At 39.2% G+C, this 144,179-nt stretch overlaps 1 protein-coding gene and 1 pseudogene across 1 annotated transcript; both read right to left on the reverse strand.

The window, feature by feature from the left end:
* Positions 1-6,480: 6,480 nt before the first annotated feature.
* LOC139745498 (triple functional domain protein-like) lies at positions 6,481-95,777 on the reverse strand (the record flags this gene model as incomplete). The annotated part of the gene is made up of 23 exons (XM_071655887.1): positions 95,607-95,777; positions 93,331-93,500; positions 70,477-70,651; positions 69,205-69,348; positions 57,315-57,515; positions 56,419-56,535; positions 55,020-55,211; positions 53,951-54,239; positions 53,256-53,371; positions 52,415-52,537; positions 35,397-35,579; positions 34,346-34,528; positions 32,838-32,947; positions 31,932-32,001; positions 30,859-30,948; positions 29,986-30,078; positions 27,823-27,942; positions 26,620-26,802; positions 25,601-25,702; positions 24,309-24,390; positions 22,542-22,629; positions 20,591-20,693; positions 6,481-6,799 (listed from the first exon to the last, which is right to left on the reverse strand). Coding segments are annotated over exons 1-23 (3,286 nt in total), but the record flags the coding sequence as incomplete, so codon positions are not given.
* On the reverse strand, positions 89,620-90,614 carry LOC139745492 (uncharacterized; annotated as a pseudogene).
* Positions 95,778-144,179: the final 48,402 nt, after the last annotated feature.

A 144,179-nucleotide genomic window follows, 5' to 3' on the forward strand; every position in this document is an offset into this window, starting at 1 on the left:
ACTTTTGAAAGGATGAATAATGCTACTGCTTTAAGAGTTCACATTTATTATGAACAGAATGTGTTAATATACACGTAGCATGCTCAGTTTCAGCTTAATCTGACAATCCCTTCATTGTTGTTGCTCCAGTGGTTTACATCCTTTTTTTGTCCCTTTCATACCACAGCTAGCGCACAGCTTGGCAAAGATTACGCGCTTGAATAGACTCTGTACTTCAGAGCCTCTTTTCTCAGTTCACACTTTCCAGAGTGTGTGCTTTCTTTATAAGATTTAGATAGGTTAGGAGAGTCCATTTGAATCGAGTTATACATCATTTAAAGCGAGTTATACATCATTTAAAGCTTACAGTTTACTCTTTCAGAATCTGCCCTTAACTAAAAAAAAATTCATGTCTGGCAGCATTTTGTTGGTTTTGTGATGCAGGGTCACATATATATGTGTGTGTGTGTGTGTGTGTGTACGTGTGTATGTGTGTGTGAATGTGTGTGCATGTATAAATGTATATGTATAGGGCCTACATATATTATATACAAATACATATACAGCACTAAACATGTAAATATAGGGACATGACCATTGTATAGTATGCACACATACAAATATACATTTGTAGAAGCTGGAATGACTATTTGCAAAGTTGTAAATTTCTTCTGACTCTGTATAGGGGCAGTTCCAGCGTTACGGACATTACATTTCAGACAAAATTTGCAACTTCAAAAGATCATTATGATAACAAAATATTTTCATTCTGAACTCATACAATGGAATCACTCACATATGATGCTAAGTCATAAACAGTGAAAATTTTAATCCATTTCACCACATCATATGGCACTTACTGCATAAAATGTTGGCCGTTACGGACATTACATTTTTTGGACATGACTTTTTGCATGCCTATGCAATCATTGAAAAGTCTGTGAGTTTAAGCACATAATTAGACCAATGTAGGAATAAATTGAAAGGTAAAGAAATGTTTAAAGAAAATATAATCACTTTTAGTGAAATAGATGGCACATGTCCCTCCTAGAGCCAAAACTTTGGCGTTACGGACATTACATTTTAAGCGTTACGGACATTACAGATTTGTCCACTTTCATTAAGTGGCAGGAGTCACATGCTTGTATTAATATTTTTGATCATTTTCACTTGGATGGTAATCAGTACACATTTTAAAATGTTGCCATAGCCCTTTCATGAGATCTTTTATTTCAGGAATTGCCAATTTGAGGACTATTTGTTCAATATAGACCCGTACTTTAACAATTTGTAGACTTTTCTATCATATTGGAATTTAATCAACTTATTTAATGCCTGCAATACAGTTGTGATTTATAAATAACATATATAGATCAGTCTTTTGACTTTCTACTACATTTAAACTTGTAATTACTCAAAATATAATTTTAAAGAAATGTTACGGACATTACACTTTTTATTCACATCTACATAGCCATCACTGAGCATAACCCTGCACAAATAAACAACTATTATTTCAACCAAAACTAATGCATTATCAAAATCACATAAAATAATGGCTCAACAAATGCTCAGTATGTATTTTTACACAATGAATGTTTAGTTTTACTTTCTTTCTTTTTCCCTACAGTTTGTTGAAGTACAACAGTCTTTTCCAGGGTCAGAAAAGTCTGTTTTGGAGAATATTGTTTATTCTGCTTCCAAATCACCTTGGAAGCTAGAAATGTGTTCTTAACCAATTGTGGGAGAGGGTCTAATTCTATGATTCCATCCTGTTCTAAGAATGGCTCTCCTTCACTACACTTAAAGAAGTATTCATGGATCCTCGTCTTTTCAGAAATTTTCATAATCGATGGACTATCCTCATTACATAAAGTCCAACCTTACTGTAATACATGGTACCCAGCAATCACTTTTCTGGATTGCTCTATTATCCAGATGTGGACTGGCACATGATTTTCTTTGCATAATTCGGTGCAAAATATGACTAAAAGTACATAACACTTTATTCTTTACAAAGTAATTGTAATTCAGGACATAAACATTGATCGCTATGGTAAAACATTATATTTCTACCAACCAAAATACTGTTGCTAGAAGGAATAATGAGGAAGTTTATTTCATTCACATTCCATTTGATTCCACATTATTGAATAATAAAACATGAAATTTTCATTTAAATTATAATATTGAATAGTCAATTAAAAATATCCTTGCTTAATAAAGTGTCATGCGTGAGCATATCTCCCTTATCCAGCAATATCATTTTATCCAGATGGCTACCGTTCATTGTATGGTTGGATATTGAGGTTGGACTGTGTTTCCTTAACAGACAAGTCAGACCACAACTGACCATACATTGTGTAAAAGGCTTTGTCCAGGGATGTTTTGACTGTTTCTCTTCTTTAACAATGTTTTAACATGACATTCTTGCCAGCATACTAGTATAATACTCAACTTGATATGCTGTTGCTGTATTACAGATAGCTTGTATCCATGTACCGGTATTTCATGGCAGAAATAAGTAGATCACAAGTAATAAGATTGTATAGAGGAATGCAGAAGATTAGTCAAAACCTTGTTGAAACACTGCACTTGTCGCTGAGTAAAGTCCCAAATCAATTTTCATACAAGGGCTGGGGCATTCATTGTGACAGATATCAATATTGTAGGGTAGAATACAAACTATTCCTCAAAATCATACGTACAATGTAGCTAATACTTTTTCCACAAATGTGTAATGTCCGTAACGCATTGGTTATGTAATGTCCGTAACACTTTTTAAAAGGAATTATGCAGGTTCCCGAAAAACTGCGTGGATATGTTGTGTGATATCACATTTTAGCTTTGCGTTTGAATTTAGAACAAAATTAGACCAAAACACAGTGTGTTACAAAAACTTTTACATCTAAAACGTTACGGACATTACACTTTGACAGGGGTGGAAATTCAGAAAATTGAAATGCTCATCTTTTAAAAAAGAATTATTTTCTTTCAATACCAAGAAGGATGATGTAAAAATGAGTCATCAGCTTTATCATAGCATAAAAATGGTTGCCTGAAAGTCATTTTATAGGGAAAATTTCTACTTCAGAAGAATTACATGCAAATTATACTGAATTTTTCTGCAATGTCTTAGAAAACAACACATGATTTCAAAAGCTAAAAAAATAAAATTTTTCCAAATTGTTCCAATTTTTTTCATCATATCAGTTTGATATGACCCTTCCCGAATACTTTCCAGGGTAAAACAAAGTTGTTGCTTGATTTTCATTTTTCCACCCTCAGGTAACATTTTTCACGGAATTGCCCATAGATTGTCGTCATTCCACTGGACAAGCATGAATCATATTGCATGCCATGTATTGAAATATTTCCCTATTTCACACAGTCTTGATCCAAACAATGCATGACAAATGTTTTCTTTTCATAGATTACCATAAATCATGGCGAGCACTGAACTGGACATTCAGCCAAGAAGGTGACTTGGATGCCCGTTTTATAACAAGAACATGTACAACCTTGTACGTGTAAACCTCTGTCTAAAAGATTAATGTGGTATCCATTGATGGAGCAACTTGAAAATACTGAGTCGAGGGTGATGAATATTCAAACACACAACACACAGACAGACAGATAGATAGACAGACAGACATGGACACAAATCATCAAGTGATATTGAAAAAAAAAAAATTATAACCTGTAAACACATGCAGCAAAGGAAATACTCACAGAAGTCCAATATACAAACAGATACCTCCTTTATCTAGATGTCCACGTTTATCTACAAACTGACGACAAATATTGAATTCGATACGTTCCCACAAGAAGACACAACATGGGCAACATGAATATTCAAAGAAAAACAGAAAAGGCATGAAACAAAATCCAAAAGGTGACAAACATTCTCTCAGATTACAGTTTTTACATGTCAGTGCATGATTGCTATCATGTATCATTCTGAAGCGCAAGTTTTGTCTTGCCCCATTTTGCGAGTGTTGATCCTAAAACTGGTGTTACGTATCCATCGTTTTCGTGCAGGAATATCAAAGAGTTACAACGGAATCCTGGAATGCTAGTGACCAAGCCCCCACCTCTTTTTTTTTCTCTCTCTCTCACTCTTAATTTCGTATTTCGATCTTAAACTTCAGAACATCCTCCCACCCTCTCCTCACCCCCCGAAACTGAAACCTCCAGAATGCAAACTGATCATTTATTCTCCGCTTCTGCGCCGTCTCGCCGCTAACTGACAACCAGAATGGATACGCATTGCCATCATTTCTCACTCAGCTCTCCCGGCCACCATATTTCACAATCATCTCCGTCCATATTCAGCTCTTTGAAACACAGGTTCTTCTACCCTCCCATTGCTCTCTTATTCCTACAAAACAATCTTTTTTTTATTTCCTTTCTATTGTTTTATAGAATAGGTTTCTAGTGCTCCTCGTTTACTTTCATTCTTCTTGTAACCATAGGCATTGGAATGAGATACATAAAAAAAAAAGCTATCAGTCAGAAGTGGGCGAGTATCTTGCTATTCTTTGAGTGGGAGGAATATTAATTGCTGGCATTTTAACCACCAGAATTAGAGGCAAAAATACGGGAAAAACATGGAAGACAACCACAAATACATCATTGCATAACGAAGTCCCGCACTGCCGACATCCCCTTGCAAAAATCTGGGAAATTCCAAAGGGCAGCCAGCGAGATGCTTGTGTAACATATGAATCTTATTGGGCAACACAATTCCTGGATCGCTGTCTTCGTTCTGAAAGTGAAATTTGCCTGCGTAGTTCTCCTAATAAAAGTTCACTATTGATGCAAAAGGTGGAAAAGCAACTTGCCTAAATTTGTGGTAGATTGAACGTATGTTTTACCAGCTAAAAACCCCTCCCTTGCAGGTGATTTGTAGGAAGGGGGAGGGGAGGAGATGTCTTTCACAGGTTTTCAAATTACACGGGCACGTTTCCTTAATCAACCCATTGAAGACGAGTCCCAAGCATACTCAGGCAGGTGTCTATGGGAAGTGCTTGTTGTAGCAAAATTAGCCTGTCCTCAACGGGTTAAACTACCCTATGCCTGGACAATTTCTAAAAACATAAGAGGCAGCCGAACACAGTCAACTCTACATACACCCTGTATTTCTGGAGTACTTGCCCCCCATCCCCCCCCCCCCCCTACCATTGCTCTGAGTCTATACAATCCCTTCAATCATGATTTAATAGGCTCATACAGAGCTCACAAGAGACTGTCTCAATGCATCCCCAAATTGCACATTTTCCGGTGAGCTCAAGATTGTTTGAGCCCTCCAACATGAGGAACTTGGTAAAACTGAAGTGTTTTCACAAAATACCCGGAAGGGGGGAGCGAGTGTTTGATCAGTTGTTGAGCATCCTCCCTCTCGGCTGCAACAAGTTTGTTCACTCTTCCGGCTGGAATTTCTTATTGCCGAAAAATATGTATTCATGAAGATCAGTTTCCCCCGGCATTGGGTTCAAAAGACAGAACTACATCCAGATTTGACCACTTACAACCTACACAATGTCATACAGTCTTCACGACTTTATAGCCATATGCAATGCACTTGCAGGAAAGAAGAAGGAAAATATAGAGCTAAGAAATTGGCAAATGATGGTGATTTATAAGGGAAGTGTGTAGCAGCATAATGGCAACATATTTCACACAGGAGAACACCCACATTGCACCAGAAATTGACAGAATAGCTCCTTTGAAAACATTACACTCACATCTAATGGCTGAGCAGTTTGTGGTCTCGATTAGATAATGGTGCACAACTGGGGAGAATATTGTACATCACGTTATGACAAACTCTGCACTCAAACAAGCATATAGATGGACACATACACTAAAATCATCACCAACAACATATCCATGGGTTGTCTGCATTTAGCATCCAACATTACAACTTTAAAAGTTGACAAAGGAAACCTAATCAGCATCACATATTCCTGGGGCCATCTGTGCACCGCAAAGCCAAATGAACATAAACACAACACAAACATAAGAGCAAAAACCTAAAAAGGACATTTAAAGAATGACAAAATGTGGTACAATTTTTACACAATGCCTTTTCCTTTGGTAGTGATTCATAAAGGTGCACCAAAACACTTTTACAGAAAGGCACAGAAAGAACACAAAATCATGAGAAACGCATAGATGAAAAAGTGAGAATAAGAGAATACGAGAAAGAGATTAATAAATACAGAGAGAAAGAAGAGGAGAGGAGAGGAGAGAGAAATATATAAATATACCACAATAACAGAAGAGAAATATATAAATATACCACAATGATAGAAGAGAAATATATAAATATACCACAATGATAGAAGAGAAATATATAAATATACCACAATGATAGAAGAGAAATATATAAATATACCACAATGATAGAAGAGAAACATATCAATATACCATAATGATAGAAGAGAAATATATAGATATACCACAAAGATAGAAGGCTGAGGAAGTATATAAATATACCACAATTAAAGAAAAGAAATATATGAATACACCACAATGACAGAAGAGACAGTGTGCATGCCACACACAACATGTACGTACCCAGACTGCCCGAGCTGTATCGGTTGGCCGTGCAACGGACACAGTAGGTGGGGACCAGCCCCTCCACGGGCGTGGCATTGTCCGGCCCAAGGGTGCGCACCACCAGCCAGTCCGGAGCTGGCTGGTCAAGGATCTCCACCGCTTGACCGCGCCGGATGGTCATCTCTTCTTGGGAGCCCGGCTCGGCCTCGAAGTCTTCGACCACCACGCCACATTCCGCACTCAGCCTCACTGAATCCTGCAGGGCAGAGACGTATATAGATGCAGAAAAAGAAAGGAAAGAAAAATATATGATTACATAACATTGGTAGAATTCAAGAGCATGTAAAGATCTTAAAATTCAATGTAAAGATCGGGTTTAAATTTGATTCATATTTGTTATTCACTACAACAAAATACAGCAAAGTGAAGGGAAAACAACACAGGAGAGTTTAGCAAACTTTCAATGAAGATGGCAAATTCCTTGAATAGTAAGTATTTCAACAACAAAACCTCATTCTAATACACCTGTGTCTGCAATGTACGTATGAAACAGTGAAAAAAACAAACCAGTGTATACCACTGGGTAATAATGATGATAATGATATAGACATTTATAATAAGCAACATACATTGTATCCACTCATGGATACCCAAGGCACTCACAATTCTAAATTTTTGTAAGAAATACACATCTGACAGTATAGTTGCAATGTTCTGAATGCACTGAAAAATTGTCCAACTCAAAAATGGTTAAATGCTCATTTCTATCTTTAGGCAAAAGGCATAGCTATACGATAAAGAATGATAAAACTTGCAAGCATTCTTAAGGGTGATAGCACAGTAAAAAGATTTCATGTGATTACATCAAAAGAAACATTGTTTTAAATTGTATTTGCCAATAATGAGACTAGCTTTTAACATTTCCTCTTGGATCTAGAACGCTGATGCCTGCAAGGGTGCATGCAACATTCACATATCAAATTCTCAGAAGGTCCCAAAGAGCAGTAACGGAGATATGAGTGTTATTTGCATCTCATCAGGCAACATCACAATTAACCCATTGAAAACTAGTCCCGAGTATACTCAGGCAAGCGTCTATGGGAAATGTGCATCACAACAAAAATCAGCTCGTCCTCCATGGGTTTTAAAAATATATATATATAAGACATTCCCAAGTAAGGGAGGCTTTTAGTGTTCTCATATCAGGATATAAAGAGATAGTTGTATCCTAAAGTCGCTGATGGCTGAGCCGAGAAAATCTAGTTTGAAGTCAGATCATCAAAATTGGTCAAAATGATCAGATTTCTGTTTTTGGCATAATTTTGTAGTCTAATGCATCGTCTATCATCTGCCAAAATTTTGAAGCTAAATGGTCAAAGGAAAGGTAAGAAAATAGCATTTTTCTGGGCCATGATTTTCCGACTTTCAACGGAACAGAATCATGTCCAAAGATTTGGATTTAGCGCCGCAGCTAGACTCCGCCCCTAGCAATGAGGGAGTGATCTCATTGGTCAGTGTGTGGCATCCTGGTTACCGAATGGTCATGCGTAGACCGCTGGCACCTACATGTAGCTTGAATGAACATCAGAGAGGTTGCTAAGAGCATACCTTCTATTGTCAAACAGTGAAAACTGTCTTGCCTCCCCTTGATCATGATAGCGTCGGAAGGAAAACTTTAAAGAAGGTTTTCTCAAAATGCTGATTTCCTAAACCACTCGACATGCGCTAAAAAAATCCTTGATGTCTCCGCAACCGGGTACTTTTATGAGTCGTGTTATATATGAAATTAAAGTGGAAGAGTATGGGAATATATAATGTCATGTCATATTCAGAAAATTTTCCTCCCCTGAGTTTCGGATCATTTTGTTGTAGCGGGTCACATATGTCTGCAAGTTTTGTTGTTTATGCAAGCAATAAATGAAACCAATAAGATCTACGGTGGTTTCTTTCCTTCCAAACAAATGCAATGCTGATGCAAAGGTCTGGTAGGTACAACTTGTCACTTCTGGCTTAAACTCTATCCTTCTTTCTCTTCTGTATTTTTTTTTTTTTGTGGGGGGGGGGGCATTTTTTCTCTCTAGTACTTCTATTATGAGGGCCTTATGACTGAGTTAGAGGATTAAAAAAAACTAGAAATATCGCTATGGCGACTGATGCCTCCGCCATAATGCATGATTCTCCCAATAGGTGTATAGGACAATGTTTTCAAAATGTGTGATGACAGTTTCTCCAGAGAGAGTTTCATGTCATAAGGTCAAAGGTCAAAGGTTAGGTGAAAATGTTACTTAACTTCTGACTGACCCTTTTATAAGTTTATGCATCGAGTAATTTTAAAGGTATGAAGAAAGAGTGTAATTTGACAGTGCAAAATAATTTTTTTTTTGCATTAAAACCTTGCTTTGACCCTTAACCTTTGACCTTTGACCTTCTGGCAGGAAATTTCCAAGAGAATCTCCATTAGGTAATACATGTACATATTGTATATTGAATTTTAAAAATAATAATGCAATCATTGCATATGTATACTAGTATATGAGGGAAATAGTAAAATATTGAGGAGTTGACCTTGACCTTTGACCCCCTGACTATTGACCCATGACCCCTATATTCCCTAGATAATCCCTGCCAGTCAGTACATGCGTATGTACCAAGTTCCATGAAGATACATTGAACCATTTGCGAGAAAAGTGAAATTGTAACATTTTCACCTAACCTTTGACCTTTGACCTTATGACATGAAACTCTCTCTGGAGAATCTTTATGCAGTAGTACAACATGTCTACACTAAGTTTCAAGAAAATACCTTTGGGCATGGCATGGATATGGGGGAAATAGCAACATTTTTAGTCTTTCACCTTGACCTTTTGACCTTTGACCTCTTGCCAATGTCACTTAAATTTACTCAACTAATTGCCTTATCATACATCATCCTTGGACCAAGTTTGGGGAAAGCTGCTCCATCCAGTTTTGAGTTATCACATAAACAGATAAATTTTAGGATATGACCTTGATCTTTGACCTTTGACCTCTGTCCGATTTCACTCAAAAATCAATCAAGTAATTGTCCCACCATACATTATCCTCGGACAAAGTTTGGTGAAATTTGCATGATCCAGTCTTGAGTTATCGCCTAAACAGATACAATTTCATGATTTGACCTTGACCTTTGACCTTTGGTCGATTTCACCCGAAATCTAATCAAGTAATTGCCCCATCATACTTTATACTTGGACCAAGTTTGGTAAAATTCCAGTCAATATTACTCAAGTTATCGCGTAAACGAATGCGGACGGACGTACAGTATACATTGTACGGACAGACGGACAACCCGAAAACATAATGCCTCCGGCACCACTTCGTGGCAGAGGCATAAAAAGAAAAATACCATGTAACCTTAACCCACTGAGGACAAGTCCCGAGTATACACAGGAAGGGGTCTATGGGAAATGTGTGTTGTATCAAAATCAGCCTGTCCTCAATGGGTTAAACAAACCAAAGACAGTTGCCACTGCTATCACAGTCCCAAGAACATCCAGAGAACTGAGAAAATTACCTTCACACACAGAATTGCGGTGAAAAAGGGAAAAAGAGATGAGATGGAGAGATGGGGAAGGGAAAGAAAAAGAGAGAGATGCAGAAATCAAAATGCAGATAAATCAAGTTCGGTTCATCGGCTCCGACAGAGAGTGACATAGACCTCAGTTTACACTTATGTGGCCGGGGAAACAAGAGGAAGTACATGTACAGAGATAGAGAAAAAGAAACAAAAAAAAAGAAGCAAAAAAAGAGAAGGAAACGAAGAAGAAGAAACAATCCGAGATGTAGATAGATGGGGGGGGGGGGGGGAGGGGAGGCAGTCAGCAGTGCGACACGGGACAGGACAGAACAAGGGGACTCGTATGTACGAGCAGATCCCGGACAAGTCAGAAGGAATGCAAAGCGCATCAGAGCGTGCTCATGACTTCCTCTCCTTCGCTATGTATTGATCCGACGTTGCCGCAGCAACCAGGCGTCACCGGGGGGAGGGGGGAAAAAAAGGAAAGAGAAGAAGAAGACACAGAGAGCCGAGGATGAGACGTCAGCCGGTGCATTCACTTTGTTTCAAGTCAGTGTCACAAACTTTTTATCTTTCTTCATTTCCTCTTTTTCTTTTTCCCCATCTCTTGTTTCTCCGTTTCAATATTTTCCCCTCGACTTCACCTGAGGAAAGTGCGAGAGTGTCAAGAAATCATGCGGCTGACTACGTAGGAACAAGTGTTCCCGCATGTCCCTGCGTCCGTGAGTTTGTGCCTTCATGCCCCTTGTATGTCAGTATCTGCATGTCTGCTGTGTTTCTACGTCTATGTGTCTAGTATATGTTTGTATATTTCCACGTCAGTGTGTGTGTATATGTCTGTTGGTCAGTAGGGTTGTATGTTTGCACCTGCATCTGCAATGTATGTGTCTGTGTGTTGAGGTGTCCATTCGTCCGTGTGTATGTGTGTATGTATGGCGCCGTTGTATTTAAAGTATCTGCATCATATGTCAGAAAGATTGTTTGCCCATATGCTTTTGCAACAAAACTAACAAAACTCTCCCAGAGCAAAGCTATCAGTACTGCTGCACGCTTTACTTGTTACTGCTATCAAGCAAAAAAACAAAACAAAATAATGATGATGATGATGATGATGATCCACAGCATTTATATGGCGCCATATATCTGTCACAGAAACATTCAAAGGCGCAGACTCCTCCAAGACAGTTAGCAATTGAATGCCCGGTGAAAAATGTGAGTTTTGAGTGGGGCTTTAAAGTGATCCAGTTTGTCAATTTCACGGCTCCAGGAAAGATGGGAGGGAGTTCCATAGGCGAGGGGCAATAGAGGAAAATGCCCGGTCTATGTATCCCTTGAGATGTGTGATGGGCACCTGGAGAGTAAGGCCAGATGAACGAAGGCCAGGGGGAGGCTGCCGTTGCAATAATAATAATAATGATAATAAATAATAAATAATAATGATAATGAAAAAATAAACCAACAGAAAATGACAGGAAAATAAACTGATTATAATGATCTAAAAATATGATCATGACCCCCCCCCCCCTAAAAAAAACCCAGCAGTTGTACAGAATTTTCTAAACTACAGCTTGTGTACATCAAAAATGTGAAAACGTCAGTGCATTTAATTCATATAGCAAAAGAAAGAGAAAAAAAGATCATCATTGAAGGGGCTGTATGTCACATGACTATCAGTGATACATGTAAATATGGCAGGGGCCTTTTTTATGGTTATATCACGATGTATATTGAGTTTTTATTTGTGATATACACATACATTGTACTTCAAGTGATACATGTGTTTTGACACAGAATCAATTGTTTTTTAATTGCAATTTAAAATGCTTCAATTGCCCTGTATCAGCTGTTGTCATGGAAACTAGCATTGCACTTCCCTCATAGCACAATTGACGTTCCAATGCAATGAAATTCTGTCTGTCCGTTCTTTTCCTCTTTGTCTGTCTGTCGATCTGTCTGTCTCACAATGTCTTGTTATCAAAAGATAGTTATTGTTGAACAACAAGTGGTAAGAGCCATGTAACATGTGTTTTGAACAATGAAAGAAACTGACATTCAACAAAAAGGCATAATTCCAGTGACTCTATTTTGACGCAAACTCATGGGGCAAAAAATGCATTGTACCGGCCATTGGAACCACCGTGACCTTTAAGAATCTATTCCAAGGTACATGTTGTATCTTCAAGTACAGTCCATGACCTTTTTAGTAGAGGGTTTTTAATCTGGGGTTCTTGTACAGAAAGAGACCAAGATACGCAACTTAATGACTTTGACATTGGGAAAGGAACTGTAAACAAACAGGGACTTTGGCTGAGGGAATGTAGCGCACGACGACCTACTCAGCTCAACGACATTATCATTACAGGGAGAAGTCCTCATTTAGGAAATAATCAAGGGCAGTTGTTCTCCCGTTCCCCCACCCCCAAGCAGCGTAAGCTCAACATGGCTCAAAAGTTCAGCTAATGCAGCGGCAGAATAACAATGTTCAACTAATGGTCAGAGTTTGACCAGATGCGTGTCAACACCTACAATGTACTATGTGCTTTGACCGTTCAAACTGGCACGTTTGCTGTAATGCTTTCTTCACCAATTGGCACCGATGTTTGGAAATGGAACTGTCAATGAATGGAGAGTAGGCTTGCAAATCTAAAACTACATCAAGTTTGGATGGAATACTGAATACTAGAGAATAAGCTTGGCAGGTTGACCTTAGTGCTTTGGTTTTTAGCCGCCTTAACCCGTCGAGGACGGGTTCCGAGTACACTCGGGGAGGGGCCTATGGGAAATGCGTGTTGTAGCAAAATCAATCCATCCTCAATGGATTCATCAACCACCTTGCACATGAGATGCTCCCTGGTAAAGTTTGTTCAAGACATACATGGTACCTAGTTCTCCTTAGAAGTAATTTCTGTGCACAAATTTGTATAATGCCCTTTACTCGATCTCGGTAGACATTATCCAAAGAGGACAGGTCGGGTTATTAGCAGGTCTGTCAACTGCAATGAACTTTAAAACTTCAGAAGTTTAGAGAAAATTGTCTCTGCTAATGAAAAACAAACAAACAACCCAACAAACCAACCTCAAGTATAAAGGGAAAACTTTCATGTCCTCTTTCATCTTCAATGATTATTTCTGCTTTTTAATTCAGTTTCTCTTCCAACAGCAGGCTGGCTCACACACTAACCCTAACTCACGTTCCCACCCCACCCCCTAAATTTCAACAGTTACATGTCAGTAGGATGAGAGGCAGATTCCCTTTTACCGACATCTAGTTCCTTGACAATCTTCCTCACTTTCTTCTTATCTCTTTGCAACGCTGTGCGTAAGCGAGGGTAATGCATGACGCAAGCCGGCCATCCTTTTCCCCCGGTTTGTTGGCAGAACGTACGCATTCGCTCACGTCAGCTTCCCCCGCCCCCCCCCCCCCCCCCCCCCCCCCCCATCTCCATTATCCCCAAGTATACAGTCTATCCTGTCTCGACGCTCCGCACTCAAGACGGCCGGCCATCCAGCGGCGTCTGAGAAACCTCTCTCTCCAATCCTGATCGGCATAGCGGGAGCAAATTTCAGGAAATGAGTTGTCCATTGAATAGTTGCTGGGGCTTGATTTGTGGGTTTGTTGTTTTGTTTTCGTTTCATCTCCAGGTTAAGTATGGAAAATACACTACCAGAAGAATTGAAAATCACAGATACGGAGAGGACAAAAAAAAAAATGAGCAAAAGGAAGAAAACTGACGGAAGAGAAGATGAGAAAAATATTCCTAACTATGCTCTGCTATACTCGTCAGGTGTGACTGTAAAATTTTAGCTTAGACTGTGATTACTCAGATATTACCAATTTGAAGAATAAGAATATTCTGAATTGCTATTCTACCCACAAAAGCAGGCATCATTAAAACGGTACACCTTTTCAAATATCCCATCTAAATCTTCTTTTGATTTCTTTTTTTTTCTGTAATTATGCCATGATTTAAGTCAATCTATTCAACACTTTCCATACAAGAATAAAGAAATTCACATTAAAAAAAATGCTCCAAATCTGCTCAGATCTGAAACAACTTCTTTCTGATTTACTCTGTCTCTGTGCATGGAAATGCAAGAAATACATTTCAATTTCTTGAGAGAGTGAGACAAAACAGTAGAGATAGATAGATAGATAGATAGATGGATAGATAGATAGATAGATATAGATAGATAGACCAGATAGATAGATAGATAGATAGATAGATAGATAGATAGATGAACTACATGTATACATGCATCAAATGTGATAACTTGAACATTTTTTTAAATCACTGCTCCCAATGGTAAACAGTGCCTTTAAGTTTTCATGTTTCTCTCTTTGCAGTCTTTATTTCTGAATTTACGCAGATTTCATGAAGTTGACCAGTTTTAGCTATTTACCTTTCTCCTACATAGGTTATGTGTCGGGGTAAACAGTCGAAGAAAAAAAAACTTGAATAATGAAAACAGCAGAATTATAAATACAGTCTTTCCACTGACTCACTGAAGTCTAACAACTGCAAGATGTCCACTGGACTGTGAATTCAAAAATGACACTTAAGCTCTTCGAGTTAATCAAATATATGGGCTACTTTGATGATGGTCATTTAGAATGAGATTGGATAGGAACCTTTTGTTTTTTCATATTCTAAAGACATTTTAAAAGTACTTTGAAAACAGAATTGCAAAGGGGTTTTTTTTTGACAGTCACAGGATTGATAAGAGAAACGCTGATTCCCCGAAACTGATAACGGGAGAAGCTGGTAATGGAATAAAATATTAAATTTCATTCCTCCCAGGCAAATTCAATTTATACGTGAAAACAATGGAAACACATTACACCACACTGACACACTTATGCAATTTCCACATTGTGCAGGCATAAAAAAAAGTGCATTATTGGAAATGGTTCACTTAGCACTTGTCTGCTTAAAAGGAGGTTGTCATCACATCTAGTATGTCTTTAACTGACAAAATAACATTTTGTATTTTGTTACATATCATTTTCATCATCAGCACCTTTAATTTTTATACTCCTAGTGGTAAGCTTTATAGTCTCTTAAAAAAGAACTGACATATAATGGGAAATATGATAGGAGAAAACAAGGGGAAAAGGGAAAGAAAGTTATAAGATGGAAGAAAAGATTGTATTTGATAAGAAGAGAAAAAAGAAAACTGCAAATGATGAAAGAATTAAGATATACCTACGATCTTACATAAACAACAAAATAACAAAACACATAGGGTTTAAAGAGAGAAGAGAATTGGTGAAGAAAATGAAGAGAGAAGATAACAATAATGGAAGAAGGAGAGAAAACAAAAAGAAGAAGAAAGATCTGTGGAACTAGAAACAACTGATTGAGGACAGACTTTTTCCTCTCACGTGTAAACCAAGCCTGACTGAAGGTATCCAGTTTCCATCTTGTAACAGAAAGAGAAGGGTATCAGAGGAAAAAGGGCTGTCAGCCTTGTGTACTCTGGAACTAACATCTCGGCAGATGGGAAAAAGGGTAGACAGTGTGCTGCTGCAAACATTTTAGCAGGATATCCGTCACCTCAGCTGGCGTGGGATGGAGAAGGGGAAGGATGATGAGGATGATGACGGGCAAAGGAAGAGGCGGATGGGAGGGGAAAGAAGAGAAGAAGGAAGAATAGGAGGAAGAGGGAAAGAGGAACAAGAGAAAGAATAGGTGGAGGAAGAGGAGGAGGTGGGGGAAAAGGAGGAGGAGGGAGAAGAAGGATTGAAGTGGAGGGGCAGGAGAAAGAGGAAGAAGAATACAAAGAAGTGGGGAGGAAGATGAGGGGGAAGAAGAAAAGGAAGAGCACGGGAGGAGGAGAAAGAAAGAATGGGAGGAAGAAGAAGAGGAGGATGAAGAGGTTGAGAAAGAAGGGGGAAAAGGATGGGGGAGGAAGAAGAAGTTGACGAGAAGCAAAAGGAAGTGGAGGAAAGGGGAGAGAAAGAGGAGGTAGAGGAAAAGGAAGAGGTGGAAGAGGAAGAGGTGGAGGAGGAAGAGAAGAAGGAAGAAGAGAAGAGGAGGAGGAGGATGACAAGGAAGAATTGGAGGAAATGGGATGAAGAGGAAGGAGGAGGAAGAAAAAGAAGAGAAAGAAGAGAAGGAAGAAGAAGAAAATGAAGAGGGGAAAAAGAAAGGATGGAGGAAGAGAAGAGGAAGGGAAAGAAAAGGGTGAGAGATGTAGGGGAACAGGAGGAAGAAGAATAGGAGGATGAAGAAGAGGTGGAGAAGGAAGAGGAGGAAGAGGAAGAAAAGGAAGAGTAGGAGGAGAAAAAGGAGGAGGAAGAGGAGGAAGAGGAGGAAAAGAGGAGGAAGAGGAGTAGGAGGAGGAGAGGACGAGCAAGAGGAGGAAGAGGAGAAGAATAGAGGGAGGAGGAGGAGGAGGGAAAGGAGAGGGGAGGAGGAGGAAGAAGAGATGAAGGAAGAAGAGTGACATGGAGGAAGAGGAAGAAAAGGAAGAAAAGAAGAGGAAGAAGAAGAGATGGAGGAACAGGAAAGGAAGGAAAGAGAAGGGTGAAATATAGGAGGGCAGGAGGAGAAGGAGGAAGAATGGGAGGAAGACAAAGAAGAGTACGAGGAGGATGAAGAAGAGGAAGAGGAGGAAAAGGAGAAGGAAGAGGAGGTGGTGGATGAGAGTTGGATGAGGAGGGAGAGAGGAGGTGGAGAGGAGGAGCAGGAGATGACTAACAAGAGGAGGAAGAGGAGGAGGAAGAAGAAGTGGAGGAGCAGAAGGAGAGGGGCAAGCAAGAGGAGGAAGAGAGAGAATGAACAAGAAGAAAGAATAGGAGAACAGGAGAACAAGAGGAAGAAAGAGGAAGAACAGAAAGAAGAGGAGGAGGAGAAGGAGAAGGGTGCATTACCATGGTATAGAGGGGGATGCAACAGAAATCCAATTGAAAGGAAATATGATGCGGGACAGGAAACCAACCAATAGCCCTTTATTGATAGTTTCTCACTCATTCAAGAACTGATCCGGAGATGCAAACAGCAAGGATACAAAAACATATTATTCCTAAACTTCTGCCTCTCGGGTTAATGGGTCTAACACATTCAAGCCATCCACTTCTTGCTTTTCTAAATCATTTACTTTTCCTCACAGGAGAAACACACACACAAACAAACAAACAAACAAACAAACAAACAAAAATCCTCAAGTTGTGCCTTGGAGGACTTTTACTATGATTGCCTTCCAGACATGTTAAAATGTGAGTGAAATGTAAAGGCACAATCAATAAAAATGATTGAGTTCATTTTTGTTTTGTCTGCTTGTTCTGAGGAAGCAATTCTCAGCTTTAAAATGTCATATACATCATCAAAAAATAATTTTCCTAACCCAATGAAATAAGTGATAGAAACTCCAACGTGTGAAGCTCCTTTGGAGAAAAGGGGGCTTTGTGGTGAAGTGTCCAGTAAAAGCGTTGGCTTGCGTTTAAATGAGCTAACACATATTAAAGAAGATTTAAAACTTCGAAGGGCTTGTAAGATTAGCTTTAATTTTGGCATGCTCATAAAGCACCTTTTGTTTTTTACCATTTCAGATATCAGTATCATTACTAACTATTTTAGAAAGTTAAAGTTAGCTGTCCACACCACTCTTATGTAATCCATGGGTGTCAACAAGAGAATACAAACATAGACCACAGAAATAGGGGTCTATAAAAACTGCAACAACAATAAAAAAAAAAGACCCATACACCCTGCCCCGGGAGGAGCCGTTTTAAGAAATAAAATTCATTGTCATTGTCATTGTCATTGTCTCAATTTCACAAGCTCTCAAACTTCAGATTTAAAGGCAAGGATTTCTTCCACAAAAGAATGAAAAATAGGATAAAGCTAAACTATTAAACTGTGAAATTCCATAAGTGCCAAATTAATACGACGAAATTTGTATTACTTTCATAATTACCTCTGCCAAGGGAGGAGGTTATGTTTTCGTTACCGTTGGTTTGTGTGTTCGTTTGCATAGTTAGTTACTAATAGTTAATTTGTCCGTGTGCAAAATAACTCAAAAAGTAGTTTAACAGATTTAGATGAAACTTGCAGGAAAGGTTTAGAATGATACAAGTAACAGATGATTAAATTTTGGTAGTGATCCGCAAATTTTGGGGGAATTTATGAAGGATTTTTGATATTTTGGCAGGTAGGGTCAATGAACTTGAGAGCTCAGGCTGCGCGTATTTGAGGTTTGCATGCGCGCACTAAAGTGCGTGCTCTAGTTTCTGCTAGGGCGAGGCGCGCCGTGCAGCTGAGGGTTTATGACGTAACATAGGCTTCTATATTGGGAAATCGGGCGACTTTCAGCACACAATGCTATAAGTACGTATGGGTGGAAATCACTGATATCTCTATGGAAGAACAAGATCAGTGGTGGAAATGAGCTGCATGCTTGGCGGAGGTCTGCGCTCTCAGAGTGCTTTTCTAGTTTCAAGATGAAATGAGTCAATAAGGGGAATTTGATTCTAAGCCATCAAGTTACACACAGAAATTAGATCAGTTGAAGAGTTTGAACATTGAACATCACAAATCCATCGCATATGACTGCTTTAAATAGCTTTGTATTTATTTGACACTAGCAAACCCTGTGAGACAAGCAAGTGTCCGTCAGTCTTCCCTAAAAATATACAAACGTGTGAACCCGACATGTAATTATCGTCTGACAACCACACACAACACTGACTCATCCATTCATTCTCATGGCACTACATGCCTCCTTGACACTGTTTGTAGATTATAGTCATATGGTGTGCATCAGAAGGTGTGGGAAACACGGGGCTGGTATCATGAACTAATATTCCATAGTTATTGAAAGATGGGCCACTTCACCTGGGCCCCATTTCATAAAAAGTTTATATGACAACACCTCTTGCTGGAATGGCGGGTGTCATAGTAATGACACGAATCCAGCTTTTTGATTGGCTGTTGCTATGGGAAGTTGCCATTCCAGCAATTACGAAATGGGGCCATGGTTTGTGCCCTACAGAAAGCTGTCTACATGACGGTACAGTTGTAGGGTAGTAAGTGACCTCCATTTCATTTAATACTATTTAATAATAATAGTAATAATAATAGTAGTGATAATAATAATAATAATAATAATAATAACAACAACTACTGCAGGAGGCAGTGTCTTGTCTCAGCTGGACTCTACTAACCTGAGCCCCTGGATTGTAATGCAGACTTGTTACTGCAAGGCTGCCAATGTTCACACATTAGAAATGGGAGATTTCCCCAAAGGGAAAAAAAAAAATCATTATGCAATCAGGGAGGCTTTGTAGTGTTCCTGTCAAGACATGAAAATGGATTCTATTTTTTCAGGAGAATTCTTGAGAATTGGGCACATGTTTGAGTGCTCAAAGTGAACCAAACTGTACCAAACTGTACCCATTCCATGCCAGACTGGTACACAGTGGGAATGTTTGGGCAATCTGCGGAGATAACAGATCTCGCAAGTTCTTTCAGGACTCGATTAACCTGTTGAGGATGGACTGATTCTGCTATAACACACATTTCCCATAGACACCTGCCCGAGTATATTCGGGACTCATACTCAACGGGTTAAGAAGAATCACACATTGCACAGGAATGGAATCAATCACTTCATCCACTTACGCTACATAACAATGTCGCTCATGCACAGAATGAAATCTTTGAATTATGTATTATGTGCAATCTTTTCATGTCAATTACCAGTACGATATGTTTTTGGATCAGTTTGCCTGTGAGAGTTTCCTGGTGTGGAACAGGTACAATGTAGTTTTTTGGATCACATTGGGATGCAATGCACTTTTGGACTTCCCCGAAGGAGAAAAAAATCATTATGCAATCAGGGAGGCTGTCAGGACATGAAAATGGATTCTATTTTTTCAGAAGAATTCTTGAGAATCGGGCACCGTGTTTGAGTGCTCGAAGTGAACAACATTATAATAAACTGTACCCGTTCCTTGCCAGACTGATTCACAGTGGGAGCATTTGAGCACTCTGCGGAGATATACTGCAGGAGATCTAACAAGTTCTTTCAGGACTCAGTTCAGAAGGGTCACACATTGCATTGGAATAGAATCAATCACTTCATCCGCTTACGCTGAATAATAATGTCACTAAGGCACAAAATAAAATAATTGTATTGTGTATTACATGCACTCTTCTCACGTCAACTCCCGGCAAGGTATGTTTTTGGATCAGTTTGCCTTTGAGTGTTCTTTGGTGCGGAACAGGTACAGTTTTTGGACCACATCGGGCTATGATGCACTCTTGAACTGGTATGGTATAGTTTGGTTTGCTTTGGGAGTATTCGAGAGCTCCTCTGACACGGGTATCGTACAGTGTCGTATGCTGCAAAAAGAGCACTCAAACACACCCAGAGAGCTGTGGGCGCTCTGCTACTAACTGAGCTACGTTGTATCTTGCTTGCCATAGTATTCGGGGAAAGATACAAGACATCACATGACGACAGACAAAACAAATAGGTCGGACTCACCTTGTCGCTGTTTGTGTTCGTCGTGGAGACGGACGTGATCGAATTCCTGTCGGCTCTTTCCAGAAGGGATTCGTCATTCAAACTTTCCTCAGAGTTGTAGCTCCTAGACGAGAAAGAGTGAAACCGAAGACGATCAAAGAAAAAGGAGTCAACGTGATGGAATTCAGACTAAAGTCTTGACACAATACAGGGGAGACATGGTCTAGATCAGGCAGCCCAATCCAGTCCCATTCACTATCAGCAGGGAGATAAATGCTCTCTGTAAAACTAAATGACAAACTTATCTTTTACAAATTAAAAGGACTGAGCTACTCAATTATCACTTATAAACTTGAAATGCACTAGAAAGTTTCTCATATAACAAGAAATTGGACTGGTTCAAAGACAAAACTCATGACTTCACAACTAGTTAGCCTAGCATCATCATCATGATCATCAGCCAGTTTTCACTCTCCCACTTATGTCAGGCTCACTGGTGTTAACCTTAAGCCTTTGTTAACTGAAACCAGGTTTGCTGTTTACTAACTCTATGGGAACTCATCAAATCTAGGAGGCTACGGATTAATATGTGACTCAATGTAACAGGTATATTGTAGCTTCCACTCTGAATATGCACATACCTACAGACAAATACTGTAAAACGAGGAATGTTCGCATGCATTTTAATTCCGCAAATTTGGCGAGAGCCAATATTCACAAAATTAAGATGCACACGAAAGTTCTTGTCTACACTATACACATTGAATGTTAAGAGGCAATTTGCGGAAATTTCATGCTATGAAAAAGGCTGTCGGCTCCAATTCGCAAAAAAAAAAATAATGCCGCAAAAATATTGTGTTGTACAGTGTATGACCATCAATTACGAACTTGCATTTCCGAGTGAACAAAGAACTTTCTGCCCCAGAACCATGACATCATCATGCCTGGCTGTGGTAGCATCAAAGAACAAACAAAAACTGCAGAATTCTTTCCCTGAATTCATCTACTGGCTTCAGAGTGGTGACAAGTGCTAAGCTTTATCACGATGCTGGAAGCCTTTTGATCAAAGATCCACATGGAAATGGGCAATGTACGCAGTGAGAAAATCCAAGAATCAAATTCTCCCCTGCATTAAGTTTGACATAGCCTAGAGCCTATATCATGGATTTAATCATTGCAGTCTGTATAAATACCACAGAGACTCCTAGATTCCTAGTGACAGTGAATACTGTGAATACTGAGAATCTTGGCTCATCAGTGATGATTGTTAAGGAAGGAAGGGGGTGGGGTAGGGAGAAGGCAGTCAGGAGAGAGTCAGTGATATGCACGTAGAAAGGGGTGGGGCATGAAAGGCTTTAGGAGCTGGTAGAAAGTTGGAGGGGAGGGGAGGGGAGCGGGAGAGAAGGGAGCAGGACAGCATAGGAAAAGGGGTAAGATAGACGAAAGGGTTGGGGAACAAGCAGGGGGTGGGCAGGAAAGTAGGAGTGGAGGGCGTGGGGAGGCAGGAGGGGAGGGATAGGAAGGTGGATAGGCAGGGAGTAGGAAACACACGAGAAGGGCAGGGAGGTGAGAGAGGGAAGGGATTGGAAAGCAGGAGAGGAGGGGCAAAAAGGGGAAGGAGTGGGAATCAGGTAGGGGGTGGGTGAGAAAACAGGGGGGAATGTGGAAGCAGAAGGGGTGGGGCAGGAAGGCAGGATGGGCAAGGGGTGGAAGGCAAAGGGGGAAGGGCTGGGGTGAGAGAGGGGAGGGGTTGAGAAGCAAGAGAAGAGGGGTAAAAAAAGGGGAAGGGGTGGGAATCAGGTGGGGTGAGCATGAAAGCAGGTACACTTAATGGGTGGTATGGGGAAGCAGATAGATAAGGGATGAGGAGGTAGGGGGGGGGGGGGGGGAATCTGTAGGGGAATGGCAGGAAGGCAGCATACATTGTAATACCACCAGGACAGAAGGAGTGGAAGGATCTGCACACACTCACCTGCTTGATTTCTGGCTGAGACTGCCGGACCCTGGGGCCGCACTTTGAGTGAAGGACGCCTTGGAAAACTTAACCGTGTCCGTCAGAGCTAAAGAAAAATGAGAAACACACACAAAAAAATAAAAATGAGATCACTATTCTCTGGCACCTGCACAAATCACTAATTCCTTGAAACCCAAGCAATTTTCCTTCTCACATCTCAAAATGAATTAAAATCTTGCCATGCTGCGGTAGGATTTCAGAATACTGGGTCTCCGTGCATTATTCCAGCATTCCACGTATAATGGATGCATTTTTCCAGGAATGGTCGGTGATTAGATGAACAAAATTCCAAGAATGAGGCACTTATGTCCGAGTCTTGTGGTGATTACTTGCAGGTATATCTTTCTCCCCTAAGCTCTGCTTAACTCATAAGATCACTGGATTTTAAAACCCTGCTTAATTGAGGTAATACAGAAGTCCTTTTTAGGCAGAAAATTACCAGGTTTGGTATTCCTATTCCACAAATCATCATCTTTGTTTTGTATGTGTACCCAGTTCTCTTTCTGGGAAATGTGATCACGGAGGATCACTTTTCTTTCTTTTTTTCCTTGGTAAGAATTTAGATCAGCCATACTTCTAGTTTACTCAGCAGTTGCTGCTTCCCCTGACAAAAAGGTCATATGTGCCTTTTGCAAACATCATGAAGTTTTGCATGTTTGAAGAATAATGTCTCCCAGCATCGAGCATGAAATCTTACGGTAATACACTTCAGAGTCTTTTAAAAAAAGAAATGGATAAACTAACCCCATGTCACTCAAGAACAGGATCCCCTTTTGGACCAAAAAAAAAAAAATAGTTTGATTTTTTTTGGGGTCCAAATTAATCAATTAACTGGAAATATGTGGGACAGCTTTAGATCATAAAGAGTTTCCAGTTCTATCATTCTGAGGAAAGGTCTGCATTACCTACCTCAACAATATACCAACTTATGGAAGGAATATACTTTCAAGATTGCAAAAAGGACGCATGAACTTTAATTGAGCAAATACTGTAAGTTCTAATAGATTAAATTTACTGTGTAACAGACAGATACAGATTGTATAGTCAGCTGAAAAAAACAAAAACAAAAACAATGAAGGCTGTGAACGCTTTACATGGTAAGTAGAGGTACATGCAACACTTTTTGCTCTCTAGCTTACAATAATTCTTATCTTCAAGAATCATGCATATACAATTAAAATGTTGCCACAAAAAGTCATATGCTTACAGCATACAATCATTGTAAACACTGCATACGCCACATATAGCAAGTCTAATTTTTGTGCAAATTGGGACTTTCCGACAATTTCGCAAGTAGTTAAATTAGTGGTCAGGGAGCACAGCAATGGACAGAGAAATTGCAAAGTGCTTGCATCCATTAACACAGAAGGAGTGCCAAGACTTACTCCTAATAAACAGTATCATCATGCACCTTGTTCATGTATTGCCTACTGCATACCAGTACACGTACTTGTGCATCTCACATTCATGTCAGCATCAGAGTTAATATCACTCTAAAATAATATGTAGCTTGCAAACTTCGCAAAGAATTGATACCCCACAAAATATATGGCATATATGGTAGGATTTTTAACCCTTTGAGGACGAGTCAGTCCCGAGTATACTCGGGCAAGTGTCTATGGGAATTGCGTGCTGTAGCAAAGCCAAACCCTCCTCAATGGGTTAAAAAAGCCGAGGAAAGAGACTGAGGAAAACTGGAAGAAAAGACAGTTTGAGGTCACACACCTGCTCTGAGGTGAATTTGCCTGTCTTGAACCACTTCTCTCAGCTTCCGAATCCACTCCTGCTTGTTGTCCATAGAGGGCGCCTGCCAAGAAAAGAAAGAAGGAAAAAAATATAAAAACAAAACACAGAAATGATACACAGTACATGAATGATGTACTTACAATGCACTATATAACGAGGGGATTCAAAAGGGCTGCCAATGGACAGATTTCAAAATGATGAGGTCATGAGAAGGAGCTTTCAGGGAGATGCATAGATCTTAAAGGGGATGGCTAGTAACTGATCAGTGGGAATGTACAGTGACGGGGCGATCGTTAACGGCCGTCAACGATCGCCCCAACACTGTACAGGCAGGCTTACCTGGAAACATTAAACTGCACATTACTTGATTATGAGACCATTCTGAAGCAAATAATTTTCACACAACAATAGATATATAATGTACTCTTAAATGAATCCCACAAGGTTTGGAACAATCATCCCCCAGCATTCCCACTGATCAGTTACTAGCCATCCTCTATAACGGGCAAATTATATTCTTTGAGATTTTAAAATCCTCTTCTCAACACATGAGGTGATGTCACAACTTTTCAGGGCAAAACATGTTCCCTGATGTCTGAGGCTTCTAAATGCTTCTGTCGACACATGAAGTTCATAAGATTTCAGGGAGCTTCCCACAGAAACAGGGAGACTTAGGATGCACATACTCACACACAGATAAGTCAACACTGAGTTCTATCTATCATATGCATGAAATTATATTCATATCTGTTACATCTCGATACATCAATGGTGGTAGAAACAGAATGACAAAGCTTTCCAATCAACTCTGATGGCAAAAGTCACCATCATTCTGCTGTCAATATCATTGTTTATTTGTTTTCACAGTTTGATCTATTTAATCAATTATCCATTAAATCATATGAAAAGTGAAACTCAGGGTTATGAAATACGGGTTATAGGCTCTAAGCATTTAATCTTTCTGAAGTACATGTTGCTGTTTGATTTGGAGGGTTTTTTTTTTTTTTTTTTTTTTTTTGAGGGGGTGTTGGAAGCCAAATATTTGGATTTTTTTTCTTTTATTGCATGAAAGACTATAATTGATGCTATCAACTTATGAAAATATTAAATTTCACACATATACATATGTATTAGTAATCATCCTGCAGCTCACAATGTTTTTTGAAGCTTTTAGAATGTTTATTTAAATCTCATTTGTTTTTTCTCTGATTTTGTTGAGTGCAGGGTAAGGAGCAGCATCCATGGAAGACGACAATAACATAACTGCTCACCTTGAGCACTATTCTGTTGTCGTTGGAGGGCGTCCTACCAGTCCAAAGAGCAAACTTGCAGTGATCGCCCTCAATGAATTCTGTGATGCCCAGATCTGACGTCTGTGCAGATGTTATACAGAGTCGAAGAGACGGGTGGAAAAAAGGTATAAAACATCACAATAATCGTGTTACAAATGCATATCTTAGGAGACGATAGACGTACATCATGAGGGAACAGAATTGTTCATTGCATGGACAAATGTACATTCTATGCATCAAAACATAAATATTGTCACATAATAGTTACATATCAAACAAAGTGTTTAGTTCCGATTCGAAATTATTAAATCACTCTCGGCTTGGTAACAAAACCGTGATCTGTATCACCTTCAACTGCCTCTGGTTTTCCTGAATTGGCAAATTTAGAAGAGTTTGCCAAAACTTTAGCCGTTGAAGACTAGTACTGAGTATAGTCCGTAGGTGTCTATGGGAGATGCGTACTATACAAATTGTAGCAAAATCAGTTCATCCTAAACAGGTTTATGATTATACCTGAATGCAACTACATAAGTTTGGCACACACAACAAGGAACAATTGAAGAGCATTGTGCACCCACCACCTACAACATCAGGGCTGCCAACATTTACACAATCATCAATATCGGGGAGGTCCTAAATACATGTAGCTTTCAGGGAGACACTGTAATTGTGTGCCTTACACACACCTTCCAACCTTTCTGACTGAAATTAGGGATGATTTGGCTCAAAAGTAGGGAAGAAAGAACAGTTCCCATGGGAGTGTATAGAAAAACTATCAAGAAAAATAGGAAATTCCAATTTAAATAGGAGCTGGGTATGGTCAAAATTCAGATTTTCCCCTCCAAATTCTGAATGGTTGGAAAGTCAACTCCGCATTTTAAAGGGTACCGTAAATCACATGGATTTTCACAAAGATGAACAAAAATTGAGTTTTAATATCTCTACCGATACAAAGAGAGAGCAAGGGAGTTTCCTGGAGAAGACACTACTGTACTTACGTCCATCTTGCTCTTGTAGACATATTTGGTCTTGCCTGTACTGTCCTTGGTCTCCTTACTGAAGACCAGGAACATCTCAAAGAGGAAGATGTGGCGTTCCCGTCCCTTGCGGAAGATTTGTTTGGTGTCCCAGACCTGAAAGGCATCCTGGAGGATCACCTCTCCGTGGGCAGCGAGGTTATCCTGTCAAAGAAGAAGGTTTACTTCAGTCAACTTATGGTGAATCTCTTTACTCTCTGCCCCCTTTTTTTTTTAATCAAGAATTTATATTCTGAAGAACATAATTTTATCTCTCTTTTTTTCAGTCACAAATATTGCTAATTATTACTTATGAACTTATCCCTTCATTTTAATCAAGAATTTACATCCTGAAGAACATCATTTTATCTGTTTTCTTTTCAGTCACAAATATTGCCAATCATTACTTATCAACTTATCCCTTAAGAACAAAATCATTTCTTTATCTATTTTTTTAATTGCCTTATTGCTAAAAGGGGTCAAATCCAAGCTACATTTGAAGAGTATTATTGCAAAATGGTCTATGCGCCATTTTCAAACATTTCATCATCAGATAGAGTAAAATTACAATGTTCCAGTAATACTTCACTTGTAACATAACAAGGAATATTCTAGAAGTTATGATCAAAAATATCCTGTATTTTCTTATTATTTTCTTTGTTTTTTACCAGCTGAAATCACAAATATCTCAACTTGGCAAGAATGGATTTTGATCGTTTTGCGATAAAATTTTTCATTTGTTTGAAATTATCTCAAAAGGAGATTTTATCCTTCCATGCACAACTAAAAAAAGAAAATACATCTTGTCTGAAATATTTCTAAATCCACATTGGTCAAATCGATTGAAAACAAGTCCAATTTCTGAAACAAAAATGTGAAAATTTGTTGAAGATGTGTTATAAAAAAGACCTTTATGAGTAACTAAATTGCAATGCTAAGTTTTCTTTGCCTAAAACTTTGCAAAAAAATAGGTTGCTTTTTATATTTTCTTTTCAATTTGTTCCAACTAATGCATGTTTTAATACAAATAACATGACAAACAGTTTGTCAATGGTAAGAATATTTTAATTCTATCTTGGAAATCACATCTTTCGGACAAGATACTTCTACAAAATGAAACAACAATAGGGAAAAAGAGAAGACAGGTCAAAAGAAACACATCGGTAGCCATCGGAGATCACTCACGTCAAATCCCTCCAACATGCTCAGGTGCATGGCGTCGTTTGCTTTCTTTGGCACTGTCAGCATCACATCCAGAGCGTCCTGGATTTCACCTTTCCCTTCCTCGCAAGTAGCAATCAAATCCTGCAAGGCAAAGAAAAAAAAAAGAATAAATGATAGAAGAATGAAAAAAATATGAAAAAAAAATATATGTACATAACTTGATTTAGGGTGAAGAGTTGTCGCGGGGTAATAGTAGGGAGTTTTCACTACACGACAGGAAGATCGAGAATACATGGAAGCAATCAGCTGTGACAGTCCCTGTACTCGGACTCCCATCCCCATATCTAACCAGTTTCGCTATCCTGTTAGGACGGAGGCGTGGGGATAAGATCACTGATTGGCTGGCTGGCTGGCTGGCTCACTCCTGCCCAGCATCAGGTCCAAACGCTTTTTTGGCTTAGTACCATACTTGTTTTCCCCAGGACGGGACGTTTCTCGGATTTGATCATGCGCAGAAGCAAATTTTGCACACGGCACGCTCAACTACCAACTGCATCATGCTTGCAAAAACTCCCTACTCTTACATAGCATGCCAACAGCGACCAACTAGCAAAGACAGAAGAAGGGTTTCCTTTTCCAAGAATCACAAGGAATGGTGTTATGTGATAAATCCATACAATATCATAATCTACTGCTATAACTTGACTGATGGATCTGAGATAGAGAGTACAATCACTGTCCATAATCTGTGTCTGCATGTCTGATTTATTACATTGTATTTAGTATCCCTTGCAATGCAGTTAATGAAGGTCAAAGGTCATCTTCCTCTGATTGGGCAGGATAGTCCTAAATGAATCACATCAGACATAGGGTGCGTTTATCAACTCCTTTTCTCGGCAGAAACAGGTTATCCAAACAGCTTTCAAGGAATTTTTACGAGTTGATAAACGCAAAGCTGTTTTGAAAGCCCTTTAGGAAAGCCTTTACGAAAGGGTGCGTTTATCAACTCTCCTTTCTCGGCAGAAACAGGTTATCCAAACAGTTTTCAAGGAATTTTTACGAGTTGATAAACGCAAAGCTGTTTTGAAAGCCCTTTAGGAAAGCCTTTTCGAAAGCCCCATATTTGTGGCTATCCAAACAGGTTTCCTAAACAGGTTTTCAGAAACCTGTTTGTAAAAGCCTTTTGGAAGTTGATAGATGCAAAGCTGTTTTGAAACGGCTTTGTAGTCTTGTACTTCAGTTACGAACAATGCACGCCTTATGGCCTCTTCTCCTCGGGTCGAATTGCGCAATGCAGCTGTGCAGTGACAGGCCAGTTAAAAAATCGTGTTCGCGAAGAGAGTTGATAAACGCAAGTATTTTGAAAGCCGTTTCTAAACGGCTTTGGAAAGGGCTATCGAAAGCCGTTTAAACAGGGGAAAGTTGATAAACGCAGCCAAAGTCTCATGCCGCCACTCAGAAATATTTGAAGTATGTGCTAAACTGGAGCTGCCTCACAGATAGGAAGACAATTGATTCATGTGGCATTGCATCATGACTCGTCACTCTCAAAGGAAGATATGTCTTTATGACAGTAATTGCTTTTCGCTGTCCCTTCTTAGAAAACAAGCGGCACATTAATAGTACAGGCAGTCAGGGCTTCGGAAAGGGCTCTCGAAAAGGCTATGGAAACGGCTATCGAAAGCCGTTTAAACAGGGTAAAGTTGATAAACGCAGCCAAAGTCTCATGCCGCCACTCAGAAATATTTGAAGTATGTGCTAAACTGGAGCTGCCTCACAGATAGGAAGACAATTGATTCATGTGGCATTGCATCATGACTCGTCACTCTCAAAGGAAGATATGTCTTTATGACGGTAATTGCTTTTCGCTGTCCCTTCTTAGAAAACAAGCGGCACATTAATAGTACAGGCAGTCAGGGCTTCGGAAAGGGCTCTCGAAAAGGCTATGGAAAGGGCTATCGAAAGCCGTTTAAACAGGGGAAAGTTGATAGACGCAGCCATAGTCTGCTCTTTGGCACACACTCAATGATACGGAAAGAATGTTTCTAATATGCAACAGGCTATAGTGGAAGATAATGTGTGCTGTGCAACGTTTCCAACATCAGGTAAAACAAATATTAAATCTAGTTACTGTTTGCTCAGTCCCATACATTACAAAATGATGGGTGGCAGAGATTCACTTACTTTCAGCAAAAGTTGGTACTTTGTAATTCTCTGCACCGGTTTAATGATGTAGGCCTGGACAGACAAGCCAAGGTTGTGTTTCTTCTGCATTTCCTGTGGTATCAAATCAAATCAAGATGGCATCAGCACTATTCATTGTGTACATTCATACATGATTCACTTACAGGTAAGTTATATAATCCCTCAAGATATCAGCATATCATGTACTCCAAAAGATGAGAACTACATATTGTACATTGTAGTCTAGTCATAAGATGGAGTGGTCATCTTCCTCTTCCAAGCATCAGCCTTGATAGTTTCATCAAAGGAGGACAGCTGTGTGCATTCAAAATTAAAATAAGACATACAAGGACTTATCCATATTCAATACGCTTACCATTTTATGCACATATTCAATTCACAAAACAACCCTCACAGCGTAAATTCAGCCAGAATCCATATTGGATGTTTGTTTGTTTACATGTTTTCTGTTATTGTTGTTGATTTTTTTTTTGGGGGGGAAGGGTTCATTATCAACTTAGATACATGTATAAGTACAATACAAGACATCAAAAATGCAAAAGCTGACTGGGCATCGTTATGGCAACTGTGATACAATTGTACCTTCAGTCAGCGTGATTTCCAAGTGATGTAAATCTTACATAAACACAACTAAGATTAGCATAAGTTAGTGTCAGGTACAAACATTGAATAACTTCACATAATAACATGACATGACATCATAATTATGTTAAGCAGCAGGATGAACACTCATAATTTTTCATATTTATGAAGATAATTTGATAATCAATGTGTGGCCAACCCCTTCACAATGCAACCCTCACAGTTGTGAACAAAAAGTTCACAAAATATGATTATCAATCCCAAACTTACGTCAAAGAAGGCACCAGCATGCTCCACCAGTAAAGCGTTTGAATCGGGCTTGTTCTTGCAGTAATTCACATACATTTGAAACTTGTCGGCCTGTGAGTTGGTGAATAGGTAACAAGACATCAACACAATCAATGATGTGTCACATGGATTTCATGCATGGATTTCACTTTAAAGGGACTGTACAGTACTGGTTGAGGTGGGGATTCATGTTTTGAACATTCCTAAGTGAGACAATAAGAAACCTCTTATGAAATATGAAAGAGCATGTAATTTTAAGAAGTATTCAACATTTATTTGATGAAAATTGGTTTTCAAATGACTGAGATATCAAAAAAGTGCTAATAATAAAAGGCGACATGCCACCACTTTATTAGGATCTCTTTGTTTCACCTTGTTTTTGGATATCTTAGCCATTTCAAAACCGATTTTCATCAAATAAACTTTTGATACCCCTTAGAACTGCATGCTCTTTGACATCTCATAGAGTGGTTTCTGAATATCTCGCAAAACGTTAAAAGCTAAATCCTCACCTCAACCAGAACTGTACACACCCTTTAAAAATGTCCAAATCAAAAAAAAAAAAAAGTTTTCAAATGCCATCAAAGAAAAACAAAAGAGGAGCAGAAATGCATCCTGAGGTTACAATCATAACACTTGACGATCCTTAAGTTGAGCCCAGAATAATCAGGTGACATCATTGACTATAGTTTGTAATTTAGAATAGTTTATAAGTGACTGCAATCACTATACACTCATAATTATTTTCTTTTTCATGACAGGCAGGGTAAATGCATAAATGGAAGCACAAACTGACGAAGGAGATAGAATACACAATGGGTTTGCAGAAACATAATGAGGAAATTGGCATGGCAACTGCCATTCTTCCCTTAAAAGAATATGACAAGGGGTTTACGATTTCATCCCGGAGTTCGTTCCATGTATGTTGTCCTCAATGTGAAAACCACATCTTACAAGATGCTCCTTATCTCCTTATACAAACAATGTTTTTAACAAAAAATAAGTGGCATGTTATGAGCCATAGTTTTATTGTAATGTCATAGCTCAGCACTTACCCATGTGACAAAACAATGGCCAACATCTTCCGGCATTGCTTCGTATTTTTCCAGCTCCTTCAAGAAGATGCTAGAAAGGAAATGTACAAAATATGACAGAGAGAGTTTTAGAACAGGAGCACAGAATAAAAATACATCAACTTACTTTAATACATATGTATAGAAAGTCAATAATAACAACCAAACAAAAACACTATATAACTATACCTTTTTTGTACACTTATCTTACATCTATATGTTCATTTCTAAGAGCTATTCTTCCTAAAAACAAAACCAAAAGAAAAAAAAATCAAAATTATTGAACATTGGGATGATGCATTTGTATTTGCTAACAGACAGAGAGAGAAAAAAAAAAACTGTGGGAAATCCAAATGCACATTGGAAACAAAATCTTTTGACTCATTGACAAATAAAATACATTTAATACCTGCAAACTTTGCAGGGACATGGTGATAGCTACAAGTACAAAATGTATGTTACAAACAAACATTTTGCTATTTGTGTTATTTCTTTTTCAAAATTCTCTACCTAGTCTGAATGACATGTCATTTCAATTACGGCAATAACACCAATTCCAGTACAAATTAAACATCTGCCTTCTATGATATGCAATTATTAGTTACCAGCAGGAAATACCCTGGGTTTTTATTTATTATCATTATCAAGAAATCTGAAACCCTGAAGTTAAGAATAGATTCTAACCACATATCATTGTTTTATCCAGCAGGTTTCATATTTCAAGCAATGTTTATACACTAATGGCAGTGTCTATACTGTGAACAAGTACGAAAAAAATGTAACAAAAAACATGATTAATATCAGCAATTACATTAACTCAGCTTTTATTTTGGCATATCCAGTTTCTCTCTACCATGAACCAAGATAAAAAAAACTGCAAACACTTACTCTTTATGAAAGGCATAAATCTCCTCAATGTTGCCAAATATGGTCGTCTCTTTTCCCACAATGCCTGCCGGGACTTCCCCCACTGACGCCATCATTTCACACATGTAATTCTGAAAAACGCAAGGGATCAACAAAACAGACACCAGTGTTGAGGAACCACTCACATCAGCACAACCGGCAAATCAAACACACGTCACTGAAAAAGGAAATAGCTTTGACACCACGTTACCTTCACTGTCAATTTTGAGACATTACAGGCAAAAAGCATACAAAAGTAGCATGTTAAAGTATGACATATGTGACTCTGCACCTCGAAACAAACAAAAAGTCGCCAGACATGAATTTTAAGTTAAGACCATATTCTAAAAGAGCAGACTTTAAGCTTTAAAATGATGTATAACTCAAATCAAATGGACTCTCCTAACCTATCTAAATATTGGAAAGAAAGCACAAACTCAGGAAAAGTGTGAACTGAGAAAAGAGGCTCTGAAGTACAGTGTCTATTCAAGCGCTTAATCTTTACCAAACCGTGCTGGCTCTGCGATGAATGGGACAAAAAACAGGAAGTAAACCACCAGAGTAACAACAATGAAGGGATTATCAGATTAAACTTAAATTAAGCATGCCTCATTAACACATTCTGTCCATACTTAATGCCAACTTTCAAAGCAGTAGCATTATCCCTTCAAAAGTTATTAGAGTTGAAAATGAAGAGTGTGGACAAGGTTTTTCAGAACGGAAAAAGGGATTCTAAAGACACACCTGATCACAGTATTCTACCAAAAATGTTTGAGATAAACTGCTAAAAAAACACACTTTCCTGCCCGTTTTATGATACCAAATTTTAGCATAATGTAAAAGAAGACCCGCTCTTTCAGAAAATATGAAAAAGTCAAGTTCGGCTAGGTTGACCCATTTTATTTATTTTCAGTCCTCATGCAAAATCAGTGTGTGCGACTTTATGTTCGTTTTGAGGTGCACGGTCACATATTGTGTATAACTGTACAATCTCCAGCTTGCCTCACTTCATCTACAAACCATGCAACAATGAAGCATTTCATTTTTTTTTAAATGAAAAAGTACACATTCCCTCACTTGTTACTGACATATGCTATAAAGGGTACTATTATTCCCCCAGCTTTCTGAAAGAGGTACATCAAGTGCTCTTTCGTTATGCTAAAAATGTCAATATGTGTTAAATTTTCTTATATCTTTTAATATAATTGTTATCCACACATGATATTGAAAAGTGTTGTAGTCTTCTTATCCAGTGCTGGCTGAACCAAAACTTTAAAAATCCAATTTTTGAACAGATACTTAGATTTTCCTCAAACTTTGCCAATGTATTTTACTAATGTTGCTGCATTCCCTAAATTCACATATTTATTTGGGCTCCATGTTCTTCAAACTTGTGGATTACCGAAACTTAGGCAGATGTATGTATTGTCAGGTAATAGAGATGAGAAAGACGTAGGAATCAAAGAGTTAAATCTGTCAGATGGTATTACCGTGATGCAGCAGTGGAGATCCCTGACGTAAGCCTGCTCCGTCTGCAGCAGCTCCGCCATGATGAACTCGCGTTTCCGCGCCGACTTGCGCTTCTCCTCCCCGACACCCTTGGTGGCGTCCCGTAGCTTGACCTCAAGGCTGGAGTCCGACTTTCGGTGGTCCAGTAACAGGTTACTGTCATCCTGATATGATTAAAAGATTAAAAAATTAAATAATATAACTATCACATCTACATTTTGGTTTGGTTTCTTTATGGCCTTCATTACTGACATGTCAGTGTTTTCAAAAAAGCCTTGAAAACACATCTTTTTTGTAGCAACTAGTTCGTAGCTGTAACATTTATCCAATTACACATACTGTCGTACATGTTTTGAATTGATTGTAAGCGCTTTGGGCCTTGTGGGAAAAGCGCACTATAGATAATAGTAATAGTAATAATAATAATAATGTCACTTTCAAATCGCTTCTTCCCTTGCATCTCCTTAGAAGAGGACACTCTTCTCTTACAAATTCCAGCACGTACCACAACAGTAACATTGGGAGACAGAGCATTTGCCTGTGCAGCTCCCAAACTCTGGAATGATCTACCATTAGAAGTCCGGAAATCCCCACCTGTAGCAGTCTTTAAATCACGACTCAAAACACATCTTTTCATTTAACTGTTCATTATCATCAAGCACATCAGAAGCTTTTGCAGCGCAGAAGAATATATGTCTATAGGTTTTGCGCTTTATAAATTGATATATTATATCATTATCTCATCATGGAGGTGACCACCTAACTCAAAACCCATAAAAAGTCACAGATCAGGATTCTTTGTAAAATGAGCCAAAATATGTCATTTGGGTCCACAGACTCAAATTTTTAAAGTCTGTCTTATGTACCTAGCAGAGAAATCTTTTCTCTACCTACAGTTAAAATTTGGCGGCTTAAAACAAAACTGAGATTGAGATATTAGAAGTCTTTCTGGACCATTCTTTTTTTTCATACAGGTGCTACTTTCACTGGGAAATAGAATTATTTTCATTGACCTTTGACCTTTAAACTCACCTCATGGCTCAGGCCGAGCTTGCCCTCCAACTGGGCCCGGTACTTGTCCATCCGCAACGAGAAGTCGCGGTAGCGCTTGTCCACCGCACTGACCCACGACTTGATGCGAGAGGCATGCGACTGGCCTTTCTCCAGCTGCGAGTCTGCCAGCCGCAGGAGTAGTTTGACCTTCTCGCCATTCTCCTGCGAGGGGGATGTTCAAAGAGGGAATCATGGAGGTATACATTTTTATTTATGACACAGTGGATTATTTGAACAGGTACACGAAAAATGCGCTATGTGAATATATTATTATCATTATTATCAATAATTATTATTTTCAAATAGAGGAACATCAAATTCAAAAATACAATGCATGATGTGAGAACACACATGTGTTTTCATCAAAACCAAAACTAATCAAACTATCTGATTATTACTAGAATACGATATAAACTAATCTTGGAATGTCTGCATATATCCTTAATTTATCATCAAAGACACATCGTATACCTGAAACTTTGCTGCACAATACACTCCTACGAATCTCCTGAGGGAATAGTGTTTGTCCAGGAATAGATTTTTCACATGTACAGTGATATTGCTGGCAATAATGGAAATACATGCCTTGACAGATCACCACTAATATATACACATGTAGGTACCTGCAACTTTTGTCTTTCTGAATAATGCAGGACTCGTTAAAAAAAGGGGCAAAGAGATTTCAATGAGCTGTAATGACACCAGGACTATGAGGGGGGAAATTTTCAAGGGGGCAGTGTTTTTAATCTCTGCAGCTCCATGCTTTGAAGCATGTACTGATGACAACAACTTGAAGGCAAGGTAGCCAAAACAGCCAGTATTATCTGTTGCCATGGTATCAGTATTTATTAGCAATGCAGAGTGTACAGAGTCTCTGACGGGGGTCTCCACGATACAGAATACATAAATCAGTTGATCAGATGATTGACTAAACTTTTGTTCTGCATTTCATGTAAAGTAATGTGATGAAGAAAATGGAAAGGGTTTGGGTACAAGAAGTCATCACAAACCCATGCCACATTAAAACATGCAGCACTTCTTTTTGTTTGTGACAATTTTCCAAGATTCTTGCAAATGTAATGCCCTAGATCTCCTTATTTTCCACCAAGTAAAGAGTGGCACCATGAAGGAAATGCTACGCATGGATGAATATGTACTACAAGTATATTGTGCACATGTCTTCAACCTTTGTCAAGACCATCATCTACCCTGGCAAAGCTTTTGAACTCAATGTAGTTCTGTAGGGAACGTTTGCAGATGGAATGTTGCATATGGACACTTATAAGTGCCCAAGGAATACTAGGGATTTGAACCTGCAACCTTTCTACCCAAGGACTGCCCACCTTAGCAGAACTTTTCAACTCTCTGCACTCATTTTGGATTCCTTTGTGGATGAAATGTTGCATATACAGTGCCGACCGCGGGAAACGTCACGAAAACCCCTAGGGCAAATGCGGGAAGCCCTTTCGTCCGGGCGTACTAGGTAATACGCGGGCGTTTGGACGCGTACAGACGAGGGAAGTCGCCCGCACTTTCACGCTCGTCTAAACACCCGCATTTGCCCGAGCGCTCCAGCGCGGAATTAATGATATGAAAATCAAACTCTCCCGTCAACCATCGGCTACATGAAGGAAATTAGCTGAAATCGATCCGCGAAAATCTTTTGAAAAGTATATCAGTAATTTGCCGGATGTTTGCTTTTACGTTCGAAAGTAAAATAATAACCATAACATTCAGCTCCCGAATATGCTAAAGCAAATGTCGAATGATCCCTTTGACGTTTGGAAATGAATAACAATAATACACCGTACGATGATTAAATAAATGTCGGATGTTTGCTTTTACTTTCGGAAGTAAATAGCAATAACATTCATCTCCGGAAGATGCTAAAATAAATGTCGGATCTTTGCTTTGACGTTCGGAAATGAATAACAATAATATTCAACTCTGTACGATGATAAAAATAAATGGCGGATGTTTGCTTTTACGTTCAAAAGTAAATAACAATAACATTCAGCTCCGGAAGATGCTAAAATAAATGTCGGATCTTTGCTTTGACGTTCGGAAATGAATAACAATAATATTCAACTCTGTACGATGATAAAAATAAATGGCGGATGTTTGCTTTTACGTTCAAAAGTCAATAACAATAACATTCAGCTCCGGAAGATGCTAAAATAAATGTCGGATCTTTGCTTTGACGTTCGGAAATGAATAACAATAATATTCAACTCTGTACGATGATAAAAATAAATGGCGGATGTTTGCTTTTACGTTCAAAAGTAAATAACAATAACATTCAGCTCCGGAAGATGCTAAAATAAATGTCGGATCTTTGCTTTGACGTTCGGAAATGAATAACAATAATATTCAACTCTGTACGATGATAAAAATAAATGGCGGATGTTTGCTTTTACGTTCAAAAGTAAATAACAATAACATTCAGCTCCGGAAGATGCTAAAATAAATGTCGGATCTTTGCTTTGACGTTCGGAAATGAATAACAATAATATTGAACTCTGTACGATGATAAAAATAAATGCCGGATGTTTGCTTTTACGTTCAAAAGTAAATAACAATAACATTCAGCTCCGGAAGATGCTAAAATAAATGTCGAATGATCCCTTTGATGTTCGGAAATTAATAACACTAATATTCAACTCCGTATGATGATTAAACAGATGTCGGGTGTTTGCTTTTACTTGCGAAAGTAAATAGCAATAACATTTGGCTCCGGAAGATGCCCAGAAAATGGCAGATGGTTGCTTTTTACGTTTGGAGGTGAATAGCAGTAACAGTCTGCTCCATATAATAAAATAAATGTCGGATATTTGCTATTACATTTCGAAATGAAGAACAGTAACATTCAGCTGCGTTTGATGGTAAAGTAAATGTCTGATGTCTGCCTTGACGTTCAAAATGAAAAAAACAGTAACATTCGGCTCCGTACGATGCTAAAATGATTGTCGGATGTTTGCTTTTAAATTTGGAAATGAATAACGGTAATGTTCTGCTCCGAACGATGCTAAAATAAATAACAGATTGTTGCTTTTACATTTGGAACTGATTAACGGTATCAATCGGCTCAGTTAGATGCTAAAATAAATAGCGGATGTTTGCTTTCACGTTTGGAAATTAAAAAGGATAACATTCAGCTCCGTAAGATGCTAAAATGAATGTCGGTTGTTTGCTTTAACATTTGAAAATGATTAACGGTAACATTCGGCTCCGTAAGGTGTCAAAATACTAGTAAATGTTGGATGATTGCTTTCGCGATCAGAAATGAATAACGGTAACTTTAGCCTCTTTACAATGCTAAAACAAATGTCGGATAAATCAGATAATTTTGCTTAACATTCGACGTCGTGCGATACCAAGTTGATTGCATAAACCTTCGACACTTCGTTGCTGCTCAATTTTATTTGATCTCGACATTATGGACGCTATACCTATTTGATTTAATTGTCCTTATTTTATCAACTTTCGACATCAGCCGCTATTTTCTCGATCACTAACGTCGGACGGTATGACCTAATCAACTTTGGACATTGGTCGCTATTTAATAATTTCATCAACCTTACACATCGGTAGCTATTATTCCGATGTTCGTTATTCCGAAGGCTCTCTAGTCCGAAGATTCGTTATTCAGAAGGTATATTGTTCCGTTAATTTCATTTTCGGATTCATAAATCTTCAGAATAACGAACCTTCGGAATAACGCCACAAACGTTCGAATTAACGAACCTGTAGGTTTAGGGAATTTGTGTGTTTCGAATTTAACGACCCTTCGGAATTACGAACCTTCGGAATATTACGAACAGCACCCATCCGATTATCAACCTTCGACATCGATCGCTGCTTACTGATTTTATCAACCTTCGACGTCGACCGTAAATAACGTATTTGATTGACACTTTCGACGTCGATCGCTGCACATTAGATTGGCAAACCGTCGAAGTGTCGATCGCTGCCTATTTATTTACTGGTTCCCCAATTTCTGACTTAGTTACTGATTTAATCTACCTTCAACATCGGTCGGTCATTATATTGTAAGTGGCCACTTATTGTCTCGAGCTTGATATTTCCCAATGGCGTCCACGTCTACACACACACACATAAAAAGAAAGAAAAAGATCTGAGTCTTAAAGGTCTAACGAGGCGTGAAAGTCCTTGTGTGATGCTTTTAATTGTGTCATTCACAATAGTGTCACGGTCCCTAAGATGGATGAAAGAGGCGCAGATCTTAAGAAGCCACTTGAGTTGAAGTTTAACACCGTCTGTCTATTCTTAAAGTACACGATTTGTAGGGGAAAAAAAAAGACAAAGAGAGGGAGAAAACAAAGAAAACGTAGGAGAGAGAGAAGGGTATGGCGAAACCACCAGAGTGGCATTATGTAATCAACAAAGCTGCGTTTAACTTCACTCGAGTCCCCGAGAAGTGGTACTACACGTGCATGCATAATGTTTATCTTGGATACATGTACTGTAGGTACCCTTCTCTCCTTTCATGATAAATTGTTTATACGTATCACATAACTATGTCAATGCATGTTTACGTCGCAATTTGTCCAATCGGGGTTTTCCCTCTTTAAGGAGTGCTTGCTTTCCAAGAAAAAAAAAGAAGGATGAAATTAATGATTATGAGCAAAACTGAATGCATTTAAGCAGCGGAATCGCGCTACATCAATAGCACTCCAAAATCTTCGAGTGATCCCGGAGGTCACTCCGAGTGAAAATGAACATTTTCACTCAAAATTCACTCCAATTTCACTCTAAATTGACTCCGTTTTAAATGTATCCACCCCTTCAAGTGTGAATGTTTTCATTTTTTTTTTTTAGAGAAAGAGAGAGAGAGAGAGTAGGCCTACTGTGCATTGGAATACGAATCTCTGCTGTGCAGCGATATTATGATCGCTATAAAAACGATCAGTTCGATGAGCAAAGCACGTGCTTGCCCTGCCAGCAGTGAGTGCGCCATGTGGTTCCAACATACTCATCTTGTGTGCCCAGCGTGTTTTTATCACAGAACTCTTGTGTGTAGAGTTCTGTCGTTTCTACGTTATGGTCAATTCATGACGTGTGAGTGCTTCGACTTGACGCCTGTGAGATTGACAGGTGCCGTTTACGAGAATAAAAACTGTCAGTAGTGACTATCAATCCCAAAATCAGTTGCTATATAATAATCAGACTAATTACTTAAATGTAGAGTTACATGTAGTTACATGTATTTCGAATGACAATGCGCACATCCCCTTTATCATCACACTTTTGATACGGCGGACAGAAGGCCGTTAAATTTCATTTCAATGATTCGATACAATCATAGCTTTTAAAAGGTCCAATTAAACAAATTGGATATGAAATCACGGTTACAGCTCGTTATTCCGAAGGTTCGTTAGTAAGGTTCTTTAGTCCGAAGGTTTGTTAATCCGAAAATGAAATAAGGTTCGTTATTCCGAAGGTTCGTTAATCCGAAAATGAAACAAAGCTCGACTTACTTCGAAGGTTCGTTACGGACCCTATATCATTTCGGATCCTATATCATTTCGGATCAACGAACCTTCGAGATAACGAACCCTATTTCATTTTCGGATTAACGAACCTTCGGAATGACGAACCCTATGTCATTTTTGGATTAACGAACCTTCGAAATAACGCCGCAAATGTTCGAATTAACGAACCTTTTTTCGTTTTCGGATTAACGAACCTCTATGGTTTAGGGAATTTATGTGTTTCGGATAAACGAACCTTCGGAATAACGAACCTTCGGAATAACGAACAGCACCCGAAATCACAACGTCTTTATCTTGTTAAGATATAAGACAAAAAAAAAGGTCCCTCAGTTCATGAACTTGCACTGTTTCTTTATTGCGTGTGTTTCTAGCTTGTATTTGGCACTCACGGAATGAATGCGCGTACAGTATATGGTAGGCTACATACTCGTGCTCTTGTTGTTGCTGAACATTTCCCCTTCACAGTGATTGTGTGGCATGATCGTTCAGTATGTTCAGATGGTGTTAGTGCGTTGATTAAAATGTTACCACAATAGATGCACGTGTGCTATAACAACGATCTGAGGTCTTTGCTACGCGCTGCTTTCTTGTTTACAAACATTGAATCTTGGTGAACTTAATTCACTATCGTCCCCATGCTAACATGCAAAAGAAGAAAACGCTTTTGTTCTTGTTTATGTGTACCATGCAGTGAACAGAAGGTAGACCTGTAAACTGTGCCGCTAGGCCCTAGCTGTAGTTTGCACTTTGACGGATTGTCACTGCTCGTCTACTATTCGAAGCGAAATGAAAATCAAACTAGAGATCTCGTGCTGTATACTTTCTCGTACTGTGTACTATATACCATATCTAAAATGCAATTTGTGGTAGTACTTGTCAACGCTGTGTTTTTGGCTCAAACTTTTCTCTCTCAAACTTACTTGGTTACGCAGGGGCGGATCCAGGGAGGACCGCAACCGGCGCCCGCCCCCCCCCCCCTTTATTTTTTTTTTGTTGTTGTTGTTGAAACAAAAGAAATGTTAAAAAAAAAAATGGGGGAGGGGTGCGTGCGCCCCCCTTTAATTTTGTAAACGCGCCCCCACTTTACGGAATTCCTGGATCCGCCCCTGTTACGGGATAATACCTATCAGAATTGTGATTTTGGTGCAAGCTGCATGGCAGTATTGATTTTGAGACACTTCTATGGTCCGTCAGCGCCTGATTCTCTTTATGTGACGATGTGCACGTGAAAAGCATTCAAACTTTCCCATGTTTTTGCTCTTGCGTTAAAGGCGTATTAATTCACCACGTACATGAAACAAAACCCCCATAGTTCTGAAATGTGAGTTATAGGGATAGAAACAACCGCTGGAAAAAAAAAAAAAATTGAATCCGTATGATCGAAAATACAGTACACTATGTGAACGGTTACAGTTTGCTATTCCGAAGGTTCGTTAATCCGAAAATATGAGGTCTGTAACTTGTTATTCCAAAGGTTCATTTATCAAAAAATGAAATAAGGTTCGTTATGCCGAAGGTTCGTTAATCCGAAAATGAAACAAAGGTCCTAATTCCGAAGGTTCTTTACAATCTATAAGAGAAATACTGATATCTCCTTATATTCTAGGCTTTATTACAAAAAATTATGTAGGATGCTTTGCACAACGGACCTATTATGCATCACATGTGATATCTAAAACATCTTTTAAATCACTGCTCCCAAAGGTAAACATATGACCTTTGTGTATCTACTCGTTTGTGTGTATGTGTGTGCGTGTGTGTGTGGGGGGGAATAGTTTCCTCCTTCTTCTTCTTCTTTTTTAGAGTTTATCTTAGTTGATCTTGATACAGTGTACCTCTTTCGGTGCGCCCTTTCTCTTGTTATGTGTCACTTCATCTGTTTCTACATTTTGAAGCAAAGTAATTTGTTCAAGCATTGTGTATGTCCTCGTAACCGTAATGTGTCATTTTGCTGCGATGAGTTGGTTCTAGTAGGCCCTATTATCGCTGTGAGATGTAATTTTTGTAATAACGTGTTGAGAATAACAGATTTTTGTTTCTGAACGAAAGGAAAATGACGGAATTGTTTTGATAACCAATGTGGATGACGTGTTGAGAATTCTGATTCCTGTTTCTGAACGAAAGGAAAATGACGGAATTGTTATTTTGATAACCAATGTGGATGACTACCTTCTATAAGTGATTTTGGTGTGAAAAGAGAGTTTGCTCAAAGAAACGCTTCTCATGAATGGTCAACGAAACAAAATACATCATACAATGCAACGTGACTCGCGTGCATTTAGCAAACGAAATGTCTAGACCTTTAAGTTCAAGTAAAATGCATAAAACACAGAATAAGAAAGCAGACAAACTAACAAATATGGAATTAATGACCGCAGACGTAACGTAGGAAAACCTGACACCTATGCTTGAAGAAATTCCCACAAAAGCAGAGCGCAAGATAAAAGAATACATGTGCGTAGTCCATACAGGTCGTGATGCGCTCGGTCGAAATGCGTATGTCGCAGTAAACGAAATTTTAGGCATGTCTACACATGTATATATAAATACTTGAATTCTACATACATTGTATAGTTTTATCTTTACAATAATATATAAAACAACCCCTTTCCGCATCCCTAGAAGTCATAAAAGAAAAAAAAAAGAAAATCGCCCTTAAAGTTCAGGTTATGTTCAAGCTCACAACCCGTTCCCCCCCCCCCCATGATGCAACAGTCCTGCTTAGCGACGGCGTTAACGCTTCATCGCACACACATAAATGGCGACAGCTTGGGTGTGTGAGAAAATTCATTCTTAAATGGATGCACCCCCATGGCACTCAGGATTATCACTGACCCTCCTATGCCTTTTGTCTATCCACCCTCCTGCTTTAATCCCCCTCCCTTCACCTGTTGGCCTCCTTGCCCATGACCTCCCATCCTCTCCTTTTGTTTTCTTTGTTCCGTGTCCCTAGCCTGTCCCTGACTGTTCGTGTTGTGTGAACTTCTTTATAATGTGATTGCTTTCCCTGCCTGATTATCATTTTGCCTCTGACGAAGATTCTTCTGGAATCAAAAGCTCAGGCCCCTTTAGAGTATAGACTCCATTTTACTCCTTTGGCACGCCACTGATATTCGATAAGCAGTTTTCAGCATTTTTGTGTTTGTTTGTTTTGTTTTTGTTTTGTTTTGTTTTGTTTTTGCTACAGATAATTAGCCAATCACAAGACAGATATAATTCGATTCTAACCAATACCAAAATACGGCTGCCTGAATGTAAACTTTGGTGTGTTTGTGTTGTGTGTCGGCTGCAGTGTAGTTTGAAACAACAGAAACAGAAAAAAAGAAAGAGGCACGCAATGTGTGCTATATACGAAAAGCCTCATTTACCGAGAAAGTTGATCGCTTCCATTCTCCTCCCATGGCATGTTGTTGTCAATGGAAGCTAAAGAGAATGCTTTTAGCAAGTATACCAGTACCTAAAGAGGACCTGAGGAACCCGTTGTTTTGAATGCTGTGCTCGGTACGAGTTCAAAACGCAGTCGAAGTTATCAGAATGCCATTATAATAGAACTGATAGCTCTATAGAAAACTTGTTTAGGTCAGTAAAGGTTGCTGTAATGCAATCTTTGTGGAATTGACTCATTACATCTGAGCATTTTGAAAAACGTGTAGAGTACTTTCGTTTTGCATATAAATGTTAAGAAATAGTTTGAACTATGAAAATAAAAAAGTATGGTTACTTCAACGATGTTGAATAGTTCGATTAGCCGTGATGCATAAAGTGAATTCATGAATTCATCTGACTAATCCTTACCGATTGATGATCACTTCTATAAGCCAACAGTTAAGCTGAACTGCTTTGGAGTGATAAGACAGGTAAACGATGAAAACTTGGTACATGTTGAATGCTATTATAATTATTATAAAATCCTGTAGCCAGAACTGATTTTACGATCATCTTTAACCTTTCAGAAAGTTCCAGTTTTCAACTTAAATAGTAGCGATAGCTTGTAAGAGTAAATTAGCATCCTCTGACTATTTTTGGTCAATATGCATACTATTAACCCTATTCTAACTGGGTGGGGGGGGGGGGGGGGGGTCAAATGGGTCGAATTGACCCCCCCCCCCCACGTTTCGCGTCACGATTCTGCAACGCGCAAAGATTTTGCCGCGTCGTTTCACAACTTTTTTCATTGAAGTCTTCCGCATATTTTGAGACCCAATTTGCGACGTCTGAGTACACCGTTCTGAAGTTACGTAATGTTATGCAAATGCATGTCAACCGGAAAACAGCTCAAATTCATGATATCGTGTGCAAATTGAATGTAAATTGTGTTTTTGGGGTTAAATTGATATAAATTATAGTATTTCATCTTTGAACCATTGAAATTAATCAATTCTATATAGTGTAGATAAGCCTGAAAAAGTGCCTGCAACAAATTTTGAAAAACAACAGAAAACACAAGGTCGAACAATCAATAAAATACATAAGAAATTAACAAAACAATAAAAAACAAAAGAAATTGGTTTTGACTGTGCTTTATTTTTAAATGAAAATTGGTTTATATGTCTTGAGGAATTTTGACACAAAAATTTAGCAATACTTCAGTCTTTTTTATGGAGTTATAGGTGAAAATATGATTTCATGCACAACTTTGCATAATCAATTTATTAAAAATAGAAAGGCAATATTTTTCTATTGTATGACCATGTAATCTTGTAGTTGACATCCAGCTCTATCTTCAGGAAAAATTTCGCAGCGATCGCGCGATCGGTGGCCGAGATCTGAAGGGGGGGGGGGGGGGGGGGGGGGTCACCCCCAGTAAAAACTCCTCCCAGTTAGAATAGGGTTAAGCCAGCTGGACAGAGCGATCAATGGGCGCGATTATCACCACGCGTGGTTAACCTAAACAATGCTAGGCCGGCTTGTTCGGTTTCAGTGTTGTTTATTTCCCCCTTTTAAAAACGAAGGTTCCTTAGTCCAGCCATTGTTTTCGCTTCCTGCTCAAGACATTGAACAGTTCAGCAAAGCTGACGTTTAGATCACTAAACGGCGACATGAACTCATGATGATAATAGGACTTAGATCACAGCCGAAAGTGCGCTCCTTCATTACTCTAGAATGAGAAAGAATACCCTGTCTGTGTTCAAAGTTGGGTTACGGACGATGAAAAAAAAAAGGTTTGAATCATGAATTGTCGGATGACGTCGGCAGATTGATGATATAAATATTAGCGTATCATGGGAAAGATTAAGTAATGATGAGCCCAATGATAGGCCTATCGCAGGGCTCCAAACTAATTTTTATTTTTGACCACCAAAATCATTGATTTCTATTTTTTTTTTTTGGTGGCCAAAAAAATCAAGAAAAACATAGGAAAAACTAAATCGGTCCTACTAAAAACAATTATTAAGCATTACTGACGTGACAGGTACCCATGTCTAAAATAAATGAATACAAAAGTAGATCATCTCAATCACCATTATTCTGAATTCTAAGATTTAGCAAATAGGCTTACAGATAATTATAAAAGTTGATGCCTATGCTATTAGGTGGTCATAGCTTACTTTTGGGATGAGAAAGTGGGAGCATTTCCAGATTGTTTGTTTTAGCATTGTAAAGAGCCGAAAGTTACCGCTATTCATTTCTGATTGTAAAAGCAATCATCCAACATTTACTATAGTATGTTAGAACCTTACGGAGCCGAATATTACCGTTAATCATTTTCAAATACACTGTATAAAAGCAAACAACCGACATTCATTTTAGCATCTTATGGAGCTGAATGTTACCCTTATTGATTTCCGAATGTGAAGCAAACATCCTCTATTTATTTAAGCATCATACTGAGCCTATGTATACCATTAATCATTTTCAAATGTGAAAGCAATAATCTGTTATTTATGTTAGCATTGTACCAGAGCTGCCAACCGTTCCGAAAAATTCGTATACGAAAACTCGAAGGGAATACGACAATATGAAAACGTCCTTAGAAAGTACGAATTCACAGTGGGGCAAAATAATGGGTAAAAATATAGCAAACGCACGTCGCATGTGCAATGTTATCTGTACTCAGCTGGGATATCGATGCAACGCGTACGCACCGTATGTGGAAAGCGCTGAATAGAAAAATGTGCGCACACGCATATCGCTGCTTGCGTACTGTGTACACCGAACAGAACTTCGCGCGCGTGAATCCCTGTCGCCTACGGACCCTGGATGTTTACATGGATCGCCGTGGTATCCCCATGTGTGGCCGGCCGGCTGGGGATTGTCTACACACTGTAGCCAGCTGCCACTACAGTACCGTATGAGGCGGGGTGAAAGCGTCCCGTTGTGCAATGTCTGCTTCTTTTTCTCTTCTTTTCATCCTCTTGTCCCTTGCCTCCCAAGTACGAAATGATTTTTAGAGTGTTGTCTGTTTTTTTTTTTTTATAACGCTATTGCATCATTTTCTGCGAGGAAGTTGTAGAGGTGAGTTTCTGTTCGTGTATTGATGACTGATGTGCACTGCCCTCTGCAGTATATGTGCAGGTGAAAAGCGTTCGAACTTTCTTTCCAGAGTATCGTGGAAACTCGATTATTTCTAGGCCTATTAAAGGAGATCTCATATAACAGAATACTTATAACAAACTATTTTCCCGTCAAAATGAATCAATTTCCTTTGTTTTGTATCGTTTATTGACTTGATCCCATAGGATCTCGTCGCAATACCGAGTTTTATGTGTGTTTATTTTCGCGTAGCTTTCGGTGCTGCAAAACTTTTGCTAGGGCCTAAGCTTACTACTAAACTTCGTTTTATTTCCGTCGTTTCTCACACCTCGTTTAGTACGATTTCTTACATTTTATATCACTTTATCTGTTCCCTTTATACTTTGAAGTATTTAAACGTAATTCTCTTAGTGTCTCGCACTGTTATTTTCGTAACGGCGATTTCTCCGCTTCGCTGCAATCGAAGCGACGGAGTTTGATCCCAGTCGCTTCGATGTGCTATTTGCTGTCTTTTCTAAATGTTTGTGTTGTTGGGAGGTGTTGATACTTTGTATTTATTATTGAGTTTCCTAGGTATTTATCTCGAGGGATTATGCGTGTTTCTTAATGTTGATCATAGGAAAAGGCTAAAATGATCTTGAGTGATGTCTGATAGTGATGATAACTATGCTGGTGACTGGTGTAAAAAGACGGCTTCCTGTGAATGCTCAGCGTACGTGACGTTTGTTTTATTTCCCTTTCCCTCTAGTCTTCTTTCCCCCTTACTCTTCTTTCCCCTCTCAAGAATGATTTAAAAAAAGAAATTACGTACACCTCACAACAAAACGAACCATGTGCTATAGCAACTTTCGTAAAGTTAAATCTAAATGTTCAATATCAGCAAAGAATAAGGCGAAAACACGAATGACAATAAATAAAAGCGAAGAGATTGTGTATGCAGTCTCTTCGGCTCGAAGAAACTTGACACCCCACCCCTCTCCCTTGTGGAAATTTCCACAAAAGCAGGTGCCACACCCAGGTGCGTGCCAGACGAATGAATGCGCGCATTGGAATAAACAGCGTGTAAGTATCCTGGAAATATCGATCGAAGAACCAGCTCATTAGTTGAATTAAAGGAAAAATTCCAAAGATATCATGGTTCTATGTCTATAGCCTTTCTTTTGGCGCATAGTAGGGAACATCGAAGAGTCGATTATAGTGTACTTGATCGAATATCTAATGTTCCCTGAACAATAACAAAAGGATTGATTATTTAGTCAATTAAAAATGCAATCACAGAAATACATGAAAGTTCTCGTATGCCCAGACAAATTCACTACGAGAAGGTCCAATGAGATGCAGTCATCACCTGGTTAGACAGCAAAATACAACGTGTAATGACAATTAATTTCAGTTCACGCGCATCAAAACTGCTTATTACTTTTCAAAGTTTTGGCTATCAACATTCGTTCGTGGGTGTATTTTGTTTGTTTGTTTGTTTTGTGTGTTTTTCCCTCGTGAAAGACGTAATGATTTCTTCATATCGAACGTAAATTGCATGTTTACCGTAAACAAGCCATTCAGCTCAGCTCAGCTATGGCGCATTCGATCCATCGAACTTGCAGTAACCTCTTATAGGCAGGAGCACTTGGCGCATTCATTTAAACTTGAAAATGAAGCCACGTGTTTGCACCACATCGGCGCTTCCACACACAGCGCGGCATTTTGCGATCATCGTTATAGCAGACTTTCCGATTCCAGTCAGGGGAAAAGTAATTGGAATACTTCGAAAAATACTGATGTTTAAAATCCAATAAAGTGAAAAAAGCCTGAAAACAACGCATGATTATGTTTTGATAGTACATAATTGGAAACACAGAACAGAGTTTTGCATCCGCTCACACAGAAGCTCTCTTGAGAAGATCAAGCATTCCCCGTCCCCTGCTAGAAAATGGAAGCTTCCATAATCAGCCCAGAAAGATTTTGGAGGTACAAACTTGCACTTGTACACATTGCGAGAAAGCAATCAATCAACGCTGAACATTGCGTAGTTTAGAATCTTTATCGTGCTGGTGACCAGCTGGATGCTTCGGCATGTGTCATAACGTTATGTTTAGAGCCTGTAGGCCTCATAGCAAAAAGAGGGAGATTGAAAAAAATACGAATTCTGGTGGAAAATACGAATTTTGGAGCTGCTGAGTACTAATTTGTGCTTCGAAAGGTTGGCAGCCCTGTCGTATACGGAGCAGAATTTAACTGTTAGTCATTTCCAAATATAAAAGCAAACATCCGACATCTATTTTATCATCGTACGGAGCCGAATGTCACTGTTGTCCACTTGCGAAAGTGAAATGAGTCATCTGACAATTATTTCATCATATCGTACGGGGCCGAATTTTGAACGTCAAGGCAGACATCAGACAGTTTTGTGTGTGTGTGTGTGTTTTGTTTTGTTTTTGTTTTGTTTTTTACCATCAAACGCAGCCAAATGTTACTATTCATTTCGAAATGTAATACACATGTAGCAAATATCCGACATTTATTTTAGCATAGTACGGAACAGAATGTAACTGCTATTCACTTCCAAACGTAAAAAGCAATCATGTGACATTAATCATTTTGGCATCTTCCGGAGCCGAATGTTATTGCTATTTATTTGCGAAAGTACATAGCAATATAAATTATAAGCAAGCATCCGACATTTATTTAAACATCGTACGGAGTTGAATATTATTATCATTCATTTCCGAAAGTCGAAGGGAGCTGATTGTTATTGTTATATTTCGAACGTAAAACCGAATATCAGACATTTATTTTATCATCGTATATACGGAGTTATTTTGGTTATTCATTTCCGAACGTCACAACAAACATGCGTTATTTATTTTAGCATCTTCCGGAGCTGAATGTTATTGCTATTTACTCTTGAACATAAAAGCAAACATCAGACATTTATGTTATCATATACACGGAGTTGAATATCATTGTGTTCATTTCCGAACCATCGAACGCAGCTGAATGTATACTGTTATTCATTTCGAAATTTAAAAGCGAACATCCGACAGTTATTTTAGCATCGTATGGAGCAGAACATTACTGCTATTCACTTCCGAACGCAAAATCGTATATACGGAGTTGAATATTTTTGTTATTAATTTCCGAACGTCACAGCAAACATTCGACATCTATTTTAGCATCTTCCGGAGCTGAATGTTATTGCCATTTACTCTTGAACATAAAGGCAAACATCAGACATTTATGTTATCATCGTATACACGGAGTTGAATATTATTGTGTTCATTTCCGAACCATCGAACGCAGGTGAATGTTACTGTTATTCATTTCGAAATTTAAAAGCGAACATCCGACAGTTATTTTAGCATCGTATGGAGCAGAATATTACTGCTATTCACTTCCGAACGTAAAAGCAATCATCTGACATCTATTTTGTCATCTTCCGGAGCCGAATGCTATTGCTATTTACTTTCGAAAGTACAGGCAATCATCCGTCATTCATTTTATTATCGTAAGAAGTTGAATATTTTTGTTATTTATTTCCGAACGTCAAAGGGATCATTCAACATTTACTTTAGCATCTTCGGGAGCTGAATGTTATTGCTATTTACTTCCGAACGTAAAAGCAAACATCAGATATACATTGTATATTTTATAAACGTATATACGGAGTTGAATGTCATTGTTATTCATTTCCGAACATCAAAGCAATCATTGAACATTAATTTTACCACCGAACGCACCTGAATGTTACTGTTATTCATTTCGAAATCTAAAAGCAAACATCCAACAGTTATTTTAGCATCGTATGGAGCAGAATATTACTGCTATTCACTTCCGAACGTAAAAGCAATCATCTGACATTTATGTTAGCATTTTCCGAAGCCGAATGTTATTGCTATTTATTTTCGAAAGTAAAAGCAAATATCCGTCTTTTATTTTATCATCGTACGGAGTTGAATATTTTTGTTATTCATTTCCGAACGTCAAAGGGATCATTCGACATATAGCCTACTCAAGCATTTTCCGGAGCTGAATGTTATTGCTATTTACTTTCGAACGTAAGAGCAAACATCCGGCATTTATCTTATCGTCTTACGGAGTTGAATATTATCATTCACTTCCGAACGCCAAAGCAAACATTCGGTATTTATTCCAGTATCATACGGAGTCAAATGTCACCGTGATTCATTTCTAAAATCAAAAGTAAACATGCGACATTCATTTTTGCGTCTTACGGAGCCGACTGTTACCGCTGTTCATTTTCAAAAGTAAAGGCAAACATCCGACTTTTTTTGTAGCCCGATTGGGCCACCGAATTTTCAGCAATGAAATTTTGGTGGCGCAGGTCGTTAAAAGTCGTGAATAGCGAGATGATCGTAACCGATGTCGATATGTTCTAATAATTATTGATACTTGAGTGATGAACGCATGTGCACAACTTCCGCAGGTGTACTTCTTTAGAAAGTAGCGAACAATCAAGGCAGTGGACATCAGAGTGTGATTAAATCGAAAAGAAGCCCCTGAAATCTGAATTTGATGAAAATGGGCAAAGTCGGAACTCCATGAAATGTATTTTGATTGAGCGGTCAAAATAAAGCTTAACGGGAATGTGCCCTTGAATACCCTCGTCCACCCTCGTCCACCCTCGTCCAACCCGCGTCAATCGAGACGCAAATTCCCGAGGATGGATTATCCGTGCGGGCGGATGGACTCGTCCACTGAACGCGTATACCCGCGGGTACCCGCGGGGATACGCGTCAGTGGCCTCGTCCAGATCTCGGAAAAGCGTGACGTTTCCCGCGGTCGGCACTGTAGACACCTGAGTGCCAAATGAGGAGGGATTTGAACCTGCAACCTAACTACCCCATGACCACTCACCTCGGCAAAGCATTTGATCTCAGTGTACTACAGTGGTTTCTGAGCCCTTTGTGGATGAAAGGTTGCATAAGGATACTTGAGTGCCAAATGAGGTGGGATTTGAACTCACAACCTGACTACCCCAGGACAACCCACCTTGGCGGAGTTCTTGAACTCATTGTACTCCTTGAGGAGTCCCTCGGTCTCTTCCTTGTCCTCTCCAAGCTTGGTGTGGGTTGAGAGGTAGAACTCTCCCGTGTCATGGATCCAGTTCAACGCCTGATGGAAACAACGACACAGACTCACATGATGTGATTTAATGGGCCATTCAACAATATTCAGATTCGGTTTCATTCTTCCTCCCAATCCATGGTCATTAATTTATATTGCTTCCATGACCTACAAATTATGCGTAATTGTAACCATGGCAACAGTATCCCCCAGTTTGTTATACAATACCATATAATTTATCAATTTGTTTAATTATTAATTCATTTATCTACTTATCTACCTGTTCATATCTTAAACAATATAACTGCCCTACTCTGTATCTATCTTCTACCCATTAATTCTCTATCCATTCATCTCTATCTCTCCCTTTCTATCTTGCTCCATCTACATGTATATCAGATTCTATCTACCTCTACCTATCTCTCACTCTCTCTACCACTCTCCTTCTATCTCTCCCCCCCCCTCTCTCTCTCTCTCTGTCTATCTATCTCTATCTATCTATCTCTATCTATCTATCTGTCTATCTACTGTATCTATATATCTAACTATCTATCTATCTATCTATCTACACCTGTATTTATCTCTATATATCTCTTTCTATCTATCTCTCTCTTTCCATCTCATAGTTTAGCATTTGGCAGATTTTAAAACTACCAGTAAGTGTCAAGCATCAGGAGATCATTGCACTGGGTACACACACAGCAGAGAAGATAATCTAATCATGACGTTACCCCTAATGAGATGACTAAGGGGCTGTGGTACAAACCTGTCTGGCACTGCCTTCAAAGAGGACATACTGAAGGCACTGGTCCAGGCGCTTCTTCTTCTGTGTCCAGTGGTCCAGGACCTTGTCCTCTTGGCCCAACAACTCTTCCAGAATTCCTGTCAAAAGACCCAAACAAGTGGACTCAGTGGCATAGACCAAAATACTGTAGACCTAAGTTGCAAGATACTGTGGAGGTCGTTTTGTGTGCTTGTGTTTAAATGTGTCTTGATATTGTACATGTTTACTGGCATGATATCACTTTATTTTTGCAACAAATATTGCGGGAAAAAAAAAATTGAAACAATTAGGCCCACTGTTGCATGTAGGCATAGTACCCCCCGTCGACATCAAACTTGTCAAACACTTGTGACGTTTTCCTGAGGGTAAATTTCTGACACCCACAACTGTATAATATTCTGCAATTTCTCATGTCCTCTTCATAGTCCAAGGTAACTGGAAAAATGGCTTACCCACTACACCACTTAAGGTGGCAGCCCATGTCCCTAACCGCCCCCCCCCCCCCCCCCACAACCATCAAGATTTGGTAGAACACTTCTTCTCTTGAGGCAAAGGTTTTTCTTTCTTTCTTTCTTTTTTTTGCAGGCTTCATAAATCTGCCTTACCCTGACCATTCTAACTTCAGTTCTATCAACAAATATCGGTGTATTGTTTTTCGGAGGCAAAGGGGTACTCACGTTTGACGTAGCCCTCCGGTCCCTTGGTCCTGTCAGCCATGGCCGCCCCACCCTGGCTGGCGTAGATGTTGCACTTCTTGAGGTACTTGAGGAAGCTCTCGGCATTCCGCCGTGCCATGGTGCAGGCCCGAAGAAAACTCTCCTTCTGGTCCTGGTGCCGGCTCATGTGCCGCGTGATGTCCGCCTCTGTCACCTGGGGCGGGGCCCGGTTGTCGCTGCTGGTCCCGCCCCCGCAGAGGTCCTCCTCCCGGGTGTACTCTCGCTCCAGATCTTCCAGGACCGATTGCACCTGGAAGAGAAGTGGCAATGGGGAGAATTTAGTAATGTGAGTTACTGTACTATCAAGCTCGTAAGCAATCTTCCAAACATGTCGCTTATAAAACACTACACTAAAAGAACATGACAACAGCATGAGAACAACAGTCATCCAGAAAGTAACCCCACTTTCATTTTTCCTTGACTTGGAATCTACTTCAGTTAACTGTTGTTGAAAACTCCTGAAGACACCATGGCATCTGGTGACACTTTCTATATGTACTAATCATCCCACAAGCAAATCTAATCCTTTATCGCACGTACACTCTCATTCTTTGCGCACTCGTCTGTCATCATCAGTAACCTTCACTCAACCACGCACACACAAACTAGCTGGCGATGCAACTTTCTCCTCTACTGCTCCCAGGCTGTGGAATAAGCTCCTTCCTCTTCTAAAATCATTACCAACACTGGATCACTTCAAACAAAATTTGAAGACCTACTTATTTTGATATCCCTATATATGCACAGGACTTGTACTGTCATTGCCTGGTAATTTGTATATATTTTATCTCCTATGGAGACCAGATATGACATTTCACAGCGCTTCGTATCCAGTGGAAAAGGCACTCTAAAAATATCAATGACACATGTATTATTATTATACAGTCACATTTAACTTTTAGTGTAAAAGATATGCCATCAAATGAAGAAACAAGATATTCACATCACACATTGTGCGCAAATAGGATGAAAATGTAAAAGAAGTGTTTTTAGCCCATCATTAAGTACCCCTTTGAGATCACTGTCTTACCTGCTCTGATGTCTTGTAGAAGCTGGCTCCGTACTGGAAGAGCTTCCGCCGGTCCTCGGACTGCATCACCAGCTGCTGCCATCTCCTCTCGATATCGCTGGCGATGCCTCGTATCCGCTGCGAGTCGTAATGCTGCGCCTCCAGGAGCTTGAAGGCGTTGTCATGGAGACGTATTGCACTTTGTTGAGTTTTCTGTCGGGAGGACGGGAATAACACATTTTAATATTGATGGGACTGTTACAGTGCATGCATGATCTCAAAGACGTTGAATGTTTCAAGTGCAGTGCTAACACATTTAAATACAAAGTCTCATGGAATCCACACTACTTTTGCATACAGTCATGCACCAAGGTAAGGTAGCTAATGTAACCAGAAGATTTGGATAAAGTGGATATTACAAGATGACTGGTATTCCAGCATGGTACATGTGTACCATAGTCTAGGTTTTATGACCATGATGTATTTTTCAGCCTAACCATCATCCTGCTCCAAGTCACATGATTGTTATCCTGCTGGAGTGCTTTCACTACCAATTTGGCAAAAATGTCAGGAAACTAGTCGCAAATTAATCTAGATATAACCTATTGGTAATCTCCTTTATCTATGTTGTGTCGTTATGGCCATTCCTGTTGGACTGAGGTAAATTGTTATACCTCAGTAAGCCGGCTATGTAACTTACAATTAGGTCCAGATTGGCAGAATCATATGAGTGCCAATGAAGTAAGCACATCAAGTTACAGAGCTAAATCTCTGGGCACATAAAGGGCAAAAATCTCTTCCTCTCTCCTCCTCACCATGGCAACCTCCCCACGCCTCTCCATCCTCCTCCTCTTCCTCCTCCTCCCCCTCCCTCTCATCCCCCTTCTCTCCCTCCTCCATTCCTCCTCCTCCTCCTCCTCTTCCTTCTCTTCCTCCTCTTCCTCCCCCTCCTCCTCCTCCTCCTCCCCTTCCTCCTCCTCCCCCTCCTCCTCTTCCTCCCCCTCCTCCTCTTCTTCTTCCTCCTCCTCCTCCTCCTCCTCCCCCTCCTCCTCCTCCTTCTCCCCTCCTCCTCCACCTCCTCTTCCTAATACTCCTCCTCCGCCTCCCCTCCTACCTATTCCTCTTCCTCCTCCTCCTCCTCTTCCTCCTCTTCCTTCTTGTCCTCCAAGTCCTCCTCCTCCCCCTCCTCCTCCCCTCTCCTACTCCTAATCCTCCTCTGCCTCCCCATCCTCCTCCTCTCATCCTCCTACTCCTCTTCCCCCTCCTCCTCTTCGTTCTTGTCCTCCACGTCCTCCTCCTCCTCCTCCCCTCTCCTCCCCTCTCCTCCCCTCTCCTCCCCCTCCTCCTCCTCCCTCTCCTCCCTCTCCTCCCTCTCCTCCCCCTCCTCCCCCTTCCTCCTCCATCTTCTCCTCTTCCTTACCTCAATGGCGAGTTCAAATTCCTGATGTTCTGCCTGCAGCTGCTCTGCCTCCAGAAGTGAGTTAGGTATAGCGGCTACAGCCAACATCTTCTCCGCTGAGTGGATCCATGTCTCCACCTGAGCAGACGATCAAACAGGTGGTTACCACATAACGAAGATGAAATATGATGCAGATTATAACATCTATCAATAGAAAATGGAAAATATAACCAATGAAAAACAAATAAAAAATTGAAAGTAATGAATGAAATAATGAGAACGCATGTTACTACATTTGTACATTACTAGTATTAATTATCATAGTAATTTCGGGGTAATTTTGGTAACACAATCATAACTCATAACTATCATCATTATTATTAAAACAAAATATTATTGTTCCATTGCATCTTGGTGTAAAGTGATTCTCTTTATAATAAACACATGGTTCCTCATGTGCCTGGTATCCTTTATGATACCTACACAGTATACACGTTAGGAGAAAGTGTAAGACTGAATGTGTGCTTCAGGCTTTAATTGGCAAAAGTGATCCAAAATGCACTTTAATATCACATTCATACATTATTTATCTACAAAAAGGGAAGGATTAGCACTGACAAATCTTTATCAGTTGTCCCCACTGTACAGATATATTTGTACGATCGGAACTGCTGATCTACATTTTTAATGAACATGTCAGAAAAAGGAACCAGTAGGATTCGAACCTGTCATCCACTGCTTTCCAGGCAGTGACACTACTACCAGAACTTTGAACAAATTTTCCTGATACGCTAGTTACAGATGTTACAAACACATGTATGTTTGTACAGAGGGAGATGACTGATAACAATCTGTTACAGCACATCTTTACCCCTCTACTTTCATAATCTCTTGCTTTCATTCAAGAAAGGATTTACCTGCTCTGCATCGACCTCAAATTGTCGGAGGTCTCGGCACTGCTCCAGCTGAGTCCTGCGACTCTCAGCCACTTCCTCCAGCTCCAGGTAGGCATCTCTGATGTCATCAAGGAGCACGGTGATCCTCGTCTGGGCTGGGAGGTCGCCCGTCTTCATCGACACCTTCCCCGCCGAGTCAAAGAGCTGCACGAGGTCGCGACCCTGTGGAGAAACGGAGAACACAAAAAGGATGCACAGTGATCAATAACATTCCAAAAATCAGGATGATTTTTTTTTTTTTTTTTGTTTTTTGGGGGGGGGGGGGGGGTGTTGTCATAAAGTGATGACAGACAATAACGCCCGGAAATGCCCAAGTTGTGGATGGTTCTGGGTATACAGTGATACTGTCACCTATTAGGTTTTTTTTTAGACGATTAAAATGGCAAACACTGTCATGTGTCGCATTCTGGTACGGCAAGAATGACTGCAATTGGGCTGAGGAAGTCATTGGTTTCCATGGCAACCCTCTATACATAATAAGGGAACCAAAGAAGGTCATGACCCTGGAAAAGGCACCTTAACCCATTGAGGACAAGTCCCAAGTATACCCAGGCACGTGTCTATGGGAAATGTTTGTTGTAGCAAAATAAGCCCGTACTCGACGGGTTACGCAAGTTACTTTGCATCATATGAAAATATCAAAAGAGAACAAACCCAAAAATGGAGAGTTTGGAGATGGTCAGTGTATCGTTCGGGGCTCTTTCCACTCCTTACCCCGTTGAAGACAAGTCCTGAGTATACTCAGGCAGGTGTCTATGGGAAATGGGTGTTAGCAAAATCAGCCAGTCCTCAACGGGTCAACGACAGCTTGCTGGTAAATACAAAAGCTAGTTAGCATCTCCACCTTACAGATTTACGCTGACAACTCTCAGTGACATCGCATTAGAGAGCATGTTAGATTCAAGTTGAGTTTCATACTGACAAAACAATGATGAGTCAGTGCTGAACCCAGCCTACTTCCTTTTTAAAATGAGGGTTACTCAAAGCTGCAATGCACACGCATTTGAAAGTAATAACGATAATAATTACATAGACATTTATAATGCACAGCATATCCATACATATGTAGGAGCTCAAGGCGCTCATAATTAATGTTTATAACCAAATACACAATCCGACGGTATCAAGTTCCTTCAGCTGCAACATGCATATCCTCAAAAAGAAAGGTATTAGTCCAAATGTGCATTCTCAGTTTTCTCTTGAAGTCATTGACAGAGTCACAATCCTTCACAGAGCCTGAGAGTCTTTTCCATAGGCGGGGAGCTGCTAACATAAATGCACTTCATGGCTTATTACGATCTCTTGAGGCAATTCAAAAAAAAAGAAGAAAACAAAAACAAAAACTTATGGCGATCATCTTTCTCTGACTAAAACGCCCAAAAGATTTCCATGCAAAGCGGTGCAGATTACTGCCAGAATTCCTCTGGGCAAATCCATTCATACATAATTACTGCAATGTTGGATTTCTTTCCCCTTCCCATAACAGGCAACCATCAGGGATAAGTTGAATGGTTTTAAGCCAGGAATCTACAAAATCCCTCTGGAACAGAAGAATTTGCCCTCCATTACAGTCCAAACATAAAAAAGTATTTGTGTGCAATGCTGATTTTACCCTCAATTTTATTTTCATTTATCAGCTTTTGGCAACACTACACTCGTTACTGTAAAACCAGAAATGCTCACAATGCATTTTGATTTCATGAAGTTTGCGAGAGCCAAGATTCGCGACATCAAAATGCTAGCAAAAATTCATGTCTACACTATTTGCATTGAATGCAAAGTGACAACGCCACAAATTTCATGTCATGAATAAGACTGTCAGCTCCTATTCGCAAAAATTTCACGCCGCAAAAATTTTTCTAGCTTTACATTACTCCACCAGCACTATACCGTATGCCCCCCAAAAAAATTACGGGACCCTCCGCAATGATATCTTTAAAAATTGTGAATCAATCTAAATATAAATTCAGGGTATGAAACTATAACTCATTGCCCACATCTTACAGAAAACCCCATTCAATTTGCTTCAGAGGTCAAAGAGAAATGAGGAATTTTGTGGAGGATGTCAGGAATCTCTCCCCACCACGTTCTGTCTGTTGTATTAACACACAAGAGCATCAAAGTGCTAAAATTGGAAGAATCAGACTCATGACATTCTTTACAACAATCTACATTTCTCTCTGACCGCTTAACAAAATTGAATGGGGGTTTTCTGCAAAATAGAGCTAAGGTGTTATACATGTATTTTACGACCCTGAAGTAGCATTTAGACAGGTCAATCATATTGGGTGTTATCAATTCGAAAATCTGATTGCAATTTTTTTTTTTTTTTGGGGGGGGGGGACATACTGTATATTAGGCTGTCCAGTTAGTGCTAGTTTCACTGTACAGTGTTGTAACTTGAACATTTTGAGTATTGGTGATGTTTGCGGTCATGTGGAAATCGCAGTTACTTCATGCCTCAAATTTCTCAGATATTCAGCATTGCTCCCTCAGGACAGAGGGCGTGTTGGGAAAAACTTGCTGGAAAAACCTGAGGAACAATGCATCTTTTTTTTTCTTATCAAACAAAAATGAAGGGATTAGAAATATGAATGTACTATGTAATGAAAAAGGCAAAGTAAAAGCTTTTTAATGGAGCAGTATGCACCTTAATTAGTGTATTTGCAAGTACACTTGACAGACTGTATTACAGTTTGCTTGATTGGTCTCTGTCTAGATCAAGGAGACTAAAAAACACATAAGCAGAAAAGTGCTAGAAAGGGAAAAATTATAATTATTGAAGGATTCATAAATTTTCTAGACCAACTGTACACTGTACTTCGTTCACATTTTTTTTTTTTTTGTTACTGTAACATTCATGCATTCATATTCAATAATTACTTTGAGCCATTGCACTGTGTTGATGTATTTGTTAAATTGTAAGCATGAGTGTTCCTTTTCAAAGTCATGGCATGGAAATTGCGGCAAATTTGTTGTACATGTAAATTTTTATATATATGCAACACCTTATATTCCTTTGTGATAATTTCTGTATCATGACACATCAAACAAACCTTGTCCAGTCCATCAGGCTCATCACTAAGATGAGTCATTGTTGAATTCTGCAAAGTGAACACGCATCCAACGAGACACTGCTAGCTAGCAACAGTTGGATGATGTTGCCATTGTACGCTCGACTCCTCACGGCAGGAAAACTCTCAACGATGGGTCCGTGTTTGCACGGGTGAGTAATCAATCACCCCCTTTAATCAATTTGCGGCAATCACTGCAATTTGCAACACATTCCCGGTGTAACAGGGCTCGCTGCCGTCCAGTTCGAGCTTTAATAGTCCCTTAATAGGCAGACACATACAGGCATGTAATGTACAGTTCATCTGGATGAATAGTACACATTTTCTTTCCACAGATGAAAGCATTTGAGGTAGATTATATATCTAAAGATACAGTGCAGCTTCCCCACAGTTGACTCACAAGCACCCTGAGAGTTCATAAGGAGATCATCAGACTGCAAAAGTACAGTTATTTGGATAATTCATTATTTTTAATGTGTTCTATTTATTTATACCTGTGGCAAAGCATCCCTTTCAAGTATTTGCATAAAATCTTGTGGTATAGTGCTGAGGTAGTTTACTTGTCACATCGCTTAGGATTGAGGCCGAGAGTTACTGTATGAGAGGAGTAGGGTACGATGAAATGCTACTGCCACAAAATTCCTTTTTCCACCATGCTTGGAGGAGTGCTGAATCCATCCTCAATCCAAAAGAAGGTAGCACGAAAGTCAAATATCAAAACAATGCAATGCAATGCAAATTGTCACACAAAGTTTGATTCCAGTAGCAACTTTGCTTGAGCAAATACACGTAGAGAGGACAATAAATGCATGTATCATGGTGATAGTTGATAATGCATGCTAGGTTTCTCCATTCCGGCAAGTAGTACACTGTATCATGTTCCCACTTCTGAATCCAACTGAAAATTGGCTGGGATTGAAGATCGGATACACAAACAGAATATCAGATCACTTTCCTTAACCATGATATCGAAGATGATTTGCGGTAAAAACATGCAGCAAAGCCGACCTCAAACGAAATATGTTGTCACATTCATCCACATATGTAGCCAGTGTGCTATTCCCCTGGTAGACTGATCAATTTCAAATGCAGTCATTGCAAACCTGACTCCAGTTATTACTGTTTTTTTCTCCGATTGCATAAATCAACTCCAACCCATAATGTACTGAAATATGAAACACATATTTGTTGATTTACACACAATCCAATTACAGTGAAGCTCAGCATGAGAGGGGGGTGGGAGCAAAACTGGGATTAAATTAGTTAATCTTGCATATTAGCAGAGTTTTGGCAAGTAATCCACCAATGGGGAAAAGCAGCTTTGGTTGATCTGAAGCAAACCTCGATTTGCTCAGGTTTCGGGATCGCTCTGACGATAACACGTCCTTGCAAGTAATTAGAACAGAGTGAAAACTTGCATATGTCCCTGTGCTGCATTTTCAGCATTAAAGTATTCCTCATATGTTCTTATTTTAGTATCAAATAGCTATGAAGAAGAAGAAAAAACAAACAGCAAAGCTGGTTGCAAATGTGATCTGTGGTTGTGACATAGTTATAGAATAAGACTTGGAATGCATTCAGCTTCTAGCACTGCATTCTTCATACAAAATTCACTTGCATCCCATGATTAAAAAAAAATGATTGTCCATGCTGTGTGTTTATCTTCATCATGTATGTTCATGCCAAGTAAAATGTATGCATCCTAGAACCATATATCTTCACAAATGTTACTCGCAGCATACACCCTATTCCTAGTCAGATGTTAACTCTTACAGTGGAGGCAATGTTTCAATCTAACACCATGCTCCCCATGCTCCATAACAATGGCATCCTCTCCGCCACAGCAGACAATTAGCCTTTCATGTCATCTTTCCAGGTTTTTACTCCACAATGCTGGCAGAAAATGATGGAAATCTTCAAACATTGAAGCATTCCGACTTAATCTAGTTTGGCTGAATCTCTGAAAATGTGATGTCCTTTGATAATTTACTCTAAATTCACCAAAATCATAATTCAGAAAAAAAAAAAACAACACTGCCAATTAACCCATTTTAATCCACAGCACTGAGTGTGAATTTGCAACCACACAAAAGTCCATTCCAAGCATGCTGGTAAATGCCATTTTGCTGCAGTTTTTCGATTTGAAATCAATCATCTATTTTTCCAGGGTGGTACAATAGAAACAAGCGATGGGAACGCAGTCACACACAATGTTCACATCTAACACAGATGAACCCATACACTCCTACGACAGAAGATACCAGAGTTTGCCTCAGGTTGGAATATGTGCAAAATCCACAGTCTCTCCACATAATGGCATCCGTTCTGGGCTAGAAAATCCGTCGATGTGGCTAATCCATCGAATGATTTCCACGCATCGAATTCTGCCAGTAAGTACCGAATACTGAACGCCGTGTTTATTGTGACTTTGATCCCTCTACAACGCATCGAAACCAATCTTCCTACTCTTATCAGTGCCAACTCCAATCCACGGGACTTGTTGCTTGCATACGTTACGCTAACCTTGCACGACATTCCCACACAACGAGAGCAAAGTGTACAATTGTCTCCCAATTAAAGTTCCCTAATCGCTCTATATACCTCTCCCGGTATCACTGATGTTGTTGTTAAATTCACTGACGGCGTAAAAATGACAGAGACCGGTCCATTGCCAAAGCCGTTTACAGGACCTCATTGATTTCGTACGATGAGCCATCCCGCAACAAAATCAATTGGCATTGCAGAGAGGAAATTCAAAATTGAGCATCAATAAATACAAAAAATTCATTTATGACGGGCGGAAAAAGAGGCTGGGTTCCGCTGAATGGCAATGTAATTTATTTGTCGCACTCTCTCTCTCAAACTCTACCCCCCCCCCCCCCCAATTTCTCTCTCGGTTTCTCTCTAACACTTGGTTCTTTTTCTGCAGATAATCTAATAGCCCCATCGAGATACGTCATGATGACTATGCAAGTGTTGACTGATCAGGATTGCCACAGTTATTCCCATGCTAGATGCACATTTGTCTACCTTATTTTTTTGTTGCAGATTGGTAATGGCACTTGCAATTTTTCTGAGCATCAAGGGAATTACATTTTGCCAATCTCCTGTAATCCTTCTTAAAAAAGAAGAAAAAACTGGGGTAACTAGGGAAAAATTCATTTAAAAACATCATCAAGTGCACGGAAACAACATATCTTTTATAAACAAATGTTGACGGTGAGGTGAGGGGAGGGGGTGGGTGGGGGTGGGGGGTGGGGGAGAGGTCAATTAATGATGACACAGGTATCTCAACAGTCAATCTCATTTTGTTGTTGTTGTTGTTAGTGGATTGGCAATATATACATACATGTTGTTGATACATATTCATATATATATATATATATATATATATATATATATATATATATATATAAGAAAAGCTTGATTGAAAAATGACTTAAAACTCCATTCTTTTCAATATTAGATATTTGTCATTACACCTGCTTCACAACAAAAACAAAGAAAATAGTGTGAAAATATGTGATATTTGCAATCATACCTTCATGAATATAGCTTGTTATTGAACAAGTGAAATATCATTGAAAAGGTTTTATATTTACTACATCTAATGAGGGACTTATTTTAAAATGCTTGAAAATGAAGCTTTTCCAACCAATTTTGTGATTGAATTCTTCATAATTATATACATTGTACATGTACATATACATATAAAGAAACAAAAACAAGGCAACAAAAACATTACTACCTCAGCTGAGGAAAATGAAAGACAAAATTCCAGTGACAAGACACTTGGTGGGTATGACATCAGAAATATGAAGACATACACACGTACAATGTAGCTGTGTGCAAATTGCACATGAGATCTATATTATCTGACACGTAATACCATTTCAGGTTTAATGGCCAAATGAGGCAGAGTATAAAGAAGGCCCCAAACAGAAAACAACAACCTTCATCTATTTCTAGAGCTGTTTGTTGACATATGATACCCTTACAAGTGCAGGTACAGTGTGTATCTGTCGGTTATACAATGTATGTGTGCCGCTCAAAGCAGCAGCAGATATTCTCACTGTGTGTGAGTACTCTAAACTACAGTACACAAAATACAAATAACAAAAAGTTACTGATGTATGTTAGAAGCTTGTTTCAAACTTGAAACAAAAATGAGAATGTGTTTAATATAGCAAGCATTGTACCATTTTTTTTTCAAACAAAAACTAGATGCAAGAAAGCCTACAACACACTTTGAATTTTGCAATGGCTGAATTAGGCCTTTACAAGAATAAATGGTTAACCCGTTGAGGACGAGTCCCGAGTATACTCGGGCAGGTGTCTATGGGAAATGCGTGTTGTAGCGAAATCAGTATGTCCTCCACAGGTTAATAGAGTACATTTCATAAGATTTATTAAGTTATTTCCATCACAAAGGCAAAACCAGAAAAAAACTCATGGAAGCTTACCCCCTCCTCCCCCATCCCCCCCCCCCCACAAAAAAAATAATAATAATATGTTACAAAATTGGAAGCCAGGGTTTCTCTCAAAACACTTGGGTTTCAGTTTTTCTGAGAATTTTTGTTAACTGACAAAGTAGAATGATCTCATTCACAGCCTTTCGAGGTAGTCTAGAAATTCATCCCAAATTTGTCCGATTTCCTGTTGCCTTTTAAGATGCAGTCATGTCATAAGTGGTACTTGTACTTCATATCAAGTCTAATAAAAGTTTGTCAATCCATGCAGGAGATCAGACCACATTGTATGAACATCATACTCGTTCCCATGATGGTATGTGGAACAGTCACAACTCCTGAAATTAATTGGTAGATAAAGATGGAATCTGCGTCAATCATTGCACCACGCTAAAGACTGGGTTTTAGCGATCCAATCAAATTATGCCTTGCCAGAGACGCCGCTCTCCTAGGAGATTCTGCAAGCTTACTTCCAAACCAATAATGAGGGAAAATGGGAAAATACCACTGGGTATTGTGCGGCAAACTTCTCTTGCCATGTCTTCATTGCACCCTCCATGAAATATCATAAATGTTTTCTGGCCACAAACTCAAACATGCCTGGACAACTCAATATTTATTTATTTATTTCCAGTTTTATTTAACCAGGGTAGCCTCGTCAGTTATAAAACTGCTTTCAATGAGGGCCCTGCAAATGGGTAAAAACATACAAATACAACACATGACATTTGAAAACAAAGGTTTACAGATAAAACTGCAACTGACAAAACATAACTTCAAAAAATAATAAGTTTACTTTTAAAGGGGTACTCTCTTTTTGAGTAAGTTGACTCAAACAAAAGGAGTCATATCAAACAAACAAAGCAGTGAAATTATATTGCCAATGTACAAAAGAAATACAGTACAGTTACAGAATTTTAAAGTTTCTGAAATTTTCATTAAATTAGTGTTTTTGGTCAAGCTCACATCTGCGATTTAGACACAGTGCCAAAGACATCATGACCTCATAAATCTCTTGATTAAAAATATCTGAGATGTCATTTTGTGTGTCAGAGAATTATTCAATTGTTACACCACTTTTACTCAATATTTTATGCAAGGCATTTGATTCTTCGTTATTTCGACTTCATCTAAATGCTACTGATTGACAAATTGCCCTACATCAACGTAAATAGGCACTGAATTGATCAACTACGCATTACGCAGTACCTGCTGCATGCTATAAGGATTAGAACCAACACTTGCTGTCGGGCAGAAGCTTGGTGGTCTAGTGGAGATGACGCCTGTCCAGAGATCAGGCGGTCGTACATGTACAAAGTAGGTTCGAATCCTGCCCGAGTATGTACGCCCATGATTTTTTATCATGGCTACTACTAAAACACTGATCAATTCAGTGTTTATTTACATCGATGTAGGGCAATTTGTCAATCAGTTGCAATGAAAATTCATCTAAATGATTACGTTCACTAATGAAGGGTAGTCCCAAGTATACTTGGAGAGGTGTCTGTGGGAAATGTGTGTTGGAACAAAATCAGCTCATACTCAAAGGGTTAAATTGAATTGAACCTTATTCAAACTTTACAAAACTGATAGCAAAGACCACCATGTTCTTGCACAATGATGCTTGAAGACAGAGGTCACAAGTGGATTTTAATGTCACTCTTAATAGCTAATCCTCTTAGCTGCCCTCCACCCCAAATCTTTGCTCTATGGACTCATACTCACTGCTGCAGTTTTCCTCCGCGGCCACGTTTTCTTTCCAAGAGACATATCGTCGGCCAGCGACAAAGAATTCCCTCCAAAAAATGACAGAGTTCACATCCCACAACTGAACAGATTATAGAATTCCAGGCCAGAATGTGAGACTGCAAGGGTTAATGGCGGCAAATCGGCCAGTCGTGAGATGCCTGGCATGCAGCCGATGGCTAAAGCTACTATCCACCTATGTGCCGCTGATATTTCCATAGCAAAATAGATGCAGTCATAGACGCACAGAAATTGCAGCTAACAGACAGAAGGCCATAGACAACAGCACATGATGGTTTGAGTTTATTCCTCCGACACGGAATCAATCTTTACCAAGCATTTTTCCTTCGCAAATCGAAAGGAATTTTGTCGCACCAACAATGCATCAATAGATCCTGGTTGTTTATACACAGATGACACAAACTTCCAATTACATTCCTTCAAGATCTAAGGATTTTCACACAGTGCTTTAAAAAAAAATACATCGATATTCCCCTAAAATGAGATTGTCAACATTACTTGTCATTCCACAACACAATGCCCTGTCTGATTTCCCTGCACTACGAGTATTCCGATGAATAATCCCACAAGCAATCAAAGGCAAGAGTAAGACATGACAAGGATGTCCCCTCTCCTGCGACTGAACGTCCGGAAACTAAAGACCGACATATTTATTGTGTTCCCTCAGAGAAATCCAGTCCACACATACTCTGACACTGACAAGACTGACCCTAAGCTAAAAAGAGTATGTAAAAAATCTTACGCTAAGCCAAGGGAAAAGCTTACATACGTGTAGTTTCATCTCCTACAGAACATAAGGGGGAAGGAATTCCACTCTAACCAAAGGAACGGCCTACCAGCACATCTGGACTGTGTGTGTGTGTCAACAGATGAGCGGTCAGGGTTTGAATGACACTGCCAGCACCGACGGTAATGTCTGAGTGTGGAGCTGTGCACAGACTTAGAATTGACTTCCAACTCTTCATACAGTCTGCAAATCATGACCTCACTGACGAGGCTTTTTAGTCAATGCATGGGACGGAAACTTGTACTCCCATACACACACCAGGTCCCTGCGACTATTCATTGCCATGGTAACAGGGCTACATAGAACTAGGTGGAAAAACTTTCAGTTTCACGCCTATAGACACGCTTGCCTGTTTGCAACATTTTCACAAACACAATGCACAAAACAACAACAACAACAACAAAAATAGCCTGATATTATTATTATTTTTTTTTTGCATTGGCCTGCATTGTACATGTAGTAGCATTTCCTATAAATCATGAACAGCTGACTACTCCATAAAAAAGATAAAAGCAGACTAATTGAAGTGTGTGTAAGCACCTACATGTACAATGTATAGTGATGTATGTGCTGAAACTTTAGCCTATTGTGATTAGTGCACTCAAACAATTTCAGAAAGCTCCATTTGAACACTCTTTAAAGCTGATTTCTTGCCTCTTAGATAATTTGGCTATGAAGACATTTGATTTGATTGATTGATTGATTGATTGATTGATTGATTGATTGATTGATTGATTGATTGATTGATTGATTGATTGATTGATTGATTGATTGATTGATTGATTGATTGATTGATTGATTGATTGATTGATTGATTGATTGATTGATTTATTGATTTGATTTGATTTGATTTGATTAGATTTGATTTGATTTGATTTCTACATTCCTTTTTCTTTAACCTGCATTTTGCATATTTTGCTTATTTTCCCAAAGAAAGAGTTCATCATTTTCACAACATCTAATGTCACCTAGTCAATGGTCTTTACTGGCAAGACACTTCAAGGACAATTCGACCTTCATATACATAAGGATTAAGAGAATGCAGCAATATCAGCAGAACACATCAGTGAAAGTTTGAGGAAAAGTGGACAATCTGTTCAAGAGTTATTAATCTAAGAAGTTTCAGTGCTGCCATCGCTGGGTGAAAAGAGTATTATAGCTTGTGATGTCATGTGCATAGAACGATATAAGGACAGTATAAAGAAAATTCAACATGTTTTCACTTTTCTCACATAATAATAGAGCACTTGACTTGGCTCTTTCAGAATGTAGAGGGAAAATATTACCCTTAATATATGTCAGTAGCAAGTCGAGGGAATGTGTACTTTTGCAAAAATTGAAATTTTGTGAAATTCTCTTTATATTGTCCTTATATCGTTCTATGCATGTGACATCACACTCTCTAGTCGTCTTCTCATCTAGCAGTGACTGCACAGAAACTTTAGAAATTCAAAACTTTTGGATGGATTGTATGATTTTCCTCAAACTTTCACACTGATGTGTTCTACTAATATTGATGCATTTATTCAATCATTATGCAAGTGAAGGTGGACTTGTCCTTTAATAGTCTTAGATGAGAGTATGACAAGTAAGGTCCATTGCACAAAGAAGAAGAAAAGAAAGAGGAATACTTTGAGAACTGCCAAAAAGGGTTTCTAGAATGGGCATGGCATTAGTGGGTGTGGCAATCACTGGTTCCTATGAAGTGGGTGGGGCACACTGGTTCCCATAATATTAAAGTGGGCGTGTCTTACCTTCTGGATGAGTTGCACTGTGTTTTCTTGGATGCTTTCTACCAGCTCCAGATGTGATTTGAGGATGAAGTCTGCTCCATCCAGCTCAAAGCTGTACTCCCTGGTATCCATCTCCTGCGTCCAAATTGGCAACTTGCTGAGAAGCTAAAGAATTACACAATGAAAGAATGAAGGAAATAAAACAAAAATAAATCATGTATTTATTGTAGATATAACCCTGTGTTATTCACCAATTCATACGTCATTGTATTTACAGTGTAATCTGTAATTCATTTCTAAGGTTTGCGTTGTAATTTGATGATTTTGATATTGTTTTGTCCAGGGATATGTATTGTAAAATGTTGCTGTTGTGAAGGATACATAAAATCAATTCAAATTTGATTCAAAATTCAGAATTTAATAAAAAAATAATGAGTATGATAGAGAGGTTTAATATAAAAAAATATTTGATTTGCTCTCAAGAAACTTAAATCATTTCTTTTCTACCCCAAATGCATACCATCATTCAACTTAAAATCAACTAAGGATGTGGCTGGATGATACTTTCCACAGGATTTACTGATTTCTTCTTAAACTTATTGTAAAGGTCTAGTAATAGACATCACAGAAACAATTCTTTGATATTAAATTCAATACAAGTGCAACACATCCATCTTTTTTCAAGAAATGTTGGATACTGAAATTACCACTTGGTATGCTACATTCTCACTCACATGACACATTTATTTTTCATTTTGGTTTGACTCAACAAAATTTTTGTCATTTATCAAATGTTTACAGTTTCAGGAAGTGATAAAAACAAAAATGAGGGACTGGAATATAAGAACTAAATCCTTAAAAGCCACGGATATTCTCAAATACCATTCTCTTCTGAAAAGTATTCTTTCTTTCTTTTTCTTTTTTGATGTACAATTGTAGAACATGTACTTTTGAGACATTTTTCACTAAGACTTTGTTTTGATAAGATGCATCTGTTTTTCTTTGCACTGGACTGATGCAAAATCTGTTCAGTTAATTTCTTTAGCATGTGAGCATGATGTCTTGCCAAATTAAAGACATGCGAGTATATCGACTCTGATCCTGATGTGAATGTGACGTACGTGTGTACAGCACTTCTCCGATCAGTACAGGACTCCACGATCGCGAATTTAACCACTCCCGAAATCGTCGGGAATTCCTGATTCGCGAAAATTTAAACTCGCAAAATATATGGCCTATACAATAGGTCTGAAATAAAGTTAATTTTTAGGATGACTCAAGGATCTACAGTACCTCTAGTGCATCCCTCTCAAAATGTCTCAGTTGGAGGCAGAGCTCCAGCTTCAGTCTGCGTGTGGCCCACAGGTCGTCCAGCTTACTTCGCCCATCGTCCAGGCTGGTCAGCATCCCGTCGATATGCCGGCAGGTGTCGCCGTAGTTTACCTTCTTCGAGTCCATCTCGATTTGCCTGCACACAAAAGAAAACGGCCAAAGATATGTATGAGTGGGGTGTAGTGGTACATGTATAACCAAGCATGGACAACTATTTTAGAGTACCATAATGATGTCAAAGCCTTTTGTCATGGCTTGGGTTCGAACCAGGTGCGAACATGGTTAGCATCAATGGTTTCAACAGACTGTGCCAGGCAAGGTTGTTTAGAAAAAAAAAAGTGATGTCATACATGTAAGTGGTGTGTGTGTACAGGAATATCTGGTCACTTGTTCAAATGAATACCCTTGTCTGATAAGGGCAGAAGTTCAAACAGACAAACATATTATCCCACTGTGGATCCAAGTTTAAGACATGGCAAATGCCTATAAAGAAAAATCAAGGTTTCATTTTCACATTGTAGTCTTGTAATTTCATTATTTCTTTGACAACAAATGCCATGGGATTTTTTTTTTTTTGGTCAAATTACATGAAAATTAACATATGACAAATCACAGGATTAAAACCAGACTAATTTCACAGTGAAAACAAACTTAAGTCTTTTGTTTTCATCAATATCCTTGAGTTCTTGACAAGTTTTCCAGTCACCTACAGGCCAAACTGTTACATTTCTTCTCTTGGTGTAATGACCCTAAGAACAATGCAATCAATATATCTTAACATGATTATCAAGAACAATACAACACAAACTACATATCTGGTGGCTCTTCTATCATCAAGCTCTCTCCCCCCCCCCCCCCCCCAAAGAAGAAAAAAATAATACTACGACAGATTGTTTCAAATAAAGGCTTTGTGTACACGACAGCATTACGTGAGTATGAATCTATTTCATTACAATGAACAAAATGCACACAAAGTTATTACATATGTAAACAAGTTGTATATGACACAATTTTACGATCAGAGCCAATTTGACAAGTCATCAACATTTTATTGAGGATTATGAAAGTATCCTTCAGTCTCATCATGGCATTGGTCACGCAACATTTTGAGTACCAGCCTTTTGGCCGTGGGGAGGGCCACAAGTGACTCTCCATACTCCTGCCACAAGATGGCGCTATTGCATTTCTCCTACCACCAAACTTTGGGAGCACTGACTTGGGTAAGGCATTGTGCAATTTAGGATAAATAGAGAGAGGAGAAATCACCTGTCATATCAACAAGGATGTTTCCAGCGCTCAAAAGGGAAATATACGTCTAAAGATGGATTAACATTGCCGAACTCTCTTCCTAACGATTGGTTTTGCACGAGGCAGGAGCAAAACGGCAATCACATTTCCTTGCCGCACTCGACTACTCCCAGATCCTCATCTTTTCCTCCTCCATTTATTGACTTCCGTTTTGATTTCCTGCGCGTCCCAGTTTCATTCACGTCTGACCCATTAATCTACCTCCCCCCCCCCACCAACTCTTTCTTATCTTGATGTAATTCCCGTTATCCCCCCCCCTCCTCACCACCATTCACATGTTATATCTTATCTCCCTTCATCAATCAAGTCTCCGTCATTTGTTGTGGAGATGGGAATCTCTTCATAAAGCTTGCGTCTACAACCAGAATAGGTGCATTCCCATTTTTAAAGGACAAGTTCACCTTCATAGACATGTGGGTTGAGTGAATGCAGCAATATTAGTAGAACACATCAGTGAGAGTTTGAGCAAAATTGGACAATCCGTTAAAAAGTTATGAATTTTTTAAGTTTCTGCTCAGTCACGGCTGGATGAAAAGACTACTATAGCTTGTGATGTCACATGAGTACAACGATATAGAGAAAGAATAAAGAAAATTCAACATATTTCCATTTTTCTCGCACAACAAAAGAACACTCGACTTCTCTCTTTCAGAAGGCAGGGGGAATAATATTACCCTTAACATACAATGTACGTCAGTAGCAAGTCGAAGAAATGTGCACTTTATACAAAAAGTAAAGTTTTGTGAAATTCTCTTTTTATTTTCCTTATATAGTTGTACGCATGTGACATCATACACTGTAGTAATCTTCTCTTCCAGCAGTGACTGCGCAGATACTTAAAATATGCGTAACTTTTGAACGGATTGTCCAATTTTCCTCAAACTTTCACTGATGTGTTCAACTAATATTGCTGCATTCTCTCAATCCTTATGTATATGAAGGTGGACTTGTCCTTTAACCCATTAAGTACAATTCTACAATATCACACATTTTCCATAGACAGCTGCCTGAGTATCCTTAAGACTAGTCTTCAACGGGTTAAATACCCTGGTATAAAATACTATGGTCTTTTGTTGGCACGATTCTCAGTGGCAAAATAGTGAGGTAACAGGTACTGTGTAATTCAGCTGGTATCATTCTTATTCTTGTAATACTGCGATACACTGTATTTCTGGAGTAAAAGTATACCCCTCTGAGTTAAGCCTCGCACAAGAACATAAATCATATCCCATGGGGTGAAGGCCAGACATGTGTCATGTTACGCAAGAAAAACACCACTGTACAATCAGACACAAATTTTGTGACACCGTTCACACCTCAAATGCATATTTCTTAAAAAGTTTAAATCACTACCCGAATTTCACAATGTATTTTGTGGTACATTTTGCAGTGTATTTGCATTTACATTACAAATTATGTCACAAAAAAATGCAGTATTTTACTGTAAATGTGAATGCATCTACCAACTGGTTCCACCACCCACCATAAGATGAGGAATGTTCGAATGCATTTTAATTTTGTGAACTTCACAAGCCAAGATTTGAGAAATTAAGATGCATGCGAAAGTTCTTGTCTACGCTGTATGTGTTAGAATACGAGTGACAATTCACGAAAATGTCATCCTACAAAAAAGGCTATCGCCTCCAATTCATGCTCCAAAAATATCTTGCTCACCAGTCCTCTTATATTTAAGTCTCCACTGCGTTTTGTTTTTCTGACAATCAGCGACAGATGTTCTGGAACTATTCTGCCAGTAAATGTTCATGATGCAATCATCCCAATTTCCGCTGTATTGCAGCACTCCCCTCCCTGTGTCTGTCACATTGATTTCATACCTGGGTGGGTCGTTGAACTCACATCGTAGTCAAGATTTGTTAGGGCATGGCAAATGACAGCCATGCCATTAAAAAAAAAAAAAAAAAAAATTCATGTGAGTCCAGTTCAGAAGTTCTCAGCCAACACGTCACTGAAGCCGTACTGAAATGATTTAAATTTCTCGCAAGGTAAAGCCAATGGATGTATACTATTCTAAAGACAGGCTAAGAATCACTTTGATAGACATTACCATCATATACCCCAGTACACTCATATATAAATTAGACATGCATGCATGCATGCTAAAAAATTTGAAAAGTTCACAAGATACAGGTCACTGTGGAAGAAAGAAATCACCAATTCCCTGGCAGAATATGGCACATGATGATAATGATGATGGTTATCATAGTGATGATAATAATTATGATATTAGGGATGATGATAATAATGATTATGGTGGTGGTGATGAGGATGATGGTGATAATAATGGTTGTGATGATTGTAATGATGATGATGATAATGACTAATAATAATTACGATAGTAGGGATGATGATTATTATTATGGTACTGGTGATGAGGATGATGGTGCTGATGATAGTTGCAATGACTGTAATGATAATGATGATGATGATGATGACGATGGTGGTGGTGGTGATGATGATGATGATATGATGGTGGTGTTGATGATGATGATGATGGAGGTGATGATGATGATGATGATGATGATGGAGGTGGTGGTGGTGATGGTGATGGTGATGATGATGGTGATGATGATGATGATAGCGATGATGATGATGGTGGAGGTGGTGGTGGTGGTGATGGTGGTCATGATGATGACGATGATGATAATGATGATGGTGATGATGGCGATGATGGCGATGATGATGATGATGATGATAGTGGTGGTGGTGGTTGTGGTGGTGATGATGATGATAGTTGTGGTGGTGGTGGTGATGATGATGATGATAATAATTATTATGATAATAGGGATGATTATGATAATGATTGTGGTAGTGGTGGTGATGATGATGATGATGGTGGTAATAATGATTATGCTAAGGATGATGATGATGCTTCACACTGTAAGACATACAGCAGTGTGTGACAGAAACCAAACGAGATGGAGGCAGGCCATCAGAGAAAAGAGCAGAGGTAAAGAGGGAGGGGGGAGTGCCAAAATGTATCGATGCAACCTTAATGAAATTGACCGCTGGGGCCCTACAGAAGTCTCGCGATCGGCTGCTGGCTGCTGGCTGCTTGTAAATTATGATGTCAGTTTTTTTTCCCCCGAACACTGCAATCAGACCGCTGGAGCTAAGCATGGAGCCTGGCACGAGGGCAACGATCTGGTGTTGCCTATCATCTGTTGTCAAATAAAATCGACGCTAATTGAATTCTACCATGGCGAGATGAACACAGTGAAATGAACGTGGTCCCTCCTTTTCCCTGTTGCTTCTTTTCTCTCTCTCTCTCTCTCTCTCTCTCTCTCTCTCTGCTATCTCGCTCCATCCATCCATCCCCCATCCATCCATCTATGAAATCATCCATTTCTCTTTCCCTTAGATTCTCTCCTCTCCTCTCTATCTCTCTATCCCTCCATTAATCTATCTCTCTATCCATCAGTTTATCCATCCATCCATCTATCTATGCAGTTATCCACGTCTCAGATTATCTCTATTTCTAACTCTCTTTATCCATCCATTCATTCATCTACCCATTTATTAGTCCATCTATCAATTCATCTATCCATCCATCTCCCTTTGCTTCAGATGATCTCTATTCCCTTCTCTCATCCTCCATTCACCCCCTCCCAACCCTTCTCTCATCCTCCATTCACCCCCTCCAAACCCTTCTCTCATCCTCCATTCACCCCCTCCCAACCCTTCTCTCATCCTCCATTCACCCCCTCCCAACCTTTCTCTCGCCCTCAACTCTCTCACTACCTCATGATCTACTGATTGCCTTTTCCCACCTACTGTACATCAACTGCTGCTGCCACTCACGTCCAAACACAACCTATCTTCCTTTACAGATATCTACACCTACCAGTAGTGCCTCTATATGAATGGGTAGGAGTATGCTTTGAGGAGCAGAAGAGCATAAGAATTTCTAGGATTCCATAACAGTGTATCATACAAATGGTGAATGATATTCCACATAAAAGACTTTGAAAATGCAATTTGCCTAGAAATTTCAAGGTCTCATTCTAACAGAGATGTGGGGAGGGGGTTCTTGAGAAGTCAAGGAAAACTCACATGTTTTATGATATAGAATATGGACTGAAAACCAACATGAAAAGCATGCATTTACTATGAAAATGATAACTCCCTGATACAGTTTGAGCAAATACAACTGAATGTGCAACTGTTTGCATACTGCCTCTCTCAAGCAAGTGACTGACATTTATCGATTGACTCTCAAATGATGCAAAGGTCAAGGCAGCACCAATCTACAAAGACATACTTATGTTTGTCTTCATGTTTTGCATTAATTGTCAGGCATTTGTACTACTCAGTCTCTCAAAGGTCAAAGCATTCCCCACTAACCCAACCCATTAACTCATCTTTTAAGACCATCAGCAACAGACACAAGAGCAAACATATTTCAAAATTAATAATTATCAGTCAAATTGGCCATCATTCTTCATATTTTCAACCACTTTTTTTTTACTAATACGACCAATATCTATGGAATGGAAAATATGATGAACGTTTTGCTTTCTTTGATCCAATCAATGCTCAATTTCTTTACAATGAGCGCATTTGTGTTTACTTGGGCATTTTTTCAAGGTCATTATTTCAAATGGTTATTATTACCCAGCTTTTTAATACACAATCTTGATAAATATCTGCTTTTAAACCCAACTTTCTAAAAATAGCCTTACAGCATACCATCATAGCAGTCTTCTCCCACGAGACAAAAATCTTCCTTATATAAATTCCCCTTGAGCTTCATATACACTGTACTACAGCCACTCAGTCATTTATCATAATTACAAGTATTTAGTAACACTAGCTTCAAATCTATCCATCGATCTATATTCATAATACTTTATACAACTTCAGTAAGAGGTACATTTTTCATATCAGGAATGACAACAGGTTTGTTGAACTATGGAAGGCCATGAATGCCAATAATTGATAACACAAAGTAGCGGTCAACCTGTCAAGATGATGGAAAGAGGGAGTTATCAATATGGCAACAAGTGATATAGCATTCCACAGGTCATATGTGAGTATTGGGGGGGGGGGGGGTGTCAAAGACCAACAACACAAAACTATTCCCAAACCTGAACAGCCTGATAATATCAGTGAGTTCCAAATGCAGTACTAATGAAGCGTTAAAGTGCCAATCTACTTGACATGGTGAGCTATTTTTTTTTCCAGTCGACTAAATATCCATTTTGCATTGAAAAGTCAAGATGGAGTATTATATACCTCATATATAGATTTCTCTCATCTGATTGGTTAAAAGTGGAGTCATGAAAATAGCTGTGCCCCATTTTTGATCAAAATGACGTCATGATTTACTGTGCCCGGGGCATAGAATCAACTGTGCCCTGTAAATAGGTTTGGAGACAGTACACATAGATCACTCATATGTACGCGCGCACCAATGATACGACCGCCGCGCTGTCGATCAGCGTTGATTACGAGTGCTGTAAAAGAGACTAGAATCTATATTTTTGGTATCTATATTTTGGAATCTATATTTTCGGTACATAAAACAAATAATGACAGCTTGATATTCGGGGCACAGTTAAAATTATGTAGGCCCGAGGTGATGTGAAAACCATAACCATGCCCTCAGCTTCGCTTCGGGCATGGTTACGGTTGTCACATCACCTTGGGCCCATAATTTTAACTGTGCCCCTCATAGCAGTCATTATTTGTATACTAATGAAGCATTAAAGAGCCAATCTACTTGACGAAATGGTGAGCTATTTTTTTTCTCTTGACAAGTCGACTAAATATCCACCTTGTATTGACAAGTCAAGAAATTTGATTCAATATCATGTCAACCTTTCAACTTATTTATGTCAACATGAAGATACGAATTGCCTATACACTTGCCTGAGTACACTAGAGACTTGTCCTCAATGGGTTAAAGACACAAAAACTTGTTAACTGTCACAAATTGTTTATATAACTAACTTAACAGTCAATCCGATTTTCTTTTGGAAACCCAGACAATAATTTGCCTCATGCCATGTGTGTGAATGGCACATCAAGTTTATTCAATCCCATAATGTAACTCTCCACAAAACAGTAGGTGTGCACAGTACGGTGCTCAGGGCCATGCTGTGTTCATAGTGAAAGTCAGCCCAGTTCAAAGATGTTAAGTATTTTGCTTGTGTCCAAATGAGTTTTTTGGGCCATGTATAAATGGTGGCAAATAAAACTCATTTTAGATACTGAGATGCAAAAAATGTAAATGGATCTAAGGACCTGCAGATGACCTGTAAAGAAAAGACAGCTAAAGATATAAAGAAATAAAGAAATAAATAAAAAATGGGGCATGGGGATGTTTGAGGAGGGAAGAAGTGGTAAGGTGCAACATAGGAAGTTGTTGGCCAGCTTGGTTTGATAAATGCTTTGACTGCTAAAAAGAAATGAAAGTAATTTGAGCATCATATTTTTACAGGTATTGCAGCAGAGCTTTACGAAAGGCTCCCCCCTTCCCTTACTCTGTTCCTTTCCCTTTATCAAATAAAAAGGGCAGGTAGAATAAGAGTGAAATCCTATTACACAATAAATGACCCGCAGCATTTTTGTTGTCCCTTTAGTGCCTGGCAATAGTGTTGTTTTGTCCCTTTTGTTGGGCGAGGTTCCAAGAATATCACATGGGGGGGAAGGGAGGCTGCACTGTGTACGTTTTCGAGGACCGCTCATGTTTCCTCACAGTCCCATGCATACACAATGGGGTAGGTGAGATGTCCTTGGTACCAGGGAGTTATTATACTGCCCCTTTTCTCAATAGAAATGGGTCTTTTTTTTCCCTGCTACTGAATAAACTGGAGGCTGAGGCCAGAATAAACACCCAGGCAGCTCTTTGCCTAACCAGTCAAGCTGTTAGCCCTTCAGAGCCTGCTATTATTTCTCGAATCTTACCACCTCCCCCCCCCCCCAGCTCTCTCATTTATCCTCCAATTACAGATTATTTCCTCTGCTCCAAGAATGTTTTCGGAAAAGAAAACTCGCAATCATTCCTCTTTGCCTGACGCTACAAATCACCTGTTCGTTACTCTCGTTTGTTACTCTCGGCTGATGTCTACTTTTCCATGACGACCCTGCGGGTACAGTGCACTATTTCCATTCTCCCCAACCTTCAAACCTCAGCCACCAATACAAAGAACGAGAGAGTAGGAGACAGAGAAAAGACAGGTTATTCATGGTGAAAGAAAATAAAAAGAAAGTTAGATGGGTAGATTGAAGGATATATGTATGCCTATACAGATAGATAGGCAGATTGAAGGATATGTGTAGCCTATATACAGATAGATAGGCAGATAGAAAGAAAGATAGATAGATAGATAGATAGATAGATAGACAGATAGATAGATACACTGTAGATAGATAGATTGATAGATAGATCTAGGGCCTAGATAGACAGATAGATAGATAGATATATAGATAGATAGATAGATACACTGTAGATAGATATATAGATAGATAGATAGATAGATAGATAGGGCCTAGATAGAAAGATAGATAGATAGATAGATAGATACATAGTGTTACGGGAGGTTAATTTGGCCTAACGAACCATCATAACCACCAAAATACCCAGACTCTCAAACAAGGTGTTTGGTCGATCTCGGTCATCTTGTCGAACTCCTTTATTTACATATTCCTCCGTGGAACAATCAAGTGCCCAGAAATGATAGTACAATGCACATGTATCCATAACACTTCCCCCCTAAAAGAGTGCATTTAACGTTTTAACACAAATGGACTCTATGTACGTTGGCACAATATTTTGGAACAGCATTGTACATTCCTCTTCCAATTCACTCTTATAACTCCATGAGTTTACCATGGTTACATCATTATAAGAACACATAAACAAAGTATGCTATGGCTATATCATCATCACAACCTGTGATAAAACATGTACGACTTTAGTACCATTCAACATGTTCCAATCTTACACTCTCGTGAGTTACTGCTGCTTGTGAGTTACAGCATACTGGAATTGCATGTAGTTGTGCAACACTGAATACTGCAATGTTAACTTTCTCAACACCTTAACCTTTATGCAATCATGTTATGCATACAGCACAAACAATACATTTGTACCAAAATCATGTGGTTTCCTCGTTAGAACACACATGCAACATAAATCAATTTTTTACACTGTCATTATCAAATGATTAACCTGTGTACAACGATTATAAAACACGTCATCTCTTCCACAAGCAACTGCATATAATCCAACTGTTGTAATCATATTACAACCTAAAACCAAAACATCATATTCCATGATATGTGACTTGCATATACCTGTAGACGTGGTGTCAGCATCTATTGAAATGTCAAGATATCAACAAATGTCATATACCCGAATTATGTTTCTAAAAACTTGCCTGTCAACATACAAAACACCAAGAGTATGACCTACCTAACAAAGCATCAAATGAACCTGAATGAGATATCCCCGATGATAACCTGTGTGTATACCTGTATACATCCCTGTATAACACAGTTCGCTTAAATACAATTGTACATGCCTGTTGGTATATTGGATCAACTGTGAAATACTGGACACCTTCGCCAAGGCAATGATTGAACTATAACAATGAGCAAAAGCTATGTACATGTATAACTATATAATTTCTGTACCTAATACAGTATACATGCTAATTAAATCCAAAAGGCAACATCCAATAAACTTAGGGTGTATGCCACAACAAATTTAACCAATACCTGTACATGTACAAGTATAAAACTTCAAATACCTGAACGGTACCTACATTACTCGATACATAAAATTCTCTATACAAACAGCAACACTACCTGTTTGAAATCATTTTACCAACAACTCACATTCTTGACAACTGTTGATGGCTAGTGTAACTTAAAACAGCCTTCATAATGTCTTCTTTTGGAGAGTGACTCAAAGCACAATTATAGCTTGCTGTGTTTCCTTATTAACACAAACATGTCTGAAGATACTTCCTTGTTGTTATTTACACATTCAAAGTGCCATTCATGCTGTTGGCATCACAATTATAGTGTATGCAAAATACATACATAAACATGATGTACACACACTTTCCTGTGTACTTGCAAAACAGAATTACACCTGTTTAAAGTGTCACAAACATAAAATACATTTGCACAATTGTTGCATCTGGCAACAATACAAAATATCGAGATGTCTCAATTAAGCACGGGAAAGTGTGTCCGCGACAATGTTTTCCTTTCCGCGAATGTGCCTAATGTCAAGGTTATACTCCTGTAGGATTAAACTCCATCGCATCAGTCTCTGGTTTTTGTTTCTCATTCTGTTGACGAATGTCAGTGGGTTGTGATCAGTCCACACAACAACGGGTTGAGTTGTGCTGCCCACGTAGACATCAAAATGGCCGAGCGAAAGAATTAACGCTAGGGTCTCCTTCTCAACGGTAGAATACCTCCGCTGGTGCGCGTTAAACTTCTTCGAGAAGTAGCAGACTGGTCTGTCCACTCCATCGTCATCAGCCTGCATCAGCACGGCGCCTGCTCCGACATCGCTGGCATCGACAGCTAGGCTGAAGCCTTTTGTGAAGTCCGGCGCTGCCAACACAGGACCACTCGACAGGATTGCCTTCACTTGGTCAAACGCAGACTGGCATGCGGCTGACCACTGGAACTTCACGTTCTTCCGCAGGAGATCAGTCAAGGGTGCCACAACATCCGAGAAGTTATGGCAGAAGCGACGGTAGTATCCGGCCATGCCGATGAATCTCATCAGCTCCTTCCTCGTCTTGGGAACGGGGACATCTTGGACTGCTTGGACTTTAGCCGCTGCGGGACGAACTCGACCATGACCAACGACGTGACCAAGAAACTGCACTTCACTATGTCCAAACTCACTTTTCACCAAGTTAACTGTGAGACTGGCTGCTGACAACCGCTTGAACAACTCCCTCACCGTTCTCACATGGTCATCCCAAGAATCGCTGTAAACCACCACATCATCGATGTATACCTCACAGCCATCCAATCCACAAATCAACTCATTCATCATGCGTTGGAATGTAGCCGGGGCGTTTTTCATGCCAAACGGCATCACGGTATACTGAAAAAGGCCCTGTGGAGTTACAAACGCAGAAATATCCTTTGCTCTCTGTGTCAAAGGTACCTGCCAGTAACCTTTCAGTAGGTCAAACTTGCTAATATAGCTCGCTGTTCCAATACGATCGATGCAGTCATCGACTCTTGGAACAGGGAAGCAGTCCGATTTGGTACATGAATTCACCTTCCTATAATCAGTGCAAAAGCGATATGAGCCATCCGGCTTGGGAACTAATACACATGGTGAACTCCATGCACTAGTGCTTGGCTCTACAATGTTATGTTCTAACATGTACTCCACCTCAGTCTGCAAATGTTGCATCTTCTCTGGGTTAGCACGATAAGGGTGCTGCTTGATGGGATCTGACTCCCCCACATCCACATCATGTTGCACCACACTTGTGCGACCAGGAACATCTGAAAACAACTCAGGAAAATCTGCAATGATCTGTTTCACATCATCTCTCTCACCATGGGACAAATGAACCATTTTCCTGTCAAGATCACAAAGTGCATCCGAGTTCTTAAGCTTCACACTTGAACACTTCCTTTCTAGTTCAGCACATTGGTCATCTCTTGTGTGATTCAACTCTTCTCCTACTACACACATGACTGGCTTCACACTCTCACCTGCACTTCTCTCAACATACTGTGGATCATTCTTCTGTGCATCAATCAAAGAGCTCTTGTTCAACCCAATCTCAATTTCATCTACAGGCCGAGACTCATCCACTATCTGATGTGATTTTGATGCTGCGGTTCTACTTGCTTCTACATCATCTAACCGACAGAAGAAACTCCCTTCTAGACTCATATCCTCTGGACTAGCCTTCAATTCAGACTCCTCTGATTTTCTAGACATGGAACGTGTGACTACACAAACTGGGAAAACTTCAGGGAATTCCTGAACCAATGCAGCTGTCTCATTTCCTTCTTTATCCAAAGGGACTGCACTGACCACTGGAATAGTCACTTTGTCTCCTGCAAGATCATTGCCTAATATCAATGCTACACCATCCATTGGAAGTGACTTCCTAACACCAAGGCTCACCCTTCCTGAAACTAGGCCTGACTGCAAATCGACTGTGTGAAGAGGGGCTTCAACATAACCTCCTTCTACTCCTTGTAACAGTACACTTGTACCTGTGGACGAAGTTTGCCCAAAAGGAAGGACACTGTCGAGAATCAATGACTGGGATGCACCAGTATCTCGCAGGATGGTAACCTTTCTGGCTTCATCACACCCTACCAATGACACATAGCCTACAGAAGTGAATGGTTCATACTGAGACTTAATCTTGTCTTGATCAGCTGACTTAATCACACTCTGAACTTGTTCACACCAATCACCTGCCGATTCCACTGAACGACTCACCAATCCATTGGGATGAGACTTCATTTCTTTGTCTTTTTCCTGTTTTTTCTTGTTCAGAATGGGACAATTAGACTTCACATGCCCTGGTTGCCTACAATGGAAACACACAATAGGCTTCTCAGTGTTCCTACCTTTCTTGTCAGTCTCATTTCCCACCACTAGACCAGCTTTCACCTCTGTCTTACTGCTAGAATTTGTCTTGCCAACACGTAGACGATTAGGAGCTGCATATTTGCTTCCTACATACCTGTTTCCATGACTACGGGACAAAGTATACTCATCAGCCACTGTACTAGCTACCAACAAAGTTTTCACTTTCCGTTCCTCAATATGCGAACGCACCTCTTGAGGTAGCGAATTCTTAAACTCCTCTAGTAGCACAAGTTCCCGCAAATCATCAACAGTATCCACGCCTACTGATTGCAGCCAACGAGTGAAGGCAATTTCCTTCACTTTTGCAAATTCTCTGAATGACTGTGACTCCAGTTTTCTACTATTCCTGAATTTTTGTCTGTACGCTTCAGGAACCAAGGCGTACGCGTTCAGAATTGCCTTTTTTACTGTTGCATAATCCTGAGCTTCTTCGCGCGACAGTGAAGCATAAGCATCACATGCCTTTCCCTTTAACTTAGTCTGCAAAAGATGAGGCCATTTTTCTTTCGGCCACTCCATGCTATCCGCCACCTGTTCGAAATGCAGGAAATACCTATCCACATCTCCTTCATCGAACTCAGGGACTATTCTGACATTTTTGGCGATATCAAAATGCCCACCACTGACGCTTACACCATACTCTCTCTCACCGACTTGACGAGCCCTTTCAAGAGAAACCTTCTCTCTCTCTAACTCAATTCTCGCTTTTTCAAGTTCAAGCTCTTTCAGACGTACTTCTACACTCCCTTGCACATCACCAGGGGGACTACCTGATATGCTACGCAATGCCTGGAGGGGAAATACTTCTTCATCTACAAGAAATTTGATCGTGTGCTGTGTAATCTCTGACTTTTTCATTGTGCTCTTCACAGCAGGAACCTTGTAGTTTTCTGCAACACGCAACAAATCAACCTTTTTCAAGGTTAGCAATTCCTCAACTGTGGGTGAATCCACAAACTTCTCAATGGAAAAATCTTGATCTTTCTCCATTATGCACCAATAATGTACAGTTAATAGTGCAACAAGAAAACCTGACTTCTCACCAGCCAGCCAGCTGAAAAAAACCCTTTTCAATTGAAGAAAACCAGTCGCACTATAAACAATCACCCGTATGCTATACCACACAAGACCCGACTGGGAATAACCCGTATGCTACACCACATACGAACCGACTTGGAATAACCCGTGTGCTAAACCACACACGAACAACAATGGCATAACCCGTGTGCTAAACCACACACAAACCACCGTGGAATAACCCGTGTGCTATACCACACACGAACCACCGTGAAATACCTGTATGCTAAACCACATACAAACCACCGTGGAATAACCCGTGTGCTAAACCACACACGAACCACCGTGAAATCACCTGTATGCTAATCACATACAGCTGTACAAACCGTCGTGGAATAACCCGTATGCTTAACCACATATGAACCGCCGTAGAATAACCCGTATGCAAAACCACACACGAACCACCACGTACGGGACCAACGACCAACGTTTGACCAACGTTTCCACGCAGACACTACAGCAGCGTATACCCAGATTAAACCATCCTCAACACTACGCACGTGCCAAATTAACCCTTTCGATCCCGAAAGAAATACGAACGTGAGTTTCCCTCACGCAGACACAGAAAGACGACCGATTTACATCAAAATGTATACCATATCACTCCGCGTCCATCTCCGTGCATACACACACGTACACACACTACGCCGTAAACGCACCATGCTTTCTCAAATCGTAACACCTTCACATACAGTACACTGTAACAATCACGATGCAAACGACATACGTAGTTGCGCGACGTAAACTGTATCGCGATCGCCCATGTCCACGACATAGCATAAAGTGCTACACACGCTACTCACCGAAATTCATCGGCCAAGCGAGAACGAAAAAACACTCCTGGCATGCCTGGGATAATATCAAACCCGACCAAATCACCTAAGTCCGCAGAAACCCTGCCGAACTCCCGGACGTGCCCCCAATTTGTTACGGGAGGTTAATTTGGCCTAACGAACCATCATAACCACCAAAATACCCAGACTCTCAAACAAGGTGTTTGGTCGATCTCGGTCATCTTGTCGAACTCCTTTATTTACATATTCCTCCGCGGAACAATCAAGTGCCCAGAAATGATAGTACAATGCACATGTATCCATAACAATAGATAGATACATAGATATATATATACATACATACATACATACATAGATGGATAGATACAATGACACATACAACAGATACATTCATAGATAGGTAGAGAACTAGTATGGAATGTAGACAGATAGATAGACATATAGATAGATAAATAAATAGATGGATAGGTAGATAGATAGATAGATACATTGTAGATAGTTTGCGAAAATTTCATTGTTTCGAAAATCTTGTTTTACAGTAACCATGAAGGTATGTGCAACCCTCATTCTCATTCTACACATCTACTTTGAAGACATCACTGAGTCATAGAGACTAATGCTTCATCTGCAATATTAGGTAAAACATGGTGATGCATCCATCTACATAACTTTGGGGACTCTAGTACTCAAACTCTTCTACAAATGCACAGCTTATCCCAGTTTTCTCTGTTCAGACAAGAGTTTCTTCTTCAAGATTATGATAAATGTGCCTCGCCAAATTGCAAGGGGGGAGGGGAAGAAACAGACAACCTTGCAGCAGTTTTACCTTAAAGAAAAATGCAGCAAAAAAAAATATATATATACACTTGAGCCTAAGAAATATCTAGGCTGCACCATATATCTTCCCCTCCCTTGGATCAATCCATAAACTTGACATAAATTGGTCCATTAAAGCACTGAGGGTGGGGTGGGAGTGGGGGTGGGGAGTGGGATTTTTGACATTGAGAAAAGAGGCTGGTTCATCTACTGTTGTTTCTCCCCCCCCCCCACCCCACCCCCTTTCCTTTTCCTTCTTGCCTTACGGGAATAAATAAACTTTCACAATTTCAAGGAATGTTGAATGTTCAGCTGTTTTAAGCTCTGGGGAAACAGACAAGCACATGAAGAGACCACAGGAGTGCCATGGTCATCGATTATGTTCGCAGAAAAGATCAGAGCTGAACAAAGATGTGAGATCTTTGTCAAATCATACTGTATTGTGGGCAAACTGCATGTTGTAACATACCAAAACAGCCACATTATTATCAAGCACAAGGACTACAAGTCCCTACAACAAGTTATTGCTATTACCATCACTACGACACACACACACACACACACACACACATCTTTTGATAGAGATATATAGATGCAGATGGTAATGAACTTATATTTTCTCAATCTGAGAGATTCTCTTTTAGTGGCAAGGATGATAATGATGATTATAATATAATGATTGTGAAGATGGTGAAGATGGTGAAGATGGTGATGATGATGACGATGACGACGATGAAGATGATGACGATGATGATAGTAATAATCTGGTTAACAATAACCTGTAAAACTGATTTTTTTTTTTCACTATGTATAACATTAAGCCAATGGCAAATAAAATATTCAAATTCAGTCACCATACTGTGATGATTATCTGTTGCTATTTTTTTTACAAACTATGAACAGCAATCACCCCACACAAATACAACACATCTGTATAGATTTCCCTTTCTTCATATCATTTTCTTTTTTGTCCTATACTTTCACACCTGCTAGAACATGCCATACCTGCCAAACCTGAAACAAACCCACGAAATCATCTTTGTTGTTATTCATGACTAGAATATAATATCACATATCTATTCATACATATGTTACATATTTGCATATTCATAGCCATATTCATATCCACAAGACACAAGTAAGATGAAATATAATATGCCAATTTTTATCATCTTCGATCTTTCTGGTCCTTCCTTCTCCCTTTAAAGTAATTAACTAATAGAAAGACTTGCATGAAGACTAAACCGGCATGCATGTAGCCTTGTAAATTACCTATCAATTATTAGTATCTAGGCACATTTTAAGTATCTAACCATGTGTGAAATAAACATTATCCGGTGCTGGAATGTTGCAAACCTCCACAACCCCACTACCTACGATGTGATACTCTGACCTCCAATTAACCTATGAAATTAGCAAAATATTTCTAAACGGAAAGAGATTTATGGCTAAAGACAAAAAAACACAGGAAAACAGATCAGAACACAATCTGGCTTCTTAGAAAAATGCTGACAAGGAAAAAAGAAAAATCTGATGCCACTGATTTGATTGAAATTCATGGAAAAGACAATAACAGCCACATTAATCTTCCACAAAATGAAATAAAGCAGCTGAATATATCACAATGTATTTATGTACACCATTTTGTTTCAGTCATGTGACGGAGGTATAGGATGTACACATGTAACAGAATGTCAGGTTACACATATCATTATGTTGTGATGTACACGTACCAACACCAAAATGACCATTTTATTTGATGTTTGTCTAACTCTGCTCACACTTCAACTGATCAGCTCCGTTTTAATCTTTTCTAGGGGCCTGAGCTTTCGATCCTAGCAGAATCTTCGTCAGAGGCAAAATGACAAACAGGCAGGGAAAGCAATCACATATAAGGATTTCACACAACAAGAACAGACAGGGACAGGCTGGGTACACAAAACAAAGAAAACAAAGGAGAGGGTGGGAAGTCATGGGCAAGGAGCCCAACAGGTAAAGGGAGGGGATTAGAGCGAGCAGGAGGGTGGACAGACAAAAGGCAGAGGAGAGCGGACAGACAAAAGGCGGAGGAGGGTCAGTAATGATCATGAGGATCAAGGAGGCAACCATTGAAGGAAAGGATGAATAGGGAGGCAACATCAAAGAAGATAAGGAACACCAGAAGGATATGGAAAGGGAAAGAGTGAAAAAAAGCAACAGCAAGGGAAGGGGGGGGGGGGGGCTGAACAAACAGGGAGCCCTAAAGGTGTACCAGGAGGAGGCAACAAAAGGAAGTAATCAAACATATCAAAGTATATACACATATAGTAATGGCAAAAGTGACAAAGGAATAACAGTAATGAAAAAAATAATAATAATAATTAATATATATATATATATACACAGATAGATAGATAAAAGAAATAAAATAAAGCACATGTGAAAACTAGGGGAGAGAAAATTGTATACATGTATGTAGATAAGCAGGCAGGGCAAAATAAGCACAAGTATGTATAAACAAACAAACCTAGTGTGTGTATGTGTAGGCGGAAAAGGCTGTATAAAAAAGATTCGGGCTATAGGAAGGAATAAATTGGGGAAAAAAGGATCTGCAAATGAAAAAAGCGCAAAGAAAGAACAAAATGAAATTAAAAAATGAAAAAGAGAAAAAAATAATGGTGGTAATAATAATGAAAAAATAAAGGTGGTTAGTCATTTCCCTCCTGGATGTTGAGGCCATGGGGTTGGATGGTGTGAAGTCGTCTCATCCAGAGCTTCTCTCTGCTGGTTCTGACTGTGTCTGGACGAGTGCCTAAAGATTCAATGCCCTGTAGAGTCATATCAGTGATGGAATGATCGGGTAGATTGAAATGGTGGCCCACTGGAGTGTCGAGCTTGGCTGTGTTGACAGTAGATCTGTGTCCATAGAAGCGTCTTTTGAGTGTAGTCTTGGTTTCCCCAACATACTGGATTCTACAAACTCTGCAAGTGATGAGATACACAACATTAGTGGTAGTACAAGTGATGTTTCCCTTTGTGTGGTGAGAGAGGCCGGTAGAGTTGCTGGTGAAAGAGTCACTCTCATGGATGTGTATGCTACAAATGATGCACCTACTGGCTGAACATTTGAATGTGCCATGCTGTAAAGGAGAAGAATTGTCAGTGAGGGAGGGTACTTCAGCACGGACGATGAGATCCTTAAGGTTGTGGGGGCGTCGGTATGCCAGGATGGGAGTATCTGGGACGGCCTGTAAGAGACGATCAGAGGTGTGAAGGATATGGTGATTATCACGAAGGATATTGTGGAGAGAGGGTAGATTGGGATGGAAAGTGGTCACAAGGGGTATTCTGTCAGTGATGTCCTGCTTGTTGGTTTTCGGTTTGAGAACTTCAGATCTTGGGAGAGAACGAACTTTGTTGATGGCTTGTTGAATTCTCCTGGTACCATAGCCCCTGGCTGCGAGATGTCTCTTCAGGTTCCTGGCATGGAAAGAAAACTCAGAATCCTCAGAGCAGATACGGCGAAGTCTGAGGGCTTGACTGTAAGGGATACTGGTTTTGCAGTGGCGGGGATGGCAGCTGGCTGAGTGGAGGTACTGATGGGTGTCTGTGGGTTTAGTGTAGAGAGTGGTGGTGACATGGTTAGACTCCTTCCTAACGGTGACATCGAGGAAGTTGGTCTTTTCTTGGGAGAAATCAGAAGTGAATTTGATGGTTCTGTGGAAAGAATTGATGTGGTCAATGAAAGTATGGAGGCTTTCTTCCTCCCTGGTCCAGATGAAGAAAATGTCATCGATGTAGCGCCACCAGATCCATGGACGACAGGGGGCTGAATCTAACATCTGCTGCTCTAGCTTGGTCATGAAGAGACAGGCGAAGGAGGGAGCCATCCTGGTACCCATAGCTGTGCCAGATACCTGTAAGTAGTGCTTGTCCATGAATGTGAAGTTGTTTTTCGTCAGTACATGTGACATGAGGGATTTGATGTCAGATATGGGGGGGTTGGAATGGCCGCTGCAAGTCAAAGCCTCACAGGAGGCTAGAATACCTTCATCGTGGGGAATATTGGTGTAGAGAGAGGAGACGTCGAAAGTACCGATGATTGCTGTCTCGGGTATCTGGTCCTTGATGTCATCGAGTTTCCTGAGAAAGTCTGGTGTGTCATGAATGTAGGAGGGTGCGAGTGAGACAAGAGGTTTAATGTGGTGATCAACAAAGAGGGAGATGTTCTCTGTTGGGGAACCATTTCCAGAGAGGATGGGACGACCGGGATTGCCAGGTTTGTGGATCTTGGGGAGGAGATAGAATCGGGCAGGTTTGGCATTAACGGGGGAGAGAAATTTGTGAGCCTTCTTGGTGAGGTGTTCATGTTCCTTCATGTCATCGAGTGTCGACTGGATCTGTTGGGAGAAATTATCGGTGGGATCAAAGTCAAGAAGTGTGTAGTGGGAAGGATTGCGGAGATGTTTCATGGCTTCATCGATGTACTGCTGGCGGTCCATTACTACAACAGCTGATCCTTTGTCTGCGGGCTTGATGATGATGTCAGGCCTGTTTTTGAGAGATGAGAGAGCCTGGCGTTCTTCCTTTGGGAGATTGTCATGTGATGCAATGTCGAGCGTATCTGCGGAGTGGACTTGAGATGAGACAGCTTCGATGTACGTTTCCAGGGAGGGAACTCTGTTCTTGGGGGGAATCCATGAGCTTTTAGGATGAAAGGGCTCAGGAGCAGAAGGGGGTTCATCGAGAAAAAACTCTTTGAGGCGTAACCTGCGGTAGAAAGTAGAGAGGTCTTGGCTGAGTGCTATCTGATCGACCTTGGGTGGAGTGGGGCAAAACTTGAGACCTTTTGAGAGAAGAGACGTTTCTGCTTGAGATAGGGGAGAAGAAGAAAGGTTAACGACAGAAGTGGAGGATGCATCAGTGGATGTGGTGTGTCGCCTGAATCTGTTGGACCTTTGACGTTTCTTCGTGAAGTTGCCTATTTTCTTGTTCCTGCGAGCAGTGAGGTCAGACATATGTTTTGAGAGACAAGATTCAATTTCATCATTGTATTTGAGCCACTGGGTGTCGGTGCAGCAAGAGCGAAGTTCAGTCTCCAATCTGTCGATGTCAGCTGAAAAGAAAGTGAGAGAGGCAGCACACTGTTCGGAGAGAATGTTAATCAAACGGATGGAAGCTCCATGTAGAGTCTGGTTCCAGCGTTTCCGTAGTTCAGGCGAGAGTGTTCCAAGAGCTGGAGTGCAGTGGAGTTGGAGACCTGTGGGTATCATGCGGTTGAGGGAGTAGAATCTGTAATTATCCTGGTGAAATGAGAATCTGAGGGCCTTGAGCTTGGTTTTCCTCAGTTGATGAAAAAGAGATAGATGGTTAGCCATGGTAAGCATGGGACAGAGAAGAACAATGATAGCCAAACAAGGGAAGGAGAAATACATAGCCTGTCAGAATTGAGGGAATTCAAAAAGGGGAGCAAGATTGACCTGTAAGGCGGATAAATCAAAGGGAAAAGGGTAAGTACAGTCGGTCAATGTACAGCTAGGCCAACCTGTGCTAAGCAGAAAAGTGAGTGAAGAGAAATGATAAAGGGAAATGAGACAAGCTCAGAGATAAAGGCACGGAACTGAAGAGAAAAGTACCAGGAACGGAGACAAACACCTGAAAAGAAAGTAACAAATACGATACAAACAAACAAATATAACACTGTGGAAACAAAGATACTACAAGTCGAGAAGTGGGAGGGAAACAGGGCAAGGAAGGAGACTGAACTGGAACAAAGCAATAAAACAATTAAAACAGAACAGAGAAGACAAAGAGGATAAGGAGGATCACGTGGGCGTGATGCAACAGCAGAAAAGGAACTAAATGTAGCAAAAAAAGCTGCTGAAAACTGCTTATCCAATGAAAGCTCGCCTTCATTGGATAAGCAGTTTTCAGCAGCTTTTTTTGCTACATTTAATCTTTTCTACTCACAATAACGTCATGTCTAAGGTGAACTAACTATCATTTGAATCCCCCCCCCCCATAAAAAAGAGAAAACGTGACTACATATATATGTTTGTCCACATTACCAGGCACTGTTCATTAAAGGTATTCCCTAATAAGAAAGAAATCATAAAACCTATTACAAAATAATGGTATTTGTATGTCAAATAATCATTCTGTAAAGAGGGAAAAGCAAGAATGTGCAAAACTGTATTTCACATGTACAATATCAGCTTATCTTTGGCATACATTTGTATCTATAATTAGCTTAATCCTTTATATCATCTTTTAACAGATATACATGTGTGTGTGAAAATAAAGCTTTGATGTAGGTGTTCTTGGAGCCTCAAAAGCTCTATTGTGACACTTTAAGACTTCAGGTGACAGAATTATAAACAAGAGTCTGTCCCTCCCTAGACTAATCAACTCCTGATTACTCCACACTTCAGGGAAAATTTATCATCACTGACCACTAAATCAGCCTAGGCCGAAAATGGGTTCGTCGAGTTTGATCTTTATGCAGGTTTTCCAGGTAAGGCAAAATGTCAAATACAGAGTATCAACAAAATCTCGCTGTAGACTAGACCAATAAATCTGCCTCTTGTTTAGTAGTCTCTTGTTAACTGTATAGTTGGTACATGTTGTATGTTCCGTAGTATGGTCAGCCCCTCCCTGCAGATAGATATCTACCATACGCTCTGATGTGCAGACTTATTTGCCACACGACGGCAAGTAGGAAACGGGGTAGAATTTCCCTTTTTCTGTTATAAAAGATCACAAAAATCGGCATACATACCTCAATATACTCAAGGAACGAATCACGCTCACTAATTTACACCATTCTGCATGCTTTATCCGGAAAACGGCCCTAAAGCTCTGCCCGCCTACAAGATGCAGCAGTCATGTTCAAACCGCTGAAGTCGCGTGAGCGCAGATAGATCGCTCAGTCTGCACAGCACAGTGAATTGAAGATACCTGTCTGCTGTAAGGGGTCACCCGTATTACTGAGCATCAGACGCCACCAAACAAGAGGCAGAGTTATTGGTCTAGCTGTAGACCAACCAGAGAAGTCCTACAGATAATCAATATTGCTTCTTCAAATGTGGTGTGAAAAACAAGCAATTATAGAATATTGAAACCTATATTCTTGTGTGCGCATGTTTGTCTTTGTTTTTCGTTTGTGCAATGGAGTACTTTGTAGTACATTGTATGTAGAAACAAAATACCTGCCCTCACCTTAATTGATCGATTAAATTCTGTCCAATACTGATCGTGTTGACTGACGCATCCACGGTGATGTTCCGCTGATGCTCGAACTCTGCCAAGTCTGTTTCGGCGCCCTCTACACTCTCGGACACCGTGTTCCGTCTGAGACTCTCTTGCAGCTCTTTGTACCACTGACTCAGCTGTTGGGGAAAGAGAGAAGAACTGTGACTCCTCAGAAAAGGAAAAGAGCCAACCCAGACTACAGGTGCTTGATTTTTGATTATTCTTCTTTACTCCTTCTTTATAATAATAATATTGATAATAATCATAATAATCATAATAATCATAATAATAATAATAATAATAATAATAATAATAATGATAATAATAATAATGATAATAATAATAACGATAATAATAATAATAATAATAATAATAATAATAATAATGATAATAATAATATTAATAATAATGATGACGCCGACGCCGACGACGCCGACAACGACAACGACAACAACAACAACAACAATAATAATAATAATAATAATAATAATAATAATAATAACAATAATAATATAATGGTCTTCTTATCCAAGGTAGCGTCTTCAGTGTTGCCACTGCTTTACCAGAGGGCCCTGCCATTATTATTACCCTAGCATTGCCAGATACCCATCTATACACCTGGGTCGAGAGGGACATTGTGCATAAAATCATCTTGTCCAGGGATGTAAGCACTGGGCAGGAATGGAACTCGGGCTCTCCGATTTGGAGAGGTGGGAGTCTTATCCACTATGCCACAGTGCCCCCACTTTAAAGACTAGTCCCGAGTTTACTCGGACAGGTGTCTACAGGAATTGTGAGTTACGGCAAAATCAGCTCGTCCTAAACAGGTTCAAGGGGCTCACACCTACACAGCTCTTCCTGAGTACTTGCCCAAATGCAAGAAGTCTTGAGAGAGAGCAGAGTTAAAGCTTGTATTTCCACTGTTTGTTTGAGATGAAAAAGTCGTGACTCGGATCGAATGATTCAATTGTCACAAAAGAGCAAATCACTATAGATTTTAATACAGTCAACATAATATTGTATTAATGTTGAGCAGAAGGCTGGTGAATAGACTGGTTCCTTTCGTTTCTCCATGATTGCACTAAATAACGTATAATCAATAAGGAATTATTTTGACATGTGCACAATCAGTGAAAATTTTACATCAAAAGATGCTTTAGATCTCAATGCACTATCACAAAACTTTACCATAGTTTCATAAAATGAAGAATTAGTGAAATGTTTGTTTTCAATTAATCATCTAATCATCTTTTAGTATAAGTGTGAATTTTAGCATTCTTCAAAAATACCCTTGCATGGATGCAGGAGATTCGGTTTCTGGCATATAAAATTATACATGAATTTTTCATTTACAACTCGACATGTATGTTGTATTAACTATAATACGATAATGCATGAATAAATGCATTATCTGCGGCTCACTGTTCTAACAGTCAATAAGAATAGCAAAACCAAAAGCACATACTCTGTATGTACAGCTGTACGTATTCTGCTGTATGTCCCTCCCCCCCCCCCAAAAAAAAAAAAAAAATACGATGGGATATTCTGCAACAATAACTTTAAAAATAGTAAATCAATCCACATACAATTTCAGGGTTTGAAAATATAACTTATCACCCACATCTTACAGAAACCCCATCAGATTTGCTTCAGTGGTCAAAAAGAAACAAGGATTTTTGTAGAACATGTCAGGAATCCCTTCCCTTCAAGTTCTGTCTATTGTGTTCACATATCAATATGCAGTTCCAAGAGCATCCAAGTGCTAAACTTGGAAGAATTACACTCATGACATGCTTTACAATAATCCACATTTCTCTGTGACCACTTGACCAAATTGAATGGGTTTTCTGCAAAATACAGATAAGGTTTTATATCTTTAGAAATTTCATTCAGAAATTGCATTCAGACAGTTTAATCATATTGAAAGTTATCCATGCAGATTACATCCGATTGTAAAGGGGGGGGGGGGGGACATCCTGGATGTACATGTATGTACATATTGTACCGATGTAATGTGTATGCATGCAAACACAGCAAATTTTTTTAATTGAATTGAATTAAATAAAAAACTGAGCTGACAGCAACATCTACACTCTAACCCTTTGAGGACTGACTGAGTTTGCTACAACACACATTTCTCACAGACACCTACCCAAGTACATTCGGGACTAGTCTTCAACGGGTTAAACAGCCAATGGCAAGACAAACTTAAGAATATATATGCGATTACGTGACTAATTTACCTCTTTACTGTGCTGATGAAAGGCCACTGACATAACGAGAAGTTGTCGCCGTTGCTCGACTCGCTCCACAAAGTCGTGGACTTTGACTTCCAGCGCCCTGGCGACGGGTTCGATTTCGTCCGGTTCGCACTCCCCGGTCTGAGCGAGTTGAGCCGCGTCCTTTAACAGCCGCTCCGCATTGGTAAATGTGTTCTGCAACATTCGAGCAAAATAAGAAGAAAAATTCAATACGGTGCGCACAAAGGATGCTATAATGAATTAATGATGCATTTTTCACTGACTCTCTATGGCTCCTTACATTAGAAAAGAAATTTAAAAAAACAAAACATCTTGGTCAGGATTGATTTACTTCCAAGCGATTGATGGATCTACTAGTCTAGAGTAAATTTCAATACAAGCATGCTGATCTATGGAAAGACAAGGCTACAAAATAAAGATGCACAGACTTGACAGTACATCAAGTATCAGGAAAGAGGCATAATTCATTTCATAACTAATATGATTTTTCTTCATGTGACTTGCATTCTTTAAAAAAAAAAATTGCTTTTTCAGAGGTTTCCTCCACAGATCATATTCCTGTTAGATTAACACAATAACTTTGTACAGTTTGATTTATACTCTTTGGACTGTGTGGTCAACCAATTTTAATTTTAATGAGCCCTGTATCTGCATTATTTTGGTGTCCTACTGAGGAACGAACCAAGAGTACATGTATACAGTCTGTACCAATGCCTGCAATGGAATCTATAAAGCATGCATCAATACAATGATTAATTTCAACTGTAATACAAATGTTAAAAAAAAGAAATGTGTCAAACACCAATTGATGCTCTCTTTGTATGATTATGCACAAAATGTACTGCACAGATTTGTACATCTGGGCAAGTGGACACATTTACATCTCTCTCCCTTTTTCATCTATTTTTCTCTCTATATCCATCTCTCTTTTTTCACTCTCTTTCTATCTATCCACCCATCTCTTTTTCCATCTTTGTTGTCACTTTCTCTCTCTCTCTCTCTCTCTCTCTCTCTCTCTAAAACTCATTGATCCCTTCATGTCTTGCCTTCCATACTCAAATATATGACCCTGCATCACGAAACCAACAAAAAGTTGCCAGACATAGATTTCTAGTTAAGGGCAGATTCTGGAAAAGCAGACTCTAAGCTTTACAATTGAAATGGACTCTCCTAACCTAAATCTAAATATTGGAAAGAAAGCTTACACTCTGGAAAAGTGTGAACCGAGAAAAATGGCTCTGAAATACAGGGTCTATCTGTCTATTCAAGCGCTTAATCTTTACCAAACCGTGCTAGCTGTGCGATGAATGGAACAAAAAACAGGATGTAAATCACAGGAGCAACAACAATGAAGGGACTATCAGATTAAGTTGAAATTGACCATGCTCTATTAACATATTCTTTCCATGATTAATGCCAACTTTCAAAGCAGTAGCTGTATCCCTTCAAAAGTTATCAGACTTGAAAGTGAAGAGTGTGCAAAGGATTATCAGGAAATGAAAAGGGGCCTCTAAGACATACCTGATCTCACTACTCGACAAAAAGGGTTGTAGTGAAACTGCTGAAAATGCACTTTCCCATTAAGTTCATGATCCAAAACTTAAGAATAATGTAGAAGAAGGGTAGGTCTATTAGAAAATATGAAAAACTTAATATAGACTTGGTTGACCCGTTTCACCTTTTTTGAGTCCTCACTTAAAATCAAGGGGTGTGACTTTTTGTTTATTTTGTGGTGCACGGTCACATATATTACAAACTGAAAGATACCTTACTGCAGTAAGATAGACAGCAGAGAATGACATCATTTTACACAATTACAGTGCTACATGTAAGTTTCTCTGTATACTGTATACGCTGTTATTTTTACTGATACAGATATTTTTGTGAATGAGGAGGTCACGGACATTTTCACAAGATGTTGTTTTCGCAAATTGACACAGAGGACTTCATAAGCGCACTATCACCTTAGCACATGGTGACATTTTCCTGTGTTGTTAAATTTGCAGTCCAACTGTGATTCGCGAAAAGCGTGAAAATTAAACCCTCGCAAAAATAACAGCTTATACATTGTACAGTACCTTGTCCAAATTCATCAAAATGTACTTAAATACTATTTTGTACTTTTCCCTGGATTCAGCCAAACTGGCAAATGCTCACACCAAAATTGCTTTCAGCAGCAACAACAATAACAACAACAACAACAACAAAGATGCACAATTTGCCAAAATTTGAAAATAAAACAAAAAATATATAGTCCTCGTATCTACAAAATGTCAAATGTTCAGGAGAGCCAAAAAACATGGCAGCCAAAGCACTGTGGCGAATGGCATAGCCTTTCCTTTGACGTTCCATGGTGGTTTCATTTTTGGAGTAAGACAGTTGGGATTTGGACAGGACATCACTTAACCCATTATTTGACCATAAATGCAAAAACTAATTTTCACCAAAATTGCAGATACAAAGTCTTGTCACCCCAGCCACGATATATGTAAGAAAGGAATACAAGCTCAAATTAAAATTGTGGTATGTTATACTCTTAGGTCTTACATGAGCACTTTCTTTACTGTAATACTGTATTCACCCAGTGGGACAAAACACACATATGTATTAAATTGTGTGTGCACAGCCTAAAATGAGCAAACAAAGCAACCTATACACAAAATACTAGTTATTGACCTAGAAATTCAATATTTTGGCGCATCAAATTAACGAGTACCAGCCAACCTCTGCAAATGGTTGCACAATCCAAGGACAAAACTAGGGTCCATATTGAAGAGCAGTGGGACTGAGGTTCTTATAAAACACTCTACAAGGTTTCTAGCAGAATGAATTAAATGTAACAAAAGTAAAACCAAATGGAATTGGGTTCATCTTGCTATTCTTCTCCATCAAAACAATAGACAGCGAGAGCGGAGGATAATGCAAGATTTTCTGTCTGTTCTGTATTTCACCCACTCTAATGTATGCAGAAGGCATTCAAAAGAAAATGAAATTCACAGAACACTTTCATATATCCAAACTACTGATCCCTTAACATGCAATTTAGACTTCAATGTCAGACATAATGATGTGATACCACTCAAACAGCTCAAAATTCTAGACTCATTCTAAAAGGTTGCAAACACAAAGTGACAGCCATTTTTCCTACACATCAAAAGATTAGAGACTCTTCTACAATGTATGTGCATTTTGTACCTTGATTTTACGACATCCTATACTATAATACTCGAAGTTGTTGTTGTTGTCGCGACCTTATGTATTTCCTGTTTTATTTCGGCGTTGCTGGTTTCTCTATCTCCTCCCGAGCCGTCGGCTCCGGGCAGTTGCGACCGGTGCCGTCGGCCGCAGAAGAGTATCCTACATCGAATGGCGTGGGTTTCGTCCCCTCTCCGCCTCCGTGTCGACGTCGAGGACGAAAAAGAAAAATTAATTAGCTACATGCATAATGCATTTTTGTGCGTGACGAAAGAGCCGAGCGTTTCAATATTCACGAAACCTGCGCTGGCCTCCTGCTTTCTCGATCTTCCATCTTCAGAGACACTGGGGGATACTAAAGATGATGGTGCAGCGAAATCTCTGACATCTTCCGGCGGACGCGCACGCACACACACAATGTACCTCGCAGAACTCTATACACACTCTACACTGTGTGTATATATTTCTGTGATGTACCTTTGCCTCCGCCTGTTACGTGTACTGAATGTATTGACGATGGTTACACGAATCTGTGTGTGCGTGATATGGACTACAAGGGCATTTACGTACAGTTCGCCATTATTGGCGTCCCCAAATGAAAACAACGAACGTTGGTTATGTAATTGTATTTTGCACAACTGCAGAATACTATATGCAGCTCAGGTACGTCATTTAGTTTGCTCGCCGTTTGCTCTCAAGTCCGGTGTCATTGTACGCAGACTGTTTAGGACGCGGCTAAATATATTTGCCGATCGTACCCTTACATATCAGATTACACGCGCAGCTGTGTCCATTCGTTTACTGCAGAGCTGCTGTAATCATACATATTCATAAGATGAGCGGACGTAGAGGAAAACCTCGCTTTGCCGACCGCCTATTTTTAAAATTGCAAGTGGAAATAGAATGTGTGGTTCTGGTCTATCAAACCAAGTTTTGGTGACAAAAAAAAGAGGGAGCAAATGAAGACGAATGCAGTGATGTATATATTCTTCTTTCTTCCATAACATGGGAAAAATATTAAAGAAAAAAATACAAGGTCGTGAGAACCTACTCCCACGGGTGCCTATTAAACCTGATGACTATGATCTCCCCCTCCCCAAATAATAACAATGATAATAATAATGATAATAATAATAATAATAATAATGATAAGGATAATGATAATAATGATATAATAATAACAATAATAGGAGCAATAATTGTAGGCCTGATATTAATTATGATAATGTACAATCTGAAGCAGATGTAGTTCTATATTAATATGATATATCAAGCCAAGTTTTGGTGATTAAAAACAACAAGAAGGGAGCAAAATTATGAAGACGAAAATATCTTATTTTTCTCTCATAACGTGGGGAAAAGAAACATGAAAAAAAAAACACAAAACAAACCGAGGCCTTGAGACCAGCCGTGGATTCCCGCGGGTGCCCGCGTGGATGCAAGAGCAGGGGGTAATCAAAGTCATAGTGTTAATATCTTCCCGTTTCGACGGGAACAACCTGTGGGCAGAACTTTCGGGGAATCTCATTTGCGTTTTTGGTAATTTTTCCCTGAATGTTTTTGTTTTTTGCCCTGCGGAGGTTGAAATGTGTGTGTGCGTGAGGGGGGGGGGGGAGGGGTGAGGGGCAACAAGACAACTGTTGGACTTCAACGGGTGCAAATAACCCCTCGAAACTCAAGTTCTATAATAAAAGCAAGTAGTGGCGGGAATGATCCCTACCAATTAATGGACCGGATCGCCTGGCATATACTACAAAAATGTATTATAAAATTTCTGGGAAGGGTGGTCATTTAGAAGACAGCACAATTAACGAAAGAATGAGAAGACTCTTCTTTTTATTTCTTCAATAAAAATGTGCAAAATCGTATTATGAGAAAAAAAATAAAACCCCTCAGACCCGTGGATTTCCACGGGTGCTGCTAGTAATATATAACAGAGTAACTTACACAACTTTTTTGAAACAAAAGAAAAATATCAAAGAGGATTAAAACCATACCAGGAAGTGTTACAGATTTTAAAAGAAAAATAAACAACTTTGGAAAACACAACATCCAGTGTAGTATGTGTTCTGCAAATCACAAAATATGCCATTTGGCTCACGGCTTTACACCATATTAAGAAATAATGCACGATGTATTGGCAAACAGGAACCTGTATTCTCAAGAATATTGATTATTTCATGATATGACGTAAAACCTCAGATTCTTCCCGAGATCCCTTGGGCTACGTGAAGAAGAAAAATCTGATAACCACAAATGTCGTATCAAGAGGATCGGAGCACGCAGAAATTGGTTCATGAAGATTCATGGGACTGGAGGAAAACGAAATATTGATTTCGACTTATTCTGTCTTGCACAAGAACCCGACAAGTATGGGCAAAAATTACACTTTAATTTCGACTCGAGGGACAAATACTCTCAGTATTCTTTAATCCTTCTTTCCCTTTACACTTCACAACACATCATAATTGTGCCGCTATGCACTCTAAGGAGGAAAAATGCAGAAGGTGAGAAAGATGCTACTGAATGCAATCACAGCTTACTCAAATTTGCGTATACATGACAAATCAGCATGATTCAATTTTATGATAATAATCATTATCATTATTATCATCATCATTATCAGTACCATTATATTATCTTTATTACTATTATCATCATAATAATAACCATGACAGTGACTATCATTCTTGATATTTTCTTCATTTCATCACTTTGGGTAATTACCACAGAAGTGTAAGCAGTGGAAACAATATTGCTTGTAAATATATCTGGCAGTCAAAAAAAAAAAAGAAGAAGAAAGAATTGGCCATTAATTACTACTATATCAGCAGAAGTAGTGTCCAGAATCATCAAGCATCGTGATCACTTTTTTTTTTCTTTTAACTCGTTGAGTACAGGCTGATTATACATAGACACATGCCCGAGCATTCTCGGGACTCGTCCTCAACGGGTTAATACAGTAGATTTCCACAGTCATAAGCTTGGCAGTAATGCCATACGAGGAACTGCAGTATAAATGTTTGTACATTGAAACTCAGTGCATCGTATGTACTAATACTGTATGTCCTACTAGGAATTAATATTGATTATATAAAATGACTCCTTTCTCTGATACATAAATGGACTGTACCCTTTGGCAAAATATTGACATGGAAACAGGGTTAGAACGCCTTGCACCATTATAAAATGTGTCCTTCATATGATCAAACATGAAGGCACCCCACCCCCCCCCCCCCCCCCCCCCAACAACCACCCCACTCTTTCCCTTGGCTATTAAAGCTTCATATTTTATCTTCTTTGTCCTCCTAACCCTCTTCTTAAAATAACTCTCCCCGCAGTGCCACCAAACTTAAACTGCTTTCCACTCCATTGGCAAATAAAGAAGGAAAAAAAGAGAGAAATATATTCCTATTCAGACAATGATAACAATCACATAATTCGGGACAAAGAGCCATAACACCATGAATAATCGCAGGCTTAATGGATGCACCGAGGGGCGAGAACGACAGGAAGGGGTGGTAGCATTCACACTTCGCTCACTGCGCACTCTACTTTGGGGGTGACCATCTGTTTGCCCGTATACATAATCACGATTTGACACACTTGCACGAGCAACATCTCCCAAAGCCTCAGGGCTTTGGTGTCAAAATGCATACATGCTAACATCACAGCCATGCATATTTCGTTTTGATGACTTTGGTTAAGATCCCATTGATATGTTCAACTTTATATTCCCGACTGCATTTGGTTTAAATACTGGTTTTCATTTGCTTTTAGTCAAAATTCAATTACATCATTCAATAAGCATTGAGAAGAAGCTGCTAGGTTGGGCAAGCCTCTGCCAATCCTACAATACTGCTGTATGAGCATTTTTTTGTTTGTTTTGTTAATGAAGCAAGCATATAAAGATCCAAATAGCAAGAAGGTGATGTACTTAGTTTGGTCACCTATTTGAAATTCAGTTAGCAGAATCAAAATGAGGCAAATTTTTGTTGGCTTCAAGAAAGAGGTCACTTCATCATAATCACATTCGACAACTATCACTCTTTTTCTGTCAGACATAATAGCAAAAACTTGGGGTCATGGCAGATTCCTCAAATAGAATGTCAAAGTGAAAATGTTCTGTCCACAGAATTATGGACGTTATTGCAAACTTCAAACAGGTTGGTTTGTGTACTGCTGTCTTGATGCCTGTGTACTGTACACCCTAGCTGGCATGTATATAGGCAGAATCCTATTTCAGCAGCTGCCTGGAATTCTGATCTCGATCAGATTTGACTGGCTGTGGTGAAAGTATCGAGAGTCGTCAAAATATCAAAATAATTTCAGAGTCACTGCAGAATTTGAGGTAAAATATGAAAGCAATTTATTTCACTTTATAATCTTGATAGTAAAATAAGAAGTGATAATGCCCCCGGTGACACTTACTACTTATATGATATGAAAGTTTTTAACTAAAAATGGATTTGTAACATGCATTACTGTACGGATGCATCACTGGCATTTTATCAACTGCCACCAAACATTCAAAACATCAGAATCACTTTTTTTTTTCTTCTTTTCTATTTTTTGTTGGGGGTGGGGCGGGCTGTAGTAGAACGAGAGCCATGCTCCCTCTTTGTTTGCCGCTATCCCATCCCTGCTCCCCTTTCATTGCCGATCAACCGTCAAAGAGGATAAACCCGCTTTTCGCACCCATCAAAGGACATCAGAAGACCCTCCTAGACAACACGCGTGGTGGCAAGGGAGAAGGGGGACGCGACAGGAACGCATTAGTGTCATTTACGCTGTAATGGGACAACAATTGCATGAATGGTGTTCTTGTGGTGCGTTAAAAAGCTTCGCTGATATCCGAGTCAGTGTGGGACAGGAGAGTGACTGGTAGTGAGAGAGTTACAATACCACAGGATTTGGGTTTACGGGTCTCTTTACTAATCCTAGGATCTACCCTCCTCCTTGTGGTACTTTAAAAATGAGTTGTTTGTGTTCTGTATGTATAATAACTTATAGACACACACACACACACACACACACACACACACACAAACACACACACATACACATACATACACATATGGCCTACATCTTTTTTCTCTATCTCTCTTCATACTTTATCAGGCATTGCATCAAAACTATGACCAGCAGGATCCCTCAGGAGCCTGCTTGAATTAGGATCCTACAGGATCCTATGTAGGATCCTACCTATGCAAACACCTGAGCAGGATCCTGAGGGTTCCTGCTGGTCATAATTTTGATGCAACGCCCCTCATTTATTCATTGAACTGTATCTTATAGTCAGTATACCACTATTAATTTTTTTTCCTCTGCTTTTTTTGCTGTCCATACTTTCTTTTATATCTCATTGGGGTTTTTTTGTTCTTCTCATGGGTGATATCAAACTTCCTGTTTGTTCTTCTATACATGGCTATCCATCTATCAAACTTCCTGTTTGTTCTTCTCTACATGGCTATCCATCTATCTGTCAATCTTTCTCTCTGTCTGTCTATCTATTCATCATTCCCCTTACATGTTTCTCTTTCTCTTTTTACTCTCCACAAAGTTTTTCTCATTTTGTCTAATTGTTCATGACATTCTGCTCATCTTGCAATCAAAAAATTGTTGTAAACTCTCACAGCTTATCCTCCAGTACACACATAGCACCAAGCAATCCACTTCCTTCTTTGTTTTAGTTCTTTCTTCTTTTATTTAACCCTTTTTGTGCTAACGAGTGAAATGTGCACAAATTTCATACACAAACCTCTGAGCAGGTAATGTGTAATGTAGCATGCAGAAGGTTACAGACACAGATCTTCTTATAATCAGTCAATCTACTTGTAATCATCTCTCTCAATCTTTGAAATACGTACTGTTTACATATTCATTCTCCAACACCTTCATCAACCCCACCCCTAACCCTCTTCTCATCCCCCCCCCCCCAAAAAAAGGAGGCATTAAGCATGACAAAGAAATTCACACAATCTTTCTTTGATCTCTCAAATTACTCCATCAACACCATCTCTTCATTATGATGCTCCTCGTAAATAGATCCGCAACGCATTTTTGCACCATCCGTCTTTTTGTCGCCAAGTGCGGTGCTCCCAAGAGAAGTGTGAAATCTGTCATTTCCATAATCCCCCGTATCTATGCGGTGATTTCGTCTTTGCTACGCATCCGCGATATGAGAAGAGATGGCTGTCGTGAATTCATACGCACGAAATGCGACTATACCTCTTGCTCTCTCCAAACCAAGCTGATTTCACAGACCTGATATTCATCTACTTTCGAACAAGACAATCTTCTTTTTCCTTTCTTGGCCTGAAAGAAAGAAAAAATTCTGTGTGAATTAGAAAATGAGAGACAGAGGCAACCACATTGTGCATATTTCCAAGGACTCACACAAATATGTTAACCATCACATTAACCTGTGTAAATTAGCAGACAGTAAAGCTAAGAAAACTGCATAATCGGGTGATTCCACCAAAAGAACAAACCAATCAAATTAGTCATAAGATCCACAGACTGAAATTTGACTACCATCTACTCAAAATTCAAATCACAAAGAAGTTTTGGAATCTGAGATTTTTTTTTTTTTATTGACTAAAGCTGTAATTGGTTCTCTTATATTGAAATTGTCTAACCTGCCTGATAACAACATTGCTGAAGTAAACTCTGAAGCTGAATCTCTAAAACCCATGCTTATCTGATGGCCAGCCTTATTACGTTTGTGATACATTTTTGAGAAATGAAGTTGAAAATTTTGGCACATCATCGGAAAGTTTGGAGTCGGGAGAATTTCATGATACCAAAAATTAGACATTGAAATGTTTGACACCTTTAGCAGGCTTTTCGGTGGTGACTGGACCGGTCACAAAGTAAGCCTTTATCCACAAGAACCTGTTAGGTTGTGTTCAGAGTTGACAGGGATTTCAAAATCTTGCATGGGAAACGGGTTAGAGTTGTCACTAGTTAAGTCCTATGTAGTATGTCTGACACATCGTCTGGTGGACAACCAGAGATAGTCTGAGCAAATGATATGTATTCATGTTGTGTCCGCATTTGCTGCCCATGACATGAAAAAGACAACAATCTTTCCTTAAGATTTTTTTTTTCTTTTTTGAGGGGTCTTTGGCTGTGCTTGATACATCTAAAAAAACACAAACAAAAAGGGGATTAGAAATACCCTCATGCAAACATTTCAAAATGTATGATACTTTGGATTTTTTGCCTTTTTTGTGGGCCACTGTTGTCACGGTATCTTATATATGACAGCCATTTGTATCAGCATTCAAGAGACGAGTTCAGGAAGGGAGCCAATGGTGACCGTTTATCCAGGTCACGTGTTCCGGCATTAACGTCAAGCAACATACACTCTCCGATCTGCACAGTGGTCTCCCACTGCACTCGAAGTCCCTGGTATGCTTGACCTCAATTTGCAAGCAGACGATCACTATTGTATGATGTACATTCATATTTCAGAGGGCTGTGTTAAATTTTCCACAACACAACCAGCTGTAGACATACACTGTGTATGAGCAACAAAGCAGTCACTTGACATAATGCCCTCTGGATTTTTTTTTTCTTTTGTTTTCAGCTCAATCTGTATGGTACTGGATTGTCATTTATAGCGAAAGCATGAATACCAGCACTCTGCAAATACCTCATCTGACTGGGATTAATGAACAAACAAAAACAAAAACAAAAACAAAAACAAAACCAAACCAAAAATGAGAGAACAGGAAAATGATGTGATATGGCTGAAAGAAAAAATGAAAGAAAGAAAAGTAAAAAAAAAAAAAAAACCCTGCTTTTGGCTGGAAACAATTCATATCTCCTTACCCAAGACAAAAAGAGTATGCTGATATCCAGTGTTGGGTTCATCTTCCGCCCTGCCCGCATCCAACATCTCTTCTTTATTCCGCACCCCAAGCCATCTCTAGCATCCTCTCCAGGGACATGGCTTAAGGCCCTTTTTTTAGAGAAGGGTGTTGTTTTTTGCTCTCTTTTTTCAACATTTTGCGCTCATCTTGGGATCAAGTCAGTATATCTTTGCTGGCGGCGCAGAAGAACAACCCTCCCCTCATCGGCAATTCATGTCGTGCTCCCTGCGGACGATTTTTTTTAGCCCCGACCCGCCGAACTATGAAGTGTGCAACAGATTGCATTCAGGCCGCCAGCCCGAAAAACCGAGTCTCGAGTTCTGTCTCCAGTGTTATCAGATTTTTCTCCCCTTTGTCTCCATGTATGCCAAGCTTTATTACCTACAGGATATCCGTTCATACTATCTCTTTCACTGTTTCTTCTGCCATGCCACAACGTTTTTCTTTCTTTTTAATATACATCTCCCTCTTTTTTTTCTTATTTCTTATCTAGCCATTCCTCTTTCCTCCTCCCTCCTCCTCCTGATCTTCAGTACCAACTGTTCTCATATTTGGCTGATATGTACAAGCTCCGAAAATGATTTTATGCCACCCCCATCCCACCTTCAATCAGTCTTGGAGCCATTTCTCACTCATTTGAAAACAAAATAAAAAAACTTGTTTGTAATCATGTTTAATTGTGACATGTCTTTCTAGACCTGATAATTCTAGGCCCATTCACATGCAGAGTATATATCAGAAATTAACCTATACCCTACAGGAACATGGCAGCCTATGTATTAAATCTATGGGGATTTTGGAATTCAGCATGGAATGGGTTAACAGTTTTTTTTAAGATCAATTTCTGCAATGTAATGAGAAAACTGATGGTATGAAAGTATAAAAGGGGTTTTGTGTTCTACATTATGTGTGTATACATCCTTCGTCATCTCTTAGTCATCAGTGCATCACTCATGTCTCCTTTGAATTCCTCAACAACAAATCGCAACGTTCCATTCTTGTCACTTGTTCAAAAAATAAAAAACCTTGCTGCTCCTTCAAGTGAGGTTTTTACACTTACAAAGAACTAATGCCATCATTGCTGTAATTCTATCAAAACAGATTCAAAAGCATAATGACAAACGAGTTCTGTTGTGAGTATGAACAACTCACGCTGCCCTTCCCCTACATGGGATGGGGGGGGGGATCCTTTCCTCGCTCTCTTGCTACAATTGTATGATTACAGTCATTATTCTCATATTTTTGGTGAACATTGTATACTCAAGTTGTGATGCATTCATCCATCACAAAATGACAGGGAAGCAAGCAGCCACTCTTGTATTTTTTCACTCATTTGAAGATTTTGTCATTGATTGCTGTATTGATTTCAGTCTTCTTGATGGATTCCTGTATTACAGACGCTGTATGGCTTGCAAATTTCCACGGCGACTAATTTCTGACTGCACAGGAGGGTAGCAAGCTGTGGCAATAATGTTTATGATCAACACTACACTCAATATTCTCAAGCAACACTTGTACAATGTATGCCTGAAAATGACAAACCAAAGAAAGAAAGAAATGAGATCTGTTACACCTCCCACAAGAGTAGCCCCATCTACCACAGAGGGAGAATCCATTTGGTCTTAACACATTGAGGACGAGCAGATTTTGCTAAAACATGCATTTCCCATAGACACCTGCCTGACACCTACTCAGGGACTAGTCTTCAACAGGTTAATCAATGTGGAGTTAAGAAATATCTGCAAATTTCCAGTATGATATCTTCATTAAATTACATGTATATCCCGCAGGAGTTGCATAGATCTCTCATACTCAGGAGAGGGGCTCTTTCAAGGAGGGTCATCGAGATCAGGTCTTTCTCACCTCCATCATCCCTCGCCATGGCAACGACGACATACGATGGAGATAGTCCACAGAGAGCCAGAGTCATCCCCCCCCCCCACACCCAGCCAGCATCCCCAGACTCCCTATATCTCGGAACCCCCCCCCCCCTCCATATCAGACAGTAGTCGCCAAAAGCACTATGATATCTGCAGTCTTTCCCCACCCCACAACCCTCAATAATTCAATCAAGAATTCTAGCACCAACATGGGTGTTTACATTTCAGTATGTACGGAATAATAACATTCTGATTACGTTAGCACACTGCCTTCAAGACGGTGGATGCTAATTCTCTCATGAAGATACACACACAACACACACACACACACACACACACACACACACACACACAAAAAAAAAACATGCCTCATTTCTTTTAAGGCAAAACAAAGCAAGATTTTGCTGGGTCTTCAGAACTGTATGACCTGTGTGCAGTAAGTAAAATAATACGGTACTAAAAAAAAAAAGTCGGGTAAATTACAGAATACCGGCAACCAATCACGGATAGCGCAAATCGCTCTGAAAAGAGCATAATTACGCTTGCCGATAGCAACCATCAGAAATATTAATCCGATTTGCGATACGGTCTGTGATTTGGCTGACAACGATTGCATTTGTTTACGTGTATTTTCTTTGGTCTGTGCGGTGAGAGTGTGGTATTCATACATGGTTTTCGGGGGTTTCGGGGGGTGTCCCCCGATGGCGATAATAATGTAGTTCTAGATCCTGATGATGCTAGTCTAGACTAGCTGTTAAAATTTACCCGAATTTACGATGTATACTCACGCTTTTAGGCGTTGACGATTGTCCGGATCCCAGGAAACGACAGAAATTTAGGTGAGATTAGAAAACAATCACTTATCTAATTGCTGGTGCTAGCTTACTGTGTAGAGCTTAAATGCACTGTGTGGGTGCGCTTGACAGCCCACCATATTGACTCTATGCAGTCAATACAACAGTACACCGCACACAATAACTAACAGCTTATGTGTACGTGTGGCAGTGGTAGCGCATATTGAGTCTGCAGAACGCGCACATGTTAACTAGTACCATGTACAGTACGTATAGCAGTTGAGCTCGCAATTGTCTCTTGACAATATGCGTATACGCGCTGCCTTGTCAAACTAGTGTAGTGTGATTGATCGTGAATGACTTGTGTCGAAAAGAGTACAAGGAAGAAGGGCTGCCAGCTGTGATGACGTCGTCACGTTTAAAATAGTTCTGTCAAAATCGCCTCGATTTTCTTCATCGTCGATTTACTCGAGTTATCTTGATTTAGAGCAGTTTTCCTCCGAAACCACTCAATTTTCATAAAAATTGTGTGGTCAACCTACTTTTTGACGGCCATTCCGTTCCCGGGCTTTTTGGGGGCCCCAGACGACGGGAAAGACGAATTTCAGCCCTTCGGGCTGAAATTCATCTCTAAGGGAGAGCCGCCAGAGGCAGGGCCTTCGGCCCCACCTCCGGTGGCTCTTATACGCACCAATATGCTAATTTATATGACGCAAAAACCGGTATTCTGTAATTTCCCCCAAAAGTCAGGCATTACAGTGGACTATCAAAAATGCTGCACGATCATGCATGGTAAGATTTCTTTTTTTGTTCCTTTCGGTCTCCTACAAGATATTTGTGACATGAATATTAATCATTATATTGACCAGTTTCATATTCACAGGGGATGGCTCAGAAAATATTGCCCTCTTGGGACAATGCATCAAGGCATGACCCTATGCAGACCAGTCAATATCATATATATCAAATGACCCAGATATTCCTCACAGTCATAACTCAATATATATTTTCCAGTACTGGGGTTACTTGTCAAAAGATGAAATCTAACCCCTTTCCCTACCACATTCTCAAATTCTCAAAAACTTTGTACAGCTTCAACCAGGCACATATAGGTCATTGATTCCTTCCTAATTCAAAATACTTTAGTTTCTTAATATTGTCAACATCCTTGGTTAAATGGGGTAAGTTTTACAGGTTTTCTTTGATTGCTTAAATTACTTTTACTCTCCGTGACTAAGATTGTATGTTTGATCTGCATTATGATAAACACCAAGTGAAAAAGATAAGGAACTAGCCTGGGATTTGAACAGGTCTGTGTTATCAACTGTTTACCACGCAGTAGTGCTACCACTGAGCTGAAAGTAAGCGGAGTAACTTTGCTGATAAACTGGTGTTATTCAGCTTGACATCAAGATGTTTTTCCATGTCTATTTCAATGAATACCAAAAAAGGAATCTATCAATTCATTCTAGATCAACAACATACCTTGGCATGGTTAGTTGACTGTATTCCACCATTATGCAGCTAAATGTCCATATTTTTGGTCTTTACTACATCAGATCTCCTTACACTTGACCTGCGAAACAAATATATTCCAGCTTCATTGGCGAGAGAGAAATTGGGAACAGACGTTTGATACTGATATCTTCCTACTGTCAAGTGAGTGGTTTGAAGAGTGAATTAGACTCCAACACTGCTCGATAAAATCAATTTCCACGGTCAAAACGTCTGTACTACTCGATAGCGTCTGAGAAGACAGATCACTATGAGTGACTGCAGAGAAGCTTATGAGAATAAGAAGTGGACAATTTAGAATCTGAAATATCTGTAATATCTGAATATCTGAAATCTTCACTTTGATATTCGCATCATGCGGCAAGAACCAATTACTCCAGTGTGTAAATGTTGCTATTATATTATAACAAAGGTAATGGCTACAGGTCTCCCTGCAGTGATGACAATTATGTATCAAGAACTACACCATAAAGAGTATAGTTACTGTAAAAGTGGAAGTTTTCGCGGAGTTGAAAATAAAAGCACGCAAATATTTTGCTTGCTACACGTTCCAGTAGTTCATGTCTTGATTCTGCCGAATTAAAAACATGTGAAACTCTGTCATCTTACCCGGCTGAGTGTGAAAAATTACTCACGCAAAAATATCCACTTTCACAGTACATGTAGCTCCATTTAGAATAGAATTGATTGCTCAACATATCTTGCGTGCCAGAGAGGAGCTACAACTAAAGTAATATTTAACATACCAGATAATAATCTCAATTTGAATATGGAATCATGGTACTGGGTACAAGCTCCTAAGTATGTCACAGAGCCCTAAATACCACAATGAAATCACCCTCTGATGTTTATTGAGTGCTAAAACCCAATCAAACATGGCATCTAAATGTCACACACGTAGCATTTCTAACTCGACCAGCAGCCCCTGAGATATTCTAGGCATTTCTCCACTAGTGCAGAGAGAGCAGGAGGGTACATAGTTTGAATATATCCTAATCTCTACCAATGATATAAATAACCATTTCAATATAGCTTGGCAGGAAAGGTTCATAATGCACTGATTGATGTAGCATTAATTGAAAAGGTCTGTACAGTGGCAGGTAATGTACTTGCCATTAGACTTTTCCAGAAAGTGATGAGGTTAATGATCAAAGACATTAAAAGATTTTGGAGCCAGAACCAAAGTACCTTAACAGCATAATTGCTTATTGCGTGGTGGACTCTCACTTTACAGATTAAGGAATATTTTACATGGAATGTATCATGCCAGGATGATGATAGAAATTAGATGTCAGAGTGGTGGTGGTATATACTGGTGATGAAGATGCAGATGATGAAGGGGAGAAGAAGAAGGTACAGAAGAAAAAAGAGAATGAGAGGGAGGGGAGGAAAAGGATAAGAAACAAGAGGAGGAGGAGGAGAAGAAGAAAAGGGATATGGAGGGGAGGATGAGAGAAGGAAAAGAAACAAAAAGAGAAGAAAAGGAGGAAGAGACGAAGAACAGAAGAGAAAAGAAGGAGAGTGAAGATGGAGTGGAGGGAGATAAGTTGAGGAGGAGGAAGAGGAGAGGAGGATGAGAAGAAACAAGAAGAGAAGGAGGGTAGGAAAGGAGGAAAAGAAACAAGAGGGGGAAAAAGAAGAGGAGAAGAAGGAAACACAAAAGAAATGGGGAGGGGAGGAGGAGGAGGGGAAAAACATGAAGAGGTGGAGGAGGGGGAGGAGGAGGAGGACGAGGAGGACGATGACAATAATAGTGATGGTGACTATTATGACGATGTGGACAAGGATGAGGACAAAAGATGGGAGTGATAAGATGATAAAGATGGTGATAATGATGAACATGACCAATAATGGTGGAGGTGATGATGATGATGGTGATACCATTATCTTAACCCATTGAGGACGAGTTCCGGGAATACTCAGGCAGTTGTCTATGGGAAATGCATGTGGTAGCAAAATCAGTCCGTCCTCAATGGGTTAATACCAATAAAGACATCAATGGTGAAGATGATGAGGATGGTAATAATAACAATGGGTTTATACCAATGAAGGAAATACAAGACGTCATGATGGTGCTACTGGCAATGATGGTAATTAAGGTCATTTATGGTGAAAGTGATTACAATGCTGCTGCTTACAATGAAAATGATGATGACCGCAAGAAATGCCATGGTAACCGCTATGGTAGCAGCAAAAAGATGGATATTACTGAAATCAATACTGTGAGAAACCTAAATGTACAAAATGTTTAATGCAAACTACAGCTGTACCAGGTTGCTGTTTCATTGAACTTAAAAATGATAAGAAAGAATACATACAGGTACTTAACAAATTAAAAATTTCAGCATGTTTTTACAAAATGAAAAGCAAACTGAGCCACTGATATGAGAATATTGTGCCCTGTTGACCTACAGTTGCATAACGCATGGAATGGTGAGTGAAATGAAATTTGATTTTCTGTGGTAATCTCACGACGAGCAATCCTCTCCACGATTTTTCTCTACCATTTCTCCCTCGCTCTCATTGTAACTCTCACCTCCTCACTAACTCTTGCCATCTCTTGTTTATGGAGATATGGGGGGGGGGGGGGGGGCTCGCGGCCGACTAATTTGAAAGTTTGTCGAGGGAGCGATCCGGTCATGAGAGGTGCTAACGCGATTAGGCGCGCTCGTCTCCTGGAGGAGAACCTTCACACTCTCCTCCTCCGCAGTAGCGGAGGGATGCTATCACCAGGGGCAACCGGGCAGATTGGGCAGATGACTTGCCACCCTCGGTACTCCATCCTCCACAGACCGGAGGTAAGCACAAATCTCATCTCTCGCTTGGTGGTGGAGATGTCAGAAAACAGCGGACACTGAGAAGTGGCAAGGGAAAACAATTTGTGTTGGATGGGGAGTACATTACAATGAGCTCTCTACATTGCAAATGGAATCGTACAACACTGATGTAGTTCATTTTGTTAAAGAACAAACGTGATATACTAAAATGTTCTCTCTTTTTTTTTGTACTACATTTAGTCCATAGTTTTTTAATGTAAAATTGATATTTTTCTACATGTAAATCTCAGAGTAGATTAAACACAAAATATTATACTACACAACCACACTTTTACAGTCCTAATTGTTGTATGGTCATATTGTATGACAACTATCTAAAGATGGTTTTCAATCTAAAAAAAGAAAAAATAATCAACCGTAGTCGGGAGTATTGAACACATCAATCAACCAATTTGCTTTTTGTGATAACAGGCTTTCCCATATAGGCATTACTTCTTGACCTATTTCTAACTTGATGCGTTTGATTTTTCCTTTATTTAGTACCCTAATTCCTTTTTTTTTTCCAAATATAAGATACACTGTACGCAAGCTGCACACTCAGTCAGAAATGCACTTTAAAAAGACTGCAACCAGAAAGAAAAAAAAAATGAATTTCAACAACAAGGCAAGCTATCAACAGATCTATGCAATTTACTGCGAGTAAATCTTGAAATTTGATGTGATGGTGAAATGCAAACCCTTTTTTGCCATCACGATGGCCTGATGAAAGGAGCAGATTCAACTTCTCCTCACTGTGTAAAAATAGTATCTGCTATTAAGATTGCAATTTAATTGCAATTTATTGAAAGCAAGACCTTGACACAGTTGCTTTCATAGAGAACCTTGCTGACATAAAAAATGTACTCAAGTAAAGTAAAGATATAACTAATAGTCTAGTATACCAGACCCCATTTCAGTTACCAGTATTAACCCATAGAGGATGGACTGATTTTGCTACAACACGCATTTCCCAGAAACTTGCCCAAATATACTCGGGACTTGTCTTCGACAGGTTAATGTTTGACAAATATTATCTATGAAATTACAAACTAAACAAACAAAGAAAGCTGCTGAAGGGTGGAAAAAAAAACAAAATATATGATTGTGCTTGCACCGAGTCTACAAAATATCTTCCTCTCTATTGTGAAATACAAACTTGTACAATATCTGTGGTCTTTAAGCTAATAGTTATTTCTCAGATTTACATATCATGTACAGCATAACTTTTAATCTAGTTTTTGCTTGGAGTTATAGTTACATAGATATCTATAATAGTGGCAGCTCTCCCATAATTCTAAGATACCATTTTGAATCTCATTTCGTTAAATGCATCATATTCATGGAGAGCATGATGATAAAATCCATAGTGTAGCAAAGGAACAGAAGTGATCGACACCCTGTCATGCATAATAAATCTTTCAATCTCACCAGGGTATCGAACGATGTTGTGACTTTAATTCAATGGGATATCAGCAGGTGAGTACATCACACAACTAATGGCTGAAAATGCCCATTCACCCTGAAATAGCATGCTGCTTGCATTATTTAAAGTTCAGTGGTGACAATCCCTCGATTCTTGTACTTTTTAGCTTCTCAGTGTGTGACTTGTGTGACCGTGCGATGGTACAGCACCTTTAAATCCACCCACAATGGGCCAATGAGATCATCACTCATTTCTGGGAGATTAGGCAGGTAATCACAAGTACAGGTCTAATATCTTGAACAAACTCTGCGTCACCCCAGAACACTGCCATGGCGGGTTCTCCCCTATCGTGGTGAGTGATGGTAATTGATTACACAAAGTTTGCCCTCCATCTGAGGTGAAAGGGGTATAACTCCCCACTTCTAGTATAACAAGCCACGGCAATATATATAGTCATTCATAATATCCTATAGCACCTACTGCCTTTTAAATTTAAGATGATATTACTTTAAGAGCAAAATACATGTTGAATCATGACCCCAAAATTGACATTAAAAAAGCAACATGTATATATCAATATTCCACACATAATATCATATCAATGAGTCCCATAAACCAATATCCATGTGGTCACATCTTAACACACTTGTCTTTAATATCACAGACAATGTAGCGAGGAAAGACAAGGTTGACCCATGAGAATTGATCTTCATTTGCTGCCCACCAGGGTACATTTAGAAAACCATGTACTAGCACAAGCCTGCTATGAAAATGGAATTGCCCGCAGCGAATATGTGCATCAAAGCATATGCTCGCTGGTAGTGTTCAACTCCAGTCCAGATTCTTTGGCTGTGTGTAAATCAGTGATAAAGTTGAACACTACTCGTTAGGGGGAGTCTCAAATATCAGAGCTGAGCCAGCTTTCCCATTGCCAGCCATCCCAATGCTAGTATACAAATGATGCACAGGATAGAGTGCGTTAGTGGAGGCGTAGCGCACTCGAGGGTATTTACAATTGTGAAACATGCACGAAGCGAAGCCGAGTGCATGTTGCACTACATTGTAAATACCCGAGAGTGAGCTGGATCTCCACTAATGCCACGAAATAATCCTGTGCATCATTTGTTTTATAAAATGGGTCGAAAACTAACAGCATTTTTCACGTACCTTTGTGGGTCAATACCAGTCAGCTACATGTAGCAGTCGCTCGAGAGAGTCGAGTCAAGTACGTCGCTCAAGAGATTCGAGTCAAGCACGTCGCACTTGGAAATCCCGCACATGTAAGTATTGTACGTACATGAGTACTGTATACGTACGCCACATATGTTTATATACACACAAGAAAGGCCAGCCGGCAGCCCGAACTAGAAGTTGTTTACAGGATTGACAGCGCGTATAGTAGCGCGCGACGCACCTGTAACAACTGATTGAGTGCGCACTGGTACTGCAGTGCAATGGTACTAAAGTAATCAAAGCCCACGTGACTCATTTCAGCGCTTCCTATCGGCTACGATCTTGAACCCATTTTATAACAAGTTTTATGTCACAGTCATTTGCAATGTGCCTACAAATGTATATCATTACTTTGCTGGGTGTATGATGGTGACTACTCCATGAAGAAATTTATGACAATACATCCCACCCAAACTGCACTAAGTATTTGTCAAATGTATTTTCTTATTTGCAAAATCATTTTTGCCCTGTTTAAATATTTTAGAATCTGACATTCGAACAAAACAGAAGCATCTACCACTAACTATTTCTGAGTGAATTCCCATGTGCTCGTATGCACACACACACACAGACTATGACATTTACATGTAAAAAGTAAAACAACGAAGCAGATGTTGCACAAAAACAAAAGTGGATAAATTTTAAAGAAGGAACATAAGAAAGGGATGAAAATATGTTGCTGTTTCTTTTGCCGCAGGAGATTGTTGTTGTCACAAAGCAAATCACACACACACACACACACACACACACAAATGCAAATGTCAGATAATTGCAAGAAAAATCCATATAAAACTCACAAAAATAGAAGAACAAATCACAACAAAAACACACACACAACTAGTTGAAACAGCCATTTCTGATGCATACTGAAGATATGATTTGTATCTCAAGACAGGATGTTTTAACTGTGCCACTGTTCTACACAGAATGTACACATGCATTAATCCACCACAGACTGAATCTAGCTGCCATGTCATTGACTACTCTCATTTAACTCCTCTTCCCTTTAAAAAAAAAGGGGGGGGATAACAAGAAAATGTGCCAAGTTCGTTGGCCTTAATAGAAGCTGGAACAAATTTGTGCAGTCATTAAACAGAGTCTGGAGAAAGCATCATAATTTGAGGGGGGCTAAACCTCACGGAATCTTCCACAAAGGAATTCAGCGACAAAGCTGCAAGCAACAGGGAGGTGAAAGTCACAATTTCTCCGTGCTTCTGCCCATAATCTGAATTCCAGGCAACGATTTGAAGGACTTATGAGTGCAGAAGTTCTGGTAATCAGAACTGGGGAAAACAATAAGTGAAAGTGAAAACTGAAAAAAAAAAGTGATATTGACAATGAGAAAGAGAACAGGAGAAAGGCAACTCTGCCTTTTTAATCTTAAAGGGACTGTACAGTACTGGTTGAGGTGGGGATTCATGTTTTGAACATTCCTGAGTGAGATAATGAGAAACCTAGAATGAAATATGAAAGAGCATGTAATTTTAAGAAGGATTCAACGTTTATTTGATGAAAATTGGTTTTCAAATGGCTGAGATATCCAAAAAAAAGTGATAATAATAAAAGGCGACAGGCCACGCCTTTCATTAGGATATCTTTGTTTAACCCTGTTTTTGGATATCTCAGCCATTTCAAAACCGATTTTCATCAAATAAACTTTTGATACCCCTTAGAATTGCATGTGCTTTGACATCTCATAGAGTGGTTTCTGAATATCTTGTAAAACGTTAAAATCTAAATCCTCACCTCAACCAGAACTGTTCACACCCTTTAAAGGCATTATTCACCAGTTGCAGATGAAACAAAAACCCAGCTTTAGTGCTTCAAAATAGGTTTAAAATGTGAGTTAGGGATAGAAACAACCACTGTAATAAATTTAATCAATGCAATCAATGTTAAGTACTGTTAAATATACAAAATGGGAACAATAGTTATAATAAAATTGTTTCTAGATTAAACCGTCTCCAGTCATGGTTTAGTGAGAAAAATAGAGATATCCCCTCATATTTTAGGCTTTATTGCAAAATCTTTATATGTAGGCTGTTTTGTGATATAACTGACCTACACATAATGCATCAAATGTGATAACTCGAACATTTTTTAAATCACTGCTCCCAACGGTAAACAGTACCTTTAAACCTAACTTTTTACTTATTCCTCTACTAAACTAATTATCTCAACATAACATTCACATTTAATTTTCTTCTTTCAAATCCTGCGCTGTGATTCTCATGAAACTGCTACCCTCTTAGAATCCCAAACACACGTCTCAAAATGAGGCTCAAAACTTAAATGGGACCCTAGCCAAACAGGGTACGTCTCTAAATCAATTCTACGCTTGAAAACATGTTTTCCATTTATTTGCAAATATGTTCCTAATTCTTCACCAATATCCACTCGGGCTAAAACAGTTGTTGCCAATCATCTCTCCCTAATGCATCCCAGGAGTTCGTTGACCTCCTCAGCAGCTGCTGGCTCTAGCTGATGGTAACTTGACACGAAGAAAAGATGAATCAGCAAAAAAGGAAATTTTCAATATAAAACCATGGCAAAGCAGACCAGGAAATTTGAACCGCCTCCCAACATTTGTTCCACATGGGCACATACTCATAGTAACACAATGTATGTGGCATCATATTTCTTGTTTTCTTCATGTAATTTCCGGGGCAACAGCTGAAACCACAGGCTCTCACTAGCACGCTCGTGATATTACAGAGTAGTTTGCTTTCTACTGTTGTTGTGTTTTTCATAGCTTGGAGCAGAAACATACTTGAAAATCTGAACAATATTTCATTACATTAAAAAAAAAAAGATTTTCTAATTTCTCATGAAGACTTCAAGTTATGGTCACAAAAAAAAATACATGTGTATAAAAAAAAATAAACAACAAATACTAATTACATTGTCTAACATATTGCATCTGAGTTAGTGGTTTTCAACACTATATGCATGCTAATCAAGCTGTTGCGTTCTTGCATGTAAAGTTATTATTCAAATACTAAAGGATCACCCTTTACATAACAATTTCATAAAGTTTGAATTATGAACACTGTTCTACTGCCACAATCAAGAAGCTAATTAAGCAGAAAATGAAATTATTTCATTATTACACCCACCCACCCTCACACACACATATACACAAATGCACACACACATACATACATACACACAAACACACACACACACACATACACACATAAATCCACAAGCCACATTTCAAGATGGTGAAGAACAGCGGGTCAAAAATATGCGAGCCGAACCATGCCATAAATGGTATGGCGCAGACGAGTTCATTGACCCTAGAAACATTCACACAAACACATACACACAGGGGCTTCAAATGCAATATACCTGACAAATATGATTAGTGTAAATTGAAACATGATAACAACAACAACACTGAGAGAATCCTGATTATGACTGGGAAGAAAAATTCTTTACAGCTGCCAGCATCTTGTGCCATGTCAAGCATCATATTTCCGACGAGTCAAATTCCACTGCCCTTCCCAAGCTCAGAAACATTTTGTACGAGCTACAAGTGTATGATGACATACTATCAAAATCAGCTTCTTTCTCTGTTGTTTCCTGTATCTCCATCCAATTTTGCAGGAATCCCAAAGTAAAATCTGGTGAGCTCCCAGTCAATCTGATGATTTCTTTTTCATTATTGTTCAGAGCTATGATGACATGCTATCAAAATCAGCTTCTTTCTCTGTTGTCCCCTGTGTCAGGATCCACTTTTGTGGGAACCCCAAAGCAAAATCTGGTGAGCTCCCAGTTAATCTTATTACGTCTTTTTTCATTACAGTAAAACCAGAAATTTTTAGGTGCATGAAATTTTTCACAAATTCCGCAAAGCCAAGATTTGTGAAATTAAATGCTCATGAAATTCTTGCCTACGCTACATGCATAGAATGCCAGTGGTGATCCACAAAAAATTTTATGCTGCAAAAAAGGCCACTGGCTCGAATTAGCAAAAATTTAATGCTGCAAATATTTCTGATTTTATATACAGTAATCATGAGAAATGACACAGTCACATGAGCAACCTGGTCATTTCAAGGTCCATTTGGAACCCAATGTTAAGTGACTAACATTCTAGATCTCTTGCAAATATATTTCAAATTGGCTAAAATGTTTGCTGATCTTTTAATTTCGAGCACAAAGCAGAGCACTTGTACATCAATTCAATTTTTTTTTTTGCCTACAAACTGAAATTTTCAAAGTGCATTGAAATTCTCTGTCCAAATATCTGAGCCGAGCAACTTGATATACAGCTTACTTCCGTCTGCCCACTTATGCCATGGATTTCTAAATCTTTTATGACATTTCATGAGTCATTCATAAATTAGAGGGAACAAATGTTATGTCTTTATGCTACAACACTGCTAATCAAATCAGCTTTCTGTATCAGTCGATTTCCAGCCAACAATAGCGACCATCCCAACTACCCCTCCCTCACGGTGGAGAAAATTTGATAAGCTCCGCTAAATACACTCTTTACGACTCGTCATGAACGTTTACTAATTTCAGCACACTCCTACTTATCTCTGCCGATTAAAATGTCCATCTCTTGCCCGCTACAACCTTTGGTTTCTTGTTATGTGGCGCGATTATTCTGTCAATCAGTCTTTGCTTTTCCACTTTGCTGATTGCTTTTGTCTATTCGAGGAAAGACTATATGCGTATCGAGTTTCAGTCCAGCTATGAATGAAGAATGCTGAATTTCCGCATCTAGATAGGACAGACAAAATCAAGTGATGAGGCATATCCATCAATACATTCAGAAATCAACATCCTTTTTCCTTCACTGCAACGTCCCTGCGAACGTTGCAAATGAGACCCGACAAAATCAATTCTCGGTTCTTTCATTTTGTGGGATTGACGAGCATCTGCAATGGTTGTTGATGCTCGAAAGCAATTTGCCCTCTCTCTTCTCTCCAGAGAGGCAATCTTCTTTAATAGAATGATGAAAAATGCACTGTGTATGACAAAAGACATTTCAGAGGTTGAAGAGACGTATTACAGACATTGTATGCTTGCCTCGAGCATCGAACATGATGACACTGTAACATGACCACACGCTGTCGACAAATGCTCAAACAAAAGGGCACAAAATACATTTCTGTCAATATCATGTACTCATAGATGCTGTGGACATTAGACCTACATGTAGGTGTACTTTAACTTGACACATCACTTAGCATATCACTATAGCTGAGTATGCATACTCTAAAGGAATTATCCCAGAGAGGTTTTGAAAAAAGGCAGTTCTTCTGAGCATTTAACTTTACACCTTTGTGAAAATCTCCAAAGATGGTGTTTGCATCTCCATGGTATTATCAATGCTGTGTCAACAAAGAAAAGGCTCAATCAGAATCCAAGGCCATGTCTTGTTTAAAGGAGAGACGGTGATGACTGAATCTTGCTATGCATGCCCCTCTGAGTGATTCATAAGTTTACGCTTCGTATTATCGCCTCGCGAGGTTCCCCCGGCGCGACTGCCTCGTGACTGACTGCGACAGGCGGGCAGGAATAATTGGGCCACACGAGGGCACTCTCCGCCCGACAATAACCCACCAAAACTCCGCAGCATCAACTACCTCCCCTCCTCCGGGCACCGTGTTACCCCTCAACACTCGACACGGCCTTGCAGAGAACTGCCTCAAGAAATCCTACTCTTCCACTTCACTTTGAAGCACAAATGAATTGAGTAAACTACTCTACAGATGAATTCAAATTGCAGTCAAAAATTCACCAGATGTAACAACAGTTTCTCCTGCATGAGATGAACATCACAAAATCAGAAACAACCTCAACCAAAAATGATAAAGTGACAGAAAATTTGAGAAGCAGGCTTTTTATACTTAATAGCTTAAATTTCATTCAACATCATGTGTAAACCTTACTCAATACATTGCCGATTTCTGAATTGATGCTGAAAAATATGAAAAAGATTTGAACAAACACGGTAGCTGCTGCTATTGAGAGCAAAACTTCCCCCACGACACGGAGGGAATGAGATAGAGAGACAGAGGGAGAGATAAGCTTGAACAATGATAACAATGACCAAAGACAATACCAGCCATGAAAACAGGATGAAGAGGACAAACTGGAATCCTCTGGAAAGGGATCGATCCTACCTGTATATGAGAGGAGTCGAGAGTCACGAGTCGATAGATGAGGGTCGAGAGTCGAGGGTGGAGAGGAGATGGGACAATGGCCTCTTTACATAACTTGGTGTTCTGTCGTACTCCAAGAATGAGGTGTTCTGGGGTAAACAGCATCATTTGAGACAATGCTTGGAGTGGCTGGCAAACATTTTGCAGGAAAAACAGAGCCACCCACGGACAGCCGACACCTAACCAGTGGAGTGCTTGCCCAATCTAGGAAGGAAGACTGACCTAAAAACATTGAACATTTCGTATTGAGAGGAAGACACAACGTACCCCAAGCCATATGACTGCATCCATCGTCTAAGTATAAAGCAACAACAAGTCTCTTTTCATGTTGAATATAAAGGGTAGTTTACAAACATGAGTTTGAACATGTCGCTGTAAAATGCTCAAATTCTTGTGCAACATCCTCAAAAGCCAGCAACATACCAGGCAACATCCTCGAGAATCAGCAACATGCTTAAAATGAAATGTATTTAAACATGTGAAAAAATACAAGGGCAAACCCTGAGAAACATCAAAGTATTTAGAAAATTTGTGCACAAAATGTGAGCAGTAAGCAGGACAATGAGAAATGAGTCATGAAATATTGCTTGCCAAATGCTCGTGATGTGCAAGGAATGCACAATTTCCAAAATATTCTCACATTCAGAGTTTGCAACATGCTCAAAATTCAAGTTGTCGCCCATCCTGAATACATATTAGGCTACAACAATCAAAACCAAGATATCATGAAAATGATATGCACGCACACACACACACACACACACAGAAACATACAGAATATTTGAAATACGTATACATTGTATCTATTATCATTATTTCTACTGCCATATTATTTTCAAAAGATGGAGTAGAGACCCATACAGAAAAAGCCTTTAAAAAAGCACAAAATGATTATTCCTTTGACCCATTGAGGACGGTTTGATTTTGCCCCAAAACGCATTATATATTTCCCATAGACACCTGCCCGAGTATACTCGAGACTCGTCCTCAACAGGTTAATGTTACATTGATCAGCAAGATACTCCTAACTCACCCATCCCTCCCCCCCCCCCCAAAAAAAAGAGAAAAAAGATGGTTGCAACTATAAGGTATAATGCCAGGTGTTAAGGCAAATGTTGAAAGAACAGGAGAGTTTATCGAAGTTGCCAACTCCTTCAATGGCCTCAAGATGTTAAGAAAACTTAAATGCTACCCATGCATGTACACTGTTTCAATAAATGGGAAAATATCATTTAGTTCATTGTATGTCAACCTGCAACCGCAGAGACAAATACAGGTGCACAGGCTTTGTTCACACTTTTGGTATGGGGATCCATACAAAATTTTAACAACTTTTTTCTCAGTACTGGTTTTTCCAGAGTATGTACTTTCTTTCCATTATTTTGATGGGTTTAAAAAGTCCATTTGTATGGCACTACACATCATTTTAAAACATAAATACTATTTCAAAATCTGCCCTTTACTAAAAATCCATGTCTGGTGGCTTTTAGGTGGATTTGGGATGCAGGGGGTCACATAAAAGCAAATGCTTCTTGATAGCTAATGTTATCTTTAATCCAAATCATAGTTAATGTTATTTCTAATCCAAATCAAGCCAGTCAATCATACCCAAATTGTTCTTTTAAATATATGAAACTCTGGATTTTGAAGAAAACTCGCATGGCATTCCATTCTAAGAAATAAATAAATAAATAAGTTAAATGTAAAAAAAAATGATTAAAAAAAAAGAGATTGCTATCATATTGCCAACTAAAGTAAGCAAAAGACTAGTTCAGACTGGACTGCACACACATGTACAAATCAATCATACTGCCACTTAAGTTGAAATATGAGGGGTCAAAGGTCACAGATTCGCACCACTGACTTTGATTGATGTTTCATAAACTTGGCATCTGCACTTAAAGGACAGGTTCACCTTCATATACATAAGGATTGAGATAATGCAGCAAAATTAGTAGAACACATCAGTGAAAGTTTGAGGAAAATTGGACAATCCGTTCAAAAGTTATGCATATTTTAAGTATCTGCGCAGTCACTGCTGGAAGAGAAGACTACTACAGTGTATGATGTCACATGCGTACAACTATATAAGGAAAATAAAAAGAGAATTTCACAAAACTTTACTTTTTGAATAAAGTGCACATTTCTTCGACTTGCTACTGACGTACGTTAAGGGTAATATTATTCCCCCTGCCTTCTGAAAGAGAGAAGTCGAGTGTTCTTTTGTTATGCGAGAAAAATGGAAATATGTTGAATTTTCTTTATTCTTTCTTTATATCGTTGTACTCATGTGACATCACAAGCTATAGTAGTCTTTTCATTCAGCCGTGACTGAGCAGGAACTTCAAAAATTCATAACTTTTTAACGGATTGTCAGATTTCGCTCAAACTCTTACTGATGTGTTCTACTAATATTGCTGCATTCACTCAACCCACATGTCTATGAGGGTGAACTTGTCCTTTAAGTGAAATCTACAAAGAGGGTAACAAAACTGGGGGAGGGGAGAGCTTCTAGCTTTACTATAACAGTAAATTCAAACTCCATCAGAGACATTTTTGTGAAGTCTTTAAAGTGAGGAAATACATCCTTGTTCTATCAAAAAATCATTCACACTATTCTAAAGAAAAAACAAATCAAGAGTATGAATAAGTCTGGTGCTACCATGTCCACTTTAGACAAATGCAATAAACAATAGAATATACTGCTAGCTGATAGAAAGTGAAAGGTTAACAGAAAAGTAATTAGTCTGGAGGGATTCTAGAAACCTTGACTTAAAATAAAAAGATTACATAAGGCAAAAGAGAAGAAAGAATGCACCATACTATCCAAAATTTCTCTGTTGCTATTGCTACACTTGTAGCTCTCTCTGACTCTCATAGATGCATACTACATTATTAGACCCCGTTTACAGTGCGAGGCTTGGCCGCGGCCGAGCCACGGCCGAGCCCACCTTCATTTCAGTGTAAACGTGCAAAAGGCCAAATGCGAGGCCAAAATTGGCCTCGCATTTGGCCACGCTCTGGAGGTGGTCTCGGCCGTGGCCGAGCCCGGCCTTTTCTCAGTGTAAACGCAAACTGGGCCAAATGCGCGGCCAATTTTAGTCTGGCTTCCAAACCCTCCGCCTGTACTATTTCGCTATTCAGGATATTAACCCCCTCAACGTCGAAAACTAGTATAGTTTAACGTGGTTTTGTCCTGCAAAGGATTTTTCCTTCAGCAAAGGCCTTTGCCCGAACGGTGACTTCGTCGCCACGGAATTCATTTGGCAAAGGGTCTGAAAACCAGACAATCCCAAATTGCGTTTGTTTACAAGCACAGCGCCACTACGACAAAATATTGAAAGGTTTGAATCAAAAGAGCGGCCGAGCCTGGCAGTGTAAACGGACAAAATTGCGGGGCCCGGCCTCACAATTAAGGCTGGGCTCAACCGCGGCTCGGCCGCGGCTCGGCCCAGCCCCGCACTGTAAACGGGGTCTTAGTGAAAGTTGACAGAGTGGCATGTCATTAGCCTAGCAATTAACCTTGACATTCCCAGGGTACCTTATGAAAAGGTGTCATGTGCCAGCATTCATTTCCTCGGCATATGAGAAATGAGAATTCCCTCCCCCCCCCACCCCTCCCCCATCCCTTCCCCCCACCCCCACCCCCAGGGAAGCATAAGGTGAACTCACCTATCACTTCACAGCACCAGACCTACTTGCGGGGAGAAATTATGGTGGGAGAAATTATGGTGGGAGAAAACCGCGAAACTAGGAACATCCCGCCACGGGAATCATCCAAAGTACCTTGGTCATGGGCCTTAAATCTGCCATATCGGAGAAAAATAATTATAGCGGTGTGCAGTCGTGTGATTAACCTCCAATCTGCACTCTTGATGACTGTAACTTTTTAATCACCCATCATGTTTAAGGTTTCTACACATTCTAATCCTCTATAGGGTCCTCCCTTTTTCCTCCTTTATGAAACATGGATAACTTTCCATACTGATTCATGGCATCTTCTCTCAACCCTGTAAAGTCTAAAGTGTACATCCTCCCAATGTTCATGCTGACTATACCAAGAAGAAAATAAAGTTTTAATATTAAACACTGAAGAATACAATTTTCTTTACAAAAAAGAAAAAAACAACAGAAGAAATTAATGGAATTTGAACAGAGTGCATAATATACAGTGTTGTATTTTACAATATGGTGTCAATACTGGCCAATATGACATTTACGCAAATTAGCTTGCTGTTATCAAGTGATAGCCTTGCACGTGTCTCATTCATTTGTACGCAAATCTGCAGTAAATATCCTTTTTTGACAAGGTCTCAGAAATTATAATTCTTCTCTACATCAAAATGTTCCAGAGTATGTTCATGTAGCAATATATATTTAAGAAAATCAAAATTACACAACTCTTCATTTTTGGTCCACATTCTATCACAATTTAATGATGGTGTTGTTTGACTTGACTGTACTTATAAATTACAGTAATGTTGAGCACAAAGGGAAGAGGTCCTTTAAAGCTCCATAACAGAACATGTGCTGAATAAAGATGCAAGTTGATTGGGAGATTCAGCTCATGGCAGCTTGGGCATTAATACTAAAAGGGTGCATCAAATACTTCGAAATAGAGAGCACTTTTACTATAGAACTGTTCCCAGCGTCTCCTTGAAATGTCCTTTGAATACTACAATTTTTATATCTAGCTAAGAACAGATAAATAGGGCCTTTTCCATTTGCCATCAATACAAGTTGGACTAAATGGACTGTATATCTTCATTCATTGTATATTCCTTCACATACTCTGGAGATCTGTGCATCCATCCATCCTGAATGATTTATGTATTCATCTATCATACTTAATGTGTGACTTCAAATAGGTCCTCCATCTTATAATAGATATAAATATCTGCCTATCAGTATACCAACCTGCTTTCTATACTCACACACACACACACATATCTGATATTGCCTATGCATAACTATATTCTACTGTGTATGTGCATGTTCATAAGATCATACGAGTAGGAATGTAAACAAATCTCTCTACATAATCTCTCTACATAATATATGCTGACTTTTTTGTCTTTTTGTGCGAATTAAACCAATTTCCTTTCTCTGTTATATCTTCATGACTGAGACAAGTACCCTTAAAATCAAAATACTCATTAAGAACACCTTACATCTACTTTATTGAAATATGTCTTTTAAACAGGTGTGCACACAATATTTATGAATTATGAAGAGATGAATGTGGTCAACGACAATTGTGAGATAGTTACCAAGAGTGTGACTTCAAATACACAAATTCCATAAGATGCTCAAGGAGCAAGGACAAATTATCTACACACAGAAAGAGATATATAGAAAGGAAAATGAAAATGCACCAGTCCAGGCAGGCGCAATATTGATTCGTACTATGCAAACAATGTTTTAACTTTCCATACACTTTTTCTCTCTCTACATAATTTTTTAACTTTCCATACACTTTTTCTCTCTCTACATAAATTTTTAACTCGATAGTTTATTGAACTGTCAACAACCTTAAGTTTCATTCAATGCGTTGCTTGATATATCGCACTGTCGCTTGATATATCGCACTGTCGCTTGACAGTTGGATGTAGAGTGGTGTAACTACACTGCCTGTGTTTATGCTTGGATGACAATCAATGCAAATCAGTAAATTAATGCATGCACTAATACTTGCGAGGGATTTTCAGAGAAACGAGAGGAGGGGGCGTGTGAAAGTCTTCAGCATACGGTTCGGTAATTTGCATAATTCAATCCCCTTCACTGCTCCTTGAATGCACTGAAATGCCATTGAACCCAGTGGGCGTGCGAAATCTGCATGCTCCATATCGCTGTCACTGTTAATGCACTCGTGCATTCTGTACGTATATACAACTACAGACTAGTCATATAACACAGAGAAGATACACACACACACACACACACACACACACACAAACACACATTGGTGATACAAACAAACACACACAAATACTTTCACACCATGTTGCCTTACAGCAGAAGTGGAAAAAACTGTTCTTGTTTTTTCTTTTTGCAAACCGCAAATGTACTGGATACTAAAGTAACAAGGACAATGTCCTTTAAACTGATATGTCTCACGCATGGATAAATTTTTCCCACAGAGCAAGTTTTTTTTTCATTTTTTTTTTTCCTTCTTCCCACACAAGTGGTTCTTGAGTTAGCTAGAATAAGTGCTGTCATTTTAGCAAATGCTCTGCCATGTGTAAAGTGGTTATGTGATATACCAAGAGAATGAGCAAATACTAGTTACTGAAAATAAGATGTGGAAACAAGCGTAGGAAACAAGCGTAGGTGATACACACGTGGTTCCATTTCGTGTGTATCACATCCATTTTTATAGTTCAACCATCCATGAATACACATTGAAATAAATGATGTGTCTTGTCAAAGGTAAAAGAACTTTGGAAAACTTGCTTTCGAAGTGCTGGCATAATCTTACCGATAGAGAGAGGTCACTATGTTGCTACATCATAAAGATTTGTACACTTCATATGCTAATCACTAAACACTTCATTATTTTGGAAAGTATAAATTATGGTCTTTGCATGAAATTTCACACATAATGAGTATATAACACTCCAAAATATGTTCTTCTTTAAAGTATAAGACGAATGTTTAAAAACAATAATCAAGTTGAGTCAACTGAAATTCCTTCCCAGTGAAAAGGACCAAAAAGGGAAAAAAAAATCCAATGATGATTATGGTATATTCAAAGGTTACCTAGTTGAATTTGTCGTAATGAGGAGAGGTAGGAAGGGAGGGGGGTGGGGTGTTTCAAAAGGATAGAGATGGGGCAGGTCCGGAAGAGGTGACACGCCCATTGCCATTGCTAGCATGACAGCCAAATAAGGGAACATTTTTACAATACTCAGTTTCCTGCTAAAGTACAATTCTCACTGAGTAAGGAGGATGTATAAACATATCCCCTCCTCATCACGCATCTGAAAATAATCATCCACAACTGTGAAGTGAGAATTTGTGCAGGAGACTTTACTTCCAAGTCTTGAATGCAGTGAAATAAAACCTGGAAATTTCTTGGATGAAGACTACATCGCAGCTGACAATGATGTGAGTGCTGACAATGAGAGATGGGAGCATCAACACAGCTCATCATGGGAGAATGTGTTTCTATCAACACACTCTCTCAGCCATCCACTCCGCATCTTTCTTCCCCGCATCCTTCCCATCATCTTCTTCTTCTTCTCCATCCCCCACCCCAAACCATGCTGCCTCCATCAAATGTTTGTTGTATGTTCAGCATTTCTACCTCCTCAACTGCCTTGCCTGTAGGACGAAGACAGTTTTCTTTCAGTCAAAATCTTGCCCCATTCAGGCGTATCTAAATTACAGCTTTCAGACATTCTGCCTTTCTTTCCTGTTGTGCTTAGAATTGAAGAAGGTAGAATGGACTGATAAACTCTATTACTACTCTTGCTTGCATTTCATAATAATAAAGCATAATCACAAGAAAGTACAAAATGAGTTTGTCCTTGTTCTGCATGCTCTCGTGAAACCAGTAATTAATCTTTATCTTCCTCTTTAATTAATCTCTATCAAGAGAATTCTAATATAGGAGCCATGAAGGGTACAAATCTTTCTCATTATTTTCATTGTCTGGACCTGTAAATTAATGTCATCCCCCACAAAAATAATCATAAATCAAATCATATCTTGCTCTTCCAGCCCGACCCCCCCCCCCTTTTTCCCGTCTCTGTTTGCCTTTCTCTATTTGTCTATATATCCATCATCTTTCTCTCTTTTTTTTACAAAAAAAAAAAATAGAGAGATCAAGAACACATACACACAAACACACGCACACACACATGCACACAATGATCCTCAGCTCCTGTTCTTTTATGTTGCCATTGCACATTCAAGGTCACTCAAAATGAATGCTTGTAAAATGCCAAGACTCTCATTTCAATTACCACCCACGCACAAACAATTTTGTGCACCGTCTTAAAGTGCTGGTAATGACAATGCATAGCTCTTCTCATTGTACTTTATATGTTGTTTTTGTTTTTCCTAACATATCACTTTAAAATGATATGGCAGCCACCTTGGTCGTTGGTCTTAGGGTAAACAAAGTTGAAAAGCAGGAGGTATTCTGTGAGCATGCATTACCATGGCTGTGAACAAATGCTTGCACTAAAATCATTCATACTGCTTGTGGAAGAAACTTCAAAAAGAGCTGGAATACTCTTTGCTGTTGTTTTATTCAAGTAATCACATAACCTAGAATTTTAAGGTTATGTGTGGAAACGCGATGTATAGACATACATTTGTACATAAATTACATCTTTAAATATCATCATAAATTTGTTCCTCTTGCTCCTATACACAATATCAAGTCATTGCATTCCTCTCTCAATCCCCCCCCCCCATACTCTCTTCTTGATGTTACAATAAAACAAAACAAAACAACTATTCCTCAATTCAGCTTCACTGAGGACTACACCTTCACTGCAGTTGTCAAATATTTAAAAAAAAAAACGAAAAAAACTTGTCATGATCCCCCCCCCGAGTAATGAGCACAAAAAGTGTGCCGCAGGTAATATTCAACTTCAGCTTTAACAAAAGATTCCACTTTTTTTCAAAGCAATGAATCTCGCGATGCAATAAATATTCAATTCTCACTTTACAGGAGCGACAACAGATCTAGAATATCGCCAACGATACGCAGGAGTGCCACACACCCACGACTCGGCCCACGCTTTATCACTATGAAAATCACTCCCGGATCAATTGTCAATTCCATTCTAGAATACTTGCTCTCTAATAGGTAGGTATGAATATTGAGGTCACCGATATCATGGAATCTTCCACTGGAATGACCTTTTCCTGTTGAAGCTACAACAACAAAAGGTATTCACAGCAATGATAGAAGAAGAAAGGTACACAACGTTGTTTATGTTTGAATGCTTCATTTAACATACATTCACACTGCATCAGACATCTTTTCAAGGTAAAATCAATAAATGAGTCCGACTACTCAAAAACAGAAAAGGAAAAGATGGGGGAGGCAAGACCCGACGTAAATGATGATAGTGAACTTTTGAGACCAAACAGAGTCAAAACTTAAACAAGAAATGTTATTAAAGTCCAATTGAGTCTGTATGAAACACTGCATATCTCCTCTCACTACTAGCAGAACAACATATCAAATTAACAACCTATCAGGAACTTAATAACAATGATATTGCATGAGAGATAGGAAGGATTTGACAATAATATTGATATTTACTTTTTAATAACTCCACCAAAATGAAGAATAATTAGTTGTTCAAACCCTAGTTTCATTCATACACTGCAGTGTGGATGCTATCTTCCTACATGCAGTTTTCTCTAAAAATGTTATAGTCTCCCTTTAATTTCACTTCCTTTTGTCTGCCCAATCTTCAACATGACTTTCAAAAACAACTTTTGTTGATTAACCATGTCTGCATCACTGCCATCCGGTAATTGTCGTTGTGAAATAAAGGAGACTAGAGATATGGTTGTGCACTGTGAGTTGGCTACGCTAGAGACTTGGAATGAAAATTCATGGTTCCTTTCACTTATAAAGGTACTGTTTACCATTGGGAGCAGTAATTTAAAAAATGTTCAATATATCACATTTGATGCATATGTGTACAGGTCACTTGTGTCACAAACGTCCTACCATGTCAAAATTTTGTAATAAAGCCTAAAATATAAGGAGATATCACTAAACCATAACTGTAGCTGGTTTAGTCTAGAAACATTTTTATTATAACTGTTGTTCACATTTTGTATATCTAACAATATGACCTACATAACATTAATTATACCAATCAAATTTTTTACATTCGTTGTTTCTATCCCTAACTCACATTTTAGAACTATTTTGAAACACTAAATCTGGGGTTTTGTTTCCTCTGCAAATAGTAAATGATGCCTTTAAAATTAGATGGATGACTATCGATGTACCTCTGAGCACCAGATGATAAACAGGAGACCAGTCCAGAGAGGTGGATTCACCGAGATAAATCTTCACATTCTCATCTTCTTCTGACAGGTTCCAAACACACAGGCAAGACAAATTTCAGAGGCTGTCTCCTTGTCATTTTCACAACCCATGTCTTTTCTCTCTGATAATTTTTTCTCTCTTTCTTCTTTCCAATTTCCCTTTTTCATGAGAGTCCTGGTGTTACTACTAGAGACTTTTGGTTTATATTATGACCACTTCTGTGTTTCTAATTTAAATGTATGCTACAATGGTATCATTATCAAGTTTATGGGTATAAAATGACAGCAATTCTGTACTTTGTAGTATGTATCAAAATTCAGAGATTAGTTGAATCAAGAAACTGGAAATAAACTCACTGTTGCGACGTTTCGCCAATTATCAATTGGCTTCTTCGGGCGAATGAAGCTCGCGATGATGGAATGGCCCTTAAATAGTGTGAGATTGTGCAGAGCGCACTGGACCTTTATTTCAAGTTTATTTCCAGTTTCTCGATTCAACTAATCTTTGATCTTGTACTTCGACTGGATGAATGAGAAGAATTTACATCAGTCTGTATCAAAATTCCTTTCTGAATTTTTCTTTAGGCATCAGTCAGGTTCTTTTTTTCATCATAAGTTGTGAAAATATATAATACAAGGCATTTCATCCAAGAAAGATTCTGTCCTAGTGGCCTGCTGAAAAATCATCAACTTTGTAATGTAATAATTTATACAGTCAGGGCTCTTCAACATTGTCAACTTTGTGATGCAAACAATCTATGCACTGATAAGTTTCTCTTAAAAAAAATAATGGTAAGAATTTCAGGCTGAACTTTTGACTTGTTTTGCTTGTCTCTGTTATTTGGTTGTGTTGTTTTTTGTTGTTTTTTGTTGTTGTTGTTGTTGTTGTTGTTGTTGTTGTTGTTTTTTTTTTTTGGGGGGGGGGGGAGGAAGATCTGATTCACAGTGAATTGGCCAAGCTCCTATTGGTCTGCATTAATAAGACTTGAAGGACGACTAATTTCTTTAAAAAAAAAAAAAAGTTGTCTTGAATGAAAGCTATCTTATATAAGCATCAGTTCGGCAGCATCTTGGCAAAATTTACACAAAAAAGGGAAGGTAAAATCTCTGTAAATAAGCATATCAACAAATGACTTGCTAAGATGGCAAGCAGGCTATTTTGGAAAATCATAGAATCTTCTACAAAGAGGCAAGCAGGCAAGCATGTGAAAAGGGAAGAAATTGACCGCTACTTTAAGTGCTGTAGCAACAACAAAAATAGGGTATCCACGTGCCATCTACTTCTGTGCATACTCAAGACCTCTCAAGCGGCCGAATTCTCAAAATGTCAGAAACTTCCTTTCAACTTCCAAGCAATATCTATCGAGCCAAGCCTAGTATGAAGGCCTGGTAATAGCACGCTGACGTGTGTCTCGCATTCTTTCGGTTTGACATTAACCACCCTGCGGGAGATGCAACATACCACAAATGTTTCCTTGCTTGTGGATTTTATTTCCACAAACATTGGCATTCATATACAAATCCTTAAATGCATCGTTTGCCCTCAAAAGGAGAAGGATGTTGTCATGAAAGCAGTCCCATTAAAGGAACAGATCAGATGAAAACAAGACCAAAATGAGAAAGAAAGAAAATATGAGAAGTTATCATTAAAAAGTCTGTCCAACAAACAACACATACCATGATGAACCTTTTTAGAATGGCTGCTTTTGGTACTTCAATGTGTTACAATCCATGCATCTATAGCACTCTTTAATTATTTGTGCTTAAAGTAGGCATTTGGATGGTATTTCATCACAATTTCACAGGCACACGTAAATATTTTTCAGATTGATGTTGAGAGTGTGTAGGAACACAATGCCAAACAAATATCTAACTCATATCAATAGACTCGAGTATTTATTAAAACATAGAATGTGACCTTATTGATGTTTCATTCGCATCAAAGAAAAAGAGTATGAATAAAATCCAGTTTTGGTATGTATTATCATGGCTTTTTCTCTTAGGCAGACCAATTTGGCAAACCAGTAATGCAAACTAGCAGATTGAAATACTCCACTCAAGCCACTCTTCCTGGGGTTAGAGCAGAAACGACCACTTCAAAGTTCATTCCCCCCTTTCAATTTCGTCCTCAAGGCAAACAATTGACCAGTTCCTCTTTGAGAGAGGATATAAATAAGCAACAGAAGCTGGGGGGGGGGGGGGAAGCACATTTCAAGGGGATGTGATCGGTAGTGAAGCTGTTCGCTGGTGCTACAGCGTCATCTGAGGAAGATGTGAGCTTGTTTTGGTCACGAAAAAATGTCCAATCATTGATTGATTTCCCCTTGTTTTAAGTCTTGCAAGTATCATCAATTGTAACAAAGTACTACGCAAAACCTTGAGAGTAGATCACAGAGAGGGGGGGAGGGGGAGAGGGATGAGAGGGGGAGAGGGGGAGGGGGAGAGGGGGGAGAGGGGAGAGAGGGGGGAGAGGGGGGGGGGGGATAGGGAGGAGAGAGAAAGGGAGGTGAAGGAGGAATCCTGATGTGGAATGTTGCCACAACCCCTTGTAACCTAGCTGAACCACAATTACTCCTCATCCGGAGCATGGATTTTCCTCAGTCACTTTGCATGTTTTGTGTCAACAGTCAAAAAATGGAAGAGAAAGTATAACTCTGATATTTCTTCATATTTGGCCTTCGCCTTGTTCTGACTTCTCACAACTACACTGCAATCAAGTCTTTAATAAAAAGGTGTGACTTTAGGTTCATATTTTCTGACATTCAAAGTTGCAGTATTCGACCTTTCCTTTCACGCTGCAATAACAAATTATGCTGTACACCGGACTACAGAAAAGTCATTAGTTTCTGTGCTCCACTACATGCATACAAAATAGGTTTTGGGTCTGCATTCAAATGCTAATTCAGCACGTCATGAGGGAATTGATTGTGTCGCAGAAATAATCGTTGTCCCATCTCTGAACTGGCACCTCTGAATGTTTAATCAGTCTAAAAGATCACTTGAAACAGGTTAGCTTCATTAACTCTGCACAAAATAAGAAAAAGTAACCTTTTCTTGCCAATTTGAAAGAGTAACAAGTCTGCTGTCAGCAACAAAAAAAAAAAAAAAAAAAAAATCTCTGGAAGAAATTCTAAAGATACTTCTGTCCCTTTCTTTGTATCCATAAAAAAGTCAAATCCTTACCCTTTTTTACAAAGGTGATTTTTAATGTCAAAATACTTGCAATTTCTTACTAAACTTCCCTGATATCACAGCTCCGCTTACCTTTGATCTGACATGATCCCTCCATATATGGCCATGGACATACTGTATTCGATGAATTTTAAGCCCTCAACCAAAATTTAACCACATTCCTGTATGATATGCTCCTGTACATTACACAATGATGCACACCTGGGCTTGTATGATTAGTTCTGCGTATTGAGCATGACTGAACGCATTGTGAGCATGAAAGGGGAGTACCCACGGCTGACTTGATTAATATAATCTTATTTTATCAAAGTCTTTATTGTAGGAGAGGAAAGGGAAGTGCAATGAAAACACAAAAAGGAGAAGAAAAAAAATGGTTTTGAGCTCACACAAAAAGAATTGTGAAACAAATTGTGATCCGGTGTGCCCTCGCCTGCCGCCACTGTCACAATGGGACACAACAATGGTCACGGTCCCACATTCAAGTCCCGGGTACAAATCGTTTCACACAGTTTGACGCACCGCTTGACAGCAGCAGACCAAAAAGAAATGCACAGGCACCAACCACCAGAACCGAGGAACCGAGGACGAAAAAATCACAGAGGAACACCAGAGTCACGACAGGTGGGTGTGGGAGAATTCAATCCAGGTAGAACAAGCCTTCACCCAGACACACATCCTTTCATTATCGGTTTAAAGTGACAAAATACACACCACACCAAAGTTGAGTCTTGTGGCTAGAAATTCACACAAACATAATTGAGGAAGATTCATTGAAATAAGTGACCATAAAAGTACATGGATTTTGGAATCTCTCCTGTTCTCCCATTACAATGATATTGATTAAAATTTCCATGCAAATGAAATAAGGCAATGATGTCATCCTGACACATGTCTCGCATAAACTTGCACCCAAGTTTTCACAAAATTTCCTCCATTTTTCCAACAAAAATTAGAGAAAGAAATTCTAATATCTTTCACATAAGATCAGTAGAGTTGTGACCAATTTCACTAGTTATTTGCAAAACATGGCAAGACTTGTACTAGAATTGCATAACTAGCTTCGATTTCTTTCTTTGTAGATTTGTATATAAAATGTATACTGCTCTGCTCTTCCTTTGTGTTTTAATCTATCCTACTGATCAATATCAACTTCAACAAAGTGTGGGGTTTGTCTTTAAAAGAGTAGATATAGCATTACCCCTACCACCCTTTATACAGGGATAGCTGTAAAGAATTACTGGAGCAGAAATGGAACGGAGCAAATATTATGCACACACCAGGTGTCTTCTGATGGCTTAGCAACACTTGGCTGATTATCAATTCATCTACATGAATGAAATGTACATTATTCACAGGTGAATTTCAATGACTTTTGCTCAGATTTATTCCCAAATGCCTTTTTTTTTCATCATCTCTTTTTTTTTCTCTCTCCCTTGCATATTACTATAATACTGTCATTGCTATTCCAATTTAGGGCAAGTCCAAGATATCGCGCACCTTACGTATGAGACATTCAGAGATTTCAAACCTCTGAAAAGTAATGAAGGAGCACTTGGATTTTATTGTTTATCATCAGGAGGACTGGTATCCCTGAAAAGAATATTGTGTTTAAGTTTGATGTCATTTGACCTTGGGTTAATGGTAATATTAAGAAAAATATGCCAACTTACGTATGGGACCAGAGAAAAACTGGATTTTTCAAAATAAAGTTTGAACTGAAAATTCTCTGAAAGTACCTTACTGATCAAGTTCTGTTTGGAAGTGAAGAAAGGTACAATACTGAAATATCTTTCAGCAAAGTTTCACTGCAAAAGAATAAAGCATATTTTCATGAAGTTGGTTTAATTAACGAAAGTACACCTTACGTATGGGACATGGCTCAACTTACGTATGGGACATTTGTCTTTAGTGCACAAATGCATTCATGGGAATGACTTTAAATTTCCCCATAGTGTCATATTCAGTTCCACAAATCATGCTACAACATGTAACAAATGAAATAGACTTCTAAGTGGGTACTTTCCCGGTTCAGGTACCTAGCAAAAGCTAAAATAAAACAAATAAAAGTAATTACCAATTTACAATTAAATGTCTTAGTTTGGATTCCGTCATGCATTAACACTGTCCTCATGATGTCTACACATACAGATATAGTATATTGACACTCTATTTCTAGCCCATTTGTAATTACTCTAGTCAATATTTTTTCATCAAATGAAAAAAAAAATGAGCGAATTCTAGCTTGTGACCTTGATATAGCATACATGTACATGTACAATAACTAATTTGTAGTCTTGATAATTTCAACTTTAGAATCAAATGTCATGTACAATGTAATTTGCAACTACAGTTTGAAGTGGGTACTTTCAGTAGCTCTAGGCTTACCTTGCAAGTTGTCTAAGTTTTTATAAAGCTTTATAATTGTTTGAAATGCAGCACAAAACACAACAACAACAAGAGTACTTCATTTTGCGCTGTAATCATGTTTTGCCATGTGAATTTTAGCTGAACTGCAAAATCAATCAAATTTTAATGAAAGTTTTAGATTTTAAGGAGATAGAAGAATGTATGTACCAATGCTGTTTTTTTTTTTTTTTCAAATTGCTTGGCTTCATGTCTATGAAACCAAAGACGACAAAATTTGTGTTACTTTGTACATACATACATGCTTGTGTAGTGATACAGGAAAGAATATCATTTGCACATTCAAATCTAGATTTGAAACACTTAAGTAACTCACTGATCTGCAAATTACAATTTTGAATAAATTCTAATAACCTCATTTGATCATACACTACCAGATTGCAATGTATGTTGATAATTGTGTAGATGTGGGGTACAAAGGAAGTATGAGTTGATGAAGGTGTCTCAGAGCACATCTGTCTCTTCAAACACAAAATAGAAAAGAATATTGAATTCCCTATTTGTTTGTGTAATTTGTGTTTTTAGCACTCCAACCACAGAACCAGTATTGATATTGTGGTTTATAGCAAATGTAAACTATAGTCTTCATTTTACAGGATTTTCAGAAATCATGTTCATGACCTTGATAAGTCATGACATATTCTGAGGGTGAGCAGTTGAAATATTAACAATCATATCGAAATAAAAAGTATTCTCATAGGGTTTTTCCTTTGCTATCAACTCTAGTAATGACAAAGTTACTTGCTCACACCTTAAGTGATTTTTCTTTTCAGTAAGACCTATAATGTTGTCATTGATGAGCGCCATAAGCCCAATTGTTTTGATTTCGCTTTTGAGGCTGTACAACCTGTGGTACATGCTGAACAGTGTACTGCACCTAAAATGACACTCAGAGAATCCCATTCTTGGACAAAGTCATTTTGTAGAGAGGTAAAGTTGAAAATGATAACTGAATTAAGAAAATGTCCAATATCAAAATGTTAACGGGGAATGTTAATTTAAGACCAGCTGCACAGCCTGTAATGAAAATAAGAAAATACAAGTATAAATGAATATTCTTTATTTTCCTTTCTTAATCATAGAATAACTCAATAATGCTGTTCTTACACTCTCCCTGAGGTCAACTGAGTAGGAGAGGCAGATATATAGACATATCCTTCAGAGTAGGTGCAAAGATAACCATTAACCAAACAAATGTAAGGACATATAGCATCCATGTCAAAAGGCGGTTTTCCCATTCATTTTGCATGTAATGTCCCATACGTAAGGCATTTGTCCCATACGTAAGCAAACTTTAATTAGTTATAAGATGAAGGACTAATTAAATTTCCTCATTTAGTTTTGCTAATCTGGAGTTGAAATGAATAAATTAGAACTTCCTAAAGTATGATTGGTCAATGTTACAAATCTTCAGAAAAAACTTAAAAAAACATACTCAAATCCTTACGTATGGGACACTATGTTCTGGGAAAGTGCATAATTTGCATAATTAATGTGCTGACCTTGTCTTACCAATTGCAGATTATACTAACTCATACAGGGGTCATGTCCATAAAGGAATTAGGTCAAGGACAAATTCAACTGATTTTAGATGAATATTTATAATTTGTCCCATACGTAAGGTTTGTTTTTGATTTATGCAAATCAAGGCCATATTTCTTGCATAAATTTGCATAATTCAATATTTTCTTTGCTGGAAATATATGATTTAACTCTTTGGCTACAACATGATATCAATAACTTTTTGATAAAATCAAGATGAATTTTGAGCATCTGAGGGGACATTATCTTGGACTTGCCCTTTAGCAGAGGCTCAGAATCTGCTCTTCACTAAAAATCCATGTCTGGCAACTTGTTGGTTTTGTGATGCAGGGTCACAAATAACCTTTTTCTACTTACAAATGAGCAAAAGTGGAACTACAAGCTGGCTCATTAACCCATTCCCAACTAGCTCTGATACACCTTTAGGTTTTTCATACAATCCACTATATTCCCAAAGGGAAAAGGTTACAGCTGAAGAAATCATATATCATGGGATCTCTCGATCTGCTTTTTTCTCTCTCCATCTCTCTCCATCTCTCTCCATCTCTCTCCATCTCTCTCCATCTCTCTCTTTCAACTATGTCACTCCAATGTATCTTCGAGTTGAAATCTGCATTTGATACGAGATACACAAAAATGTCAAAATACGATATATCGTGAATAATGCACGAGGAGATCGACCTCCTTTTGCCCTGAGGGAATGTCCAAACAGTTCCCCAGTCAGATTAAAGTCATAACCTGCTCGATTTCAAACATTGTTTGAAAATTTCAAAGCACATAACAATCCATCAGTGCTGAAAGATAACCAAGTGGTCAGGGTTTGGATTTTGATAAACTTTTTATTCTTCATTTCATGGTCTTGTCTCAGCAGGTTTGATTATGTAAATGTACTCACAGACAACTTAGAAGCTATAGAGAAATGTCAAAACCTACTCGTCTTCAAACACCACTTAAAATTCATACTGCTGTACAACATAAAGCACATCACATACAATTGTAGGCTTGCCTAGATGCAGACATACAAGTTATCACAACGCTAATGACCGAGACTCCTTTGGCATGAGAACAGCAAGTGAAAAATAAAATAAATAAGTAAAAAAATAGCTTAAATGGCCACTGAGTTTGACACCAATACAACAAAGTTTTTCCCTGGGTGCTGTGGACACCATCAACTGGACTCACCTATATGACCAGTTAACTCTTTTGCCACTGAACGAGCCACAAAACTTTGTTTTCTTTTAGTGTCTGTCCCCACACAAACCTACCCCTTTGCTATTTTTAGAGCATGTCACTGAATTCATTATATGGAGCCATGAAAAGTAGAGCCACGCATCACAACCTGCATGTGTGTCATCTTCAATGTTAATCTCATCAGGGGTAAATGTGGAAAGTGAGAGTTTACTGTCCCTCGTGATTTAGATCAGGTGTTCCTCATTCACCTAGAGCACTGGATACACACGAAAAATGTTAGATTACACTACTTAGATTACACTGCTTGCATGTTGTCTGTCACAGAGGCTGAGGTCTGAGCTCTCATGCACTGTAACAGCGATCCTGTTGTCATCTGAAGGGTCTAAGATTCTATGGTAAACCCCTCATTTACAAGTGTAGCATAAAATCTATTAGTAATTGCATTTATTTATTTATTTATTCATTCATTCATTCATTCATTCATTCACTTATTTATCTATCTATGTATTCATTTATGTATTCATTTATTGATGTATCTATATCTATCTATATCTATATCTATCTATCTACGAATTTATCATTAAATGTGATAGATGTTTTAATAAGCTGAACAACACATTTTACCCAGGAAATAAAACATCAAGTCAAGGGGTACGGCAGAAGATATTTCCCCACAGGAATTCTCTGAATGATTTTGTTGATATCTTTTTATGCACACCACCATATTAGCCCATCCTATTTTTCATCCTGTTGTAGCTGTAACTGTTCAAAAGTTGTCCTACAGGTGGAAGACTTCTTGTTGTCAAGGCTCCCAATTTTGACAAATGCACCTGTAAAACATCAAATAAAATTTTTTGGGAGTTGGATGAGTGTTTCATCCTATCATGATGAGGCAGTGGGCAAGATGCACAAATATTCATCATGAAATAAGAAATGAGCAAATCAGTTTACTTACTCATTGGGATTTCAAACAAGATGACAGCCTGTTGCTTGCATGGACATCTTCCAGTACCTCTATCCCCACCACTGGTACCCTATACACAGAATATCTTAACAGCATTTTGTATGGTGATGCTGAAAGGGTTAATCTTTCATGGCTGCCAGGCGAAAAAATTTCTGCCATTTTGAAGAGTCAAGAGGATACGATGGTGCAGACATGTTTGGGAATCTCCTATCGATCGATAATTCTCAAAAAACTAGTTGTCTTCTAGAAGATGTTGATGAACAAGGGAATGTGAACGTGGCCGCCCCTGATTTGTATTCTGCTCACCATAAAAGAGGCCGCAATATGTCAAGCACATACGCAGGGTTTGGTGAGCTACTGGTCATTCTCTTCTTTTGGTTCTCGAGTCAATCTCCTCCTCCTTCTTCTTTCTCCTTCTTCCTCCTTCAAAAGTTACCTCTCTCCAACCCCTCTCTCTCTTCTTTACCCCTCCTCCTTCATAACACAAACTGTTACAAACAAACAAACATACACTCTCAATAACTCACTATTTCTACCTTATGCTTTGTAAAAGCTCATACACTTTAATCACATGCACACACACACACACACACATAACACACACACACACACACACACACACACACATACACACATACAAACTTTTGTTTCTCCCTCTCCCTCTTCTCCTGATCTATCTTTCTTTCTCACATTCTATATTCTCCTTTGTACACCTTTCTTAACTCTCTCTGGACTATTGGGGGAATTTAGAATATAACAAACACTGTTTGTTATAAGGATGCAAGAGGTATTGATAACTGTTGTTCACACAATACTTGACATTGATTATACTGATTCACATTTTCACATTAGTTGTTGCTATCCCTAAATCACACTTCAGAATGAGTTTGAAGCACTAAAACTGGGATTTTGTTTCATCTGCAAATGGCAAATAATGCCTTGAATGGTAGAATGGGTAAACACATCGTCCATACTTAAGATTCAAATTTTGCAACCGCCTCTAAGGTGTCTGGGTGAGCCAGGGGTCACTGGACGAGAGAGACAATACGGATTCTCCCCCAAAGACTATCTCTTGGACTCATCTGCCTTGTAAATCAAAAGGCATATTTGTACATCTTATCTCCATATTGCCACCGGCATACACACAGCACATCCTATGTCTGAGGAACAGGGAGAAACAGAAGTGTACTTCAGGGGTAAGGGGGAAGGAAGGGGGCTTCGACAGGTTCTTCTTGCGTAATTTCTGACCTTACTCAAGGTTAGGTGGCCGTTTGAGAGGGTCACGGTTTGATAAGAGAGGAGCACAGAAAAGTGTCTGACAATACAGCTGCATTTGTGATCCAAACTTGACTTGATGTTGGTCTCTGCTCTAAAGACAAAACGGACTAAAACTCTTGCTGAAGTTGTTCAATTCAGCTGACAGCATTTAAGTGGTAAGATTTCTCAGCTCAATCAGGACCAAAATGAACTTAATGAAGGGCAACATTCCACACAAGACCTATGACACAACACTACAAGAAAATGACAAAATGACCAATGATCTTTAAGGATATCTTGTAGCAATAGCTTGTTGCAATTTTTGTCATCATTATCTATAATTTACTAAATATTGCATTTTACTTGTGCTTTAAGGTAATGCGCATTTTCAGTTCCTCATCACTGTTTTGGCATTTTCTTTTCCCCTAAAAAATTCCAGGATACAGATGCTCGTAAGGCTTAAAATCTTTTTTTTTTAGGTCAACATTGTCAATATTCAATTTCTCTCATTATTGTGGCATTTGTTCAGGCTTTAGAATGCGGCAGAACAGAATGAAAGACGATTCTCCGAACACTAAATTAATTTGAGCTTGACACTCCTTCCAACTGCAATCGAGAGAAGAGTAGATCTCTTAAGTTGCATACATTGATCGCGCAGCTCCTTAATTCAGGAGCCAACAAATTCCACCAAGATCAAGGTCTGATACCCCTTTCCAATCGATCTCAAAGATGGAGCATCCCATGAACCCTTGAACTCCCAATGATGCAGCGTGGGACTATCAAGTGTGATCTAAAACACCATTAAATTTCTCTATAATCCATTCACGTCGAAGCATGCAAAGAGAGTCATGAAAGCCCACGCGTCATCCGCTTCGGCTCAGAGGTAAAGCGATGTGAACATCGCCGATACTCAGGGTTCAACTGGAATCAATGTATCGTACATCAAGCAAGCAAAGAAACTATATACATGGGACTACGGGGAACATGTTTAATAGATGCACGCACATCCTTTAAGACTCCCATGATGCCGTGTCTGGATCA

This window comes from Diadema antillarum, unplaced genomic scaffold (assembly GCF_040938485.1).
Source record: "Diadema antillarum isolate AM-2024a unplaced genomic scaffold, OU_Dant_1.0 seq00001271_RagTag, whole genome shotgun sequence".
Classification (NCBI taxonomy): Eukaryota; Metazoa; Echinodermata; class Echinoidea; order Diadematoida; family Diadematidae; genus Diadema; species Diadema antillarum.